A 144179-nucleotide genomic window follows, 5' to 3' on the forward strand; every position below is an offset into this window, starting at 1 on the left:
GACTCTTGGATGCGTGCCACAAAACCAACGGCACTTCAAGCCAAACATATTGCTACTTGTGTTAAGTTTCTCGTTGTACTCGTGTATTTATTTGTCGTCTGTGCGTTTCATCATTTTGCATGTCACACTTTTCATTCACCACTATGAACATCACGCCAAGCCGTAAGCCAGGCAGCCATCTCAAGCTTTACATATATTCCGTATACCTTAAGGGAACGCAATTGAGGCCATTTACTTTAGTTTAAGCCCAAATTTTGGCCATCATATTCTTGTTTGTCACTTCGGCAGCCATTGCAATGCTAACTGTGTCGATTATAGATTATAAGTGCTACAAAAAGTACTCACGTGTTGCTGTTTGTTGTTCATTTAGGTAGCAAAACAAATGTATCAGTCACTTTTAGTGATCGGAGTGCACATTCCTGCAAGTGTGGAATACCGAAATTTTGTGGCCTTGCTGATCAAGTACACGAAGGACAACTATAACTCCATCATCTACGAATATGATGTAAGTATTCATCCTGCATTCTATCTCAGTTTCGTGGATCTCTTCACGCTAGCGAAGTGTATCTCCATGTTTCGTTTACCGCAAGACCGTAACGGTATCATTGTATAACGCGCAGTGCTTGTTATGATCCTCAGCTGTTATTCATTCTGTCAACAAAACGTGAAGGGCTGAGGGACAGGGTGCGTGTTACGACGTAAACCTGCTAGCAGTTATTGAATGCTACTGTTCTTGCTTATATGAAATATCACTAACTTCAAAACATGAAGCCACTTGTCTAAGTAAAGATTACGAAAGCAAACACACCCTTATCTTCACTTGCGAGACAATTCAATAAGCATATTTGATTATTTCACTCAATGTTTTCAATTCAATGAATCTGAAAATTGATTGGAACTAATTTATTGTTACGATGGTGAACAGCGAAGACAACTGGTCAGGAAAGAAAGCCGGAACTTACGCGCTCTCACCTAACGCTCTTCTTCAATATGGCGACGAATAGATAGCGGCTCTTTCGCGTAACCTGAACCAGACTTTAAGAAGCGCAGTGGCAAAGCTAAGACGAGTCAGAAGAACAGCGTGCTACTAACCGTTTTGAGTTAGGTAATTTCTTTCAAGTGCGATAAGCGAACTGTATAGATAGGTTTCATTATGCAAAATAGTGCGCATTCGTTTTAGAGCATAAGACATTTATGGAGTTGCAGAGCGGGCTCCGCAGCATCTAACGAAGTTTTCGTGATGTTATCTTTTAGGTAGTTCTTTGTTCCATGCTTTAAATAAAGTCCATAAAATATGGAATATGTATATATATATATATATATATATATATATATATATATATATATATATATATATATATATATATATATATTGTAATGAAGCAGACGCGCCCCTGTGTATGTGCCGTCTGAAGAGGAAGACGAAGGGCCGTGCCGTGATCTCGAGCGACCCCGTGCTTCGGACAGCCCTTGCAGTGCCTTGTTTTGCCTAGCGTTCCACACTCATAGGGTTGGGTGGGGGGGTTGTAGGAGCTGCAGGAAGCGCTTCAGATATGTGATTTCGGATGGCTTCCTGCAGCGTTGGAGGCAAAGCTGCCGTAGGTGCGTCACTGTGAGGCAGCAGCGAGAGCTGCCTGGCCACCTCTTCACGGATAAAATCTTTGATATGCTGCGAGAGGGTCGAGTTGGTGAATTCGGTAGAAACCGCGATGCTGGAGACGGAATCGGCGTGCTGGATGTTCTGGCGGGCGATGGAACGTTGGCGGCGCAGCTCGTCAAAGCTCTGGCAGAGGTTAATGAGGACGGATACGCTAGTTGGGCCTTTGGCCAGCAACATCTGGAATGCGCTGTCCTCGATGCCCTTGAGGATGTGTTTGATCTTGTCATCCTCTGACATGCTGGGATTGACCCGCTTGCACAAATCGAGAACATCCTCGATGTAGCTGGGGAATGTTTCTCCAGGCTGCTGTGCGCGCTGGCGTAGACGCTGTTCAGCGCGTAGCGTACGCACAGCTGGGCGATCAAACACTTCTGCAAACAGAGTCTTAAAGGCGGACCAGCTTGTAAAGTCTGATTCGTGGTTGAAGAACCAAAGTTTGGCTACGTCGGCGAGGTAGAACGGCACGTTGGTCAGCTTAGACTGGTCATCCCATCGGTTATGGGCACTTACACGTTCGTACGATGAGAGCCAGTCTTCCACGTCGTGTTCGGCGGTCCCACTGAAAATGGGTGGGTCGCGCTGACGAGGGACGCCGGCGCAGATGACAGTGGCAGCCGGTGGGGAGGGCAACGAGGTGGCGGGATCAGGCATAGTGCAAGGCGATCTTGTAGGCAGGGTTCGATTGCGGAGCTCCAGGACGAGGCGAAGGATCTCAGCAACCTCCACCAAATGCGATGAGGTTTATTCTCGTTCACGACGTTGTGGAACGCTAGGCAAAACAAGGCACTGCAAGGGCTGTCCGAAGCACGGGGTCGCTCGAGATCACGGCACGGCCCTTCGTCTTCCTCTTCAGACGGCACATACACAGGGGCGCGTCTGCTTCATTACAATATATCTATATCTATATATATATATATATATATATATATATATATATATATACACGAGTCTGTATTGCATCGTTCACTAACGTGTTTCAAGATAAGTGAGCCCGCAGGACCATTGCAACAGTAAAACCAATCGGCCATGGCGTCGAATGCGCTAAGCCACCACCTTCGTTGAGAGGATCGAAATTGACGACGGCCCTAAATCATAAGCGATAGGATGTATTGAGCAGGGATGCAAGCAGACTCGTTGGTCAGTTTCCATGGGCATGCGTGCTCCATTGTTTTGAAACACAATTAACAGACTTGCAATCTAGACGCGCAAGCACACAGTGGCGTCCTTTATTGTTTTTTTTTATATTAGCGAGGGATTTTTTAGAGCAAAAAAATAGAAATGCCTAAAACACAGCATCATGGAAACAACGCCCTACAACTTTTCAGATAAAATACAGACTGAAAAACCAGTATATATAAATATTGCATAATTACACTTAACCTTCAAGCCAGCAAATGGCACTTAGACACGCAGTCCGAGCAATTTCAGACGGCTATGAACAAAACGCATCTGATCTGATCTGCAGAAGATGTGGCATTCTATTTTCAAAGATTGACTGAAATTTCTTGAAACATACGCTATAATAAGAAGTTATCAAGGAAGGGCGTGACATAAGGTAAAGAACACCGCACATAGCGGCAATCAATAGCGAAAACGCACAACTTTCATTGACATGCATTATTCCTACAGCTCGCCGGTAGAAAAAAAACCTGAGAGGGTTAACATCGCAGTACGGTTTTTTGCCTTCAAGAACGTACCACCAAGGAATAACAAAATATCAAATACCGTGAATTAACAAAACATATGGCATTCACAAAGCCAGTAGTATAATGCTGTACTTCCGTGCACTACATGTTGCACTGTATGGCGTTAATTTTTGGAAATCGGTAGCAATGCACATTAAATGTTATATCGCGTACGTAACTCTCTCTTGTACCTTAAAATCGAACGCTCAAATCTAGTGAACTCAAAGTAACATGTATGCGGTAATTAGCATCATGTATACATAACATCAAGATTTGGAATTCGAGAATTGAAGCTAGAATACTCGGAATAAACAAATAAAATGTTCCTATGATATACCTATTTGTATCGTCCCTCTTAAAGAACACTAAGTGGCAAGATGACTGCTCTAGAATAATATGAGGCAAAAAGAGAGAGATGTCTACAGATAGTTGATAGTGGCTGCTCAAACTGAAAACAATAAGCTCGACAATTTGACAAAATAAGATAGGACACAAAGACACGTTTTAAAAATAAACCTAGGACACTCATCAAAGATGGGGAAAAAATAGAACAAAATTTGAATGCGCATCAGAGTCAGTTTAACCTGTATCTCAGTAAAATGCATACCTGAGAAAGTGTTTGTTCTGCTCACGCACCTACGTAACTTGGAACGCTTTGTACGCAGTTGAAAAGGCAATGCTGAGAAATTCTCTCCGTTTCATCTTTGAAAGTTGGCGATGAAACGTACAGCGTGTGAAAGCCATCTCAGCTTCATTTGCCTGCTACCGTAAAAACCAAGAGAAAGCGTGCCTTTTCGCCATAATAAAAGTATTATCCCATGCTTCAAGGATGATGATTGTATCACATATATATCAGACAATTATAACGGGGCATTCGCAATATTATTAGACCATGTTTTAACTTTGGTGACATTCCATTTAGCAATTATCATATCTTCAGAAATGTCCGCCTTCGCTTTTCCCCAGAAGCTGCTCAGGATTTTTTCGCGAATAACGCTGTTATTGGGGCTCTCACACCGAATCACGCTACATTTCTTATCGCTCTAAATAACCAATCAATCAGCCCTAATTTACCTGCAGAGGGCCATATATATTGACTCGCTCTATCTTGTCGGCAACTTAGGCCGGATAATCTTGGGCTGTTGTCTCTTTTTATCGCTATTGTTTCCCTTCCATCCTGATAGGCACTGAAGGTTGTTCACAGTGATTATTTGAAACGCTAAATTCGTGCCCTGAAAGGAAGTTCGTGCACTAAATCGCATTCTTTTGCTATTCACTGCTCAGCGTGTTTCATCGGATTATCACTATTACAAACTTCTCGTTCGGCGCAAGACGTGCATACTGCATTAAAAAATTATTAAATGTTGTCGCCGATTACGACTATTTTCTAACCATATGCGAGTAATTTTCAACATTCGCAAATATGTGCGAGCCTCAGAAATCACTGTATTATGTACGGTTATAGGTTTATGAACAGCCCAACGATTTAACCTACTCAAGATTCGATGGCCATCGAGAGTGCTGGTCGCTATCCCTGTGGTTTGAATGTCGCTAGTTTTTCTGGGCAATAAGATCACCCGTGTGTGAGTTATATATTCTTGATTCAAAGTTATGGCATTGTTTAACTTCTCTACAATGTCAGAACACGGCGAGTATTCTGCAGCATGGCAAGTCCGACGTACATGTTGGAATTATGTAATTCTGAAATATGGCAGCGCACTTCGAAACAACGGCGTTACACAAAATGAACAAACACGAGCGCTGTTTTTGTATAATGTTTGTGCTTAAGTTTGTTGGTAATCGTGCTTACGTTGATACAGATGCTTAGCTAAAGTTTATTGATGTTCGAGCGCAGTTTTGGCCACATACTTCTTGTGAAGTGAGCGCACGAATTCCTCATGTGAAGTTCACATAGATTCCGATAGGTGCGTTGGGCGCGCATGATTCCTTTGTGCGCATCTGTAACTACCGTGTTTGGCGGCGTAACATTTTCCTGCTTCTTGAGCGAAACGCTTCTCTTTGAGCTTTACACCTAGACAGTTGAGTGCACTTCGGTCCCAAATGACGCGCACTCAATACAAAACCCGCACTGACAATGCGCGCGATCACCCGCTGTTGTTCCCATTATCACGTGACCCACTTGGGACGCAAGCGATGACAAACGCCACGCGAACCGAAAAAGCTTCCATTTCAAGAGGACGCTGTAGCTCAGAGGATGCTGTTTAAATACATGGCAATTTACTAATCCTTTTTCTCGGTTGCCGCTGCTCAGAAATTGATGAAGATTACTGCATACAAAAGAAAAGGTTAAAATATAATGACTGTCGTAAGGCAACATTTCATTGAGATAGGCAGTTGTTTTATCAAAATGTTTGAAAATTGCGAAGTTTTAGGAAACAAAACTGTTTAGTTTGCTAGTCTGTAACTCAGCATTGAAAAACGATATCACAATGCTGTTAAGTGCACCTATACTCCGTTCCATACATAGCAGTCAACGCTGTGGAGGCTAGAGAGACTTCTTGCAGTGTCATCGGTCGCACTTGGATATAGTTGAACGTTTTAACGCGAAAGCTTTACTGGCCGCGAACTTGCGATTTCGCCGTGGCTGTGCTCCATGGAGGCACATGATGTCGCATCGCGTTCCTCGTCGTTGCGTTCGCCTCTGCTCGCATCGACAGCTGCGTCGCATGCTTGATAACAAGTCGTAGGATTGAAAAGGAGAGCTCGCGTGCGCCGCAAACACAGTTGAGGCGGCAATATGGACGGCGACAATTCTGATAAGCAGGAGGAGGCCTGGAATGGACATCGGAATGAGAGGAAGAGGAAGCGAATCGCCCAGGAAACAGACGAACAGCGCGTCGAATGACTGGCTAAATGCCGCAATATAGCTGGACAACCAGGCCAACCTGGACTTGCAATCAAGATTAACCGAGGCTAACCATGCTATGCCTTGGCTTTTGCTACGTATATCCTGGCATAGCCGAGCTAAGCCACTGTCAATTTTTTCTGACCGCAATTGCGCGAAAGTATTCTTTATATGGGCTCAGTATTGAATGAAACATGTTTTGTTCCTTAGAAACAAACACACTGTGGTGACACATGGCTGCTAATGCGTTGTCTTAGTTTTTTTATTTCTGCTGTTATTTTCGGCTTTTTTTCATTAGCAACCGGTCGTGAGGAGCCTCCCGTGCATGATTGCGCGAGCGAACGCTGCTGGCGCGCAGCGAAGCGTGGACTGAACGCTCGGAGTGATGACTTGACCGAATTTCTAGCGTAGCGTCCACAGCGTTGACTGCTGTGTATAGAACGGAGTATAATAGTACACCTAAATCAGACCAATTTGACATACTAATTTCTGTTTTAAGTGAACTTGGTGCAGTGCTTACGGCGGCTTAGCAAAAGCCCTACCCACATATTAGTGGTGCAACGGCTGTAATGTGCGAGTATTTAGCAGAACTAAATTCGTTCGTTCAATTTTTCTTAAACACTAATCCATGAGTTTTCTGTGGTTATGAGTCCCTCCAATAGACGCAGAATGAATACTACGCGTATTACAAAGGAACTCTTTAGCACTGAGTCTTCGCCACTGCTCATATTTCGCATCTACAGTCGCTTACAATACGAGTTGCAACACGCTCACCGTGTTAAAAAGAGCACCTAGATTGGACTCGGTGCCGACCTACGAATCAGTGGACAACTAAACATCGTTACAATTACTGCCATTTGTTACACTAACTTTTCGAACGTCCGCGCCACCGTGCAGACTTGGGGTCGTTTTGGAACACGTGCACCGTGTTTCAGCTCGTATTGCGCGCGACTGTACTCGCGTGGTTCGAGCACAATGGCCGTGGAACATTTGTGAGCTTCCTACTTTTCCATTTCAGATTAATCCTGTTGTGGCGGCATTCTACGACAGTGTCAGTATGTATGCGTGGTCTCTGAACGCAACATTAGCCGATGGCGGAGATCCCAGGGACGGCAGATCATTGGCACGAAGGCTATGGAATACTACCTTTAAGTCAGGTTAGTAAACTACCTCTGAAGATACCGAATAAAAAGTAGGCAAGTGACACAAACAGGCAGTCACTATTGCGAGTGCACGGAGTAGAAACAGGGGAAGAGGTTTGGAACAGTGATTCACTGCATTCTTCCGCCGTCAGGAAAGAGCCGACGAAGGTAGTAAAGAAAGGTATTCTGTAACAAAATGCACAGCGACTCCAGCTTCACAGTAGTTTTTGGATTCAGCCGAAAAATTCGTAAGACGCCCTAAGGTCTGTGATAACAAACAGTCCGGTAATGTATGCCGTAGTAACGTGTGGGAACAAGTCCCGCACTTGAGTTTAAGACATTCATTATCTAAACGCGATTTAATATTTGCAAACATATGCACGATCCGAACTTATTCAGCATGTCACCCATAATATCGCATGCAAACACACCCATGCGATAATTTGAAGAAAATGTGATGTAGCGCATAATACTCACTCTCAAACGCGTGCTAAATTTCAGCATAACCTTAGTATCCGCCGATTTGGACTGTTTACTATTGTCAATGAAAGAAACGCGGCACAAAACACGAGCGAATAGTTTTCAGTTATCAGATGTGTGCATGGATTGAAACTGATTTTGTCACGTCTAAAATGAGTGCTGCTTTATTGGACTGCAAGCACAGGGCCTTTTATAACAGGGGAAATATTTTTTTTTCTCCCAGATGATAGAGATAGAAGATTCCAAGGCAAGGACTTAGGTAAACGGACCAACTTTGTTCTGCTCTACCAATTCAAAAACATACAGATGACATATTTAGCAGCGCCTCATCGCTTAAACTCAACATCTCTTTTGTGCCTTAATTGGCGCTATTATGTAATCTTTAGCGAAATTATGATGACAGTGAATAACCGTTAGTGTATAGGATGACATCATTTCACCCGATGCTCACAAACACTTTTAGGCTACATTAGGGTGAACCATCCAGTAATGCACTCATTCCTCTGCACGCCTAAACTGTCTGATAGCCTAAACTAAACAGTCAGTGTTGTGTTGGATTTTTTTACTCCAATACTGAACATTTTTATTGCAGCGTCCCAAGAAATGTGGATGCTGGTATGAACTCACTATGCTCAGCTAATTGAAACAAAAGCAGATGGGCGTGCACTTCCTAAGTGCCTGAAATGACCGTAATCAGTTTTGCCAAGGCACGATCTTTTAAAGGCCTGTTGCAAGAAACACTATGCAGTACATCTATTAGGTGCCTTAATAATATAAATCATCTAGTTTTCATTGAATTAACTCATCCACTCGTTGCTTACTTAGAGAAAACAGTGCGAGCCATTACATACCAGATTCTACTAAAAAAAGAAATACATGCTGACAAACTGTAGCTCCGAGGCTGGCAGAGGATTCAGTAGGCAAGTCTAATATTTATTAAGGGTCCCCATAGAATGTGACTACTTGTAGAAACGATCGGCAGCTTTTATGTGTACCGTTATTCAATTTCAAAGCTTTTTCTTTAAAGCGAACCTTTCTCCGCATCTTCCACTTTCCCGCTGCCGCTGGCTGCTGTCTGCTGTGGTTTTTCAGCCGTCGTCGTAATTTTGCCGTAATTTCATCGCCTTCAGGCCATTTTTGTCACCGTCATCCTTCTGTCGTGTTCTCTCTGACGCTGTCGCTGCGCGACATACCATCATCATCGCTCCGCCATATTCAAGCCGTCCTCGTCACACGGTCATCATCATTCCATCGTCAGCAATCCGTTGTCGTGGTTCTTTCGTCGACACGCCATTGTCGTCACAGCGTCATCGTCACAGACCTGTCTTCATTCCGTCATGGTCGTCGTGGTCATCACGTGGACGCCATTTTGTCGTAGTCATGCCGTATTATGACGTCACCCCGTCGTAATAACTCCAGCGTCGTCATCCCACGGTCGTCATGCCACTGTCATATATTGCATGACCGTCATGCAGTCGGGGTCATTTCGTCATCGTCGTTGTGCCGCTGCAATAGCCGTGGTCGTTTTCCGGTCGTCGTAACATTGTAATCCTTTTAACATATTTTAACAGCGGCATTCCTTTCTGTTCATTCCGTAGCCGTCATTTCAGCTTCGTCATTCCCTTCGTCACACCGCCGTCTTCGTAGGCATCATTCCAGCATTGGCATCGTGTTGTCGTCACTTCATCGTCGTGGTCATTCTGTCGCATCGATTCCAATCCCATCAAGCCGTCGTCTTCATTCCATCGTCGCATTCGCGTCGTCGTCACGCAGCCACCTGCATGTCGTCGCGGTCGTTGCATCGTCCTCATTGGCGGTATGTGCGCGACCGAGCGCAGCAAGTTTATTCAGCGAGTCCGTTCCTAGTGAACGTGTGTCCACTGCAGTCATGTGACCTCCACTTTAAAACGATCGCTATGCAGGAGCAGCATTCCTTCACAAACAGCAATGAAAGCTTCGCTTAAACCGATTCCCACTGTGCAAGGGATCCGCGGGTTTTTATTCTTTCCTTTATCTCTTGTTCTCAATTTTTGGCCCGGGCATCACGACTTGGCGCATCCTCGTGTGTGCAAGGTTTAACGCGAGCTGAGAGGCTCCACAATGGTGCGTATAAACGAAAAATCAAAAGTAATGAGGTTGGCAGTCCGAGTTTCCGTGAGCTTTATTGGATCGTCCTTTCCCGGTGTTGAGAAATATTGCCCAGAGCGTCAGAGCGGCCGCACCTAAAAGCCTATTGTGCGCCAACTTCGGAACGTAAAGCTGCCCATAAATTACTGCAGTTTACGAGAGCATTTAGGAGCAGCAGAAACTTCGTGAGCTATGTGAATGCACGTACAATAGGGCACCATAGTAGACGTCATGTCCCTTCACATAGCAAATTAATGCCGTATACAGTAACAGTAACAGTAACAATCGATGGGGTGTCACATATGTGCTAAGGCTACTACGCTACTGTTCTGAGGAGAAGTAGTGGAGGGCTCTAGGTCAATTATGATCACGTGGAGTTGCTCGGAAATCTAAGAGTATAGATACTGTGGTGTTACGGCCCCATAGCAACGCAGCTTCCATGGCACGGAATCGAACCCTGATAATTACACTCAGCAGCGAAAAGCCATAGCAGGCCCAGCCACGGCAGCGGGTATGTTGAGAGAACTTCCGGCGTGGTATAGCGTAACTCAACATAACTAGAGGGTGAGGAAATGACAGGAATTAACAGCAAGAATATTTTTTAATCTATTCTGTACATAACAGTATGCTTATTAAAAAAACATGAATCCTTTAAAAAACACTAGGATGCAAGCATTTCAGCCCTCCAATAATTAAGCGCGTAATAGACAAATGACTTAAAGAGGAAACGTGCAATTTTTTTTCTGAATATGATGGAGTGAGCCCACAGGACACGACAAGTCATCACACGTTTACGTACAAAACTTTTCCGACTCATGCTCTGGACAAAAGTATGGTTTAGTGTTCAAGCTCTATTTTGTATTCGTGCCAGACAACATTTTTTTTTTTGCGTGTACGCTAACGTATATTGGTATTCTTGTAACTGCGCTGTCTTGGCCTAGGGTTGACCGGCGACATTACTATTAATGAGAACGGTGATCGGGAAGCGGATTACACTCTCAATGACCTCGACCCGGAAACAGGACTAATGATTGTGAGTATATTTAACTCCCCCCGGACTTATGTCGGGCGTATTTTGTAAGCTCGTAATGCATCGTCGTAGCTTCGTGACCCAAATGAGCTGAAGCAATAACTATAAAGCTATTAACCTGTGTTTCGCTGTGTCTTTCATTTCTTTTTCTACATCAAGTTTACCGAAATTTGTGCTATAAAGATCATTCGGTAACATTTCGCTCAAAATTAGTGTTTCTGATATTAGGTATAGACGGACTCGACTGGTGACGGCTTACGAATTCTAGCCGCTTTACTACGAAGGATGCTATTCGACGTAGTAAGCGTTACAGTAGCAATGCTTGGAACGCAGCGAAAGACGAAAGACAAAGAAATGAAGACACAACACGAGCGCTCGTCGTCTTTCGCGTTTTGCTGCCGTCTAATCATCGTTACTGTAACGCAATGCAGACAAGATAATCTTTCCATCCTGTTGCGTCGTAAGCGTTCCTTCGGAGGATTCGTTCGTCCCTTCAATGCGGTTGCGCTTCCCCGGTAACCGCATTTCCGATGCTAATGGAATCTAAAGAGAACGCCGTCCTTCGAACTTCGTGGTAAATAAGTGCGACCGATTGAGGCCTAGGCAGCGCTCGGCCGCCGCTATAGTTTTATTAACCCTGTCAGAATGGCAATATGTCAGCGTCACTTCGAGCGAGTTGCGCTTCACCGCAGCGAGCATCGACCTGTCGTTACGTTGTCACTGTGGAACAAAAGTGTTACTTCAAATTAGTGGCAATGCGAATGAATAAGGCAGTAAGGGCACTATTTGTTCCTTAGTTTGGACAATGCGTGCACGAACAAAGTGCGGTATAGTCAAAATCAAAATTTACGATAGCATTTGATTTTAACCGTAAAGAACTCAACTCATTGCGATCGCATTGACATGGCCACTTGTGACCGACCATCCGGTGAGAGCAGTGTATACAAGGTGAACGGAAGATAAATGGAGCGCTTCTTTGCGCATAGGACGGGAACGCGTGTAACACTTGATAGCAGAGGACAAAATGTTTTGAGATTAATGCAGACTGCGAAGGATAAGACGAAAGCAGAGACGACGTTCAGAACGTTGACTGACAACCACTCTTTATTGCATTTTCAATTACAATATATACGAATCCCTATGCGCAGGAAGGTACGAAAATGAATACATCCCATGCCACTGTCGTCCGCAGTTTATCATACGTTTGATAAGTAGCACATTTCTCTGCAATGTAAGGATACAGAGAGCACGCCTACACATGATTGATCATGTTCGCATATTAGGAAAGCTTCACACACTTCATGAGCCGGTTGCTCTTGGTAGCGTGCCAGAGGCGTACACTCTTCAAGATAACGTGTGCAGCCATTGCATCTGCAGTGACCTGCCAGGTGACTTGCGATTCGACTCCTGTGCCAGTGTGCGTGCTCTCGTAAGCGATCGTTGATGCATTGGCCAGTTGCCCTATGTAGCTGCGCCCGCATGAAAACGGTATCTTATATACGATTTTACATGAGCGGCAAATAAAAGATCGTGATAAAGTAAAGGTTCACAATCTTTTATTAATTGCACATGTAAAGAATGCCCTGGGGCTCAGTCTAAAGCCGCCTGGCAGACCACTGCAGATACTGTCGCTGCACACGTTATATTGAAGCAAAAAAAAAAATGTACGCTCCTGGGACGCTACCCAAGCCAACGTGCTCATGAACTATGCGAAGCTTTCTTAATACACGAACGTGGTGATTCATGTCTAAGCGTGCCTTCTGCATCCTTACATTGCATCAAAACGAGCTACTTATCGAATGCACGATAAACTGCAGACAACGATGGCACGCATATGCATTTTTCTAGGTATACTTTGTGGCGCAAAATACATTTCGTGAAAAGGGACAGAAGAAAGGAAGACAGCGAAGCGCCAACTGTCTTCCTTTATTCTGTCCCTTTTCACGAAATGTATTTTGCCCCAGAAGCTGTACTTGGAAAATCTAAGCACCAACTTGCCCAAGAAGAAGTCCTTTTAGCATTTTTCTACCGTTCTGAACTCAGCAATCCTTATACGGGATGATTATTTCTATGTTTTACGGAATTTTTAGAAATCGCTTCTGGCAGACAGATTCTTGTCCTTGAGCTGGATTATGGGAAGAGGCGGACATTCCTACCACGAGAAATTGAAACACATATTGCATTAATTAACAAGAATGCACTAAGTATCTTCTCAATTAATTACTGGACATCACATGTTGCAATTTACGAAATTAAGCTGATGAGTTTGCAAGACCTATCCACTTGAAATCGGTTTGTAGGATGACATCAGTTTCGAGATATTATTTCCCAAAATGTGGCACGAAATACATGGGCGTTCTAGTTACTTTCGTGCTTCAATGCATAAACGATCGTTTCGTTAGAAAACTAAATGGAACAACAGGGAATAATTAGGGTGAGTTTGATGGCGCATCTCTCCAAACTGGTACCATTCTGTGATTTCATTCCAAATGGATAAGCATCGCAAACTCACCGGCCACAGTTCGTAAATTTGAATATGTGAGGTTGAGTGACTAATTAAGAAGTTATTTAGTGATTTTTAGTTAGACGTTTGAATATGTTTCGATTTCCTTTTGCAACAATTGTTTGCCTGTTTGAAAAATCTAACTCAAGGACTATGATCGTCATCTACCACAGGCTATTTCTTGAAATCCCATAGAACTTGAACAAGATCATCCCGTATATCGCAACTGAATATGCAATAAAGAGTGGTTGTCAGTCAGCGCTGGTTACGTCGTCTGCGCTTCCGTCGTGTCCTTCGCGCTGTTTTTATCTCCTTCATGAAGCACCAACGAGCACGATTCATTGCATATTCCTGCAGACTCCTGAATATTACTTTGTAAGATGAATGCGAAGTGTTCTAGACCAGCGAGTTTTAGTATACAATCCTCTATTAGTAGCAAACAAAGGAAACCTGAGCCTGAACGCTACTTGCTTAAAGCTGAGCGCTGCAGGCTGACGCTTCTGTTGTTTTCCCGCCGTTTATCATGACATTTCTCCATATCACTCGTAACTTTTTAAGTTGTGCAAGTTTGAGCTAGCCAACAACGGCACTAGCGGTGAACTGCATTGACATTTAATCGATACTAACCTAGTACTCGTGACAAGGGTGCGACATGAAGAGATATCTATATCACTTAGCATTGTTCAGCTTCTCTCGTATACCTCTCGGCATGCCCACGCGTCTACTCATACCGAATTTCTTGACAACGCCCCATAACCCAAAGTGGTTACGCGTCAAGGGCTCGCCGTTTGTCATAACTGCGTTTGGGCGACCCACCAAAACTTTTCGTGTGTGCTCGTGTTACTCTGTGCTTACTCCGGTCCATTTCAGCCTGTGGCCACCTTTCTTGGAGCGAGACAAGAGTTCGACTACGTTCCCGGAGTCGAGATTCACTGGCCGAATCGGAACGGCCCGCCATTAGACGTTCCGGACTGCGGCTTCCAAGGCGACGCTCCGCACTGTCAAGGACCAGGCAAGCTTATGCGGCACATTTTGAACTCCTCAGTCAACGGGAAAGAACGTGATTGGTGTGCACACATGAACTGTCTGCTAAGGCTTCCAGGCTGTAGGAGGATCTAGCGTTGCATGACATACGACGGTAGTCACCCACCCGGGCGCCTACTTTCAGAAAGTTTTAGGAATGTTGCGCACCATTTAGAAGCGAAGCGTGGGGTCAGTGAACAAGACAACGCGCCCAGCGAGGCGAAACACGAAATTAGCCTGTAGCCTAGCTGACGGCCATTCAGAGCACGGTGCCGTACCGGGTCGCCCAACGCCCGGCATGACTCCCTGATATCAGTCTGCCAGGCGTTACCAGTCATGGGCTAAGCCTACATCGCTTAAGAACTTGAGCAGTAATCGGGGCACCTCCTTCCCGGAAGTCACGTGACCGCCTGTGAATGTGGCGTCGTTCGCACTAGAGTGCGGAAAGCCTAGACGCCCAAGTGCTTAAAATAAGCTACTAATGTTGTAAAATTTGTGCTTCTTGGTTATTCCTTCATAAAGAGACATGCCGATCAGACATTCACCGATCATTATTGACTGATGCCCATGAAGCTGGCTGATTTGCTTGTTAGGAGTGCGTTCTAGTTTGAGTGAAGAATTGAAATAAATAAAATTGCTGAGTGGAGCTTGACACGCATTTATTCCCTTCTTTCGTCATTTCTTGCAACATAGCAATCTCGGCAGAAGGCATTTTGTGGGCGATTAGACACGAGAGCGCGCTGAAAGAAATGGGATGAAACGGCATCCTTTTGTTTTCTGTAGACATACACGTACTCCTAGCTTATTTTCTAATATAGCGGAGCGTACTTATTTAAATCTTCCCATGAGACCACTGCTGCACCACAAGTGTATTTACGTGAAAAGGTTACGCATGTCTGTCTCAGAAATTATCGCGGAAACATTCATTTGCGGGAGATGCGGCACAAGACGTTGTTCCGTGGTCTATTTAGCGAAGCTGGCACATTTATTTGCTCTGTTTGTCTAGCCTACAGTCGATTAGCGAGAGCTCATATACCCGAAATTGACGAGTGCGTTAATCGGACATTGAATACTCTGCCATGCATCGCAGGTACCAAGCAGGGTGGCGAAACAGAATCTCTTTTAAAGCTTCGTACAACCTTGTACGGCAAGCCGTCGCATATTCACGCCTGTACTTGTTTACCTTTCTCCTGTTACCGCTTTTCACCCGCTCACAAATGCGAAACTTAATCCCTTGTTGGATGAAACGCCTGCATGTATCGGAAGTTTCTCGAATGTTATCGATAGTTCTACCCATTGCCTGTTATCACTAAACTTTGTGTAATAAGACACGAATTGTCTAGTACTTTCGGGGGGGGGACGCGAGCCTCAGCAATTACGCTGGAAGGTTCAACAGGCCGTGCATAACAGTCGACGCGCTTACCCTGCAGGTGAGATTTTCAACATCGCTTACTGTACTCGACGCTATCATTGTGCTTGACTGTCACTGTTATTTTGCGCACAGGCTCACCCAATAACGCCGTAACATCTGAAAAACCAGATGTCACGTTGTGATGTTTATCGATGCAAATTTTATCCCAGTCAAATGAATGGCGCTAAAGAACATGATAGCCCGTACTCTAAATATTATGATCGGTTTACTGCGTTCAATCCTCAGTAGCCTTGTGATCGCAGAAGCAAAACAACGGCCTATACAAGTTCATTGCATTTAAGAACTGTTCCGACACTCCATTTGCTTATAGATACAGCATTATGGTCAACCTCTTCATGACAAACTTATTCGAAGAACTGGGCGAACTTTTGAAACTTTAGGAGCTTATGAAGGTGTGTTCATCATAACACCATTTTCCGCGTCAGAATGCCAGTCATCCCTCTTGACAGCTCATCACACCTTCTGTGACTATAAATATCCCAGGAATCGAAAAGAAACCGGCAATGCACTACCTAGAAACGAAGTTTCTCACGCTTCTGCAAATACATCATTTTCGGGAGGATTACGCATTCGTGTATTCACAGACGGATCCACATCAAATAACAGTTCGAGTGCAGCTTTCCATATTCTTGCATACCGAGAACACGGAGGTTACCGGCTATCTCATACGACATCGTCCGTGGTAGCATGGCTTTTTTGAATATTACGAGCTGTATGATCTATTGCGAAATGCAACAACAGGCGGAATTGGATGGCATATTCCAACTCTAATGGAAACATACAAGTGATAAAAGAAGTTTACTTTATTCTATATGACTCCATAATATATAATATTATTAAAAAATTTAACGTCGCCTCTCTGCCGGTCATGAGATTTGTTTTCAGTGGCTACCGATCCACGTTCGAATTTCGGGAAACGAGGTGCTGGACAGATTAGCTGGTGCAGTACACGCATTAGGTATCCTGACACCCATGACGTCTTCTGTATCAGACGCCAAGAATGTCATTCGCACTGTGCGGCATAAACATTGCAACGGAATGCACGTTTCACAAACATGGAAAGCCTTCACTTTTATGCAGAATTGACACATTCCTGCGATTTTCACCTAACCAAACGATTTTTCGCTAGGTACAGCGTATACCCACCTCACTTCTTGTGTCGCATCAATAGAGGAGCGTCCCCGCATTGAAGTTACTGTAATAAATTCGACGCCTAAGTGGAACTTTCACGCAGTGTACTTAATATGACCAACAGTGAGTTCACCTGCGTGATCGCTTGAACACTTTTGGAAGACGTTCTCACACACTGAGCGAAGTATTTATACCATGGTTATGCCCCCATAAGCAGAGGCGTGCATTACGCGCTGTGTTAATTTGTGTGTGCGCGCGTGTGTGTGCGTGTGTGTATGTGTGTGTGTGTGTGTGTGGTTTGAAAAATCTCGATACAGCGTTCTGTTGCTTAATGCGTGCTACATAAGTGCTTTGCCGAGCGTGAAAGAAACCCGCGATTGCACACAATGAGCCTCGAGCGGTATTGAGCAACAGAAAGCTGTATCGGGGTTTTTTCAAATTGCTATACAATATTTTTTCATTGAAACTTTTCATCTAATTATGACACTTGAGAAGTTCATAAATCAATCATGCATTTAGGCGGAGTGTCATAAATTTGCTGGGTATCTCCAAGCGACGGCAAAGCTACGTGGTATTCGCATATTTTTAAATCTTGGGGCGTGATAGTTGGGACTCCCTGTATACGATATGCGTATAACTGTTAGGAAATGCATAATACGGACAGAAAAAAATATTCATTGGTGCACCAAATATGTTGGAAGTGTTGAAAACATGCATCTTGCTAGTTGGGCATACAAGTAAGCTTACCTATGCTTCAATTAATTCCCCTAGAAAGTGTGCTGCGCTTGGGTATTAGAAACAACTGCGCAAGCTTCTCGTCGTGAGTGGAGAAGGCTGACTTCAAAATAGTGGCCTTAAATTTTTTGAAAGCGTGCTCTAGTCTGTTCACATGTATTCACACGTTCATATGGCTTTCCGTTTGTCCGATCTATTATGCACGGTAAATTGTGCATTTCAGGAGATTTACAAAGTTACAGGCGTCGCAGTTGTAGTCACCTTGAATTTTGAATGAAAGTGAAGACGCGGTGCTCATCATGGGGCAGAGTTTCCGTCGAATTTTTCCGCACCGTGCGCAGTTTTTCACGTTAGCAGAGTCAATTGGGAGGACCTGACTTCTCCGAGGTTAGTGGTGCATCTGGATACCATCTGCGGAGGTTCAGGAGCAATTTCGCGCATTTTCTCGATCTGTAAGAGTATGGTATCATGTCTCCGGAGGATACGACTCATGTTAGGAGTTAATGCTGAATCCCTGAGGGTTAGGTTAGTCCATGAATCTCGGGGCGCTGGTTTGTTGTTGGTGGGTACATGCTGGTCAAGGTTATCGGCTTCTTGAACCGCGTCGCTCATAACAGAAGGAAGATAACGCCGGTGTAGTAAGTCATTACGGAGTTTTTAACAGTTCAATGTAAAGTGCTCTTTTTAGTGCATATGTGCTTGAAACGAAAAGCTTGGCTATACGGAGTAGCAGTTTTACAATGTTTTACATGGCTACTATGAAAATACTGGTGCTTATCGGTTGGTTTTTGTAAACCGATGTCACAAGTTTGTTCTTGTGCACACCTACACTGATATTCAGAAATGTAATTGCGGAAGCTGAATATGTATGGTTGGATGGACTCCATCAAACTGAGAAATGAACTTCGATAACTTTTTCGCCGTTTGACAGGATAGGGAATACATCCCCTATGAACCTTCTGTAAGACGTTGGTTTTAGCGCACAACTCTCAAGATACTCTCATTAAAGTCCATTAGGCCCATCAACATGTTGGCATAATTGGGACGTTCTACAGCGAAGTTGGTTTTCTCTAGCCCCTGTGTCCATACCCCACATACGTCCTGAGGGGGGGGGGGGGGGAGTGCTTGCGTCCTTGTGGCGACAGTAATGTGTGCACCGATCCCGGAGACAGTGCAGTACCGGACCAACCCGCGGTGGAGGGGAAACACAGGCTTCATGGACTCCAACTTCCAAAAATACGTTTAATAGCTTTGGTCTTTACCTCGCCGTGCCTCGCCGGGAAGTTATTGCCCCTTGCTCTTACTTGGTATTGAGGCGGCTGCCCGACTGGGGCGCCACCACAGCCACTTGGCAAACCTGCTTTTATTCCTGAAAAAAGCCAGTCGACTCTCCGTTCTCACCAGGTCAAAACGTGTATTCCTTGCCTCCTCTAAACCGAGCTCCCAAGACGTGGTGACCCAGGATATTTACGTTTCTTTTTCGAGCACTAGCCATGGACGAAGCTGCTCCTATTTCTGCAGACAGAGACGACGCCACGATTACGTTTCCTGTCATCACCGCAGAGCTTCAGCTTCCCAGCTTTTGGCCGAAGGATCTCCGACTTTGGTGTATGCAAGTAGAGGCCCGTTTTCAACTTCGGCGCATGACTTCACAGACAGCAAATTACCCGCACAGCGTCGCCATGCTACATCCCGCCATCACCAATGCCATAGAAGACTTGCTAGTGGGTACGCCTTCGTCCACTGCATACGACGACCTGAAACGCACGGTCCTGCAGCGCTTCGAGCCATCGCAACAGAGCACGCTCGAACGGCGTCTTTCCGAGGAACTCGGCGACGAACGACCGTCACAACTGGTGCACCAGCTGTGTCAGTTACTGGTTGAGCACTCCAAAAACGAGAACCGGCTTCCAATTTTGCGCGAGCTGTTCTTGCAACACATCCTTTAGTCCGCATGCATGGTACTGGCGGGTTCCGACGAGGTGAGTCTCGATCGGCTGGCTACACCCGCTGACCACATATGTGACTGCTCGTCTTCGCTACAGCTATCTATCGCCGCTGCAACGGTCTCAGAGCCCGGCTACTGACTCTTGCGCCCGGAGGAAACAGTCGACTGCCTTACCAGTGCACAGGAGAAGCTGACGACTGGCGGGAACTCTGACGACCAACTTCGGCGCAAGCGTTCGCTTTCACAGTCTCGCAGCGCACAGCACAGATGGGTGCTTGTGATCGCCGACGTTAGCTTTGTCATAGTGGTAGCGGTCTTCATCAGCCATTTCAACCTAGACGTGAGTGTTGGCGAGCAGTGCCTAAAGGATAACGCCACATTCCTCGATATACTTGACCTGGAGTTCAACCTCACCTCATCGGGTATCCGTATGAAGTAGATCAGCTGAAACGTGATCTAACATTTTGTCCCACGAACAACGCAGTAAACGAATTCGAACTCTACAAAGATTTGACAAGAGTTTTCAAGACGCATGCGCATCAAGGAGTTTTTTTTTTCGAAAGACCAGACGTTGGAAAACGGACCACTCTCTTAGTTTAAAACATCACTTACACCGCATACATAGACAAACGCACATGCGATAGCGCACATGCGCTCTCGTTCATCTTAGGCGGCGATCATGGTTCCTTTGAATTTTGAATGCATACTCGTGTCGGTTAGATGCTTTGTGGCGGGCGCTGCTGTGTCGGTGTCTCAGTATATAAGCGTGTTAATCAAAATAAAAATCACTTGGCAGTCAGCGCTTGTTTTGGTTGTTCTTCTGGTCCCTTGTCTATGTATGCGTTGTAAGAGATGTTTGAAACAATGGAATACCAACCAGCCCGTACCCACACCTTGCTACTATCAAACCACCTAGCACGTGGACACCGGAAGCCGAACAGTGCCCAGACCTTGATTTATACATAAAGTTTATCTCAAAGTAAATTCTAGAGTCAGCGTGGCAGTGACGGAAACGCAGAAATTTGTCCCCCGCTACGCACAAAATCCTTAAGGAAGTCACGGAAAGAAATGATATTGTAATAAAACCAGCACACAAGGCGGCAGTATCGTAATCTGGTCTATAGAAAAATACAAGAATGAGGCCCCCAAACAGCTGGGCAACCACACCAATTACAGAAAATTTGACTCTAACCCAACTTCCGACTACAGCAATACTGTGCGAATCATAATAGCGGATCTCCTGTCCAGGAAACTAATCAGGGAATCTGAATATCGCTTCATGATGCCCAAGAACAAAGAAGCAGGCTGCTTTTATCTTCTTCCTAAAAGTACATAAGGTTGCAGTCAAGAAATATTTACAGCAGAAATTCCAGGTCGGCCTATAGTGTCTAATAACACACCTACCGAGTCGCTATCTAAATTCTTAAATCACCACCTGTAAAACATCCCAACCACCCACCCATCTTTTGCTCAAGACACGCCGCACTTCCTTCGAATTATCGATGGTATCAACGCCAACGAAATCCTTTCCGACCATGCTATTCTAGTCACTTTGGATGTTTCTGCCCTTTACAGCAACATACACATGAGTGACGGAATTGAAGCCGTATCGAAATCCGTCGCTGTCAATCCCCAAGCGCATGCTTCTGAAGTTTACCTGTCACTCCTTAGGTTAGTTCTCACGCTCAACTATTTCGAATTCTATTCTATTTAATACCTGCAAACTTTCGGCACTAGCATGGGAACACCATTAGTTCCCACGTATGCGAACATTTACACGGGACAGCTTGAAGCGGACCTGTTAAAATCCTACACTTTGAAGCCCAACACTTATGTGAGTTACCTTGGGCGCTATAACGTAATGTTATTTCAAACTTTTCTAGTGCAATTCTGCAATCAGCCCTTCACGAATGGTCAAAAACTTTCTTGGGCCATCACCACTTCGCCTTTCAGTCATGCGACGTCGCGCAAACCCTAATAGCTCCCCATCTCACATGACCTGTACACTCTCATTATGCATGAGCGGACTGAACTAAAGAAGAATTGTTATTTCTGATTCGACGCCTTTTCGTCATTAGCCCTCGGCTATTGGTCAATAGTTTTCGGGCTGCACTCGCTTCACATGCCTGTCACGCGACGTCACAAAACCGCCAAAAGTCACCACGTCAAATGACGTGTATGCGTTAAAGATGCATTAATATGCCGAACAAAACTGAATTTTGTTCTGAATAGCCGCAGGCTGCCCCGTTCCGAAAGGAATAAAAGATGGCCGCCACCAATCGTTCAGCCAATGGCTACTCGCTCCTGCCGGAGAGCATAAATTTATTTACGCACAATATATCTTTTTTTGCGTTACCATGTAACGTTTTTCGAGCACTTTCGGCCCGTTTACGATCTCGCTCAGCGAACGTTTCTTTGCTGAGGGTCCTTTTTTAGTGGCGTTCTTAACCTTCCGTTGCATGCCGCCGCAATTTTCGACTAGCCACGCCTAGGTAAGTAAGAGAAAACTGACTAGTCGCAAACGTCGGCACCGCCCTCTTGATCCGGTTATCGATTTTCAGTGCACTGGCTTGGCCCCGTCGAATCCATCTCCACTTGAGCGTGCTCCTCGCCTCTTATCAGCCACTTAGATAAGACAAGCTGCTCAGTGTAGGCATTGTTATTCTTTTTTAAAGCAAATGAAAGTGGCCTTCTATAAATGAGGGGAGAATGTAAGCGGTCTGTCTAGACAGCCCTGCGGGTGGCCACTTGAAGCGTGCGTCGGCGCTTACGCAAATTTGACGTCAGGAAATTGGAATAAAGACATACTGGAATAGGTTTACGTTATAGGGCCCCCTTGACGACATATTTCTAATATGGGAACATGGCACAAGCGCGTTAACCGAGTTAATTAGCCATTTCAATCGCTTTCACCCGAGTAATTTCACCGCTCACCACTCTCCTAGTCAAATTAACTTCCTCGACACGACTGTCTACATAGAAAAAGGAAAACTGAAAACGATGCTTTACTGGAAGCCTACGGACAGCCAGCAATGTTCAGACTACAACAGTCATCACCCCGCGATACTACATACAAGGAATTTTTCGTCGGATGACTATACAAATGAGAAGAGTCTGCAGCGAATACAACGATAATGTCCACCACCTAAATGATCTTAACGCAATACCAACAGAAAGAAACTATCCACAAGTTGCTCTCGACAGAGCTTATGATATGACGTCAAGATTGGAGAGGCAGTCGGAAGTAGCTAAGAAACATCCTACGCCAGAATTTTGACAGACCACCAGCATTTATAACAAAATATTCTAATGCCCTTCCAAACATGAACATCCTACGAAAATACCACCCAATATTATTAAGTAACGAGCGTCTGAGAAAAGCGTTCGCAGATGTACCAAGGGTTGCCTATCGCCGCAACATGAATTTTAAAGACATGTTAGTGCACGCAAACGTAAGCCAATATCACTCCCCCATAATATAAGCATATTGTTTGCCCAGGTGCGAAACCTGCAGGCACCCCCAAAGTGACATTAAAATTAAGAATTCCACAAATAGATACACACACGAAGTGAAAACTAGGTTTTACTTATACAAGTTTGGATGTGATTTATAAGCTTGAATGTTCCATCTGTAAGAAACAATATGAGACAAGACAATCAATGAGCGTCACGTTATACGGGCATTTCGCGGACCCAGCTAAAAAGCTTCTCAAAGCCGTTGCCGAGCATTTCAACCAACCAGGTCATAACTTTGATGAACTGAAACTCTACATCTCACAAATTTTTCTTTCTGAACGAGAAAAAAATACAGAATCATACTTTTATCCATAAATTCAAGAAATTGCAACCAATACGCATAAACGTTTTAAGGGAGCTTTAGAATCTATTGGCTATGCTAAAATTTCAAGTTATAGTCAACAACACTTAGTTATTAACATTCGGTTGCCTAGTGGCTGTGTTTTTTTTTCTGGCCCTTTCTTTCTTTTTTCCCTTTCTTATGTGTTTATTCCATTTCAGAATTCTTTTCACGTGCAACCTTTTTGTTGCTGCTTTCACCTCGTGCGCGGGAAAGCTTTTCGAAAATATGGTGCACGACCGCGTTACCCAGTACCTGGAAGACAACGACCACCTACCAGACACCATGTTCGGTTTCTGGCAGCACCTCTCAACGCAGGATATAATCTTACAACTAAAAGAAGGCCTTCTAGATCACCTAAACAGTCGACGCAAATACTCCATAATGGCAATAGACGTCAGGGGAGCCTTTGATATCGTTAGCCACGACGCGATCCTCAACAATCTCGAAGGCACCGGCTGCGGCACTAGGACCTACGCATACGTCAGAAACTTTCTGATGGACCGCACAGAAACAGTAGGAATCTGCAACATCCGCAGTGAAAGCTTTCTACTTCCAAACAGAGGCACCCCGCAAGGGTCGGTCATTTCAACGCCACTCTTTAACGTAGCTATGATCAAGCTACCCCCACTCCTCGAGACCATGCCAGATCTGCGTCACGCGATGTATGCTGATGACATCACGCTCTGAACCAGAGCTACGAACGTTGGAAGGCAAGAAAGTAGCTTACAAGAAGCCGTCGACACCATCGAAAGCTATCTCCGAAACTGCGGCCTTCGCTGCGCCCCAGATAAGTCTGAACACCTCGTCCTGAAAGCAAGAACGAGACGCCGACCACCCAACTACGAAGAGCCCGACCCCAGCATCACACTCAACGGGACAACAATCCCGAAAGTCCACACCATGCGAATACTTGGACTCCACATCCACAAAGACGGATCGGGAGCTGCCAGCCTACCGAGACTAGAACGCACCCTTTCGCAACTAACACACCTCGTCAAAAGGATCTCAAACCAAAGAAGTGGGCTCAAGGAGCAAGACATTTTAAGAATAATACAAGCGCTCCTCACCAGCCGCATAACATACGGCACGCCGTACCTGGCTTTAAATAACGCTGAAATAGAAAAGCTGAACCTCATGATAAGGAAGGCAATCAAAGTCGCTTTGGGACTCCCTGCCATGGCCTCTACATCACGTCTCCTTAAGATGGGCGTCCACAACACGTGGCAAGAGCTCGCCGAAGCGCACAAGAATAGCCAGCTGGAACGACTCAAGCTCACGACCACAGGGAGATCAGTACTCCGACACCTCAACTACAGCGAGACGTATGTCGCAGACACGGACAAGAAAGAGCGAATAGCACCGGACGTTCGAGAGTGCATTTGCATCGCACCTGTCCCGCGCAATATGCATCCCATATATCACAAGAGTAGAAGACAGGCTAGAGCCAACGCCATCAAACGAAGTTTCAAGCATGACCCGAATGCCCGCTACACCGACGCGGCCAAGTGTCCGCATCGAAACGCAGACGCTCTCAGCGTCGTAGACTCCCAAGGCTCTGAGCTAGCATCAGCAACCATCAAGGCACGCAACCCAGAAACGGCTGAAGAAGCGGCAATTGCTCTCGCCACCACGACATGCACAGACGCAGCGGTTATATTCACCGACTCTCAGCCCGCCTGCAGAAAATTCTTGAGGGGCCGCATCTCTGCCGATGCCCTCAAGATACTAAAAAGACGAAGCACTCCGCTCCCGTACACATGCGTAACGAGGGTACCCCGACACGAGGGACTAGAGGGGAACGAAGCAGCCCACGCCACTGCCCGCGAGCACGTCAGCCGGGCTCCCCTCTCCCCACGCGCTCTCGGACCCGTGACAGAAGAGGCGGAGGCCGTACCCACCAACTATTCGGCCATATTGCAACACTACAGGCTCGAGCGTCAAGTGTACCCTCCACTCACCCTAAACTCGACAGCGAAGAAAGCCTAATCCTTAGACGCCTGCAAAGTAATACATACACGCACGGAACGATAATGCATCGCCTCTACCCGACGCTCCACGGCTACCTCTGCCCACTTTGCAACGTGCCCGACACTCTGGCACACTTGCTCTTGGAATGCCCGTGGCAGGAAGGCAGCAAAATACAACCAGAAACGCACGCAAAACGAGCAATAGAAGCAAATGACCTATTCGAAACGTGGGAGGCCAAGCTAACCCTCGGGGACCTGGAAGACCAACGACTGCTCGTCGCCAGGGCCAAGAGGGCATTCGAAGCCAGAGGGTTCCTGGACTAAGGAGCCTTCCCACCTTAGGGTGTTACCCGGCCTCGCTCGGGACACTGTTTCGTTTAATAAACGTTTCTCTCTCTCTTCATTATCTCTTTCAGCGACACCATCGCCCACGACCTCCAGCGAAGCAGATGATAGAGGGGTGATGTGCCCACGGCCATTGACACGCCGGCTGACACACGGCCGTGTTACTGCCTTGTGCGCAGCACTCCTTTATTCTCAATTCTACACCCCCGCCGCTAACACACCTTCACTCTTTGCAGCACCCATCTACCTTATACCACATCTCCCCTTTAGAAGAACCCTGCCTATATACACTGTGCTGTGGAAAGCGTATACCCATCTTAACGAAAAAGTGCGCGAGAAAGACGTAGACGAAAAAGAGAAATGACCTCGCAACTAACGGTTGCTTTCCAAAAAACAGAATAAGAATAAAATTATACTGAAAGGAGAACAAAGCACCCTCTCTAGTGTGCACGATAAAACTAAAATATCATACATGAGGCAACAGCAAAGCTGGCTAATCAAGAACTGATTTGCGAATAATGTCGAAGATGAGACACTTTTTCGCGCACGTTTTCGTTAAGATGGAACCACACCAACTCGCCCAGCTCTCAGTTTTGATGAAAAGCATATGTGGCCTTGAAAAAGAGAAGTGTACTTGTCGAAACGTTGGCTCCCGCTATTGGTTCTCGTTTTACCCATCGACGAGCCATTCTTGGTGAGCTTGAGTACGCGTGTGTGTGTACCCTATCTTCTTGAAATGTTCTTGCTTTTTTTCTCTCTTTTATTTTTCTTGCGTTACAAGCCTAGAATTTTAGGATAACCGGCTCTGACGTAGCCTACCTTCCGAATCACTCAGATTTGTGTACACGTTAAAGAACCCCAGGTAGTCAAAATTAATCTGGAGTCCCTATCTCTACGGCATGCCTCATAATCAGATCGTGGTATTGGCAATTAAGAACCCATAATTTCATTTACCTTCCCATGTTTCTTCATTTAAATATCCCGTTTCCAGCATGTGCCTCTGCACACGCACGGTGAGGCTCATTCAAAATATTCATGTCTATAAGTACATTCTACACATATAAATATGTAGCAGCATATCTGAACATTATAACCGAAAGCCATGCGAGTTGCGCCTTATTCACAATTAACAACAGTGCGACATAAATACAACGGACAAGAATTAAGGGAAAACCCAGAGCACTGACTCTCAACTGCTTTGAAGAAACAAAATAGGGGCAAGAAAAATGAAAAAAAATAATATACATGCGTATATGGCACATGAGAAACAAAACCGAAAGCGGATAACAAAACACGAAGGTAGGTAGCTGTGTTAAGCAAGGGAATTCTTTTATTCCGTGTACGATAAGTATCGCGCACCGTGTGCCCATGCGGTGCTCAAGTAAGTACAAGGGACAAATTGGGTGGTGCGCAAACGTGAGGTTAAGCTAGCTTCAAAGAAAAGCAGAGAAGCAAGACCAATACCTGCATTCAGAGCAGCACTGCAAATCATGCAGGTGCATCCCTAGGTTTTATGAAACGGCTCTGCTTGACAAACGTGATGACAGAAGGTGAGAGATTAAATCATGAAGCCTTCCACATCAGTAACAAAAAATAAAAGTGCATTAGCCAGCCGTTTGTCACACTGAGGGATAAAAAGCTAGAGTTTTCCTCGAGCAATCATAAATCAAAACGTAGTGACATTCACGGGCCGCAGTAACCCCGCCCCCCTCCCCTTAATGTTCTTCCCTTTTTGCCTTTCTCATTTTCTTGTATTCTCAATGTTGATATTGTTGATATGCGCATGTGCGGAAAGAAGCAGAAAGAAATGAGGCTGCAGGAATGTTTGTCTTAACAGACTCACACGAAGAAAGGACACAAACAGTAATTGCATGCCTGTTCTTTGTGACCCCCAGCACTAATTTCTCCGCAGTATACATATTGCATTTTCCTACACTCCGCAGATGCTTTCCGCCATATGCCACAGCAGGTAATGCCCGGGAGGCCTGTTTTTGTGAGCGTGCAATCTACGCATGCGAAACATCTTTTTTTTTTCTCTCTCTTGTATGCTTCTTCAAATGGTTGCAGTTGAGAGTCAGAGCTTAGTGTGTTTCACTTCGTTCTTGTCCGTTGTCTTCCTGTCGTACTGTAGTCAACATTTGAGTATATCACAGGGTGGCTTGTGCCATACCCAGTAATGGCGCCAGGAGAAGAATGGGTTAGCGGGCGCCTACCCTAAGATATTTTCTGCCACCTCTAATCTCGAAAGCATGGACTTGATGGTGTACACTCACAATTGAGTGGTGCAATCGAGATGAGGCTTCCTCCCAAAGTACTGGAATGATATGAAAAAAAGAAAACTTCGAGGTGACGACACTGCTCTTTGTTGAATTTTCAGGTAAATTTCAAATCGTCATCGATGAGGGTTACAAACTTTGTGTCCTAGCTATGACAGTTCCTGCGGGAAGTGCTCCTTCCGAACGTACATTTTCATGCCTGCGTCGGCTGAAACGTACGCGCTAAACAAAATGTCCCACCGAAAGGCTGAGGTAGCGGGCATGGAAAGCGCCACAACGCAATCACAGGACCTCAGGGCCACTGTAGACGCATTTGACGCTAGGTGAACTGTAGATGCAACACGAAAATCCGCTTGCACTTAACGCGAACGCGCCTTGTAACTCAAAGTGTGCATGCATATTTGTGTGACTAATTACACTCATATAATGAAGTCAGCCGTGCGCTTCTGGGCGTTGTACGCTTGCATAAAGACTGATGAAAACAAAATCCAGTCACAAATGGCTCTTTATCCACTGACCGATGTGGCTGAAGCCAACTGACACCCGTTAACCTGCGAAGTTTCACAATGCTCAGGTCTCGTCACAATCAATATATCATTGCGTCTGTCACTTTGAAATATTGCTCTGCCTCTCCTCCCCTCTCTCGTTAAGAAATTCTGTGCACCATCCATGGACATACCTCGAAGAAAAAATGTTAGAGGGATAAAGCCACAAAAAGTTCAAGAGGACTGGAATAATGAGCGTTACCGTTTTTTCCAGCGTATGCCTTGCCAACCTTAATTTCTGCGTCGTAATTCCGACAGTATACACGACAATGTTTTGCTTCCTGTGCTTATAAGCTGGAGAACCTTGCTGAAACACCGCAGAAAACTTCCTAGTGAGGCTTTTGTCTCCTACATTCGGATCATTTTCAAACAGGTATCTGTCATTTCAAAACCGTCGCAGTTTTACGTTGAGTGGCGCAGCACTTCAGATAGCCAATCTTTTTTTTTTTCAAATAGAGACTACATGGCACAGTGCTCTGCTTCATTGTTTATCTATACGAACGATGACGTCAGACTCACGCAATAGATTATGTCTTAAACATGGAAACCCTGGTGTGTCTCCGCCTCCGCAATTGCTTCCGGCTCATGCAGTCAGCAAAATCACAATCTCCTAGATATATTTCCGTTATTCAGAGGCAATCCCTCGCAGAGGATGCATCGGTGGAACAGGCTTACACAAAAAAAGGAAGCAAGCAGTAATTGCATGACTCTTCTCTGTTACCCCAGCCGTAATTTTCTCGCACTCTGCATATTGCATTTTCTTGCATTCTGCAGATGCTTTCCCGTCATACGCCACAGGAGGTATTGCCCTGGCTGCCTTCATTATTATATCAGGAATATCTGCGTTCTTCGTAATCAAGTAAGTACGTTGTTCCGAATGTTGTTCCAAACGCCTCTCTGATTATGCCTGCAGATTACTATTGTACTTTTCCATTTTGGGGAACGCTTTTTGCCACGCGTAGAGTAAACACAGACCAGCTTTTGACCACAGCTTTACAACAAACCCCACAAGCACTCGGTCTTATACGCTTATGTAGGCTGGACTGTATCTTGCGATGTATATTACTCAAACTACTTTCCCCTGCAGGAAATTTTCACATCGGGAATCACAATTACCTCTGCACCTTTATTTTTTTCTTGAGGAACACTATTACGTCACTTCTTTTTGTTGAAATTTTCACTGTAGTATGTCCCGTCAAGTGTGCCATATGGTCTATTTTCTGAACGACTAGCCGGAATTATCCGGGCTCTCGCGTTTGTTAAAGGCTTCATTTAGCCTACTTACTTACTTCATTTAGCAGCTATACCAGCGCCAACGCTGTCTTCTGTTGTGGTGACTTATGAGCTCTGAATTCTAAAATAGTCGGTTCAAAAACGGTCAGCAATGAAGACTACCTAACCAATTCGGGGTTGACCGTACCTGTACGCTGTAATGACGGCAGTTGCGAAAAATATCGTCTAAAACCCTCTCTCAATATATTAATGTTCTGACTTCGTGCACGATTTCCTGTGATAAATACATGAAACATTAGCGCTGAGAAAGAACATGGCCTCATGTTCAAAAAAGCATCCCTTTCGTAAAAGCGTGGTTTGGTATTGCTCATCGCCGACGTGAGTGCCTCTTTATTACATCTACCTCTATGGAGATTCTGCAGTGTCCCTACTACAGCCAATCAGCAAACGTTCTTACGTAATAGTTTTGCGAACACTAGGTCCTGATGTTTCTCTCGTTCGACCAGATTGAGCCGCATAATACACGTTACGCAAGTGCGTCTCATGAGCAATTATTCAATCCTTTATTGGTTTCCCAGTTCTCCGCTACACGTGCACGAAACCATAAAATAAAGCACATGCAAAGCGAACCAATTCGCACCGCGCACAACGAAATCAGCGCAACCCCAGCGAGTGTTCGTTCCACGGATATGCATGCGTCAATAATTAAATGCCTCCTCCGAGTACGAAACTCGGACTTCCGGCTCATAATCATCGGTAATGAAATTGTTCGCGCCTGGCGTCGTCTGCACACTCGATTACGGGCCACGTCTGCACGCAGGAAACTTCAGTATGAATCTCAGCTCAACGACCAGTGGTGGAAAATAATGTGGGACGACATTACGCTGCCGGGCAAGTCGCTCAGCAGGTCCAGGGTGAGCATTCCTAGCCACAACGACAGCAGTTTGGCCAGCCAACCCGTGAGTATATGCCCGCTGCAAACTATTCGCCCTCCACGCGGCCTATATAATCATGCTGCCAGGCGCCGGGCAGCAATAGCGCTATTGTTCTGGATTCAATTTGCCTCGCCTTGTATACGGCATGCAGGTTTCGCAGAGTAAATGAGCTCGTTCATTGTTTTTTTTCTTTTTTTATTATTGAAGTAGTGTGTGACTGTGAAGTGGCTTCGATCGCCCAGCCCTTTCATAGGGAGAAGATAGAAAAATGGTTCTTTTTGACCTGCACGGCTAGAAAAGATGTGATTTTAAAATTATACCTTAAATTAGCGCACGCGGCAAAAAGCACCGACGCCGTAGTTTTGATTTCATAATTCCTACTTAAACTGCACTTTGTAGAGCATTCGTCAGAAGTTTAGCACCGAAAGCTTTAGGTTATGTCACTTTATTTAGTTCTCCGGACGGTGAAGGGGTTCATAGAAAGACAGAGGCTTGAAGTGATGAACGTCGGCAAGAAAGTGCACGCCGTAAATTAATCACGAAAATTGCTGAGCTCACACAAGTTGCAGAAACTCGCGGTCACGAAATATCATTTCAGTGCATTCTCAGTCACACCGGAATAATTTGAAATGAACGAACAGACAGATTGGTAAAATGCGCGCAGAAACATAAATAAAAATTTGCCATTCCGCTCCTCAACGACGCGGCTATACATATATTACCAGAAATATCAGCGAGAATATCGCTTGTTGCGCGGTTGGATGGTCGCGAGACTAAACGGTAAATTTTATACGCCGTAGATCCTAGGCTGAAATTCGCTTTCGACTTGGTGGAGCCTGCGCTAAGCAACCCGCCGTGGTTGCTCAGTGGCTATGGAGTTGGGCTGCTGAGCACGAGGTCACGGGATCGAATCCCGGCCATGGCGGCCGCATTTCGATGGGGGCGAAAACACCCGTGTATTTAGATTTAGGTGCACGTTAAAGAACCCCAGGTGGTCGAAATTTCCGGAGTCCTCCACTACGGCGTGCCTCATAATCAGAAGGTGGTTTTGGCACGTAAAAGCCCATAATTTGTTTTTTACGCTGCACACTTTCTCTTTAAGCTCTCTCTACAAGCTATGCGTCGCGTTTGTGTGCAGTAGCCTCACGTGTTGGTAGACTGCCTGCTATACGCCCAACAAATGCACAAGTTATGCTTCAAATTTAGGGATCTATGCAATCAGACATAGTCATTTGGAAAAATGCTTGGATCATGGCCAGTTAGGGGAATTGAATTGAAAGGCGCCAGTGCGGTGAAAGACATATTATTTGTACCATGGCCAGTTAGTAGCCTTGAAGTCAGCGTAGGGAAAGACATGCTTAAAGTACTTACATGTCCAAGAACTACTATACAGGCCATTTAAGGCCGTGACTCACTTTCATTGTAGTGGCTGTATGTGTGTTTCACCCTTGTATATGCTAGTGTTGCGCATGTTAAGGTATCCTTTTTATTGTCATTTTCCAATTTATTGACTACTAAAGAGAACCTATTTATTGCAAGGACGGGGAATGGAGTAGTTCGAGACGTGTTGCTTGCAAACTCTCCGTTTAGTTGTTTACCACCACGCACTTGGTCGAACAAGAAATGTTGCTGGAGCCCGTAACGTTTCGACAAATCGAGTTGCCTTCGTCAAAGCAATAACATACATTTCTCGAGTACGGTTTATCACTCGTAGCAAGCTGTGCTCTGTATCAGGAACTTATGTAACAGCGCGAAAAAATAAGGAAGGAAGGAATCACGATGAACACCGAATGAAAACAGTGCACAGGGCAGATGGCTCTCTTGGAAGGTTATCTTGCTGGTCAAGAGAGCCCAGCAAGCAACCATTCTGTATCTGGACCTTGTAAAGTGTGTCCAGTGGATACGCCGCAAGAGCGTAACTACAAGTGTTCTCTGTCACGTACATCCGGCCACAAAATATTACGGACCATGAAGTCCGCGGAAAAGCTGAGCATCTCCGCAACAGCACAACGCAGCCTGGTATTTCCATTTCGAGCCTAGACTAGAATACGCCAAAAACGCTGTCGTATACAGCTTTACTGGCTACTGCTATAGGCTGCTCGGGTATTGAACGTTTTCTGAGATCCTGTGATCCGTAAACTTTTGTGGCCGGGTGTACGTGTCACTGCTTCAATGTCTTTACAAAATTTTTCACGTCTTCCACGGGCAGCAACAGATTAGTTTCAATGTTGTTTGCGACAGGTATATGTCATTAGGAAACCAGAGCATCGTAGTTGTTCAACAGTTACGATAAAGGTAATTCGCTGCCGTCTTGATGTTGTGTTCGTACTGTGTCTTGTGAACCTGCATGCTTGTTTCTGGCTTAGTGACGTCACTGTGAACTCGTTAATGCTTTAGTGAACTTCCGTTTTATCTGTAAGTATCCTAGGATGGAAACGTTCCCCCTACAAAGCTACATACAGTACCGTAAGTGCCCTTCAATGTGCCCATAGGATAGAAGAAAAGTGCGTGAGCTTTTTATGGTGTCATAACAAACGTATGAGTAGTGCAAAGTTGCAAAACAATGAATTTATAGCTAATCACCCAACAGAACATTAAGATACAAGGTACAATTCATTTTATGCAAACAAATTGATGTTTAACAGTTTACAAATAGCATATACTGAAAATCTTAGTCCGGCCTAGCGTCTAAACTTATACACCATCAAATAAACGTGCTAGAAATGTAATAACTGCTTTTCTGTCTATCGGGCATTAGAAATAAAAAGATGACTAGTGTTCCATGAACGGTACAAGCCCTCGTTGGGTATTTGTTTTTATTAATATAAATTTAAAGAAAACACTAGTGACTTTATTCGCGCCGGCTACTCGTGGTCGTGCGGCAAAAAAAGAATGAAAATAATAATTTCAATCAAAGCAGACAGGCATTAAGAACAGCGAATACAGTTTCAGATCACGAATGTTTGTTGAAGTCGAGCACACATCCAGCAAAGTGCGGCATCATAGGCATATGCAGAAAAGAAAAAAAAGGGGGGCAGGTCAGCGTTTATACTTTTAATTCTGTCGAATTAGCATGCTTTATTGATTAGGTTGAGCTTTCCCTGCAAGATCGAGATAATGCGCCAGAGAATTGGCAGCTTTTTGTTTTTTGTTTTATTCGCTTTTAAATACGGCAGGTTCGCCCACTGAAATAGTCGGATATTTCAAAATGTTAGCTAAGGAAACCCAGTGGAAAAAATACGACAGATATAACGAAACCACGAAAGACTGTTTAAAGTCCGTAATGAAATATCAAAACACTAACAAGGTGATTCCATGAATCACAAGCAGGTTCGAAGAAAAAAATGACTATTAGACTACAAGCATAAGCCCAGCATAAGCAAGTCATTGTAACTTAGAGAAGATATTTTTCTAAACAAAAAAGAATGGTAGGTACAAAAAGCATAACGTCTGTGCTCCTCTAAGAAAAGTACGCCGAACAATACATTTTTATAGGACTTGGTTTAAATTGGGAAGCGTCAGAACTCTAACAGCTGTTAGAGTTCTAGAACTTCATGCAGGAAAAACAAGCCGAAATGAAGCGGTAGAAAGCATGCGAAATCACCTGAGATTCGGCGCAAAATCAGCAATCTTTCTAGACTTGCAAAGCTTAAGAAATTTACCTGCGCTGAACAAATGTACCGACTGCCTACAAATGAAACGAAAAATTCCACGTGGGACTAGTGACTCCGCGCAATACTGGCTTGTTACGCCAGTGAAAATAGTTGCCTCAGTTTTCTGCTGCGTTCAGTGCGCTTCAAGACATACTGTTCGCCGTAGTCATCAAGCCGCTGCTTGGATTGTAAGGTTCACTTAGTCACATGGCCGCTACTTTACGAAGGTCGATGTCACTTTAAGCCTACCACACTTTTTATTAGGACTATGGTAATTTTATACCCATAAGAATTGTAAGTGGCAACCAGCGCAGATTACCGAGAAGAAATAACCGTGCGATTTCTAAGGACGCGCAACTTTTCAAACAAACGAACGCATAAAAAGTGATAACGGCCACATGCGAAAAAAAATGATGGCTGAAAAACACTCGAAGGCTTTCAGTGCAAGGATAACAAACCCGACAACCGGCGCAGTGATTCTCTTTAGCTGAACATAAAAAAAAACGCCGTGGCTACTCAGTGGCTATGTTGTTAGGCTGCCTCGCATGAGGTCGCGGGATCGAATCCCAGCCGCGGCGGCCGCGTTTAGATGGGGGTGAAAACACCTGTGTACTTAGATTTAGGTGCACGTTAACGAATCCCAGGTGGTCGAAATTTCCGGAGTCCACCACTACGGCATGCCTCATAATCAGGAAGTGGTTTTGGCACGTGAAACTCAATAATTTAATTTTTTCAACATAAAAAGGGAAGTAAATTTTTTAAGAGATAAGAACTGAAATTGCTTTGTCTTGTCACTTTCTTCTTGTTCTTGTCTCTCTGTCACGCTACATTTCATAACCAAAATATAAAAGAATAATATCTGAAAACGCTGAACCTTATCTATACCACACGTATCTGCAAAAAGAAAACTAATTACAGACACAAAATTTGCGCATGACAATAGTTTGTCGGCCTGCTCACTCTTTTCTTTTTCTATTCGTCGGGTTCCTTGCCAGTACAATAGTTGTGCAGTGTTTTACACCAAAATGCAGCTTCAAGCTGCTTGCCTGATTGCAATTTTCGTCCTTTTCTTTATTTATTTAGTCGTTCTTGAAATCAGTGTCCAACGTGAGCACTCTACAAGGGCTGAAGATATCGGGCGTCCAACTGGGGACTGTAAAGGTACGATTGTAGCTGGAACTCTGTGCACAAACCGGAACGTCCAACGCTGAACCTATAGTGGAATTTGTATTCTCTCTTCTTGGGAACACCGCAACAGGGAATACGAGTGGCCATAAAGCCGCTGAACGTCAAGAAGATTCACGTGAACCGGCAGCTCCTCGCGGAGATCAAAATGGTGAGCGAGAAAATTACGCAGGTTAATTTATCGAGCGTGTCGGACTCCATGTGAAGCGAAGCTCTCGTGCAGCGGTTATTAAGATGCTATCAAACTAAATGCGATAAGAACCATTGATGCCATGACACCCGTAAGCTGATGCCATGTACTACATGTCTGCGCACTGCACAGGCGACAACTTTATCGTTGTATATTGTTTATCCTCGCGCGATATTCAAGGTTCGCAATGCTTTGCCGGGATGCAAGCGGCAACCCAGGCGGGTTCAGGCCGCACGATGTAGATGCAGTGACGTCAGGAGGACCAAGGCGACGCTTGACGTTTATCGAGGGAATGATTGCGAAGAAAGGCGCGCAGAACGTGAAGGACACTTATAAGGCTGAGAATTACTTCGCCCCTTTACAATCTTGTGGCCTATGCTCTAAAAGCAAATCTGCAGTGTGTGTGCGTGCTCTCGTAGGTAATCGGCGGCTTGGTGCACGCTGCTTTTTCAGCACGACAGTGGCAGCAGTCGTGATCAGCAAATACCGCAAGGTTTCGCAAAGGAAGCTTCACTTTAAAATTATGAGCGCCTTGTGTCAAACGAAAAGCCCTTGACGATTGCGTAATCCCTCAGATAGATTCTACCCAGAATATGAAACTGAAAGCACAGCAATCCGGGCTGTGGCCACGTGACGAGTAAATCGCTTCTTGAACGCAAATGTGCGAGAAGCACGAGTCTTCTTTATACAACTGTAAAAGTAGCACAACATCAGTTATATCGGTCAGAAAAAAAAATGAATATTTCAATGTCCATTGCTCCAGTGAGAACACGACTTGTAATATTCAAGACATGTTAGGTCTCACAATTTCTGTGCATGTCCGAAACTATGGGACCTCCTTTATTACCCTGACTTAGCCCAGCACATAATTTTGATACGCTTTGTTGGTCCCTCGATATCCTGACTTAAGCGCGGAAAACATAACTCAAGGCCTATAGTAGCATTTTCGATAAGCTGAAGCGATTTTTCATTTGTGTGTAAGTTGAGAAAAGGAATTATTGATGAAATGCAACGCAAATACGTTACTCCATTCAAATTTAATTCAGTTCAACTCATCGTTTTTCCCATGAATGTATTCTCCGTACCCAGAAATAAAGTTGAACAAAGCACTAACTTTCCTTGACGTGGAATGGTGTGTGGGCGTCCGGGTTTAAACTTGTGCTCTGGCTACACAGATTACCGCTCGCCTTTGGCAGCGATATACCATTTATTTAAGGGCTCCTTACAGAATCTCTCTTATGCTTCATCCCTCCACTTGGGAGATTTCTTCAAAAATCACAGCCACAAGGCCTTAAGCGCCTTTCTTCACCATTCGGATGCAATCTAACGGTTACCAACGGTTAACGGTTACAACGCCTTGTATTATTTTTAGCCACCCCCAGATTAGATTAGCTAACGAGATATTGTTCTGGTTAACGTCCCTGCTCCCACTTTTACTTCTAGTCTCTATCTCTCCCACTTATCCCCTTCATTTTGCTGATTCTGTATATTATCTTTTTTATAGCTCTTCTCCACACCTTGCACACAGTGTCGTTAAAAATGTTTGTTCTTTTTTTCCTCCCTCTCTATGGAGTAAATTGGACGCATTGTATGATTCCCCTTTTCGGAAACACATATACTCTGTCGCCGTTGTGCTTTACAGATCCATGACCTCACGCACGAGAACCTCGTTCGCTTCGTGGGTCTTTGCTTGGAAGAGCCCAATGTTTCGATCATCACAGAACTGTGCACGCGAGGAAGTTTAAGGGTGAGTCAGCGCTGCTTAGTCGTCTCTTCGACCATGCCTTGTTTCTTCAACAGTACTTAATCGGTTGCTTAGCATTCGTGAGTGTAAAATGCGTCGCTCACAGCGCTGTCATTCATTCATATCAATGTAATTTAGGCCTTCATGAAAGTCATTCCGAACCACCGCTGGTATAGAAGCGATGCCGCATGTAGGAGAAGCCTGAGTGGAGGTCGGAGTTCGGGCGAAGGGTTGTGCTCGTATAACCTGGTGACAGGCGCAGAGAGAAAGCACGCGGAGTAGAAGCTCTTAATATCACGTCTTTTCTTTTTTTTTCTTAGTATGCGTGCGCTGTGAACACCATCGGGATCTTTAACATTAGGGCCTGTGCTGAACGCAAACTTTCCTTATACTCCCTCTCAAAGGACATGCTCGAAAACGAAGAAATCAACATCGACTGGATGTTCAAGTGTTCCATGATTACGGACATCGTTGAGGTGAGACCGTGAACATTTTATTCCGATAAGCGAAGCTTGACTAATTCAGCCGTGATTTCTTAGATATGTATAAGGCATGCATTCATTCCTCATAAACGCTTTACTTCGCGCAATTTTGTTTTTGCTTGTAAATTTTTTCGTAGTGTTCGTAAACGAATTCTTTATCAACTTATACTGCATTGACACACCAATTTTGTACCTGTTTACAGGGACTGCACTACCTTCACGCCACTGCCATCCAATTCCATGGGAGGTTGAAGAGCACAAAATGTATAGTGGACGGACGATTCGTGGTAAAGCTGTCCGACTATGGGCTGCGGCATCTCCACGCACAACTGCCTGAACCTGAAGACGAAAATCCGAGTAAGTGAGAGTCTGGAAGTATTATGTTATTAGGAGTAAAATGTTCAGGCATATCTTTTTTCTTATTGCTAGATGTGCTTTCATTTCTCACGTGATTAGTGCATCAAATAATGCGTGTTTGATTGCATCTGGTCCTCTACCGGAGGACGAAATTAGACATTTTATACATGAAAATTTTACCATTAAAATTTTTATGTAATATGTAACATTATTATATCTAAGAAATGACCGATGGTGCTAATGACGAACTAGAAAATAACTTAATAATATGCCTTAAAGCAAACTAAGAAGGTCGAAATGCGACGTAAGTCAGGGGGCATACTGAATTGTCCATCACCAGAACTGAGGACTCGCGAAAGGTTGTTGCAATTCTTCTGGCCACAACATAAAAATAGCAAGTCTTAACCACCTGCCAGATTATGAACGCCTATAATTCTCGAGTGCTTTGTATTCGTGATCGAAAGTACCATAGCTGGCATTGTGCCAGTCACGAAAATTGGAAAGTACCGTTGTAGGGTTCAACATACCAAAACTGCAGGGTGAATTGTAATAGAGGTATCCGGATTAATTTTAAAGCTAAGCTTATCATTAAGTTAAAACCTAACTTAACTAAGTTCTATCGCGTAACTGTTTGTGAATGCGCGTCAATGATGCACAAGGTGGCCAGAGTTGGCCGCTTTCATGCACCTAAAGAGAAACACACTTGCCGAAAGAGGACGTGCAGTGAAACACGGTGGGGCATGAAGGAACACGACATGGTAGGACACATACGCCAACTACCAGCTCAATTTCTTTTTTGCGCGAAAAACACTCAGCGCAGCCCACCACTATACAACCAAAAGCTCAAGAGAGAGTCAACATTTACAGACGCCAGCAATCACACGGGCGAACGCAGCCTCCCTCCACCTAGCAGACGGCCGAGAACCGCTGAGCCTGAGCGGTTGGCTCGGCTAAGTGGACGGCTCAGACCTGGTCTAGCTCGTCTGAGCCGAGCAGCATGGTCTCCCATTGCTGCCGGGTTTGAATTTTGCCGCCCACGAAAGGAGCCGCCTTCGAGCATGCCCATGGAATACGTGGCAGACCCGCACTGTCCTTACATAGTTTACACTGATGATTGTATTGTCCCGGATAGAACCTGCTGCAGGCCACCGGGTTAGGATGCATGTTTGTATGCAGGAGGCGCCAGGCCACCGCCTGTTTCTTGGTTGACTCGGGATGAGCTTGTGGGTACCGGTCCGTTTCCCGCCGATAGTAATCGGTGATTTCTTTGTATCTCACCATGCACTCTCCTCTCGTTCCTGGCTCGGCTGGCTCACTTGCTCGGCAAGTATGTCCTCGAGCTACGTTGTGAGCGGCTTGGTTCCCCGGGGAGAGAGGAGCTCGCGGGCGGCAGAGAAAAAAAAACTAAATTGGTCAAAAGAAAAAAAAAATAGCATATCTTATATTTGCCACATGGCAGTGGGACGTATGACGTGATGAACGTAAATAAAGTCCGTCATCTAAAAGCAACAATTTATTCTCGAGCATTAACGTGCCTCCCGTAACTTTGTGTACCTGTTCTCGCCTTTTCGCGGCGCTTGGTGTCCTTCGACGAGAGCTACTAACTAGTTCAAAACAAAATTCTGCTTGAAGAGAAGAAACAGCTGAAGCATTATTACTAAACTACGCTTTTACAATGCCAAGAAACGCCAGTCTTACCGAGAAAAAAGGCTTCACGAGCTACAAAGCGCTCAAACCGAAAGGCACATGGCGACGCCAACTTGATGCTTCTGCACCGGCCCGCCCTGATCTGATACATTTTGGGGGTGTCGGCGCGCGACAAGTTAATTCTTTTATCGGTACCGATTGACTAAGCTCTACTCTAGCAGCCAATTACCAAACTTACTAACTTTGAAGAACATTTATCGCAAGGGCACTACGGCTGAAAAACGAAAAAAGAAAGTGCAATAGGGTGTGAAACAGGGCAAGCTGGTTGAACTCCATCATGACCGCAGTTAGAAAAGGGCCGGTGACGCAAAGAGAAAAAAAAAGACTGCAAAAAGAACTTGCCCTGTGCACTTGCTTTCTCTTTGTCATCATTCCTATTGCGCTAATCAGTTTTAATCAGTCATAAGGAACAAAAAATACTTTCATATCGCTGACGTAACATTAACGCATCAGCATTGCGCCTTCGATGCGAAATTTGAAGAAAGGAAATGGTAGACTTTTACCTTCATTTGCTTTTCTCATAATCGACCACTTTACCGCAATGATAACAGAAATATAGAACTTAAAGAACGCTGCATCAATCATAACTGGTTTAGTGTTTGACTTCATAGTCCATTTATTAACACTCGCATTTCCTTGCAGGGTCCATGTTCTGGACTGCACCAGAGTTCCTGCGCCTCAAAGAACCCCGGCAACATTCGTCGCAGAAGGGAGACATCTACGCCTTCGCTATAATCCTCCAAGAGGTGATCACCAGGTCGGGACCATACGAGTCACTGGAGCGCATCGGCCGCACCAGATCGGTGATGGAACCCGAAGGTACACCCCCCTCCATAAACTCATATTCTCGTTCCGCATAAGTTTCACCAAGTGCATCGAACATACCGGCAAAGGTAGGACAGTTTCGCGCTACGTGCGAAGCTTTTTAAACGATATCAGTGTATAGCATTGCGCCGCGCTCCTCTCCGGACGGCGTTAATGAAATTAAACCCCGATGTTTCGCATGTCAAAACCACGACGTGATTATAATGCATGTCGGAGCGGGGTACTCCGGAATAAATTTGACCCCCTGGGCTTCTTTAACGTGCAAGGCATACGCGTGTGTTTCCATACGTCCCCCATCAAAATTCGAGCACGCCGGACAATGTCAAACACGTGACTACGAGCTTGACAGGGCACCGCCGAAGCCACTAAGCTACCACGCCGGGTTGGACGGGAAATAGAGGAAAATGATACGCGAAAGACAGAGAGGTTAGCCAGGACTGGGCCTGGTTTGCCACCCGGCCCTGGTTGAAGGGGAAAGGGGGAGGGAAATAAAAAGTGCATAAGAGGAAGTTCGTGTTCAAGCAATAACCGCGGGCGACGTTTTGGCGCGACGCAACCGGCGATGCAACTTGCGCTGCGGAGCATAAACACCACCCTGACCTATACCAGGCATCTCACCACGCTGGCACGATGAGCAGTGTCGTCAGCGGCGTTGAAGGCGTCGCATGACAGCAGTGCAAGAAATGAAACCGTAGGAAAGCCGTCGGCGTTTGTGGCTGGAACTTTGCTGCCTGCTAAGGGTCGGACCACTCTACGCAGGCAGCTGCGCCCCAGGAACAATTGAGTTTCTCCGCACAACAGTGAAAAGCAGATGGCGTGGAACGCTGTCCGACGCTGAGGAAGTCGCGCTGCCCCATGCAAAGCTGGAATACCACGGCCTGTTCCAGAGTTGGTCTGATAAATGTGTTCTAGCACATATGCTAGACGCTCCGTATCCGGTGGGACTAGTCGCATTTGGAGCTGATGGCTTTTCCAACACATAAGTAACGGCGACGACCACGCTTAGTTAGCAAATTTACTAAGTCCACCGTCACCAACTGCAGTTAATGCTGTGACGGCTGGTTAGAAGCTACCGTGCCCATTTTTCTTAGAGTGTAGCAAATTAGTTGTACTGGCACTGGCAAATCGGAGGAAGCTTTCATGAAGTGGAAAGAACAAAGCTACAACACAGCTACAACAAAGCTACAACAAAGCTACAACAAAGCTGGAAAGCACACCCGTACTGCTTTCGCGAAATAAAAAGCCAGCTTCGCAGTTGAAAAAAGAAGTCGTCCTGGAATTTTAATCAGAAATTCCAGCCTCGCCGTCTTTGCGGTTTTAATGCGTATAAAGGAAAAGCTCTCCCACGGAATTTCCCCCCGGTCGAACTGGAGATCGACTAGAGAACATCAAGATTGAACTAACGATTTATAGACTTCATTACTTCTCGAGTTACCACTCTTACCTCTCTTTATTTCGCATCAGTTTTAAAAAACGAATTTCTAATTTCACCGCCTCTCTCATTCCTTTTTATTTTTTTAATCACCTGTGAAAAATGGCACTGTTTTATCTTCTCGGGGGTATTTCAGGAATTTGAAGGAATTGCCGGTAGGAAAAATTGCAACGCACAGATAGCTAAGTAAAAAGACTCACTAAATAACTTTTAATTATTTAGCCCCAAATTAGGAATAATTCCGTCTAGGGTGCACGCTGGCGACTGATGAATCGAAGCTGAGGCGCATAGTGAAGTCATTTTTCCTTATGAGAGATTTTGAAACTGGCAAGGCTCCCGAAATATCTGGCCAAAATTGCACTACGGGATACACTGGCGTTCGAGTGAACAGTTCTCGAAAGCTTGAGTAGCGCACTTCACGACAATCTTAACTGAAACGCCAATACATTTCTTAGCACGTCTTCAAAAGCTGTTCTAGGCAGGATGTCTGCTAACGATAGCAGACTACAGTGCCCCTCGGCTTCAATTTTGAAATTGCGACACGTGCCCTAACATGAACAATTAGTAAGGAAATTGTGAATCGGTTTAACTAGTCTAATGGTTACAACTGACGGTGTAAGTAACATTACTTCCTCTTCAGGTAATCCACTACAGCAGGCCGAATCGCGCTGTATGCGGGAATTGTGAAAACATTTGCTCGATTAAAAAAAAAATAAAAGAGGCAGCACCCCGCATAACCATCGCCAGTGAGGTCTTCCGTTTTCATGTGCGTTTACTGTAAGAAAAAAGTTATATTAATCGAAAAGCAACGATATATTTGCATTGCTTCAATACGGGATCCCCATCTGAAGTCAATCATAAGTTCAAATAAATCAAGCGCAATATTTCTACCAAACGACGTGGGGGTGTACCACTATAAAGGAGCTTCAAAACTGGAAATCAACTCAACATAAGCAGTCAATTACCGTCTTGCGCCGATCGCAAAGCTTTGAACCACTTCCCGTGTATCAACGTTGAGCGAATTTATATTCGTTCACATCAAAGCAAAGCGCGGACGCCGAAGCAAAAAGTAGAATGCATCTTGCCCATTACCTGCAAGATATACCGCATATTCCAGAATATTGTCATCACCCGCTGCGCAATCTGCGGGGATGAATTGTAACTGAATATAAGCTTTTCTTTCTTTAAAGATTGTTCGCAAACATTACACTGTCGGTGTGCAAAAGGGAAAAAAATGTTTTCTATCCGTATAAGGACCTGTGTTTTTATTCAAACCGTATTGAAGTCAACACTAAAGCCTGCCCAAGTAACATTCTTCCAGATTACCGGAACAAAACAAGTCACGCATGTCAAGCGAGCAATATTCGCTTGCAGGTGGACAGAGGCCAGTATCAGTGGAAAATATTGCATGCGCCGAGTGACCATCAATGTTGAGCTAATCACGCAGCCTGATTTACCGCCGTGTAAAGTTGCAGGGTCAGTGGGAACACGGTATCTTTTTTCTTCAACTCTTCCTAAGATACTAATGACCTAAGTAATTTATACTCTCCTCCCATAGGTAGTCGGCACTACGCGAAATTTCAATACTTAGACATATAATGGCCGCATACTGTACTGCGAAAATTACGGCAGTTCTATGAAAACGAGAACGTGGGTCATTTCAGATCATAGCGAATTTGTTTTGCACTTTCCCAGTAGCGGGCATCCAATTCAAAATAATCGTGAACGAACGCGATCATGATTTCTAAATGTAATTTTGCAATGACAGCCGAACATCGCTCAAGAAATGATTCAAAATAACAACAACAAAAAAAGCTAGTGTTTATTCCATCACGTAAACTGTTTTGGGGTGTTCCGGAGCGCTTTCATGTTTCCCGCGGATCAAATTCAAAGAGCCCGTCGTTTCGGTTTCAGCAGCTTCCTTCTTTTTAAATAGCGGCAAAACTCAAGCTCTCGCGCCTTTGACGCCGTAGCGAATACATCACTGATATTCAAAGAAATATATATGCGAAAGTGGGTTACGTATTGCTGCTCAGATTGGCCACCGCGGAAACTCTGCTGAAACGCAATTCATCGATCACCAGCGGTGTGAATTTTACCGCGGATTTCACGTAAACAAAATGCTATGCACGACGAATGTATCACGCCTTGAAATTGAAGTTGAACCTATTTCAGTTTCAAGACGAAGTACGTGCGAAGGTTGCATTTTATGAATCGCTGTAATAATCCTACCGTGTTCGAGCATTCAGGAATGGATTTCCGTAATGTGGCAGTAAGAAAAATGAGCAAGCTGAATTTCGTGACAACGACGCAATCAGATCGATGCAACAAAAGTTAAACTCATTTTACTATGTTGCGCATAGTAGCCTATACATATCATTCTAGGCGCATATCGCAATTAAAAATTCATTGGATTTTGGAACTGTTCCACGGTGCAATACACGAAATTATTACCGTATTCTCCGCGCCACTTTCCCGAACTATAGCATGGGCACATACATTATGGAATAATATTGGCTAGAAAGCACAACTGGGATATTTCAAGACTGCATTCGCATAGGGTTCGCTTGATACGCACTCTACCGAGGCGTCGCATAATGAAGCCGAGAAAAGCACTGGATCAACAAACTGTCTTTTTTTGTCTTTGTACGTATTGAAACGAGAGGATTATACATGTTCACGATGAAGATTTCATTATTTTAATGAAGCGAAACGGAATAGAAAAATTTGACAAAGACAACATTCATGCTATTGATGGACGGAAGCATAACCTACGCATAACCTCAAGTTGCCCCACCAACTCATATAGGGGCACAGCTGTGCTTCAGTTCAACTGCCCAACTTTAGGCTTGTGTGCGTTGCGTACGAGTATTTGCGTGCGCGCGTGTGTGTAAGCTATCCATAGGAGTGTTAGCCAGCGCCACTACAGTCCCATGAAGGCGGCTGACCGACTAATTTTTGATATTATCAGAAGAAAAACCAGCCATTTCGGGCTTATAACATTTCGAAGAAAAAACAGACACGCAGGATCGATATGTCATTCAAGGATAGTCGTAAGAGACAAAAATGACACATTTGAACGCCACCGCTTATGCCATAATACGCTCTTTTGTTGAGCGCCCACCTTATCGTTTGTCTGCTCCGACAACATCTTAACGATGTGCATTTGCACTCGTATCTGCCACGTGCTGTGTTGCCGCTTGTCCAGGCCGGCGCGAAGCATCGGCATATCAGCTTGTTTTGACGGCGAATGCATTTGGAGGACGTCTGCGGTGCGCCGTCCCATATTTCCGACACCCATATGCTTGTCACCCATGTATAGAGCAAAGATAAACGTTGCGGCGATGCCAGCTATTCTCGGTGGCACAATCAATGACTAGCAACCGGCTCAGACTCTTTCCGTGGGAGGTGTTTACCCAGCGTGGGACCTCAGCCATGAATGAAACAGCACGCCAGGGGGAAGCAGCATCACTGAACGACTGTTGGTGCAAGTCTTCGCTATTGCGGTCCAGCCCCGTTTTCTTTTTTCTTTTTTTTGGGGGGGGGGGGCAGTTTAGTCACATTGCCGGCAGTTGTTTTACGGTTGAGCAAGTCATTACAACTGCTGAGCGAGCAGAATGGTTTGTTGGAATAACTGATGAAGATATCAGAGAAACAATGATCGCAGTATGACCAAGGCTTCCACATCAGCGTTTGCTTTATGACAGTTCAATAAGAAAGTTGCAAGTTGCAACGTCTCGGACGTGGAACGTCTCGAAAGACGTTCCACGTCCGCCGCCAAGGTCTGTGAGTGGGGGCGCTGGCTAACACTCCCAGGGTTCTACTAGTACACATAAATATCCAAGAAAGTGGATGGGGAAACGCCGCCGCGGTAGCTCAATTGGTAGAGCATCGCACGCGACATGCGAAGGTTGTGGGTTCGGTTCCCACCTGCGGCAAGTTGTTTTTTCATCCACTTTAATTTCCATTAATTTATCATTACTTTATTTCATTTATTAAGCACATGCAATTTCCCCTATGTTGTACTTGGTGTCAGTGTTTGTTGGCTTCTCATTATATCACTAATAAATATCGGGTCCTTCGGTTAACCCCCTTTCTTCTCGTTTATTACATAACGAGGGTCTCGAATCCGGCAACATTGATGCCTTCAGGTAGCATATGTGGGTTTATTGACCAGTTGCCTTCACCCGAAAAGATCACGTTCTCGTGACGCCTGCGGCAAAAAAGACGTTCCACGTCCGCCGCCAAGGTCTGTGAGTGGGGGCGCTGGCTAACACTCCCAGGGTTCTACTAGTACACATAAATATCCAAGAAAGTGGATGGGGAAACGCCGCCGCGGTAGCTCAATTGGTAGAGCATCGCACGCGACATGCGAAGGTTGTGGGTTCGGTTCCCACCTGCGGCAAGTTGTTTTTTCATCCACTTTAATTTCCATTAATTTAGCATTACTTTATTTCATTTATTAAGCACATGCAATTTCGCCTATGTTGTACTTGGTGTCAGTGTTTGTTGGCTTCTCATTATATGACTAATATATATATATATATATATATATATATATATATATATATATATATATATATATATATATATATATATATATATTTATATATATATACAGAAGTGAGCGTTTGCTCTCGTGTATCAAATCCAGCAAAGTCGTCACATCCATTGCATCAACTTAGCATCTACATAGCTTTATATGTACATATATATATATATATATATATATATATATATATATATATATATATATATATATATATATATACAGCTATGTAGATGCTAAGTTGATGTAATGGATGTGACGACTTTGCTGGATTTGATACACGAGAGCAAACGCTCACTTCTGTATTTCATGAAAGAGGTGAAAAATATGCACTGTTTCACATGCAAGCATATCCATACTTTCCATACCTGCGACAGTTTCCGTCACCCTGAGGCGCTGTCAGTATCGCTGTGTAGGCATCATGCGAGCAGGCCTGTGTGTTACGAAGTACGGAACGTCTATTGACATTTAACCTGTGTCCACCCCGTGGAATTGCAGGATAAGTGGCAACTCCCAATAAAAACGTCAATATACGTCCTTTGGGATTGCATTAAACTATACGAAGGTCATTTATGACGTCTCAACAAGCGCCACTGCATAAGAGCATCCGCCCTCTCAATATTTCGTCATATTAAAGGTCACAAATCTCTTCTTCATTCGAGCGTGCTATGTCATGGGCTTTACAGCAACAGCTTCTGTGGGCTCATTCCTCTAGTAACTTTATGTCCGCCACTGGCGACGGTGTCCGCCGAAGAAATACCATAGTGTTTTGAGAGAAGTTTATAAAGAAATAAAATCAGCAAAGAAAAAAAATTACTCTGTGCCCCGTGTGGATTTGAACTCCAGCCACACAAGTTAGCAGTCAGGTGTTTTAGATACTGGTGACTTTCTTTTGCTTTATTGCATGGAAATAATGTCATTAATGTACTGCGAACATTACTAAAATACATTTAGACAAACACACGAACAAAAAACGCACGCTATTTACAGAGCCCAAAGAAAATTTTCAAAAAAAGGGCAAGCAAACACAAGCATCCAGAAGCGGAAGCCATTCAGGAACGGCATCAAAAGTATCGACCACGCTAGACACTTGAGCACTTTTTTTTTCTTTTTGTTACATGGCACTCGCTGCAGCGAGGGTGACATAGGATGCGAGGCCAACACAGACACTATAGCCAATACGATGCTCGTACAGCTAGATGGTCCGAACACGACCTGGAAAGCAAGATGTTCACAACTTTCACCACACAGAAAAATGCAAGAATATTTGCGCAACAACAGAGCGGTCAACCAGGTCAACAACCAGGTCAACAGAGCGCGCCAACCCGGTTGAAACCCTTTCTGATTGTACCCGTTCATATCCATTGCATATCCTGCTTTTTGTATATTACCACTTGCTTCGTTGGAGTCACTTTACCTGAGGGCTGATTCTGCAGAGCGTGGCACCAGCAAGTCATTGCAGGTATCTACGTTATCTTACTCTCTAGTAGTAGTATACTTCTCGGCTGTAGCATCGGTAGAATTGTTGATGGGAATATAGAGCTATGGCGAACAGCTGAGACCCTCTTCCGGGAACCGCTTCTACATCTCCACCACTCCTAACTTTTCCAGCCTGCATACGCCGCTGAAAATATGAGCGCTTTAGCGACAGTCTGCGCTGGTATTTTTCCTTCGAGTTGCGTTTAAAAACAGCTGACTTCTGACTTACTGCGTCTTTTGTGCTATTGTAAGTGCTTCTTTTCCTCCCTGTAATACATAAAAAAATTATAGGCTCTCTTAAGATCTCTCTTAAAAGGTGAACGGCGAAAGCCTACTCTTCCTCCTCTTATCATTCGCCTCTCTCTCCGCCTCTTTTTTCTTCGTTCTGTTCCTCGTTCTCTTCTTTGCCCTTCTCTTTCCTTCTTCTCTTTACATATTGCTTCTTTCTTCGTTCCTTCTGTTTCTTTCTTTGTCTTACTTGTTTTTTCGTCATTATTAGTCATTACTATACTAAGCATTTGAAGTCATCTTTAAGCAATTGTAGTCGTTAGAAGTTGTCGTTGGACATACTAGTCATATCATAGTCATCAGTAGTCATTACAAGTCATTTCAGTCATTACTGGTCGTTACTAAGCATTTTTAGTCATTTTAATCAATTGTAATCGTTTCAATTCGTCGTTAGACATATTGTTCGTTTCGTAGTCATTAGTAGTCATTACAAGTCATTTCAGTCATTATTAGCTATTAATGGTCATTACTAAGTATCTTACTCATTTCTAATCAATTGTAGTCGTTCCAAGTTGTCGTTAGACATATTGGTCATTTCATAGTAATTACTAGTCATTCCAAGTCACTGAAGTCATTATTAGTTATTACTACTCATTAGTAACCTCTGCCAATCTCTATTATAACGTTATCATTCATTAATTGTCACTATGAATCATTTTTCATTCTTTAATTTGCCTTTAATCTGTCTTCATATAGCGTGATGACGCTTCGGTGGACACTCCGACGGTCAGCTCTGCTAGCACATACTTCTCCATGAGCCAAGAAAGGCTTTTTCGCCTGAGAGGTGAAACCTCTGAATGTCATTCTGTAGGGCCATACTTCCCACGTATTATTTTTCTTCAGTTTTTATAAACCCCTCAAAAGCATTTTCGGTTTGCTGTCGCGGACACACCACCCGATACTGGTGTCAGCGGCGGGCATGAAAACGACTTGGACCCATTCCTGCCTAAAAAATATCCTGTGGGATACCAAGTGTAGCGTATACTGCCGCAGTTCTATACCTTTTCGCCAAATTTGGTGAAAAATGGCGCGACACCAGTAACCATCCTTACCATCGCAATTATCATTAGTCTAATTAGGGTTTCTATGGAACAGATACCTGCTTAAGAGATCGTCACTTACATATGTCCTGCGTCAGCAGAACGTCTCCTGTGACGTGTACTATGGAAATTTGAGTATATAGTACTCATCCTCAAGCCATGTCCTAAAAAAATGAATTATGGGGTTTTACGTGCCAAAAGCACTCTGATTATGAGGCACGCCGTAGTGGGGGCCTGCGGAAATTTGGACCACCTGGAGTTTTTTAACGTGCACCTAAATCTAAGTGCACGGGTGTTTTCGTATTTAGCCCCCATAGAAATGCGGCTGCCGTGGCCAGGATTCGATTCCGCGACCTCGTGCTCAGCAGCCCAACACAAGCCATGTCTGCAGTGGACTCAAGTAGCAGTAGGCGTAGCAGCAGCGGCAGCAGCAGGAGTAGTAGTACTAACAGTAGTAGTAGTAGTAGTAGTAGTAGTAGTAGTAGTAGTAGTAGTAGTAGTAGTAGTAGTAGTAGTAGTAGTATAGTGGTAAAGGTGGTGGTGGTGTTGTGGGGATGTGATGGTGAAGCCAGCATTGACGTTTTCAAACCGTGCTGCTGCCAAGATAATGGTGAATTGCGATGTACGCAATTGTTTAATTAGCACTTTCGTCGGTACTTAGTGTTCTTTTGCATGAAGAGTGTTAAGGTACCTCATGGTGAAAATCATGTAGCATTAAGATCCGTGACAATAGAGTTTGTATTTCATTCCTAAGACGAACCAGAGCCTCCGCTAGTTGACATAAGTACACTGGGATAAGCCCATTTAGAAAACAGAATGCTCCATTGAAGCAAATGTTTTAATCTGATGTAAAAAAACAAGCTAATTAATGAAGCATTGTTGATAAGTGCGGTAATCGTTGATGACGATTACATAGTTACGATGTCTGTCGCAGCCTGTAATGTGATGCCGACAAAAAGGAACGCACTATTTCCTGCACTCCGCTCTCTTTGAATATACTTAATCATAACTTTCAATACTAGAATCAACAAGTGCTTTGTTTTGTATTCTGTGTGTGCGTTTTCTTGTGTTACCATTATTTCACCATGTATACACACAATTCGCAAAACGTCAATCGTGCTACAGAGATCCTGGACCGCGTGAAGATGGGCACGACTCCGCCGTTCCGTCCCGAGGTGTCGCCCGACGAGTGTCCCGCCGATATGCTACGTCTCATGCGCGCCTGCTGGGCCGAGGCTCCCTCGGACAGGCCTACCATCGCCGAAGTTAGGCACGCCGTCAAGAAGATCACCAAGTAAGCAGCCGGACTTTTTTGGTGCACATCTCTGGTACCTTTTAAACGAACCCTCGCGGATTTCACTGAACATTGCTGATGGTGCTTGCCTTGCCGAATAGCTCAAGGCAGAACTCATGTCACGAATTGGCTTGTATGTAGCCCCATCTACACCGCACTTACACGCGTGTAGGGGGGTGGCGCTTTTCGCTACAAAATTACACGTTCAAAAAAAAAACGGTGCCCGATATCCTCTGTGGAATAAATGACCACCAGGCATTTATTAAGGCGCAGCTTTCTATGCCTCTTTCCCGGGGGTTTGGTATGTCTGCTCGTACAGCTTTTGCCGAGTAAGGTAGGCTAGTCCTGTATAACAATGCAATAGCAAATTAAGCTTACCTCGGAGATGGCCTGATGAAAAAAGTGGGCCGATCCAGGAGACAGTGTAAACTGCGCTCACGTGGATGACTTAAAAGCACCGTCGAAGCAAGCTGTACAGATGTTTAACCAGCGAAGCTGAAACGTGCGGCCCCGGTTCTTGTGCTCCGGCTGCAGCATCGGCATGGCGTACACGAGCTCGTTACCAGTTATGCTCGCTGCGTTGCTGATAGAAAGCTGCCTGCTCCTCAGGAGTACGCATGGCGCGTGGCCTAACCATTTCGGAGCCCGAGAGAAACTGCTGTGCGCGCGCTCGGCTGCGACGATGAACAACGACGTAACTAATGGTGCATCCCATCACGCTCTTCTCTTTCTCTTTTTTTTTCGCGCATGTGCATGGGGTTGCACCGGAGGAGCTTTCGGCATACAGGTGGCAGGCGGATGGACGAATCGACTAGCAATATAGAGCTTCGCTGTAAAACACGTCGAGAAATGCTCGCATTGTCAAAGTTCTCAGGAAGGTTCCTGTAAACAAATTAAATTAATGGCTTTGAAAGGAAATTTGGTAAATTTCGGCCTAGGTGGGAATCGCAGCCGGGCCTCCTGGGTGCGAGATGAGCCCGCTTCCCCTCTCGGCTTCATGGTTCCGGCTGACTAAAGGTGTGGCCTAGTGCTTGCGTCATTGGGCACGTGATGGTGCAGTCAATGGGGAGGAGGTGGTGCCACGTCACGAATGTATAACATGGGCGCGTTCACGGCGTTCCGAGGTCTACAAACGGTGTAATGCCTTCGCATGGCCACACATAAGCAGTCTTAAGTGGCTATGCAGAATTTTTTTTCTCTAATACATAGAAGGCAAGAACTGCGAATGTCATAGTAGAGATAACACCACCACATGCACACTCGAACATTCAGTGAACATACGCGTCATACGTCAACAATTGCCATACGTCAACTATTCAGGTATGGCAATTTCTGCGGGGCACTGTATGCCACAGATACTTTGAGAGTGTGGTGTTGTCAATGAACGCATTTCGGAACCCAGAGAAGGCAATACTCTATCCGACGAACACGACCTTCCAAAGATAAAAACTCTTCTCTGACAGACGACGCGTCTGCTGCGACAGCCTGCTGATGTTTCAGTTCAAAGCTAGAATAATCGTGAAGTACACCTTCGAAAGAGTTGCAGAAAAAAGTTAGCTTCTTAGGAATCGGTCTTTCAGGGGTGGCTGACGGGCCTCATTACTTTCCCTATGTCCAGCGTGACTGGGCAACTTAAAAATGGGTTAATGGTATTTATTAAAAGATTTTCACGGCAGTGAAAACATAGTTTTTACTTGACTACAAACCAGAAAACCACTGGCCTCGTTTCCACAGGGCTCGTCGCTACTTCATATTATTATTGTTTTATTTTAATCGGGTGACTTCTGATAGAAGGCAGCGTGAACGTTGGCATTTCATGAAAATTAAGGTTTCTGTTTTATTTTCTGTTTTTCCTCGCGAGAATGAATGACGAAACGCGAGTTCCGCGCCAAGGTGATTAAATTACTCTAGTCTCAATAACGTTAATGTTGCATATATCGGCTGTCCAAACTAATTCAGAAAGACTGTCACCGAATTAAGCCGGGCACGGTGGCGTTTCTCTTTTGGCTCTCACTACGGCTGGCGTCAGTACGTTAGTTTCTTTGGCGCATAGGCACGTTACGCGGAATCATCATATGAGCAGCTGTCCAGCGTGCCCTCGCGGCTAGCTTCTTTTTTTCGGCCATTCGCTTGTCTTTGTGTTTCTTTGTCTATATTTGCTTTCTGCCTATCAAACACACGCACAGGGAATCATGTCACTCAGGTCAATATTCTTATTTCATGCTTTTCTTTTTCTTTTTCCTCTTTCCGTTAACCACAGAACCAATCACATAAACACGTGACTGCTAGCAATGCAATCACCAGGAATGCAACTAAGTGCGTTTTCTTTTTTTTTTTCATTTTATCCTTGCAGTTTGTGCGAGTACACGAACGAAACCTCGAAGATGAAACAATTTTATCGCGGCAATGCACCACCTGTTCATGCGCAATTGTATTAGTATCAATTTCTTGCTATAATCATGTGTCGAAGGACGCCGGCTTGCCATTGCTGTATTGAGTAAGGCACTGGGAAGCGAGTGTGCGAGGAGGCACTTGCGCCCCCTCCCCCTCGCCCAATACCTAATAGCTAGAACAAAGTCAAATGGACTAGGCGCGCCTATGCGAGGGACATAGTTACTTTTGCCGCTAATTTGATTACAGAGGCAACGAGGCTTGGGAGTTGGGGGCTGCACGCAAGTTAACGATGAGAAAGAGCGAAGAGCGTTCGGTAAATGCGCAAGAACAGAAAGTAAACGTCAACTTGAAGAGTCTTCTTTACTGCGCCGAATAATATTTGTCATTCACTTTACGTGCTGTCGCTTGCAACGGTATTAATTTAGGCGTTGACGCACCGGTGCCCACAGTGACCCGCTGGCAAGCGTGTTCAATTACCGTGACAAGACTTGAATCAACTTGCTACGAGTGTTCACTTTGCTGCGCAGAGAATATTTACTTTTGTGCTGCACCGTGAATGCGGAGAAGCACCTCGGAAGTAAATATAATGCGAGACGTGTGCAACATTGTTTTGCGTAGCGATTCCGCGAAAAAAGTTACGCTTTCATTTTCTGCCATAAGGGGAACAAGGAGGCACTGTTATTACGCCCTGCGCGTAGCACAATAAAGCCGAGGGATGAGAGAGCGAGTGAGAAGCTGGAGATATTGCCCGGCGTGACACTTCAAGTTGTGGGCGCGAAATGTGGAAAAGAGGAAATGTGGAAATGGGAAAATACGGCTGTTCGATAATTACTACTTTCATTGATTGAATAATAGATAGATAGATAGATAGATAGATAGATAGATAGATAGATAGATAGATAGATAGATAGATAGATAGATAGATAGATAGATAGATAGATAGATAGATAGATAGATAGATAGATAGATAGATTAGATAGATAGATAGATAGATAGATAGATAGATAGATAGATAGATAGATAGATAGATAGATAGATAGATAGATAGATAGATAGATAGATAGATAGATAGATAGATAGATAGATAGATAGATAGATAGATAGATAGATAGATAGATAGATAGATAGATAGATAGATAGATAGATAGATAGATAGATAGATAGATAGATAGATAGATAGATAGATAGATAGATAGATAGATAGATAGATAGATAGATAGATAGATAGATAGATAGATAGATAGATAGATAGATAGATAGATAGATAGATAGATAGATAGATAGATAGAAGTGAACCCGGGACCTTGTACTCAGGAGGTAAAATGCTATGTTACCGAGCCACTGCAGTCAATCGAATGGATAACTGTCGGAGAGAATGCCCTATATCGATAGGCTCCTTGTGTATATGTCCACAGTACATGACGAGCAAGAAAGGTACAGGTGGTTATCGAAAGTTTCCAGGCAACATTGTTACAGGCACACTACAGGAGACTAAGTCGATGTGGGCGTGCACCTTGGGGCCAGAGAGACGTTTGAACAAGGCTGTACATGACCCAATGTGTGAGACTGGGCTATAGTTGGGATACCACCTGACTTCAACTAAGATTGCCACGCATCGTCGTTTTTTCGAAGTTTGATATAATGATATGCATCCTCAAAGAGCACAATTTTGTGGAGGTGCATCCATGCGAATTGTCTTAAGCAAAAGGCGAAGGGGCTTTAGAGACGACAGAATGCGGCACACATAAAATTATGGATGTCTTTCTTTTCTTTCCTTTGTTTCATATTTGCTCAAACGCAGGCGACTTGCAATAGCGATGCGCGTTGCAGCTTTGTCGAGCGTTGAATATCTGACGGAGATGAAGGACCTAGGTTCCTTTCGATCGAAATTCCGTTTGCCAAGCCGAAAAAGCTCGGGCAAGCGAGCTACCGCAGTTGATACCCTAGAGGCCTTGTCACACTTGACATTTCCGCATTTCGCTGTACGCAGTCCTGCAGAGTTAATGATCGAATTAATACTGACGTTGGCATGTTTGGCAGCACATGGCCGGTGTGAACACTACAGCATTTCATTTTTTTATTTTTATTTCTCTTTGCCTAGCATGAATTAGCCTTATGAGACGGCTGCAGCAATTCTGAAGTACTAGTACAATTTTGATGATGCATGGATTGCACGCCTTTTGAATATTCGAGTGGACATACCTTGCCTAGCAGCGCTAGTTCCTTGGATCAAATTTTCCCACACGACACATTGAGCTCGAGCTCAAGTTCGTGGCAGAATCGTGGCGCCGATGAGATCATCGTCTATCATCGCAAAAGTCGTATTTTCGCACATTTTGGTTCCTTTCGTGCAACAAAGGTCTATACTAATATAACACGATTTTAAGTTTTGCCATCTTTGGGAATTTAATGCAGTCTTCTATGTTCACAAACCAAATACACCAGTGGTGGCGAGACGTGGCGGCAACGTTTCACGAGAGGCAATTGCGAGGACGTATCTCTTGCCTTAACATTATATTCCCGCTGAGAGCTTCCTCTACAAGTGAATGCCACGTATATGACCACGGACAAAGTTTTACAGTAAAAGCTCGTTAATTCGAACCGCAAGGGGAAGCCGCTTCAGTTCGAATTAACGAAAGTTCGAACTAACGAAAGTGAAGGAAAGCAACAGTACACTGCGATTTGGAAGCAGTAGGGCATGTCAGAAATTTGGCGTGTCAGAAAGTGATCAAGTCGAAGCTCTGGGTCCGACTGTGCCACACCACCGATGTCCACCGAAACGAACGTTAGCCGAGGCTTAACACCATCAGAATGAATCGCGACGGCCGATACCTCCTAAGCTGAAAACAGAGGTGCACAGCTGATGAAGACTGCCGAGACAAAGACGCTGAAGATGTGAAGGTGGCGAAGGCCCTGATTCGTTGGTTCTTGATTGCAACCGCAGCTGCGACGTACTTGATTCGCTGTGTTTTGGCGCTTGCCGTGCCATCTCCGCACAACATTAGCAGCTGTACAAGATTTGCAAAGCCTCCAAGATTCGCAACGGGCTAGAAGTTTCGGAGGTTACGTAGAACGGAGAGGCGGCCGCTGCCTTCTGGCTGACCCCGCGTCGGTTAGATTTTTTTCCGATTTTGCCTTCTCTCGCCGTTCTCTCCGTTTCGGAGGCAATACTGCCTTGTGTGTAGGCAGTAGGCGCGTTTCTCTGGCCGTGTGCCAGGCGAGCGTAGTTCGAATTATCCGTGAGGGAACCTTCTCGCGTTCGAATTAACGAACTTTTTTATACATAGACTTCTGTGGAGCTTGGCCGGACCAAATCGTACAGTTCGAATTATCCATAAATTCGAATTATTGAAGTTCGAATTAACGAGCTTTCACTGTATTACGTTGAATTCAGCGTTCAATGCATACTTCATTCAGTTTTGCATTTTTAGTCGCGCACTCTTATGCCTCGTGGTTCCCTTTGGGGTGAAGCGAAACGCTGAAACCTATGGTGTTGTATAAAGTTCATTATTTCAAATTCAAATACTAGTATTCTGGCATTCGTTTGCTTCTACTCTCCTACATGAGGGAATCTTGACGAGAGTCAATGATGTCTAGGGCATAAGGGAGGCGTGCAATAGGTTAGGTACCGTGAGGAAGGTACTTTCTTCTGGTGTCTTACGTGGCACTGCATTTTGAAAACCTACATCCTAACACTTCCCATCGCAAATTACAATTACTAGTGCCTCGCACTGTAAGATCTAAAAGGTTCACACGATGAACCTTAATTCTTCGCTAGAGCGGAAGGTGGCGCGATAGTGGCTATTTGGCTGGAACGGCAAATCATTCTGAAACACTCCTGATTAGCATTCACGTCACACTAGCGAACACGCATAAAAACTTGAATTCACATCCACACTCTCACAGCCCGCGTGAGCGTTTCATAAAATTTATAATCCTTCCTATCCGATCCACCAAGATCCTCATACTTTCGACTGTGAAATGAGCGTGAGTGCATTCATGAGTGGGCGTGCCCTGCTAGCTACGAATCAACCAAAATGAGCTCTAGCTTTTCGTTTACCCATTGCAAGTTTTGGAGACTATGGTAGAACAATAGAAAAGTGGATGAGTTAGAACATGTCCATTTCTTGGGCAGCGCACCAAATAACACAGGCAACAGAAAGAGGAAAGTACAATTGCTGGCACCCTGTCTGCCAGCACAGTTTACACCAGCACTGTATAGCAGCACACGGTATTCGAAACCAGTGCACTCTTAGTGAAGGGACCACAGACAAAGTTGGATTACGTTGAACGCACCGCTGAATATAAGCATCATTACAGTTTGGCTTTTGACGAAGAACATCAACAATAGCAAGTTCTGCCATGCCTCCCTGTTTCTAGAGGACTGTCGAGCAAGAACTTCTTCGACAACCTGCTACAGCGGATGGAGCAATACGCAAACAACTTGGAGTCACTGGTGGAAGAGAAAACGCAGTCTCTCTTGGAAGAGAAGAAGCGCACGGATGAACTGCTCTATCAACTGCTGCCCAAGTAAGAACCAGCTCTGTTTTAAGCCATTCACTCCTTAAAGGACCACTAATAATAGAGCGGACATAGCAAGTTTCTCAACTTTATCTTAAGGGACGGTCTGCTAGGAAGCATCAGACGAGACGTACAGAAATCCGCAGCCCCTTCATGTAATATCTAGATTGCAATAAATTGCGGTTCACCAACCCAGTGTTCACATTTGAAGTAGACTCAACTCTGAATTTGAGGCTTTACAACTGCCACGTCGTAAGACCTAGTCCGCACCGACAGGTGTTGACGCGTACAAACGTAGTCTACAGTTCTTCAGTCACATCGTGGCTGTAATAGATGACTTGGATCATTTAGTGTGGACCTTGCTGAAGAAATACAGGCATTGGTCGATTGATTTACTTACTCACTGGTCAATTGATTCGGCTTAGCGTACCAAGGCAACACAAGGGGCTTGGGGGCTCCGGATTGTTTTCGCTAATTCTGCTCCTTATTGTGTACTCAAAGATCCGCACACTAATTTTCTTTTTTTTTTTCATCGGGCCCCTATCTCAATGCGGCCGCCGTCTTAAGGAGCCGAACACGTGACCTCGGGCTCAGAAGCACAATTGCACAGCGACTGAACCGGCGCGGCGACTTCCTGAACTTAAAAAGCAAAGTTTTTTTTTTGTGTGGTGGCATATTGGTGCGGCGCTTTTTTAGCACCGACTTAGAATGTGCGCACCTCAGATTCACAAGTACCGTGAAAGCTAGATTTAGATGCTCAGAATACGTTTTACATCCTAAGCGTAAGCTACAGTTGCTTTATTTGTTGCACATACGTATCACTTTAATTGCTTTAGTTGCAGTAAACAAAAAAAAAAATCCCTCTAGGTAGTTCACCAGAAAGTGTGGTCAGCCATTTATTTTATTTCGAGTCGTACAATTATTCATTACCGGGTGTACGTTCAGTCATTTGTGATTCTAGCACTTCTACGTATTAGGAAAAGCCTCATCAAGCGGAAAAGCTTTGACCTTCTGCCTTTTTTCACGTTTACTTAAATGATGAAATAAACACGCAAAATAAGTTTCCGTTAACAGTTACTTCTGTAAACATATGATGCATAAATTTTGTAAATGGGTTTCCTTGTGCGTTCTGTTCTTTATTCTTTATATTGTAGTTTTAAATAGTTCCGAAAACGAACACTGCAATATATACTCGCGTTATCCTACGCACCTCGTCTCGATTCGTCAGCGCGTTCTAAATACTTTCCACTTATTACAACGAAGGCAAGGCATCCAATCCGCAGCATTTGTTTGCACAGCATGTCAGCTGAGTGAGATGTGTGGTACGATTATCATTTCATTCCTCGTGCAGGTACGTGGCCGACGAACTCAAAAAGGGTTCGCACGTGCAGCCAGAGTCATTCGAGTCTGTCACGATTTTCTTCAGCGACATTGTCGGATTCACGTCGCTCTCCGCGGACAGCAACCCGATGCAGGTGAGCGCTAGGCGAAGCATGCTGCCAGAGCCTCAACACTTGTTATGCTCAAAACAAGGTGATCACATACACACATGCGCAAAAATTTAGGAGACGAATGCATATTATTCTCGGGTGTCATTCAACAGGCGCAGCGTCAGCCAAGAGCCATCTCCAAAAGGCTCGCAAGATTTTTTGAACGCAATCTTTATCTGTCGTTAAAGTTTTCAGAGTTCCTTCAAGTCATCGTAAGCTGGCCTGAACGCCGTCAAAGACTCCGAGAAGGCTCTCCGTCAGTTACATCGTGACTTCCAGTTTCCCTCAGGCGGTGGCAGAGCCAAAAGCATCTGGTGTTATCCTGCTTTTTCAGCTTCGTTAAATACTTCCTCAAGTAGTTGCGTAAATAATTAAATAATACGTCAAATTTGTTAAATATTCACGGGCAAGATTAAAGCATGATCATCTTTCCCGCCCCTTTCGATGCAACTAGCCTGTTGCAACAATGGGCGAACTATTTATTTAGTTTATTCTCGATACTTATTTCGCCCTGCTGTACTCATGCTTTTGAAATTACTGGGTGTCGCAAAACTAACTCTGCAAATGAAAATAGTGGTCTTAAACTTTGAAGTTTTACTAGCGGTGGTGCAGTGAAGAAACCAGACGAAAAAAGACACGAATACGCTTTGAACCCTTATTGGGAACCTTGTTTTTCTACGCTTCCGTTTGTCGTTTGTCTCCTTTTCTTCCACCAATATTTCAACCGCCTCTTACAATTCTCTATTGCGCTCATGTGTACTTTCCCTCTACTCTCCCTGGACCCAAGAGCTTCAAAGAGATCAGAGGGTCCTAAATCGACCGCTTGTTAGATATCTTCACATTCTAACAAAACATGCTACATCGTTTACCCAGCTTTACCGCAGCAAGCACATGCTTCATCTTGCTTGTTGTATCTCGCTTTATAAGTGAGTGTTCTAAGGCATCCTGATCTCGCTTCGAAAAGTAAAGAGCTTACCTTTGAGTTGTCATCAATTGTTTCTTTCGTGATTTCGTTTTTTCTTCATAAGTAGTTACTCATAGCAGGTTTCTTTTCCATTGCCACCATCCATGCGATTATCTCAGCATCTCTGACTTTCCGCTTAACGTTCTTTATTGCTGTGTTGCTCAGCCTACAGGCCGCATACTTGCTGGTAACCTTTCTATTTCTTTTCGTCTACTGAGATTTCAATGTTATTCCTGTGCGAATACTTCAACACACTCACAGCCCATTTACTATCTTCCATTTTCCTCAGTCGTTATTCGTAATCAATCTTACTTTGAGCTTCCCTCACTTCAAAATTTGTCCCGCCCATATCACCCTATACACCTTCATTTGTAGTCTTCCTGTGAGCGCCCAATGCGAGGCGTCCCATTGACCTTTGGTTCTCATCGAGTCCTGATTGTACCCCTGATTTCAACCGCACAACCGCATTTCTAAAAGTAAGTCCTGGAACTATAACATCTTTCCACATACCCCGGAGCACCTCGTACCTATTGTATCCCCATAGCGCTCTGTGCTTCATTATGGCTGCATTTCTCTTCCCCTTCAGCGTTATTGTTTTTTCCTGCGTTTCCATATATATATATTGCCTTAGTTTACCAGTATACCAAGGTATTTAGATCCTTTCACGAAAGGTGTTTCCTGGCTCTGTATCGACACTGTCTGTTCACTGTTTTTATGGAATATCATAATACCTGATTTCTTAACGCTAAATTTCAGACCAACATTCTCGCCTTCCTGTCCACTGATAGCAGCTGGACGTTGCATATCACCTTGCTTGTTAGCTAGCACCACAATGTCGGCCGTATGAAACAAACCTGGAAGCTGATGCTCTACTACTGTACTCGCGTGTTTGTATGAGAGATTATAATCCGATATTACTTTCTTGTAACGCCCTTTCCTTCCTCACCATATAGATTATAAACAACAGTGGGGATAAAGGGCTACCTCAGTCGCTTGTTGATATAAAACTTCATCTCGCTCCTCATCCCTGTCCATTCAATGCAAACGGTATTTTCTAGGTTAAGCTCTATGAAAAGCTCTATACCACTGTCGCCTAAGCCTTCCCCTTCCAGAATATCCCACAATACGGTGCAGCTTACGTTGTCATACGCTCCTGTAATGTCTAAAAAGCTACATATAACGGTCTCCTTTGTGCTCTGGATATTGGAATACACTAAGGGAAAATAGGTTATAATCCAGACGCCTAGCGACTCTGAAGCTTATATGAAGTTCACCCAATATGCCTTTATTCTCTGCCCATGCTTGCAGCTTTAACTTAATCGCCTGCATTGCTAGCCTGTATATTACCGATGTAATGGTCAACGGTCTGTATGAGTGAATTCTGTCTTTTTCGCCCTTAACTTTATACGTTAAGTTCATTCTATTTTGTCGCGAACTGCCTGGTATCCGTCTAACTTTTAAATGTTTTTTACTACTGTCTTCAACAGAGCTTCCTTACTTTTTGGTTCTAGTTCACTATTAAGCCTAATAGGAACCTTGTATAAGCTGTAACTGTGCGCTTCGGAATTTTCTCCTCGGATTTCTTCCTGTTGAATTTTGGCAGCACCAGCTCCTTTCTCTTTCATGCTGTTTATTTCCTTAAAAACAACCTCGTGACTGCCTTGGAAAGATCCGGCTGTAATTTTTTGAATGAAATTTAATGCTGCGTCCCCTTCGAGTTAGCTTCCATATTCGTTTAGGAAATGTTGTATTGTTCCAGACTTCCTGCCTAATAAGTCTATGTCGTTACAAAATACTGTGGGAGCAGCCTTCTTTTTCTCGCTTATTTCTGGCAACCAATATTCACTTTCAGCTTTTATCTTTGCTTGAACCAGTATTTGAACCATAGGATTTTTTTTTCTACCAGTATATTTGCCATTTTCTGGCTGCTTCATTCTGCGGCAACTGCGCTTTCATTTGTTTTTTGTTTTTGCCTGCCTGTGCTCTGGGCATGCTTTCTGTCGTTCGGCGATCGCTTCTCGTATCTGTCTATTCCACCAGCTTTTCGGTTTCATTGTTCCTTTCCAACGAGCATGTTTCAACTTTATTACATACATAAGAATGGTACATAGTTGTGCATATACATATATGCAAAAGGAGGTCCCAAGGTTTAATCACCACTGGCGGTACCTCCTGCACAAGTAAAACGAGTAAAACTACAAAGGAAGATTACATCTTGCTTCTCTTTCTGTATTTCTGTCGTAATTACACTTAGATAAGCTCACTATATTCCCAATCTCTGTTTAGCCATTAGCCAAGCTCTCCCTCGACTCTTGTGAATGTATTTGTTATTTGTGCAGCGTTCAAATACGGGCTGGTCATTCTTCGCTCCTTGCTCTATTTCCCAACTACATATCGTATTTTTGAAATCCACTTTCGTCACTCCCTGGGCTGCTATACCCTTGCTCGTCAATGACTATTCCTCTCAACTTATAATGAATTCCTTCTGCCATCAGGCAGTAATCAATGATAGATTGCCGGTTTCCCACTTCCCACGTATCTGCCCTTCACACTTAGGCCCTGTATTCGCGATAACGACGCTATGTTGCTCACAAAAATCCAGCATTGACTGCCCGTTGTTGCCAGTATAGCCATCTAGATCCCTTATGGGGGCATTCATGTCACCTAATAGGATAATTTCGGCATCATTCCCTGAGGCCTTAATATCAGCACTTAGGCAACTCCAACCAGCTGAGCACAGCACCACCCCTCGGGCGAAGAAAACGCTCCATTCTCAAGAATTTTTGTGGTGACTCAATGAAGTGGTGTGACCGGTTCTGTCGAGGATTGGTGCTGCCATCCATTTTCTCTACATCCATAATGGGTAAAAGGTGTACAAGAGAGTGCCGGCTGATGTGTGCGGATGACACAACTGCTAATAGCGGACAATGCAATGGATTTATAGAAACTTGTGAATAAACGGCGCAATGCAGCGGCGAAGCTAGTCCTTAAGTTTAGCACAGCAACTCGGAAATTATAGTCTTTAATGAAGAGATGAGTAATCAAGTCATATAAATTCAACAGGAAGCCATACCCGTGGCCTAGCAGTATAAACACCTAGGTGTATACATAAACGAAGGAAATACCCATTGAAGCGCCGACCAAGATAATCTAAGAGTTAGAGGGAAACGGAGGGCAGCAATGCAACAGGGCACTTTGGTGCTACAATAAATACGAGTTGGCGCAAGGCATTCGAAAATTTGCGAACGCTAACGTTCGCAAATGCGATTCTGCGCTATAAATAAGAAATCTTGGCGTGGTTGGAGATTAGGCAGAGCACGGTGGGGCGACTGCCCTTTGGGGGCCCACCATAAAACAACAAATGAGGAAGTGCACATAGGTCCCATGTATAAAATTGCGTGGTTTCTTATGAATAAACAGTTGGAAGCTGGCGCCCGTATATGCCGTTTCTGTCTCAATTTGTCCTCGTCTGTTTAGCGCCGCAACTTTTGCTTTCAAGTCACGAACTGACTAGTTCAGCCACAAGTTTTGTTAAAGGAAGTGCAAGGGGAGATGAGTTGCTTTTGAAGTCAGAGAAGCACAGAATAAGGTTAGTCTTGAAGATACATTGAGGAAAAGAAACATTAGAGAAAGGAAATGGCTGTCTAAGGTGCACAAATATCTTTACCTCAAAAGTGTGACACGGAAGGGAGGAAGAGGTCAGAAAAGTTGCAGCCAAACACAAGGTAATTGAGTTTAAGACTGTGTGCTATGCATTTTCGGCCACAGGACGTTGTTTCTTTTTCTGTTGTTTCTATAGACATATATAATTTATATGGTTGTATCCGCTGTGCGAAAAGGAGCAGCCGCCCCCATTATAGAGTGACTACATCGCTGCTCTTTATTTTCATTTAAGAAAAACGAAAGTGCAAATAGACAAGCAGGAGTCACAAAAAATAAAGAGATGCAAAGGTAGCAAATGATGCAAAGGGTTAAAAAATACACGGAGACTTAGAAAAACGGCAAAAAAGAAATCGGGAGGGAAAATGCGTACGATAACGCAACGAGGAATGCCTTGGTAGTTGCGGCCTGAGCTGGCTGCCTGAGAACAAAGACATGGCTGAGAAGAAAAAAACAACAGAGCAAAAGAAGCAAGGACGAGACGACAACACAGGTCTGGCACTCGACTTTTTTTGTCTCGAGCTTCGTTTCTTTTGCTCTACTATTTTGCCTTTACCAGCCATTAAATCCACTCACCCGACAAACTGTTTTACCGAGACAAAAGCATACCGCAGCAAATATGTGCCACAGGATGACGTATGTGGGCGCTACAAAGAAAGCCCGGAAACGATTCACACATCGTAATGAAAGGAAAGGTTGATGCTGTCTTCTGCAGCCCTTCAGGGAGCACGGCTCAGCGCTAGCTATTGACCCAGCTAGACCAGTGAGGAGTTCCCACTTTATAGAAGCACTGCGATTCAAAGAAGATGGAAACAATAACTGGTGAGCAGTCGAGATAAGGCACGATTAGGAAAGAGAAGATATTGATAGACCGGAGTCATTGAAAGGGTAGGTAATGGTCACATATAGCGATAGCCACTTTAAATACGAAAGCTAGGGCTATGTTTACGATCAAGATCAAATAGACAAAACGCTAGATAGCGATAGATGTAGTAAAACGTGAATAAATTAAGCAGGCTTGGGGAGTATTTGTTCCCGTCCGGTTTCAGTGGGGATGCCGATAAACGTTATCGTCATCATCATTGATCCGAGGTGGAATGCTGAAGGGAGTAACGTTCTAGAATGCGGGGGTAAGTACTCGCGAGAGACCCAGATGAAATGCAGTGAGGCCAAGGATTGATGAGTTCTTAACAGGTGAGTCCGTAAAGCAGAAGTAGGACGCATGTCAGCTACTGTGGGAAAGATAGACAGGAATAGACGATGAAAGGCAGCAAAGTTAACCGGAGTACCCGTCCTGCTGGCTGCTCTGCATTGGACGAGGGAATAGAAAGGATGGTGAAAAAAGAAAAGGAGATGTGAAGACTAGATTATTTAATACACTCCCTACACTTCTGAAAAGCTAGCAATTCTAACGCAACTCGGACTAATGTCCACTGGGACCACGGTACATTTATTTATTTATTTATTTATTTATTTATTTATTTATTTATTTATTTATTTATTTATTTATTTATTTATTAGTAAAGTGCCCTCTGGGCTTATAGCGGTGTTAGAGAGAGGATGGTGCAAGATATACAGCACAAAAATTTCAAAACAAATTATAACAAGGGAAGAAAAAGTTCCATTTATATAGTGTGTCTTTGCTATCGTTAGCCCAATCGTTGCTACAATTGAGTTACAATTGTTACAAGAAGAAAAAAGATTTAAGATGCACAGTGCAAAATGCCATTTTCGTACCTATGGTATTCGGTTGTGAGGGGTCTGGCCCCTGACCACCATAAGTAGTAAAACTGTATCTTGCACCGTAGTTTCCTTTTTCAATCTCTTTTTTTCTTGTAGCAGCTGAGCTAACGTTAGCTGGCACACACATAATACATACACCCCGTTAGCATCAGTGAATCACTCAGGTTCGCGCGTGTCAAGCGAGCGGGAAATCACGTAAATTGTGTAAAGACGTAATTGGTAACGTACTCTTTGAACGATGGCACACCTTCAATACTGGCAACGCATATGGGGACGCTGTTCCAGTCAGAGCAGATTTTAGTACAAAGGAATGAAAAAGCAAACTAGTGCGATACCAGGGAACGCCATCCTTGATTTCGTGTTTGGTGCGCCGTGGAAAGTACCAGCGTCATGCAAAAGAAATTTTGCACACTTCCCCCTTTGCCAGTCGGGTGAACTTGACCGCAATACCCCAGCGTTACGCAATTGGCAGCATTTAATAATATAGGCATTTCTAAAGATACGCCGAGTTTTAAGAAGTTTTAAACAGCAACATCGAGATCGTACTTTCATATAATGACATACGTATTACGACAAAGGAAGCCTTAAATAACAGTGCTACAACAAAAACGAAATAAATCAAACACAAGTGAGATAAAGGGCAAATACAAGAGCTGAAAATGTCAAGGCCGTAACATAAGGTGTTTTGTTATTTTACAAGACATGCTATAGCCTTAGAGGTGCAAGCTGAATTCCCGTATATAGAATGGTGGGATTATGTGATTTAGGGATAGGCACGCAGAACATTGCAGCCAACAGTAACGCAACAGAAGTGGTTGTTAATTAGTTTATACAAGAATAAGTAATCACGACATTCTCGCCATATTTCTAGGGGCCTAATATAAACATGAGTAGCGTGTGCTATCTTATGCTCATAGGCATAAAACACACGGCATCCCAGAAATCAATCGTACAGGATACGAATGAAACGTCCCTGAACACATTCAAATTTGTGCATTGGTCAAATTAAAAGAGCTCCATACAACAAAACAAAACTCTAGCTTATTGCGGACAAAAAGAATGCAAGAGAACAACGCAGAGATTCCTAAACCTTTTGGTCGTTCTTGATATGAGACCTAACTTTCTGCAAGATGGATTAACAATGCTTGAAACATGTTTTTTAAAGGTGGTCGTTGGTAAACCAATATTCCTAGGTCGCGCGTACAAGTCACTGTTTTCAAAAGAAGGTTATTGAGGAGTATTCGCATAGTAAATGGGACATTTTGCGACTAAAGGAAGGAACATGTGCCTAAGTTGGATTAATGTCCAAAACTATGGGAGCATACCATTCCGCGACAGAAATCATATCTTTTTGTAATAATTTGCAATTATTCGCTGATTTGATTTCACGGTAAAATTTTAATTTCGTCATTGTACAAAGGACACCGCAAATGACGCAAACACTTTGCACGATTATGAATAAATATATTGAAAAATAATGGTCCTACGATAGTCTCTTGCTGAACTCCGGAAGTGAATTCATAAGGCAAACAGTACTTAGCACCAGCGCGAGCACAATTTAACCGAGTGGACAGGTAGTGTTTATTCAGCGTCAACAGGCTGGTACTAACACCGTAACGCAAGCGTTTATAGGTAAGAAGGTCATGAGAGGCAACATAAGATGCTTTTGACATGTCCAAGTATAGTGTGTCTGACTGGCTCCGGTTAGCAATAATGGGTCCCGCATCCTCAAGGAAAGAAACAAGGTTTCTTTCCACAGACCTACCATGAACAAAAACATGATGGCATATACTAATGTTATGCTTGAAGGAAAACGAGAGATGTGTAAACACAACTAATTGAAACACTTTTGCCAGTGGAGACCAGAAGGACGCGGGGCGCCTGCAGCTGTGTATTGGTCCCGACTAAAACACTGCAATAACGTCCCACTAATTGCCGACTGGGCGCCGTAATGCGTGTGTCATTAGAATGAAGTACTCTTTCGATGTTCCTAAGCTAAACGTTTTGAGGCTCAACAAGTGTTTTGAAATACAAGCTTTTGAACATTCTGCACATTTAGTTACGCTGGTGTATTGCAGTGGAAGCTGTACAAATTGCCGACGGGGAAACGTCCAAAATTCCTGGGTACTCGTTAGATCTACTCTTGTCTGAAGGTTGAGCTTTGGGAGTAAATTGGAAATAAAAACACACATTTGCGATTATCTCCTTCGAATGGGTGTGCAGTTTGTCAAGCACGGTGCGTAGCGCTTCGTTTAGTACACGTGCAACGAGGACATCCGAACACAGAAGGTGCGAGCATTTGCACATTGGCCCGGCGGTGAAAGCTTGCTGATGAAGACTACTTCGGTATATAGCTGGCCAAAGTGGGAATGTGTGTGTGTGTCGGTCTTCTCTTCTCGCACAGGTGGTTACGCTGCTGAACGACTTGTACACCTGCTTCGACTCCATTATTGACAGGCACGACGCTTATAAGGTAAGTGAACTTCCACAATGTCCCCCCGTCAAGCTGGAAGCAATAGCTGCACCTTTACCCAGCCCCCAGTGCACCCTCACTATCCTGCCACCACCGTTCCACGTGGGCTGCAGCTAGCTGCACGGTTTACATGCCAGATCGCCGAGACGGCTAAAGGCTAATGGTAAGAGGATATGCGTCTTGTACTGCTCGTAGCATCTGGCGGTGTCTCGTGTCTGTGCGAAATGCTCGTCACAGGCGCGAAGTCACTGCATATCTTTTTTTCCAAATTTGCCAACTGTGCTTCCTACGTTTGAACGTTTATAGAAGCAGAACAGCATACTGCAAAGCATGGACGAAAATGCGGGTCACAATAAGTTAGGAGATAGAGTATGACGCATCAGCTAGCATTTTAAGACTTGTCTTCAACCTCTTCCCTTTTTCTGGGAGGGGGTGATGACGGAACCAAGATTCTACTGTGGATTGTGTGTACAATGCAATGAATTATGTAAAATTTGTCAGGGAATCAGAGAAACTCCACACAAGACAAAAAGCTTAGATAATGTGGACATACAGAGCCGACTTCTTCGGGGTCGTAAGATAGCGCACCTTTATTAATATTTTTGTGTGATATCGCATTTTTATGCGCCTCTTATTTTGAGACAAAAACAGCCCACAAAAAAATTACTTTATATGACGTATCTCATAGCATGACGCGTGAACTGCGGGAAAAAGTTTTGAATTGTTCCCATGAATTTCACGAACGCTTCACAGATCGTCCTTTTAAACAAGAGCAGTGAGATATATAATTACACAAAAAAGTAGTTTTTGGTTAGTTTTGCAATACCACACAAAGTAAAAGTTATTTTACTCTACTTGAGAGTGACAGCCCCCCCATTTGGTCGCGAACTGATAAACAGTTGAAAGGCTTCCACTTCCCCATCACCACCCTTCAAAAATTTAACAATGTAGCCTTCTTGAGAAGCGGGTTGCATATGTCGCACTTGCCACCAACATATTAAATTAACAGTAATAAATATATGAAATTTACGGGATTTATTAATAAAAATGAAATAAATTGATGGAATTAAGTGGAAAACTTCGGGGCATGAATAGCACCAGCTTTCTCGTACGTTCTTGCCGGTTCCGCGATGGCTTGCTCAAAAAAATTTGGGTCGCAAGCCGCCGATATCAACATGGCAATCGTCATTATCTCATTTCATAATTTCAGATATCTTCGCAGGTATTCTCTTCCTCTAGTAGAGAGTAGCCAGCCTGACATTCATTTTGGCTAAAATCCTGGTGCTTCTGTTTCTTTCATTTCTTATTTGTTTCTGAATTTCTGTTTCCCTCGACCGCGCTTCCTTTGCTTAGGCGCACATATGTCACTCAACAGCAAAATACAGTTTATCTCATACACGCCTTACACGGCAGACCCTGTTACGTTCTTATTCGGTTTTCTCTCGATCACAATTATATTTTCGCCTACTTCTGTTTGATTCGTAATGCGCTTATAACGTGCGTACGAAACTAGCAAATACCTCAGATACATTTTTCTTCTTCTTGCGGCCTCTCAAGAAAAAAAAATTGTGCAGCTCCCACGCGCTGTGGGAATCGACTTTATGCGTAGCATTTAGTAAGCAGCTGACTATGCAGCGTCGTTCGGTGTGCCGTAAAGCATCAACAGATTCACCATTGTGTATCATGCAAATCCTATTTGCGTGTGTTACACGAGTGCAATGAAGTAGAAATAACGCTAGATCCTGTGTCTGTGACCACAACAGCGAGGCGACGACGACGGTAACGGCGATCGCTTGACTTCTGCGAACGATCGAATTGATGTGAACGAGTGTCATCGAGGTGCGAGATGGGTTAGACAAGAAGAAAACTAAATTCTCACTGACTGGCCGCATGGGGTCACGACTTGGAGGGACACACACCGGCGACTTGAGGGCCATACTGCAGCACAAACGGCGGCCCGTGTCCTTTTATAGCCTTTCAAACGAGTGTTGTGGAGCAGCTGCTCACCTTGGCCAAGCCGTGATGACATTGCCATAGTGGAATTCGATGCAGAGTTGTCGCACTCGGACACTATGTGCACTAGGGAAGAGCACGCTTCGACCGTTGATTGAGAGGCCTGGAAACAACGAGAAGGGTCCTGCAAGTCGAGCACGGGCTTTAGGAGGAACGAGGAGGCGGCGCATTGCTTCACGGCTCTCGTAAATCAACACTCCTGGAAACTCGCAGTTCAATCGCTGTTCGAACGGATGCAGCCACCACCCTGATGTCCTGCTGAGGAGATGCCGGGACCTTCGAACGCGTGCCACCTGGCTGAAGCGCAGACGGTACGCCAGAATCAGGCGCGAGAGTGGGACTACGAAGATGAAATGACGATGCAACGACCATCACGAGCGCGAGCATATATATATAGCCATCACCCCAAATCAGTAGACAACTTTGCGCTTTGGGTCTGCATAAGTTCTTGTCATGGTGATGTCATGCCGTGTATGCATGCATGTCATGAATGCATTTCGGCTTGATATACAGAGCATAACATTCATGACAGTCATATTATGACGTATATGCCGTGACATGTCATTGATGTCACGCATGCATGTCGTGACAAGCAGTCAGAATGTATTCAGTTAAATAATTCATGTCGTGCCATTCAACCCATTATAATCATCGCATTTATGACATTCATATGATGGCCTTATTGTCCCTCATGAGAATTTTATTTTACAACAATTGATATATCAGTATATCCATAACTTGAATAAAATGACGTGACATGCGTCGCATGAACGCCATGAAAGGCAAGTCATCAGGCGATTGTCATGGATGACATAAACTGCACGTTGTGACGGCATCGTGGTCATTTGTTCAACTGGATAAGTATCATGATATGTGTGGAAAGACATGCATGCAAAGCATGATAGGAATGACGTGGAATGACATGCTGACGCGTGTCTTGTGATTGATGTATAGTCGTGCAATTCATGGCATTCAAGTCGTGACACGTTTGTAATTCAACTGATGATATTTATATCATGTCATATATGCAAGGTGATGCACGCATGTCCCCTCATTCATGTCTAGATATATATTGATTTAAAGAAAGTACAACGACAGCATTATGTCATCGATACCCCTTATGTCATGTCATGCATGTCATAAGAAGCATGTGATGATGTCATGACATCGGATGGGCGTTTATTTTATTGCTATTCATGCTATAATGCACACGATATGTGATGAAATCAATGCCATTCATGACATGACATTTATGCCCTGTCATGTCATCCATGTCAGGTTATGCATGCATTTCATTCATATCCTCATATATTGTGTGGTAAAAAAACGACCATGATAGCATCATGTAATTCATACCTTTTTGTCATACATGCCTGCCATGAAAAATATGCCACGTTATTGACGTCATGACATGTCATTCATGTCATGTATGCATGCGTGCCACGCTGCTGCATGCCTATTCTCATATATGTACAGTTTGAGAAACGATCACGCCATCATCGCGCGGTAGGACGCTAAATAGACAGATACACTCAATACGTCTGAAGTTCGCAAAGAAGACTCCGCATTAAGAAGTCCTACTTGGTTCCAACCTTCCCACTGTAATGTCATTGACGTGGTTACACTCTGTCTTATTCTTCATTTCTCATTGAAGCTCTGGTGCTTGAAACACCACAGACATGCTTATGTCCCATCTAAAGCCTCCTGCCGGATACTCCAGTCACCAAAGCCGGCGCCTTTAGCTCTGGCGTCAAGTGTTTACCTCTAGAACCAATATCAAGACCTTATTTGCCGGTGCCTCGCACCATGACGGAGTAGGAAACGCGCACTTGGTCTGGGTGAATGGATTTTATGTTTTCATTTATTCCCTTCATATGCCAGACTTTGTGCAGCATGTTGCAATGCGCTGTGGATGCTCTGAGCGAGATAGAATTCATGGCAGAGTGTTTCTTTTTATTTTTTTATGAGGGCTTCACCACACGGACGGCACTGACCACATTTGGAATATGGTGGGCTGCGTCACAGCGCTTTTGAGAAATCATTCGTATTCCTTTATGCTCCTTGCAACTTCTCAATATGCGGGCGAACGAAATGGGCGCAGTCTCCTTCGAGCCACCTACTCTTCTCGCCATCGGCCTGGCGTGTGTCTTCCGGATCACGCCGGTTCGTTCTTGCGCAAACACATACGTGCGAGTGCTGGAAGCCGCTGAACGCTCGGCGCAGGCTCCGGCTCCGAGCAGGAGACGCGAGCGTCTAAGGGAATATAGCTTGTCGAGAATCCTCAGCGAAATAAATGTGACCCTACACTTCAGACGTCTGAAAATCCTTATCGGAAGATATTGCTTCGCAAAACCGGTCAAACAAACATGGAATGTACGCTTGTTATTGGAGCGAATGCTGCCACGCGGAACGGTAGGAATAAATCGGCCTTGGTGCAGAGACTCGGTTTTTCCCGTCTTGTCAGGAAAGCTCCCGAAACCTCGGTGAAGGTCTTGTTGAAACGGCACTTGTGATGCCGGCCCAATGGCGAGGCTTCGCTGCATTTTATCTACAATTGTAAGAACACTTCTCCAATCTATAAACAAGCAAAAAAAACACTCCTTCGTTCTTGCAGCACACAACATTGAAATGATGTGCTGTTCTCATTCTAAGGCAGCGGGTAGAAAAAGTGGCGATGATGCCTCAGGGTAAAGCTTTGCAGGGTATGCTCTGTAGAGCCAACACTAAAGGAGCGTGTAAAGAATGTCAGCGCCAGAGAGGACGAAACGAGCAGACCTTACTCGGCTCTCTTTATTGAGATTCGTGCGGTTGATAATGGCGCCGCCGCCGCCGTGCTGTCACGCTATCGATGCGCATGCGCAGTCCACGCGCGGAAGGTTAGTACATCTCCGGAGACGCGCGCTGTGTCTACTACAAAAGAGGCAAAGCCAAGTGGGCGCGCCGTCACTAACCGCTCAATCGGCTTCGACGAAGCCAGAGAGAAGCGTTATGGCTTCCGTTGCTGCAGCACCGGCGTCATGCGCGCGAGCCTTACCATTCTTGCTGAGCAGTTGCGCGCATATCGCACCATGTTCTGCACACCCAGTTGTTCGAGCGGTTCGGATCAGTAAAGGCCAAACTAAATCAATCGAATCATTTGATTAGACACTGGCAAGCGGCAACGGCTTTAGGTCGTCTCATCTGGTGCACCATGACGACGCCTGTACCACAGCTACAGTCGTTTCTCATTGCGGCAGTGTTGCAACAGGCCTGGTAACCACCAAGGCGCTGTTCCTGTTTCGGAGCAGCATTTGCATAGCTTGCAGCGTTTCAACATGTCACTTCACCATATCCCATAGAAAGAACACTGTGCGCAGAAGTCCAGCGCAGTGCTAAATGTTGCTATCACTTTCAATGCTTCGTGTTCGGGCCACACAGCCACTTCATTTTATGAAGGAGATTCTTGCCAACGTGAGAGAACAGAAATACCGCGGTCCTCAAGGAATGAATAAAGCGCAATAAATCGAACACTTGAATTCCGGCACATAAGCTTCGACGCAGTATCAGATGAATCTTTCTTTTAATGCAGGTAAAATCATGTGAACTCAAAGGCCATCCTCCCACTTCTCAATTCTAAAGAACCATCTTGGCACCTTTTAAAGGCCCAAGTGTGCATAAAGCAGGGCCCTTAAGTAATAAATTTTCATTCACTCATAACTATACAGACGTGTTGAAAAACAGGTTTGTTCAATCACTAACATGAAAAGTAGACAGCTTTACTTCACGAATATTAAATAGGGGTGTCATTCTTCATTCTTCGTCTTCATTCTTCTAGGGGTGTCATTCTTCTTCCAGTTAACAAATTATTTCCGTCACGTCGAAGTTTTAATCAAGAACGCTGCTATTCTCAATATCTGTCAAGTTGACTGTTTTGATCTGAATTTTCGCACTCAGTTTTTTGTTTTACACGGCGGCACATTCTGTTTTTGTATTAAGCTCCGGCAGTATGCTAGCAACAAATCTGCCACTGTCACCCGATGTTCGAAGAAACTAAGATAATCTTCACACACAGGGGCCAACTCACACTGGACGCCATGAAATCGTTCCGCACAAAGAAAGTGAGGCGATACACGAGTAGCCAAACCACTATTACACTGCATGGCAAAAAGTGGTCTTACTTAAACGCCTAACAAGTACCGCTTTTACGGAAGGACACTGTAAGGAAAATTGGTATGTTTTCACGACGCATCACCCTATCCGACTGGAATGGGCCAAACGTCCCGCATATGTGACTTCAGTCCCTGAACTCTAAACAAAAGGCTTCGGTTACCATGAGAACACTTCTACGAAAAGCGTAGCTGGGCGTGGCATTCACCAATGACCACGCTTTTCTTATTATTCATTACAACGAAGCTGTTAGCTTCTAGTTGGTTAGAATTTCTTGTGGCGTGCTCACCAAAAAAAATGGCAGCTGGAAAAGCGGTGTCTCTGAGTTTCCGCGTTACAGAATTACATTTTCTTGCATTAGAATCCGATGCTATCATCAGTGAAGAGTGCGTTTAAGTCGTACTTTACGAATTTTCTGGTGCATTTCACTTTGAGAAATTCAATTAGTTCAATAGCGCACTTGCGCTAGGCGGGGGGCCTACAAGAATGAGGTTGCATGCTGTGCTAACGGAACCGTCACCTAGCGCGAGCGGCCACTCAGACAGACCTCAAATGGCAGCTGGAAAAGGGCTTTGTCTTTCAGTTCTCGCGCAACAGATTTATGTTTCTTGTATATCCGAATAACAATCCGAATCTATCATGTGTGCGGCTTGTGCGCAAGTCGTATTTTGCGCATTTCCTGAAGGAATTTACTTTTAAACGACAATATAGTTTAATAAGGCACGTGCACTTGGCGGACGTCCTAGAAGAATGATGACGTAAGCTGCACTTCCACACACGTGCATGTGCGCTCGACGTACTTCGCTTGTGGTGGTCGTGATTGCGAAACATTGCCCGCGCTTGCTTCGCTCTACATCCACTTTCACAGGGTGGAATGGAGGCGCATTTTTTTTATTCATTTATTTCAACGTACCCTTAAAGGCCTCGCAGGAGGGGTCGGGCGATTCAAAATCAGGTAATGCATAAATGCAAACGTATTCGCACGCAAGACAATACATGTTACCGCACGAGAATATTTACAAGACATTACAACGAAGAGACCACACCTTCCGAATAGGAATGGCCGACACCACAGCCTGAGACCGCCACTGTGGTGAAGAGGAAACCATGAGCCGCAGTCTGTGCCAGTTTCCGCAGTATTTGGCGCAGGGTGAGCTCACTTGCCGTTGTGCTTGACAAGTTCCTCGACCGGCCACTATCGGGAGGCATAATCCTGCAACCTAGACGCCACTCAAGATCAGAAGAATGTAGAAGGTGCTTTTTACTTTACACCGCGTTTAGGAAAATAACTATAGCCTTTATAGCTTTTTGTTTTCTCCCACTGTCATTCCCACTTCTTTCGGTCTTCTTTTCTCCAACTCGCGTGCAGGATGGCAAACCCGAGTGTGGATTCTGGTCAACATTCCTGAAATTTCTCTCTCTCTCTCTAAATTTTTGTTTCAGCAGTAGCAGCGGTTACCTTTACCTTGAGCCGTTTTGTTTTATTTATTTTTTTTATTCTTGTTCTTTTTCTATTTTTTGCAGAAAGAAGACTATTTTGTACAAATTTTTCTTTTTTTTTCAGTTAATATAAATACGTACTGCTTCGCTATGCAAGCGCGATTGCTGCTCCGCTCACTTGTCTCTGTCGCCGCGCTTCGAACGTCACTTGAACATACGCAGCAATGAACATTTCAAACATGTTAAGCAACCCAAAACCTAGGCCATATGTGTGCGCGCATGGTCCTTGACGCACAGGTGGAGACCATCGGGGACGCCTACCTGGTCGCCTCTGGCCTCCCCATCCGCAACGGCAACGAACACGTACGAGAGATCGCCCGTATTGCGCTGACGCTGCGTCACCAGCTGCAGTTCTTCAAGATCCGCCACCTGCCCAAGAGAAAACTGCAGCTCCGCATCGGCATCCACTCCGGTGAGCCTGTGCACCTGCGCATGAAGGAAATGAGATCAGATAAACTTTCAAACGAGATCAGATAAAGATACCGAAGAGAAGCGCTAAAACATTATATACTGATACGCTGTTCTCGCTAAACTATATCCTCGTTAATTTCGCGGTAATAGGATAAACATTAGAATACGAAATTGAGTTTAAGGGTCAGTTAGTTGAATTTCATGCCCAAATCAGTGTACCGGTAAGTCAGTGTCACGTCATGGTTATTGTCTCTTCTTTTTCTTATTTTGTGCGAGTTGGCTTTGTTCCAGAAACTTGGCATGTACAATATTTGGCTCCTCTTCAACAAAGTGTATAGTCTATCTTTACATATAAAAAAACAGAAGACGTCAAAATTCATGTCATCGCGGTGCGTTGGTGCTAGAACTTCAAATGACTTCGCCATCCGGGATTTTCTTTCTTTTTCTCATGTTTTTCGGTTCACCCAGCCTCTTCTCGGCAATAAGGATTGTGTTTTTTGGCACTGTACAAAGGTTATTTAATTAAACAAGGGAAACAGTTTTTTTTTTCTATTCAATGCCACTCTGCAGCTTCATGAAAGGAAAAAAAAATTGTCATTGGTCCGACGGCAACACGAAGTTACAATGACTTTCACAGAAAAAAAATAATAACAAGCTCGCAGTTAGAGAAAAGTTTGTCCCGTTCTAGGGTGCACCGAACCCAAGATCCAGGCCGTTCCGCAGTGTTCGCTATCCTGTCTCAGCTAACCAGGAGGCTAGACATATTGCAGACCAAATAAAATCGGCAACTTGAATCACAGGTAGAGCGAGAATGGCAAATAAGTTATGCGAAAGCCCTGCAAGGTGGACGAACATTTTATGTAAGAGAAAACTGTCCTCCACCCGACTGTAGCCAAGAAGGTACAAATAAAAATCCACACTGGTTTCTCGGAAACTGAGCTGCGCTGTTCGGGAAACATTCTTCCCCGGACCAGGAGGAATGTTTCTTCAACTGCGAATCTTTTTTTTTTTCGTGAGTTTTTCTTTGTCGCTTTGTGCTACAGTAGGGGTGGGAGACATTTATCTGGTTCATGAATATTCCTACATCATGGGGGATTCCGCAGAACATACTCACCACGTTTATAGGTCTTGTAATGATTGTTCTTAAAGGAGTACAGGCACCAAATTCTTGGGGGACTACATTGTACTCCTGGGTAATATACAGCATCTAGGGGACCATAATAGCGACTAGCATATGCACGGTCGCCAGTACTCAAATATTATGCATTTTATATCACGAAGTTTCTCGTTCCATTATTACCGCCAGCCGGCGTGAATTGCATTTGAGTGACGTAAATGCTTAGTACTTGACGTCACGGAGGTCACGTGAACCACCAAAGCGTTGATGACAGCAAACTCATCTGTCGTCTGCTCAATTTCACACGTGTACCCACGTCTGCCGATGCTGAAGCTTCGTGCGAGACGTGCACTTTTATCTCCCGGCCCCGTTTCGGAAACTGCACGTGCATTCGTTGTGAAAGCACGTTGCCACCAGCGTTTTTAACGTCGCAGTATTGTGCTCTCAACAATGACGTTTTCTTGATGGCTATCGTGACTAGTACGGAGTAGGGAGCCACGTTTCATTTCAAGGCTTTAAAATTAAAATAAATTACCTTTTAGCCATCTGCAGTCAGCCATACTTCGTGAAAGATTTCCTCGTAGGCATGCAAAGCTTATGGTATGTATCAATTTAGCCTCTACATTTATTGTCCAGACCCCTTTACTGTTCGTGTTTTATTGCAAAAGCATTATATGCCCATTACACAAAAATCCGTCGGCGCAGTGGGCGTGACCGAAAGATGATACCAAAAATGGCCGACGGCACAAAGCGTAAGAACATGTCGCGAAATGCTGGAATTGGCGGCATATTTCTCAGGTGGTTCCTGTGAACTAAATAAATAATGGCTTTGAAAAGAAAATTTTGTCAATTTCGGTCTAGGTGGGGATAGAACCCGGGCCTTCGGGTTGTCAGACGAGCGAACACATCCTGTATAGCAGAAGACCGTTGCACTTCGATCCGTGACGTCATGCTACACCGTCCAACTGCCATATAATTTACTGGGATGCTCCTGAGTAAGCCGCGGTCATTTGGACGTCACCGCTTTCGTCACGCCTGGCTTGGAAACGGACATTTCTCTGAAGGTAGCACGATGTCGTAAATCAGGGTGCACAGGCCTGCTCATCTAGGAGGCGTTGGACGAGCCCGCTTCACCGATGCCACAGCAACCCCACGGTTCTCGTTGACTAAAGCTGTACTTGCGTCATTGCGTCATAAAGCTAGTACTTGCGTCATTGCACACGTGATGCACATCCAATGGAGAGGAAGTGGCGCCAGGTCGTCAGTGTATAAAATTAGTGCATAAAATAAGAGGCACGTATGCCCATTGAATGAAGCTGAGTGGTCCTTCGAGTTGGGAAGTACTCGCGGGCAAGCGAGCGCGTCGAGCCGCTTGGCACGTTTCGATTTGGCCTTACCGAGGCGCAGCTACAATTCAGCCGAGCACCTGCGCGGAAAAAAAGGTATTTCATCAAACGCACTACAATGCTTTCGTATTTCCACACGTAAGCAGTCTTAAGGATCACTGCCGAATTTTTAGCGTTTCATTTTGAGTCTCTTGCAAGTCGAGCTTCCAGACGATGCGATCTCAGCCGCTTCTCGAGACAGCGTTAACGGAGACACGCTCATGCCGTCCGGTGTCCCAATTTGCGGCATTCCTTCCTTGCCTCCCGTTTTTGGCATTTCAGTATAGATGCAAGTGTTGGGTACCCTTTCCCCGGATACGTTTGCTAGCCAGAGGACAGCTTGGAAGTGTGCTTTCGAACACAGGTCGTAAAAGTGGGGCTCGAAACGCGATTCAGTAGTTGGGGGGCACTGGCGACAGTGTGAAATCCTTGCATTTTGAGGTCGATGCTTTTCTTGTCTAAGTTCCTCTTAACTTCGAGCCCTCCTACTCGAATACATGTAAAACGCGGAAATACACTTATTAGATAACCTCTGGACTGACTTCAATGAAATCATTTGCATTTGAAAGGAAAATGTACATTCTAGTGATAGCCGTAAAGGTAAATTTAAGTTTATGCTTGGAATCCTTTTCCACATTGCCCGCAAACTGGGTCAAGTCTCAAAGAAGTTGAAGCACGAAGGCTGGAAATCCGTAGCTCAGCACCAAAAACAGATATCACATTTTGTTTTCAATAACTCAGAAAACAAAATGATAGCCTAAATAAGAAATTGCTTCCAACAGTCCCTTCTGATTTTTTGTTTCAAACTCAGAAAGTATGGCGAATTCGGTGCAGTGGTTACTGAGAAAAACAATTTCTCCGTTTTTATGCGTGTATATAGGAGCTCCCGAGCTAAAACTTTCTCTTCAGAAAAAAATTAATTCTCGTGCCTATAAGGAGCATAACTGGTTCATGGCTTCAATGTTTTTTTTTTAACAAATGTTGCCGTATATTCGCAACTCTAAAAAAATCTGAAACAAACAAAGTTTTCAAATACGAAAACAGATGTCGTAATTACGTAACCAGCATTTGTCAGACCATCAGAAGCTTACGTGCGTTGGTTACGTATGAGATAGCATTACTTGAAGCTTTACAAAACGCGTACTCGCAAATCAGTCGCATATAACAGATCGACGCATAATGCGTCAATTTTGCTCGGGCTACATGTGCCATTATACGCAGTGTAAAGATTGCGATACCAGTTTTGGCGTGAAGCACCTTCATTTCTGTCAGTATAGGGGCATCGCTTGATAAAGCCGCCTGCAACGCTGCATGTATCTAACGAAAACACGTAATGCTAATATCGCCTATATGGTTGCAGCCCCGACAACCTGCGTGCCTTACTTCGGCATCATTGCATAGAGAAAAGAACTCATTATTGGGTCGTTTATGTGTCGTTTGCACAGGTGCTGTAATTGTCGCCCCAAGCATGACGCAATCGGAGCTAAATTTGGCCTCTCGGTCAGTGTTCAGCGAGCCGTAGCTCGTCAATGCTCACTCAGGTTCACTCAGCTGTAGTATGGGCATGGCTCACCAAACTCAACAGGTGCCCATAAAAATGTTGTAAGGCTTACAATTGTCGCAATTTGTTCCGGAAATTTGATTTTTTCTCAGCTATGCCGCTTCCCCCCACCCCCCTGCTCATTCTGCACGTAGGGTCCAAAAATTGACGGGAAAAGGCTCCGGCTGCAAGTAAGAGAGCTGTCAATTTTGCGCCCATCACCTTTGACCATCGTGGGCCCACTACGAATAGGGAGAGCATGATTGCAAGATTAGACCGTATAAGACCTCCGTTACGCGTATCTTACCCGTAAGGATGTTAGGTTTGTAATGCGTCAATAAATGTCCCTTGTACATTTGGCTACGCCATCTCTCTACCACGCACCCTCAGAAGCTCGCGCAAGCCGTTTTACGTACTGTACTCCACTGCAGCTGCGTCCCCTATACAGCCTCCCGGTGTTGTTGGGTTTTTTTTTTTTAGTTGCGCAGTTGAAACTATGATACTTAATAGAAATGAAATTGTACGGTGTTGAAATATTGAAAAATATTGTTGACCTACATTAGAGATCTGCTCCGCACAGTATGTATATATTTTAAGTTTCCCCTTTATGTGCTGCAAACATGGTCAAATTTGGTACTTTGAACACATGGAGAAGGATCTCTTCTTTCCCGTGCATTTACGTTGCATCTTCTGAGGTAAACTTTCCTCTTATACATTCAGTCAGTCACGTTTCCCTACTTCGTCAGGATTTTCAGAAGTATGGCACGCTCTGCACAAACGCGAAGCTTGAAAATGGTAGACGCGCGACCCACAGATGCCCGAGTCTCTTCGATATGTATTCGCGCGAGCCTTTCTGTATTGTACTTGTCCTTCGAAAGGTAGCGCTTATCTAGAATGAGTTCGCAGATGCAGAATTTACTCTTTATTTACGGGTAGGTCCTTGCGTCGCTGGTGTGGTGGGCCTCAAGATGCCGAAGTACTGCCTGTTCGGCGACACAGTCAACACGGCCTCACGCATGGAAACAACTGGAGAACGTAAGTCTGGCATGCATCTTCTCCGGAATCACTGCACTTTCAACGCCAACAAATCACCACAATTGATATCCAACGGGGTTAATAAATCAGCAGCCACTTCAGGCTATTTGACGTGCTCAAAGCTCATTAGGAGGTCCGTGTGGCGGACACATGTTTTTTAGCGATAGCTCTGCTACTTCAGGTAAAAACTCAGGAAACACCCCGTTCCGTCAGTGTAACCCTCAAGCTCAGCCAAGGTCAGACTGGGACTTAGTCTTTCACTACCGTCGGCAGCTGCGTACGCCGCGTGGGCACCCAAATCTTGAAAGCGATCTGCGATGTATACAAAGTGCGCCGAGTGCCTTTAGCTTCGTATGTGTTGTGCTTAGTTGGCACTGATCAGAGACGCAGCATGAAGGTCAATTCGCTCGCTTCTGCTGCCACGCTTCCTCACTCCAGTGTTTTGACAGCGAGTTTCTGCGGAGATCGAGGGTGACCGAGTTAGATGTGTTCATGTCTACCTGTGCGCGCATGACGCCGTGCTTGTTAACTTAATTAGTAAGCGAATGCTTACAAGTTCATACAGCTGATGAAACTACTATCCTTACTTCCTATAGCTGTATACTAATTTGCTATTGAAATTGATGCTTTGTCTTTCGGGTGGAGCTTTGTCTTTTTCTCCGTGGTAACGTTCAGAGAAAACTGAAGTAAAGCTAAAATTCATTGCATATTCATCAAATTCCCACTGTTGTGAACATAGGCCTTTCGTATAAATGACCAACAAATTTCCCCTGCGTGAGTCGAACCCAGTTCATACTTGAAGATTTCCTAATAACCCGGGCACCCAAGCCTATATTTCTCTAGATATGCTACCAATTCCACGTTACACAAATGCCGTCATCGATGTTATTCCTGTTAATGATGATGATGATTTTGATGCAGACTTCTTTATGTAGTTCGGTTAAGGGGACTGATAAAGCAATGGTATTTTTTCTGTGGGTTACACACGACAAACCATAATTGTTGTTGGCGAAATCACGAGTGAAATGCCATCTGTCCCACATCAACCTACGGCCAATGCATACGCCGAATGTCAAAGATCTCTGCGCTCCGCTATTTTGGAGCAAAAGTTAAGGCATTAGTAGATCAAACCGGATTGAAAACATGGTTTTGCGCTTCAGGTTATCGCCAACCTCCTGCCAAGCGCTTCATTCGCTCTTTCGACAGACGATGCTGGTGAATGCCACGTCTCCAGATTAATACCGACGCGGTCTCGCAAATTCTCAACGACAACCGCAAGGACTCTCGAGAGCAGGGGGCGGCCCCCGTGTGAGTCACCGATGACGTTCCGCGGAAAATTGAACGTCATCAATCATGCGAAGCGCGCGTGAAGCTGAGCCAAAAGTAGATGCCAGAAACCTTGAACTTTCAGGCTAAGGGTTGTACGACCTTCAAGTGAAGGCACCTTCCTGCCTCAACTAAGGTTTTATGTTATGACAACTGTGGGTGTACTCGTCTGAAGAGGATATATGCGCCTGGGCCTGAAGTCATTACACTTTTCTTTTCCTTAGAGGGCGTCCGTATTTTACGCCGTATTTTGTGTTCTCAGTTAATGAAGAGTATGATGACTTTGAATAGCTGGAGAGTGATCGAAAGGGCCGTCATTTTATTGACTGCTCAAGCCTCCTTTTCGACGTTTTCTCCTCTCAACAGCGCTAAAAATTCACGTCAGCTCCAAGGCCAAGGAACTGCTGGACAACTTTGGAAACTTCCAACTCACACTAAGAGGCGAGGTGCAAGTGAAGGTGAGCAACTCTAGGGGAAGATGAAGTCGGGTGGCGCCTTCCGTTTGCTTGCGAGATAGATGGTCATCGTTATGTCATTCGAGGCGTTCATCGAAGTATATGAATGAGATTTTTTTAATTATTATTATAACGTGGCCACACATCCCACTGGTTGGCTTCTCGAATGTTTTCGTTCTGCGCAATAATATTATAAGACGTGTTCTTTACTCATTTCTTTGCTTTTTCTGGAGCGGTTCAGGGCACGAACCATAACCATAAATCCAAAGTCAACACTTCACTGACGTCCCGTCTTGACAGACTCTTATTACATATTCTGAATGTAAATTAGCTGTAAGAGTGCATATATTCTCAGCGCTTCAGTTGTATGTTCACCCTACGTCGCTTTTGTTCCTTCATGCCTTCCTGCGCTGGAGGCACCATTATTTCTTAACCAGAACCAATGCATCGATCGTACTTCTCAGCCCTCCTGAGAAAGGTCAATGGAAGGCCGTGCTTAGACAAGTGTTGCTCGATATGATTCTGCGTACGCCGTAATTGCCTCTTTTTCTTTTCCCAAGCGATGTCGTATAATGGAAGCTTTTAGCACCCACTGGGGTACCGTGTGTGACCGCAATGAGTATAAACATATCGTCTTCGATCCGGTGGCAGCCTGTGACGTCATGCTCCACTTCTTCGAAGTACTTGTTCGATGCTCGATATACTCCAGCCTCACGCCGGAAAGATGAGAACATGCACACCGCCTCACGGAGCACCAAGGAAACGTTTGAGAACTCAAATTTCAAAGATCTCAGCTGGTCGTGCACATACGAAACTGAAAAATTTAGGTCGGGCGCAAGCTCCGGTTGGGCCCATTAGTTGTGCACTCGAGTTGAGAGCACAGATATTGTGATTTTTTATGGCATATGTTCAAATCATATGCAACCAATTATTTGCTTCCGAAGTTTTGCATAGATAGAGGAAGAAAAGGAAAGGCAGGGAAGCTAACCAGGTTGAAGCTGCGGTACATATTCTGTAAGTGTCCACCTAGTGGACTGTCCTTTTTGGCCTATGCTGCCTAGAGCTGCACGAACAAGAAAGAGGCAGGCTTGGGGAGTCTGTCTCCTTCTCGCGCGTACTCCAGGCCAACCAATTCGCGATTCAGCAGCAGACAAAATGGACAGGCCACTAGATGTACACTTGCAGAATTCCTCCCCCCCACCTGGTTTGCTGCCGAGGAGAAGGCAGCTAAAAGAAAGGCCAAAAGTAATGGGCGCGCACACATAACAGCGTTCACTGCCCACTTAAGAGTGGTCGCAGAGCCATATCGACATAAAAAAGTGCAGCAGGGCTATGGTTACTCTGGAAGACGGCCGAGTCAATGGTCCAATATATTTACTCGTGTGAACTCTCTGTCGTCTAAACGGCGTAAAACAGCCCGCGAAGAGTGCCTTTCGCCACCAAAATAAGGTCAGTCGATGAGGATGTGCACCAAGAGCCAAACACTGCAAGCCAAGCTAAATGTTTTATTCACCAAGGTACCTGTCATAATATTTCAAACAAAATGTTTAAAGTTGACGTCATTACCCACTCGCAACAGGCCTGCCGTAACTTTACCAACGGACGAACACCGCTGCTGGCGGCTGAGATCCTAAGCCAGAGGTTGGAAGAATCGCATCCAATCGCGGGGACGTCGGTTGCACGAAAGAGCGATTGCCTTAGCTCGCGCGCTAACCAACCGAGCGGGGCAAAACCAATCGTCCTATCAATCCCCACCATTTCCCTTCGTGCCCCTGTCATCAAATTACGGCGAATGTCTCGAGATCCAGCGGCTCAATCGCAGGATTTATCCTGCAGCATAAGGATAAATCGGACCGAGTTCGATTTATCCTTATCCTCACAAAAAGCTCAGCACTGAAGAGGCAGTAGCTTTCAGACTTATCCAAACACATTCCCAAACCTACGCAGATACAGCGAAATGTACCCAATAATATATCGCAGCATCTGCCCCTGATTCGGCGACACACGCCCTACACTCTTCCACATCTAATGGAGGTGCGGGGCAAAACTCGGCACTTAGAGACGCCTAGCACGTCATTGGAGCGATGGGAAGTACAGCTGACCGCTGATACACTGGCGGGCCAAGAAGCGCTCGTCCAGCAAGTTCGTCGAGCAGCCGTAGCCAGTGGAGTCGATCCTGGGGGGTTATTCTGTAAGAGTCCACCAAGTGGACTGTCCATTTCGGCCGCTGCTGATTGGCTAGGGCCGCTCGTCTCTCCTCCCTCGTACAGCTGCATCCAATGAGCAGCGGCCGAAATAGTCTATTAGGTGGACTCTCAGAGAATACCCCTTCTGGAGTAAGGACACCATCCACTCGACCTCAAGAGCAACGACTCTCTCTCTTTCTTAGTACTTGACAGCCACTTTTTTTAATGTTACGGAAAGACGTCCAAAGCATCTTTAGCATTATGGTATGATTCTAATTGAAGCAATAAAATACACAATAGTATTAGAAGTACATGTAAACCAGAGGAATAGCGGCGAATAAAAGACGCTTTTTTCTGCAACGCAGCCGTGTATAAGGAGGCTCGCCGTAAGCGGCGGGTACATGTTGGATTCGCAAGCATGGCATTGCGCTCCATCACAGCTTCATTTATTTAGGAAAAAATAAGTTACAGAGAAAGAAGCCAAACAAAAAGAAAAGAAGTACAACTTTTTCGTCTGCAAACAATGCTTGGTTTGCTACTTTTAATCCGTAAGCATTCTCAGGCGACTCGCCAAGCAAATCTGTCCGTAACGCGTAACACGACGCGCAGCATGAAGAAAACCAGAATAACTACGAAAGAAAATATTCGAAGAAAACGTTGCGGTTGGTGAGTTTTGAACCTACGACGCCACGTTCAAAACTGCGCTGAGCTCCCGGCAGAGCCGAATATATCTGAACCATATTGTGTGTTGCACCTCGTTGTCTGTATAGTCGCGCAATACAGAGAGATGAGGAGTCCATGATTCGGTAACGAAGATAATGGGTGATGATTAGTTTTAAGGGCCTCATCGTGGTTCATAATGGTTCGACGCGGATGGATATGGTGGAAAAGAGAGATAAGGGCTTATAATGGCCGGAATTATTCTGATAATGTTGACAAGGCCCGATAAGGGCTGATAAGGGTCGGATCGAGTTCGATAAGGTCGATAATGATGGACAAGGGTTGATAGGGGTTTATACTGATCGGATCAAGAGCCAAAACAGATTACAAGGCCAATAAAGCATACGTTTATTGAGCCATCTACGGCTTCGTCGATTGCGGTAAACATACGTCGCCGTGTCGTATGCTTGTTGCGTGTAGATGAGCAAGTGGTACAATGCTTACGCATACTTAGGCAACTCCAGTGGAGTTTCTGCATTTCTTTCACTTTCTAGTAGCAGATAACGCCCGTGGCCATCGGCGTATGCGCTCACTTCTTCGAAGGGCGCCTTGAACTGCGTCCGTAGGTGGGCTACGGGCACAATGTCTTAGCGCCTCTGCTTGAGACGTAGAGACTGGCACTGCGTCTTCCGTGCCCTTCTCTCTCGTGTGTCATAGCTGCTGTCCACTGTGTGTATCCACCACATATGATCTCGTTGGCCCTGCAGGGTCAACCACCATGGCCGGAGCTCACGTTACGCTGTGTGTGTCGTACACGGGCACCCAATTCCCGCTGAGGAGGTCTCGTAGACTCCGTGTTATTCTGTTGTAGTAGCGACGCTGCTTGTGTCCCATTTCTTGGCTCCAGGTGACAGTTGAAAACCGGAAGTCATGTTCTGGTGTGACGTCCAATTAGTCTCTGAGCGAGCAATTGCAGCCATTTGTCCCTCGGAGTATTCCTCCATCATAAGAAGGCCCTGGTAAATTTCAAGGGTGGAAAAACGGGCATTTCATAAGCATATTTTTAGCTTCCTGAACAGCGTTCTGCCAAGCCGTTGCCTCGCGGGTAGTACGGACTAGATGGGATGCGGTTGATGTTCAATTGACTTGTGAAAGATAGGAAGCAAGCACTCTTGAAGGCAGCACCATTATCATTGCACAGCTTGGCTGGGATGCCATGCGTCACAAAGATTTCTACGCTTGCATTGATTAAAGTAGCAGAGGTAAACTGAGTAAGCCTTCGGACGTCGAAGAAAAATACGAGTAACAATCTCCTCCTATAAGGTATTCACTTCGTGGCAGAAAAGATTGACACCCGCAATTTGCCAAGGTAAATTTGGTAGGTTTGGTGGCGTTGAATTTCATGTTCTGTACTTATTGCAAGCAGTGCGTAACGTCGCTACAACTGTAATGTCAGCATTCATGTTTGGCCAGTACATCACCTGTCTAGCTCTCATCATTTCATCTTCACCACGATGTGCAGTAGGAAGCAGGCCAAGAACTTCTTTGTGTTCGTTTGTAGGCACGACAAGCTTGCTGCTGCTTTGAAGCCACCCCATCTTCCCCGTGAAGCTCGTCACGGCAGCCCATGTATGCCTTTTAGGCATCCGGCGGTTGCAGCTTGCTTTGCGGCCACTCTGTGCTAGCGTAACGGCAGAGCGTGGTCATGAGGCTACCGTTATTGGTTTCATCTTTCATCCTCAGCAGCTGCGGATCTGAAATACATAGCGAAGAAACAACATGGACTTGAAATTGCTCCATTTCATCAACCAGTTCGGTTTTACAGGGAAATCGTTAATGTGCGTCGGCTGAAGAGAGTTTCTTTATTCGTTTGTATTTTATCGTGACAGGAACTTTTTGGAGCACTAGCGCCATGCGTTGAAGGCGGAGAGGGACGACACAAAGCGGTTTCTTGAATATTGATTGGTGTGGCCTGTGATTGGACTTCACTGTCACTACTGATTGTCCGAGTATGTAGTCCATGAATTTCGCGCAGTCATGAAATGCGGCTTGGGTTTCTTTTACAAGAGTTTTACAAGAGTTTCTTTTACAGTTAAGCAACGGGGCTAATAGATTATAGGACGATTATCTTGCAAAACGACGGCACCCACGATAACAATTTCACTGGTTTAGATTGGTCAAAGTAAGCCAGGACTATCGCTGTAACATGGCTAGCTCGTAACCCCCGAAAACTGTTTTCCTGCGCTTCTGTCCACGTTCATGCTAAGTCCTTCTCCAATTGCTCCTGAATATGTGCGGATAAAACGCCCCCGTTAGGGGTGAACCGAGACACAAAGATAATCATGCCAAGGAATACATAAAGCTTCTTACTGTTCTTTGGTGCTGCTACTTACATGATACCTTGCTTCCTGTACAGGTCGAAGGAAAGCCCTTCCGAGTTGAGGGGGTGGCCCATAAAGCCTACGCGGGACTGCAAAACTTGACACTAGTCATTGAAATTTAAGTTGCCTTCTCTGCAGCGTTCAAGGAAGGCAGTGAGGTTTTTATCGAGGTCCTGCCTAAAGCTTCCTTAGACCAATATGCCGTCCACCATGACAGCTACGCCAGTCACACTTCCAACCACCTCGTGCATGGCGCATTTATAAGCTCTGGTACCGATGTGATGCCGAATGGCACGCGCAGAAACCTGCACTTTCTGAAGCTTGTGCTTCTGGTGCAAACACACGAACTTTCTTCGTCAAGGGTGATCTGCCAAAACCCCAACGCAGCACCGAGGGTACAAAAATATTTATCTCCTTGCGAACGCGGCAGTACGTCTTTCAAAGTAGGCGTGTAGTAATGGTCTGACAGGATAGCCTGGTTCAAATCTGAAGAAACCAAGCATATGCGCACCTTTCCATTTTCAGTACTACAACCAAGAGCTGAACCAAGCGCACGGATCTGTCATCTTTGCAATGACGCCGTAGCGTACCATCTCGTCCAGCTTTGCTTTCGTGGACTGTAGAAGGGTGAAGGCCACTACTCCTTGCTGGTTTCACGGTGGATCGTGTTTCGGGCTTCAGCTGCAGGCAATAGGTGACGCACTCAAGTCGTCCTAGGGCTTGGAAGATGTCATCAAACTCTTTTATAAAGTCCTCAGATGTTCCTGGGTTGACCACATCTATGCACTGTCTCAGGTCAACTCGCTCATGACCTGTCCGTTTAATGTCGCTTGTACATCTTAAACAACGAATACCGTAGCATCTATGCTTTACGTCTGGTTACGAGGCAAGCAAGCTTACCTTATAGATTGCCTTTTCTGCGTGGCCAGAAAACATATGCAACGTACGGAACTACTTTGCGCTCGCGCTTACTTTCATGACAAATCAATTCACTTCAATGTCTAAATTACACTCGATCATGATTCCGGCCTCATTTACTGTTGATGACCAGTGTTTGTCTTCCTAATGATCGCTTGCACTTCCCACGTTTAAAGAAAATATTCGCAGCCGTCAGTTAATAGTTCGACAGCCTTATATGCGTCGGGAGGCAGAAAATCTGGCATTGTCATAACAAGCAGCAACAAAAATCACTATCATCAGTCATGTCATCGGTGTCTTAAATGCGGTCAGGTGTAATGCAGAATTAATGTTTGAACCAGTTAGAACCAGTTAGTTAGGCGACTTAAGGTGCACAAAAGCGAATGTAGGTGAATCAAAGTGGATGAAGGAGAATTAAGGCGGAATACAGTGGATTAGGATGCATTAACGTAGATTAAGATCTGTACAAATAAGGCGCAAGGTGAATTAAGGTAGACATTGCGTAGAGCATGCGACAATTGTGACGTCATATATTATGGACGTAACTGCTTACGCATTCAAATCCCATAAGGATACTTAAATGACAATCATTTTTTTTTCTATTTACCGTATGTGCCGTCCTTCTTGCAGCGCTTTAGAACTTGGTGTGCGACATACATTAGCGAAATTATTTCGGCCATTACATTTCTTTTAATGCCTCCCTATTGTGCGACACCTTCCAGTTTTGTGCTGTTGTAAGCTGCATCTCGAGTAGGTGGCAGTTTTCACATTTACGGCGTCTATGCTTCTTTCAGATACAAAGTACGTGTTGTTTGTTTCTAGGGTCTCAGCGAACTGTTCTCTACCCTGTTACCTAACACGACAAATCTCAACCATTTTACCATAGCATGAATTTTCCGAGACAAGTATCTGCTTCAGTTCATTTTCCCTCACGCAAAGGAATATTCGACTGTAGAAGCATGTTATCAAGCTCTCCCAATTCGCATTGCTTTGCTAGAATCCTGAGCCCCGCGAGCCAATCGTTGAATGACTCATCAGGCTAGTTCCTGGAACCAAACCTAAACTCGTTGAAAAGTGAGATTTGTAGCCACTTTGTAATGATCCTCGAGCTTCTGAATGAAAACCTCGAAATCCTTCTTCTGCTCCTCGTCTTCAAACTTAATAGTACTGAAAACACGCCTTGCCTCTTCGCCAATCGATAGCCATTGGAAACGTAGCTGCCTGAGCATCTTCGGGCTGTTTCTTCTGCTCCTTCGCTATTGCTAAAAGCTCGGACTCATTTTTCCTAGGTGTTACAGTTGTAGAAAGTGTCTCCCGCGGCGTCGAGTGGCTTGGGCGGAGGTGGCGGTGTCGAGTTCATCCTCGTGAACGACCTGCCTTCTCGCTGCAGTTCTACAAGACAAGCTGCCTCGCACTGGAGGCTTCGGAGACGCTCGTCTCTCATTATGGGCAAAACGGTGCTCGCATGGAAACGCTTGCTGCGCTGCAAAAACGAACTGCCGATTCCGCTTCTGACACCGCGTAAGCCAGTCGAGCAGCGGAGAAGAAAAGACGCGTTATTCAACAACGTAGCCGCGTACAAGGAGGCTTGCGATAAGCGGCGGGTGCGTGGGAGAGGCGCAGTGGTTCGCAAGCATGACATTTCGTTCCGTCACACGTGTTACCATAACAATTACATTCTGTATGCGGTCGACAAAGGGTGAAACTGAACTCCAATACTTTGTTAGCGCTATAGGTGAAATTAAGTATTTCGGAATGACAATTGAAAATGCTACGTATTAAAGTAACTTCTACAAACTTCATTCTTCACTATGTTTATGAGTCTTGAATGTACATTATTAAACTACAATTATTCACGGTACAGTTGTAGAGGTGAGTTATGTACCGAGCAGAGGGACAAGTTCAGATGAGCACAACATCGGCAGGTCGTCTGCTGTTTTAGTTTTATCTCTCTCTGCGCTTCAGTCTCATAACTTGCGATGTTTCGATGTATTATTATTTGTTTGAAAAAGAACAGCCGTCGCCCTTGTAAGGTGACCTAGTCTCGTTATTTTACTTTATTTCGATATTTCAAGAAACGTTAACGTGCTGGACGTATCGCCGACAAAAGAGAGAGAGAGAAAGGGCAACGCCTCTAAATGCTCTTTTGTTCTCTTCATTAGCCCTGCATTATATAGCCCACTCCTGACTTGATGACATCGCGTGAACGTCTGCTAAGCTTCATTTATCAAATTTTATTTCTTTCTTTTCCTATCAATGAAAAAAAAATATCAAAGCCCCTTTTAAACAATGATGGTTGAACGCGAAGCTTTCCCCCTGTGCAAACTGAATCAAAGTCAAAGTCCAAAGCCAACTGGCCACGCAACGAACCCAAGAAATGCTGAGCGACCCGATTCTATGCATATGTGATTTGACTGTTTGTTTCGGATTGCATTTTTTTTACGTTGAAGTTGAATGAAGACACATTTAGTTAAGTTGCACAGCCTTGATTTTAGATCATGTAGTTGTTGATTAAATGATTACATGGCGCAGTACTGGGCATGTAAACTGCAGTGTTTTACGCAGGTGTTTAAGTTGGCTTTTCTACAGTGCGATTTCGGCGCTCACGTAATAATCAGTGAAACATGGAAAGCTGTGCTTTAAAACCCAAGCTTGTCGTTGGATTTGGCACCGTTGCTACCTATGACGAACATGCAAACAAAAGTTTGGCTCCACCACGCATAAAATAGTTCGACTCCGCTGCATGCTTTCTTTTTGTCTCTTCTTTTTTCGGTGTTGCACGACCGGGGACTCGACACAGCAGCACGTTATTTTACGGCTACGAAGGGGCGTATTCTCGGATGATAAATATCGGCGATATCGCTTTTAGTGTGTGCTTATTGGCTGGTTGAGCACAGCGTCACGCTAAGGCTATCGGATAGTACCACCGAAAGTGATCCACCGGCAATGCATCCTCCACTCTCCAAGAATGACACCGTCATCATGTTGACTGACAAAAACTCCTGATCTAAACCTCATAAGAAAAACGATGCAAATCTTCAGATGCGCATTTCACAACTTGTTGCTCGTCACTTTCTATACTGCATTTCCCCAACTGATAAAAGTTAAAAGGCAATAGACGCTTTGTATGCTCAAAACTTTCATCAGGCCATTGGAAGAGAAGCACGAACTAGATCCAGGACTTTGTTGCTGCGTGACGCAGTGCACTGTACCTAGCTTTGAAAGAATTGCCTTCGTTCGTAATACACAAAGGCCAACTTCTAGAGTTCGAAGCCAAGATTTAAGGGCGTTCCTTAGAGTGATAGCAACGCTTTAGCTTAGAGCGGAACACACCTCTTCTGCTGACCTTAGAATTTTGAAATGCCACGGCAAAGTTTTTATTACTACTTCGGTTAAAGAAATTATACCCGTATATTTAAAAAAATAACTTTTCAAAAAAACTTTCCATATGATATTTCTAGTCCACTTTTTTGCGTATATGTTCGTTTGACCGAATAAAAACAATTGGTACATTTAGGCCATTTCTGCAGATAGTGTTTGGTAGCGATTAGGTTAACATATCTGTTGCATATTCGCCATCATTAGAAAGCAAAACTTGATTAACAGTTTAGCAATTTCGACTTCTTTTACTATGTTTATCTGTGACAAGCAACATAAACTCGGCACCTCAATTCGAAGAAAAAAATATTTATGTTACGCGAAGACAATTGAATTTCACACACAGCGGGCGCAGAAAGCATTTTCATAAGTGTCTTTTTATACACCGACCTACCGCAGTGGCTCTGAGGTTATGGTGTTGCACTGCTAAGCACGACGACGCGGGATCAAATCCCCGTGACGACCGGTCCAGTTCGATGGGGGTTTTGGCGCATGTTAGGGTTTAGGCGCATTAGGTTTAGGCGCACGTTAAACACCCCCGGGTCGTCAAAATTAATTCGTAGTACCTATCTGTGGTGTGCCTAGTAATCAAAACTTGGTTTCAACATGCAAAACCCAAGAATTCAATTTTTATATACTGGGCGCCCCATCTAACCTGTACCAAGATTTAAAGAAAGAAGACACCAAGAGCTCTAGAGAAATCGTACCGACTGCATATTAGCGGCATGCTTGCATACTTAGAACCAGTATTTCTTTTATCACTACATCTTATATGATTAATTGTTTTTACGTGTTCACCTTATTAATTATTGTTTGAGTCTCTAACATGCGAATTACAAACATGCAGAGCACCTCAAATAACCTCCCATTGAAGGATTTGTTTTTTTTCGCGCTGGAGTTTGCCTAGTTGTTCTTGCTGCGAAAAGAAACCGAAGCCCGCAAAATACGAAAAGACTACGTGCGGGGCACTGGCGTGACTGCTACTGTGCTGCGCTCAAGCGTGCAATGGGTGAACAAGCACGGCCGCAGCCCGACAGTGCTCACGGTGAAATGACGGGGCTTTATGCCGTTTCTGTACTCTGTCCCATACACAGCAGTCAACGCTGTGCAAGCTACGGAAGAAGTTCGGCCAAGAAAAGTTATCATTCCGCGCGTTCCATCCATGCTAGGCTGCGGGCCAACAGCACGTGAGGCTCCTCACGACGGGTTGCAAATAAATAACCCCGAAAAGAACAACAAAAATAAAAATGTTTTGAAACAACGCATTAGCAGCCGTATACCACCGTGGTTTTGTTTATAAGAATTAAAACTTGTTTCATTGCCTACACAAAAAACAGTTGCGCACAATTGCAGTCAAAAAAACATCGAACTATAATAAAGTGCGAGCGGAGGCACTGCAAGAAGTCTCTCTAGCCTCCACAGCGTTGACTCCTATGTATAGAACGTAGTATAGGCATCTGGGGCTCCGGCTCTTGCCCCATAACGGAGCAAATGCATGTTAACTGGCCGAGCACTGCCGAAGTGATAAAGCGTCCAGCGATTCATTCTGTTTCAAGGAAGGAAAGGGTGAAGCGTGTGAGAAAGGTGGAAGGCGATGAATGCTACAGTAATTTTTCCCGTTCGATAAAAATGACTTGGTAAATTTCTACGTCGGGTGAATTCGTGCATACGAGAGAAAGAGAGAGAGTAAACTTGCCGTGCTTATTTACCCATAGCGTGCTTTTTCAAAATGAAAAAGTGTGTAAGATGTATAGGAAGCCGGTCACGTGTAGAGGTAGAGATGGGATGAAAGAGCTTAGAAGAGCGTGTATGTGTGAATAGGTACATGTGTTTATATATATATATATATATATATATATATATATATATATATATATATATAAACGAGAAGAAAGGGGGTTAACCGAGGGACCCGATATTTATTAGTCATATAATGAGAAGCCAACAAACACTGACACCAAGTACAACATAGGGGAAATTGCATGTGCTTAATAAATGAAATAAAGTAATGATAAATTAATGGAAATTAAAGTGGATGAAAAAACAACTTGCCGCAGGTGGGAACCGAACCCACAACCTTCGCATGTCGCGTGCGATGCTCTACCAATTGAGCTACCGTGGCGGCGTTTCCCCATCCACTTTCTTGGGTATTTATGTGTACTAGTAGAACCCTGGGAGTGTTAGCCAGCGCCCCCACTCACAGACCTTGGCGGCGGACGTGGAACGTCTTTTTTGCCGCAGGCGTCACGAGAACGTGATCTTTTCGGGTGAAGGCAACTGGTCAATAAACCCACATATGCTACCTGAAGGCATCAATGTTGCCGGATTCGAGACCCTCGTTATGTAATAAACGAGAAGAAAGGGGGTTAACCGAGGGACCCGATATTTATTAGTCATATAATGAGAAGCCAACAAACACTGACACCAAGTACAACATAGGGGAAATTGCATGTGCTTAATAAATGAAATAAAGTAATGATAAATTAATGGAAATTAAAGTGGATGAAAAAACAACTTGCCGCAGGTGGGAACCGAACCCACAACCTTCGCATGTCGCGTGCGATGCTCTACCAATTGAGCTACCGCGGCGGCGTTTCGCCATCCACTTTCTTGGGTATTTATGTGTACTAGTAGAACCCTGGGAGTGTTAGCCAGCGCCCCCACTCACAGACCTTGGCGGCGGACGTGGAACGTCTTTTTTGCCGCAGGCGTCACGAGAACGTGATCTTTTCGGGTGAAGGCAACTGGTCAATAAACCCACATATGCTACCTGAAGGCATCAATGTTGCCGGATTCGAGACCCTCGTTATGTAATAAACGAGAAGAAAGGGGGTTAACCGAGGGACCCGATATTTATTAGTCATATAATGAGAAGCCAACAAACACTGACACCAAGTACAACATAGGGGAAATTGCATGTGCTTAATAAATGAAATAAAGTAATGATAAATTAATGGAAATTAAAGTGGATGAAAAAACAACTTGCCGCAGGTGGGAACCGAACCCACAACCTTCGCATGTCGCGTGCGATGCTCTACCAATTGAGCTACCGCGGCGGCGTTTCCCCATCCAACCGAACCCACAACCTTCGCACGCGACATGCGAAGGTTGTGGGTTCGGTTCCCACCTGCGGCAAGTTGTTTTTTCATCCACTTTAATTTCCATTAATTTATCATTACTTTATTTCATTTATTAAGCACATGCAATTTCCCCTATGTTGTACTTGGTGTCAGTGTTTGTTGGCTTCTCATTATATGACTAATAAATATCGGGTCCCTCGGTTAACCCCCTTTCTTCTCGTTTATTACATAACGAGGGTCTCGAATCCGGCAACATTGATGCCTTCAGGTAGCATATGTGGGTTTATTGACCAGTTGCCTTCACCCGAAAAGATCACGTTCTCGTGACGCCTGCGGCAAAAAAGACGTTCCACGTCCGCCGCCAAGGTCTGTGAGTGGGGGCGCTGGCTAACACTCCCAGGGTTCTACTAGTACACATAAATACCCAAGAAAGTGGATGGGGAAACGCCGCCGCGGTAGCTCAATTGGTAGAGCATCGCACGCGACATGCGAAGGTTGTGGGTTCGGTTCCCACCTGCGGCAAGTTGTTTTTTCATCCACTTTAATTTCCATTAATTTATCATTACTTTATTTCATTTATTAAGCACATGCAATTTCCCCTATGTTGTACTTGGTGTCAGTGTTTGTTGGCTTCTCATTATATGACTAATAAATATCGGGTCCCTCGGTTAACCCCCTTTCTTCTCGTTTATTACATAACGAGGGTCTCGAATCCGGCAACATTGATGCCTTCAGGTAGCATATGTGGGTTTATTGACCAGTTGCCTTCACCCGAAAAGATCACGTTCTCGTGACGCCTGCGGCAAAAAAGACGTTCCACGTCCGCCGCCAAGGTCTGTGAGTGGGGGCGCTGGCTAACACTCCCAGGGTTCTACTAGTACACATAAATACCCAAGAAAGTGGATGGGGAAACGCCGCCGCGGTAGCTCAATTGGTAGAGCATCGCACGCGACATGCGAAGGTTGTGGGTTCGGTTCCCACCTGCGGCAAGTTGTTTTTTCATCCACTTTAATTTCCATTAATTTATCATTACTTTATTTCATTTATTAAGCACATGCAATTTCCCCTATGTTGTACTTGGTGTCAGTGTTTGTTGGCTTCTCATTATATGACTAATAAATATCGGGTCCCTCGGTTAACCCCCTTTCTTCTCGTTTATTACATAACGAGGGTCTCGAATCCGGCAACATTGATGCCTTCAGGTAGCATATGTGGGTTTATTGACCAGTTGCCTTCACCCGAAAAGATCACGTTCTCGTGACGCCTGCGGCAAAAAAGACGTTCCACGTCCGCCGCCAAGGTCTGTGAGTGGGGGCGCTGGCTAACACTCCCAGGGTTCTACTAGTACACGTAAATACCCAAGAAAGTGGATGGGGAAACGCCGCCGCGGTAGCTCAATTGGTAGAGCATCGCACGCGACATGCGAAGGTTGTGGGTTCGGTTCCCACCTGCGGCAAGTTGTTTTTTCATCCACTTTAATTTCCATTAATTTATCATTACTTTATTTCATTTATTAAGCACATGCAATTTCCCCTATGTTGTACTTGGTGTCAGTGTTTGTTGGCTTCTCATTATATGACTAATATATATATATATATATATATATATATATATATATATATATATATATATATATATATATATATATATATGTATATATATATATATGTGTATATATGGAGAGAGAGAGAGCGTCTGACGGTGGTCTGCTCCGGACCATCTAAGTTGCACTTCGCTCCCAGATGTAGGACGTGTGTCGAATGAGCTCTTGGAAAACACTTTGCAATGTGGTGCACGTGGTTTAAATTATGCATCCGCTGCCTCAAATAGGCGTGACGTAATTCTCGCGCATTTACCGCTAAATCATCATTCAAATGTTTTAGTGCATTTCGCCCGTGCCAAGGAATCCCCTAGCGTCGACTTCATTAGAAGTACCTCCATGCGCATGCAATTAGCAGAACTGGTTTACATGCGGTATTGTGGCGTATTGGTGTTGTCGTTAGAAATTTATTTTATGTTTATTTATTTATGACTACTGTCAGCCGTAAGTCTGTTACAGGGTGAAACGAAGTTCAAATTACGACTAAAGTTGCTGATTTGCGTTTTTGCAGGGAAAGGGCGTCATGACCACCTACTGGCTGGAAGGGGAGCACAACTGGCAACCCGAAACAGAACAGTGAAGAAGCTATTTCCCAGTTGTCATGCATCCTGTTATCAGAGTCGAGCTCACTAGAGAAGACACCGCCAGTCTGAACAAAAAGAAAGCAACTCCCCCCCCCCCCCCTCAAGAAAACAGAAGAAGAAAGAAAAAGAAGAACAACGAGGAAAAAAAGAAAGTCCGGCTAGCATAAGCCTTCCTAAAAAATTGTCAGTTATCAACTAAAACGGGAATGCTTTGGAAGATGGTAGCCGCATGCCAGTTGGTTTTGATGAAGGATGCGTCATTTGGTTCTTCCTTGGTAATCATAAGTGAAGATCGCACGTACTCATACAAGCATCGACTGCAAATGTTGCTTGCGTTGTAATAATTGTCACGCAGCTTGATGATTTTCTTTAAAGGAGAGGCAATTGCATCCTCGAGCAGATTTCGCACGCGTACGCTAAGTACCATGGAAATCAGTCTTCGCGCCATGTGAATTTACGAATTACGAAGAATAATAACAATATCGCCGTAAAAAAAACGAAATGCTTTAGGCTTTTAAGCTCTCTCAAAAAGCTCCCATCTGTGCCAGTCAGTGCTCCAATTGTTCACGCTATTACCGACATGTTAGGAGTCTAATGTTAAGAATGCAATTTCATAGGGTCGTTTTGAGGTAACGCTAGGGATTTCTGATTGGCTACTCGTAACAGCAATGCTGAACAATCCTCGTTACAGCATGACTGCCATACGGGCGGGCGTACAAAAACATTATTGAAAATGCAGGAAATTGGTTATCGTGAAATTTGTCTCTCCTGTTTGTTTATTCTTCGTCCGTGTTTCTTAGTGCGCGCTGTACCTAATAGTTATGAATAAATATCGTGAAATTGATCCGGTGCCCAACCGATTCGAAAAATGTAAGTGCCGTTGGCAGGTACTCACTCTTTACGTGCAACTCATACGTGCTTTGAGCCGCCCTGCAACACAAAAACTTCCACTCTCACGAAAGAACTTTGCAGTCTATTTTTAACAATCTGATTGGGTTTATGTTTTTCTGGCAGCGAAAACGCGGTAGGCCTTAAAATGTGTTAATCAAATTTTAATTATCAGTCACCTGTCGCTATTGTGCCGTCACATGATTATTCATGGGAGAACCAAGGCAACCGCTCATTTCCTGCCACCCTAGTGCTTCAAACCAGACTTTTTCTTTGTCGGTCAGTATTTACAAAACGTTCTTCGGCAATTAAGAGCAACTTGAGCTTGCAAAGCTTGTCATTGCACTTGATCTCATAGAGTTTACGCGCTACTGTTTTCAACACGCGAACCAATCGTCCATATCTGTGAACAGCTTGCAGCACTTACACTTGTTAAGATCCGCGTTATTTTTGGAAACGCACAAGTTACGGTGCTGAGTAGAGTAGACTCCTCTTAAACGGAAGACAAAGAGACACTGAAAGAAATGATTAATTTATCTGAAGTTTCACTTATGCCAAGGGCACAAAAAAAACACGGTTGTTTTGGGCTCTGCTTCGAATATTGCAATTTATTTTGCACAATTGACAAGTTATGTGTTCATGATCAAAAGGTTTCTGAAGAATTCTGCTTAGCCCTTGAGTTCAACAGAGCCGTGAAGACTATGAACTTGCTTTTCTTTTTTTGTTTGATCGCACAGGAATGTGCACCAGAACAGTAACATATAATATTTCATCGTCGCTAGAATCCTTTGCCATGAATTTTGGTATAATAACGCAACGTTTTTGTCGGGGAAGGTAACAAGGGCATCCTATAAGGTAGCGCTGTCTTGGGGCATGCACCAGGCACACCTGAATGTATGGCTTGTTTCATTCTCCTCTTGTATCAGTGACGCCCTCACGGTGGAAAGAACGTTGGAGCTTCGGCAATTTATGTTGCCTTGACTTTCCCCCATTCGCGTGATGTACTGAATTTCCTTAATGTTTTTCATCACCATTTGTCATGGTAATCAGACCTTTCCTCTTTGATAGCCGGTCAAACTTACCGTGAGCTAGGTGGTAGTTTCAGTGCCAGTTCCGTTAAAGCGAAACTCAGAAGAAGAATCGTCTTGTTTACCGAGGTTTATTAACGCTGTGCCTATGAATTGGCCACCCAATGGGCACCCTCATTTCCTTTATCCAGTTTTTCCGTGCAAGCCAGTTTCATTTATATGGAGTCGACAGTCAATTACCCTGCTCGCATTTACTAGATACTACGGTAACTGAAGCCCAACTATAGGAAGCAAAAGTAAGGCATGCCGTTGTCCAATGTAGAGACAATGTGACCCCTAGAGAAGCCAATAGAAAAAAATTCCAAGCATAATTTCACGTGCTGCATGACGCATTGTCTTGCGAACACAATGTTAGAGAGACACTTAGGTCTTCTTACGAGTATTTATGCTAAAGCATTCCGGCTCTTCCACGCGACATTTTTCAGATGGCCATAGGCTTCGATTGGACGAAGTAAATTTTGAGGGTGGGCCACCCAAATGTTGGGGGTGGACCAAGTCCATTGTGGCAGTGGGCCAAGACAGTTTTTGAACGTGGGCCAACTCAATTTTTGAATTGGGCAGCCAGTATCGGGGGTTGGCCACCCGTTAGTCGGAGATGCGTCAAGTCAATTTCGGGAGTGGGCAAGGTGAGTTTTGAACATGGGTCAAACCAATTTTCGAATTGGGCAAGGTACATTTTTTGAACATGGGTCACGGCGTCCGTCCGACGCCGTGGCTCTGCACAGAAGCATTTCGCAGTCACATGGGTCACGTGATTTTCTTGCCATCGGATGTTAACGCAGAGTGCTCACTGGATTTTGCGCTTCAAGGGGCATAGAAATTTTTCGCATTAAAATGCGTTATGCTTGTGAGCACAAGATGCGATGCACAGACAAAAGTTTGGACTCACGAAGCCATTCATACTCAAGAACAGGAAATAAGATATCAAGCGCAACGGAGTCGTCACTGAGAACCAGGATATATCAAAAGCACTCGCCAATCGCAAGCACTTCTTCAGATGATAACATGTGAAACCTTGCCTCGGTGCTGGATGTCCAATTTAACACCAGTTTCATAGGCCGGAGCAAACGTTTCTCGTGAGATCGCACAACCACCTTCCTAGATCAGTGCTTCGAGATCGTGTATCGAAGACCGCAAACTTGTACTACAAGGGTCAGGTGTATGAGAAAGTTGAGGAGCGAAAGCGATTACATCTTTTTTAACAATCGCAGCGTGCGAAAGAGGCTTAGAGCGTCTACCGGACGAGCGACTGACGGGAACCTCAAGTGGGAGATTTGCCCACATGTCCAGTGCCCGAACCTGCGCCCTGACCACTTGCACTGTTACACTCAGTTTCAACTGCACCTTCTTCCTGAACATAAAATAAAAATGTGAGTTGGCCAATTTTCTTGCATTTTTCGATCACTACTGGTGAGCCTGTGACTCCACCTATTTGCGATCCTTTAACTCACCATGGTGGTACGCTGGGCAAAAGTGTGACCTCCGAAATCGCCGGCGCGTAGCAGGACTACTGCACTGCACCGGCGTGGGCATTACTTATCAACGGCTGCTTGCTATAACAAATCTGCGGTCAGAGTCCCTTTGGGGACTACGCATAACTTCCTCATTTGGTTGTTTCATGGCTATTGAAATCCCACAAACAACACCTATCGCTCTTCAGCGAAAACAGAGTTATGGAGTCGGGTAAGGTATCCGCTAGGGCCCAGTACTTGCATGCAGAATAATTTTCAACCAAGATTAAGGACATCCCATATGCCTTCACCGTCAATCGTTACGCCACATGACGCCATGCTTTATCAACGCAATTTACAAAGTTAAATCTGGAACAGGAGCGTGTAAACAAAATACAAAGCTCGGGATCGCGGTAGCTGTCTCAACCTTACACACGTCCGAAGCGATGGACCTATTTTTCAAGTGTTCTGACATTCTTTTCCTTTCTTTTTAAATCTGTTTAGTTGAGTTGTCCCGACGTACTTCATGGTATCAGCATCAATAGCAGCTTTACATGATCTAAGAGAATTTAGTATTGGCGCATGAACATTACTAAACTAGTTGGTGTCTCACGCGCTAAACATTCCGACCCCCTGCTCAATCCCTATGCACAACACACATCACTAAACATTTGACTGAGCAAAGGATGAATACACCCACTGTTTCAGAACATAGTCAGAAGAACACTAAACACTGTCAGTTATTATTGTGCGAGACGAATTATCACTTTGACGTACGATTCTTCTCCAAGGTATTATAGGCAATAACTAGCCTCAGGGACATGCACTCGTAAGCTTGTATGGCAGAGTTCAGCTTTTTTTTTTTACTTCCCAATCTATCCGATAATTTACGCCTTTTGCCAGCGCTTTCAATTTCTTAGAGTAAAGCACTCAGTGGCTGCGAGTAACCTATATATGCATTTTTTTAGTGCTGCCCTACATGCACTAAATAAACTTTCTGAACTCATTGCGAAGGAAGCTAGGCTTCTGAAATGCTAGCTTGTATACGCATTTCATGCCATATACATGCGTATACATGGGTATGGAATGCTATGCCAAATTTATAAGAAAAACTACTGAAAAGGCCGAAGAAAAGAGGACCGAATTCACACCACAACGACTGGTCTAACAACCCTTAGATAAATGATGTAATATAAATGATGTATCAACTGGCGCGGATTTCGACTCCTCTGCGATACCAAGAGCGGATAACTATGCTGTTAGAGGCATCGAGGTTCCTTTTTTTGCAGTACAGCTTCTACTTATTCTTTTATTATGTCTGTTTGGTGGTTTCGAGTTATTGCTTTGTACACAGGCCATTACGTTTTTTCGTCCAAGTACCCTGGGCCATCTAATATGTGCTACTTATGCCCAAAATGGGGTTTTTCAATGGCATAAGAAAGTTGCATAGCAACCGTTCGGCATGGAGCGACGACTATATGTAGTGATGATGGACTTCCTACTAAAACGCATAAAACAAGGCACCCTCAGCGAAACGAACAAGCATTCCACAAAAGCAACACTAGTACGCCAAACTTTTAGGCCGAACTGCGAGACTCCGGTGCAACCTCTTTCCAGGGCAGTGACATACACGCTGTTTTCGACATATTAGTTCGGGTGAATCATGCAGAAACGCACACGTGCTAATGTTACACACTTTTGTCCTTGAATCTCTGTGATATAAAGTTTCTGGTCTCCAGAAGTGCAATATTATAATATCTGGCTGAAGTTTACTTGTCAACAGATACTTTATGTCTCAACTGAGAGCCAAATTCCGACAACATGAGTACATTCAGCTTGCATTACGCCAGAGAACGAGCGTACCAAACCACGGATGTCCGAAGACCGTAAGGCTAATTGTCGTAGTTTTCATAGCAACAGCGACAAAACTGAATAAGAAAATCAGTGACAAGCTAACGTTTATGTATTCAAAACACGTACAAAGTATATAACAAAACCATTTGTGCTGCAATGAAGTCACTAACAAACTCTCTTGATTATTCTCCGTCACCGTTAGCCGATGCACGCTACTAAACGAGATATGAGGCACGCATGGTCCCGCATTAATGCACTTCTCTCGATGACCTGCCCAAGCCTCCATGTAGACACCGTGGAACGTGATGGGCCCTACACTGCACGCGGATGATCTCACGGCTCCTCTCATGGTTGTCTTGCCCGTCGCCAGTAGCCTCAGTCAGAACCCTGGGTGCGGAGCCGCTGCCGGTTCTGTCAGACTAGAGTGTTCAGCCGCCCACAAACCGATTCACCTCTCGGGATCGAGCATCGTTGTCGCATGTCTCGAAGGACCTTTCAGCTCCCTTTTTTTAATCCGATTTTTGCCTCGCAGAGTGTGGGGACCCATTGTCATTTCTTGAGACTCTAAAATCTTCCCCACTTTATTTTTTCTTCTAGTTTTCTGCTTAACAATATTAGGACAGCTTACCCACTTGCACTTTCACTTGTTTCATATGTGCACGCGTCTGTGTGTGATTAAAATACTGTTATAATTAGAATAAATTCTTTTTACAAAAAAGGCATGTTGCCATTATATGACTAACATATCTATAAGCACAACCAGCAGTTCTTACGCACCTGCCCATTGTACAAAACACGTGCAAAACGAAATGCAAATGGGAGCATATCAGCTGAACAAGTTTCAAATATCGAACACAACTTAGAAATCATGTACCAGTAAATTCGATAGTGCGTTTGAAGATCATACTAGTTGTCAAATGACTGGCACAACCGACTCGCTCACTTTCCTGACCATTAATATAGTCAACACAGAACCAGCATTTTTGCAAAGCAAAACTTCGTAGCATGCCTTCTTCATTTTTCGGAAATTTTGCCTGAGTACTGCGATTTCAACACTTAAAAAAAAATAAGTGTATGCTTGCTCTTTTATGCGCCTCCATATTATTGCTTGCTGTGTTGTTATTTGCACTCTTCCGATGACTCCATCAAGCCGCTAACATCTCTGTTCATGTCCAGGCCAATAAAAGTCTCTATTCACTCCTACGTTTGTGCCCCTCATTCTTACGTGACCTCTCAATACAATGGGAAAACACGGTCAAGATGGGAGATGGAAATTCAAGATAATGAATAATGAGCAATACCAGAACAAGGTGAAAGCAGTAGCCAACGTTTTGAAAACTGGACTTATCTCGACAAGTGGACTTGTCTTGTCATGTCGCCTTGAAGAAAAGTCCACTTGTAGAAACGTTGGCTGCTGCTTCCACCTTGTTCTCGTTTTGCTCATCCTCTCAATACACACAACACAACACACGCACAACAAAAGTTTAAAATTATGTCAGTTCTTTCAGTAACATGCGAAGTGGCCTCATTTTCGGCTTTTTGTTTGAATATTCGCGTGGTTTCATAATAGACGAAGAGGGAAAAAATGCCGGAAGAGCCCACATCACAATGACTATCGATGGTAATGTGATTACCATTCCAGCAATGCAGCGTATTCTTCCATATGCCTATACATATCGCATATTGCGCATTTTTGGCACACCACGTATTGCTAAAGACATCTTTATTAGAATTTGCAGTGGTAATTCGGACTTTATTGCTCCGACCATATGCGACATAAACGGTCTCCGTTATTGGCCCACTTTTCTGACACCCGCTTGCCAGAATCGATGGTGACCATGACGGCACGACGACGAGTGTACGACTACCCAATGACGACGATTGAGCGAAGAATGCGGTTTAACAACGACAGTATAGAAAGGGCTGACAATTTTCAAGTGATTACGATGGTATAACAACGGCAATGTGACGACGACGTCACGATGGCAATGGGCTGGTGACAGGTGCGTGACGACCATGACGTGACGATGACGCTATGATGACAATTGGATGATGAAGACAGAATGACAACGATCGAACGAGCATGGCAGCATGACAACAAATGCAAGACGAATAGTGCACGACGACGACGCAGGGAGGACGATGGAATGACAACGGCGGAATAGTCGCGATTTATTAGGACAGTCTCATTATGGTAATACGACATAGGCCGAATTATGTCGCTGAAACTATGAAGGATTTACGAGGACGATGGCATGCCGGTTTTGGGCAGACGTTTCTGAAGTTATGGTGCCGGTAAGACGACAGCGGAACGACAACGGCATTACGACAGTGGGATGAAGATGATGGCGTGACGTCGACGGCATGATGACAAAGGCATCAAGGGAGTCGGATGACATATTTTGGTATGGCCACAAAGGAGCGATGCCAACAGAATCACGACAACGGTAGTTCAACGAATGCATGACGAATACTGTATGACGACGGCGCACTGACGACCACGAACTGACGACGATGGCGTCACAGCGACTGCATGACGACGATAGTGTGACGATGACTATATCACGAAAGTCCTATGACGAAGCCGGAATGAAGACGATGCCACGACCACGACGGTATCAAGACCACGAGCAGATAGATATCTAGCGGCCGAGCAATATAATAGACGAGATGGGGCCACTGGGTCGGCGTAGAAGGTATGATAATGAGGTTATGATGAGGGTCGGATGACGAAGCTAGAGAGACGACAATGGAAACACCACGCGGGCATCACGTTCATAAGCACATACCTAGTTGCCTAAGCTAGTATGGCACTTGGGCCACTGCGTTGTCGTAAGAAGTTACACAGATACATTGCAAGTGCCTGAAGCAGGCAAAGAATACAAGTAGCGTTGAAACAATGTGACAGGTGCGTCCACAAAACAGCTGCCCCAAGTGCTTCAGAGCTGGCTCCAGAACTTTTGAGAATTCACTTTATTTCGCAAATGTCGATTTACACTTCTTTTTCGGGAGGATTTGCCGCAAGACTTAAATAGTACAAAAGTTAAATAAAGCTTCCAACTCTGCATCGTGCAAGAACTGCAGCAGTGGCTTTCCAAACTTGGCGTCCATTACCCAACGACCGTAGTTTTCAGGTAAGTCTGGCGTCACTCTAGTCGTTCTTAAACTATTAATACTGATCGCCCGGGTTCCAGGTTACATCCAGAGCAGGTGTCGACCATGTGACGTTGTCGCAGGAGCCGAGCACTTGGGACACGTTCCTTAGTCGTCTGTTGTCAATTCCTAAGCAGAGGTGACAAATGGTATCAGGGCCACTCCAGCCCGTCTCCTCCGGAGAGATACTTACTGCGCCCGGGTCTGGTTATTGGGAAGAAAGCACGCACACGGGGAAATGAAAGCACCTGTGTCTTGTCGGAGGCTAGACTTCAGTGCTTGGTGGAGAGCATGGGGATACGAAAGAGGGGACATAGGTGTCTCAGGTGGAGCAGGTAATCGAGCTATTCACTCTGCCATGCCGTTGAAACGATTCCAACCATGTACTTAGGCCCACTGCCCCTTGATACTAAGGTATGAAGATTTCTGGAGTGTGTGGATCTCTCGACAAGTTTGTAGCGTTCTCGTTACTTGTTTAAGGTGTTTCGCTGCATTAAGTGAGTCAGTGCAAATTAGTACTGTCCCAACGTTAGGTATTGCACTAATTCTCTTGATGGCATCGTGTATGGATTGCATTTCAAGAAGCGGTGGGTCTAGCGTTTATGTCTCGTAGTTGGGAGAAGATCGAATTACGGGCTCAGATGGGCTCACGCGGGTGATTCGTACCCCCAAAAAAAGAAGCCATGGTATCCACATATAAAACATGGTCACTCTCAGGGACGGTAGTATCACTGGGGGTAACTAAATGGTAGGTAGAGCCTCGTAGCTTTGTTTGTGATAACCTATGTATTACAGCACGGGTGGAGGTTGTCTTTCGGCGTCATCTGAGGAGGCTGTCCAGAAAAATGGGGCTGAAATGCCACTAACGTGGTATGTGGCATTATTTATTACCCTTTCTTGGTCACCAGCATTGAAATGGTGCTAAGCTGAGCGCTTTCTTGCAGAATATCAATTGGTATAAAGCGGGGGAGTTCTGTAATCATTCCAATGGCACCTCTATTCACGACCTCCAGTCTGGCGAACTGCTGGGCAGTGAGTCTGTGGAACTGCGCATGATAGACAATGCGTGGCTGGAGAACTGAACACACAATGCTGCGAGCCACCTCATATTGTTCACCGGCACTCCTAGGGGCAATGTGTGCAGAAAGTGCAATGTTGCAGACGACGTCCGTTGTATCTTTCGAAGCCAAGACGTGCCGGTTCCGGACTGGTGAATGTCAAGCAAATGCACGCGCAGTTCTCGGTCTCTTTTATGTCAGTTAGGCCAACCTTCAGCGTAAAGGCAGATTAAAATACCTGCTTTCTATAAGCCTTATTAGCAACATGCGTATAACACGACTTCTGGGCTGAAAATTTGAGGCCGGCAGCTTGAGTGTACATATGAACGATGCCTAGGACTTCCTGTAGGCACCAGCATTGCATAGCCAAGTCTCTGTGGTGTATTAAGTGAGAGTTATAGCTCCAAGCAAATTACGAGTACACAATGTGACAGATGACGAGATTTGTGAGGAAGCCATCTGCATCTCTTTCTGGCAAAGAAATCATGGGCGGAATTTACTAAACCGCGCTGTTCCTACGCAATTTCTTAGCTAAAAAGTGCTTACGCTAAGTGTGCAAGCGAAGTGGCAGCGCATTTAACTTACGTGCGAAGGAAGCAAAGCTCGGATTAAACTCAATTGAGAAATGCATAAAGCGCAGTAAACTGATAGCATGATCGCGCATCACGCATCTGTAGTTAAGGCTACTTTCTTACGGCAAATCAGCACACAACTTAATCCGACAGCTTCCTTTTCCGGGCATCTGCTACAGCGCCGACAAGCGCAACAACGCTCAATCGTTGACCGCACCGCCGTAAAAGAATGGCAGAACGAGTGTCACGTATTCTTCTCACATTCAGGTGAGACGCAGAACTGATGACACATGACGTGGCACATTTGGCGCTGGAAAAGACGCTCAGGAGGAGTAACTGCCGGCCATGTCTGCCAGGCTGACACCACCTGTAGCAACATCATTAGTGCCACCACCACCACCAAATTACAAGCGTTTAAATGCCTTTATTTCGATACTAATTAGACAAATGAAAAATAAGCTGCATAATATATAGACCACATGGCTTCAAGGCCATGTGATCTCACGTGTGATCTCATGTGACCTCAAGACCAGCGCCCGCACGTCCATCTGGATGATATATGAACGCGCTGCACACGGTTGTAGGAGCGGTTCTAATACCGCGTGCCGGCTCAATATCAGCTCTTTCTGGCAGCCAGTACCGTCTAATGGACTGGTCGGCGATAGCGTCGAGCACCAACCAACGACGAAACACACGCTCCCTTCGCATAGGATCACTGCGGAGGGCATGGAGAGCTACGAAAGCATCTCTAAATGAAGCCCTGGTTAACGAAACACCAAAATTATGACAGAAAGCCCCCTAGTAACAACCGCACGGGTCAGCTTCGCTGCCTATCGCACTCTGACATCGTATCACCGTTAATCGTTTCTTCTTCGCGTCTACAACTGATAAAGCACAATCATGCTTCTCACCAGGTCAAGAGTGTTTTGTTTCGCACTGAAGAAGCACGGCAGATTCGGCGAGTTGGTGATTTTTCATAATGTTTAAAAACAATGCTAAAAATGTACGCCGCACAACGGGATGGAGGATGGGACACACACGGCACTCATTTACAACTGCTTTTATTGGAAAAAAACACGATGACATTTAAAGCCTTACATCAAGCGTGCGCGCATGCTCGGTGTGAATAAAAGCACTTGACATTCTTTTTATTTTCTGATTATTTTCGTTTCACCGACAGTGGTGATCGAGTTCCCAGTCATCATTGGGTAATGCCAGCCGTATGCACTCAGTCCCAGTTTCATTCTTCTGTAAATTTCCTTCTGATGATCAGGGTTCCCTGCGAGTAACTGACAGGTAAACTTACTTCTACGCGCATTCTACAGGCTGACTGCCAATCATGAATTCTTGTTTGCTTGCCAGGTTATTTAACATCATCTCTCTCTTTTTTGATTAAAATGAATATTAGGATATTAGTAGAGATTGGCGCCTTTATAGCGGCACCGGCTGCTCCTTGTCACTTACCAAAGTAAACAAATATGCACAAAAAGATAATGATGCGACAAAATATGGCACTCAGCAGAACACCAGATGAATAAAAACTGTAATCCAACATTACGTGAATCGCAAATTTTTGTTCATGAGATTCAGTTACAGGTCCGCATATATAAAGTCAGGTATAGTCATATATAAAGTCAGGTAAACACAGAACATAAGTGATTAAATTGCAAGCACAGAAACAAGTAATTACGCATAGCGTAGAAATTACGATCTCCACGTAAATTAATCTTGAACCCAGAACAAATTTATACCACTCATTTAGCTTATTAGGATAAATTGAAATTTAATATTCCCCCAAAATGTTCCTGTCCTCTAAAAACTGTTTTAAAGCAAGAAGTGCTCTTTTCTTAAGACCCTCTGACCCATGGACCATGGCCCATGGACAAAGTATCTGTTTTAGAGTGAATGGTCTTCTGTCTAAAAGCAACAGATTTGCTAGCTTTGTGGATCATGTTTAGTGCACTTGAGCAGATGATGATGCACATGTTCGTTTGGATGACCACAAGAACACTGCAGACTAGAGGCACGTTTTATGCTGTATAAAAGTGTCGCGTAAATGCAGTACCAAGCCGCTGGCGGTGCTCTAACGTTTCAGATTTTCTGCTTTCTCTCAGATGTGACGGATTTTATAGGTTTATACCTGGGTCTATAAATTATAGATAGGGTATTACATCGCAAAAAATTATAATAAATTGACAGAGCTGCAAGAAAGAGCCTTCTGTACATTCGAGGGATATGATGGCCTTGTACAAAACTTCAGAACCCCACCATTCTTATAAAACAATCTATGATAAAGGCAACCCAGGTGTATTATTACAAGTTGCTGCAACACATAAAGCAAAACAAATCACAGTACATCTTGGCAGCCTTCGACAACATAACACGAGAACACCAAAAATAAGAACCAATTACGGAAAACAACTAGTCTGTTACCAGGCACCTTCACTATTAAAGCGCATACGAGATTTTGAAGATGGAATTATGGAATGTTCGAATAAATTATACAAAGCTTTCTCTCATTCTGAACAGTATTGAGTTCTTCTGACTAGAACCGCAGTATGTATTGTCAGTCTTTTGTTTCTTTTGTTTTGAATTTGTAGTTGGTCTGAAACAAAATGTATCGCACTTTGAGTATCCTGTCGGTTTCTCATATTTCTTACAGACATGTCCTGTTTCACGAAAATAATATTCTGTCTCGCAACACTCCAGTTGATTTCTGTAAGTCTGTATAATACATGTTGCTGCGTAAGGCCTGCGTGCCGAATTGTCGTGGGAGCAGAAGCCTCTGTCAGGCCACATGGCCTTTAGCTTCTGCTTCCTTTCTGTTGTAAACAGGAGAACACATTCATTCATTCATTCATTCATTCATTCATTCATTCATTCATTCATTCATTCATAACTCCGAGTTCTTATATTAATCATCAAACCAGGGAGTTTTACTTAGACGACACAATATATGTCTCAGGAACAGACGGCTTTCACTACGCAAAAGAGGAATATCGATTGTCGCTGGATTGTCATGCGCCCGATTCGCAGCTGCGTCCGCTGCAGTGTTAACAGGAATATTGCAGTGCCTTGGTATCCACCGAAACCTTTGTCTTCTGCATGCTAATCTCCAGCCTACTCTTACACTTTCTTGATTAAGGTCCTAAATCAACTGTTGTAACGTATCCCCAGCGTTGCTGAGCAGGACAGTGTCATCGGCAAGCTGAAAGTTGTTGAGATACTCACCGTTGAACGTCGCTCCTAATCCTTCCCAGTGTAACAGCTTGAGCATTTCTTTTCACATACAGTGAATATCATCATTGGAGAGATTGTGTCTGCTTGCCCAACCACTTTTTCGATAAGTGTTTTTCCGCTTTTCTTGCAGAAAATTAGAACATATGAAGCCGGAACTATCATTGAGGCTGAGCCGAAGCCTGAGAAGTTGCGGATGCGTGCGCTGTGGCTGAACGCAAATATGGAAGTAACACATTTTATTTTCTTATTTATTTATTTATTTATCTATTAGGTACCCTTTTTATTTATTTATTTATTTATTTATTTATTTATTTATTTATTTATTTATTTATTTATTTATTTATTTATTTATTTATTTATTTATTCCTCACAGGACACTATAGGTACTGTATAAGGGGGGCAGAGTACAGTGGAAGATTATAATATACAATAATTAGAATACATGTGTGAATTAACATACGAAAAGACACGGTAAGCAATGCGCTAATGTACAGTAATATAGTGTTAAAATATGTAAAAGGAACGAACTGAACGCTTTTCAACGTGACAGCTCATTCAACAATAAAATTTGACACAGTAAAATATATCCAATAGAATCGCAGAGCAAGCGGTGTATAATTAGGCTATAACAAAACATAATTTACCGCTGGGTTGCAAATTAATAATGGGAAAGGCAATGACAAAAACACTACGTTAGTTTACGTAGTTAAAAGTGCGCTCAAGTGTTACACCAAAGAAACAACTTTTAGGTCTTCTGGGAGGATTGTGTGATCATCGGCACCCTTAATGGAACCATAAAGAATGCAGTCCGCAAAAATTGCACGTGTGAGGAAATTTTATTCGGTAAGTCAATAATGTATATTAGAAATAGTAACGGCCCAAGAGTGCTGCCTTGTGGTCCACCTGAACTAGTGTGTGAAAGAGGAGAGAAAAAAATTAACTGCTGTGAATTGTTTACGATTAGATCGGAAACTTCAAATGCATATTACTGTAACAGAATCTAAGAGCTGATAATTTCAAAATGAAACGGCAATCCACCGTAAAGTCGAGCGCTTTTGAAAAGTCTAGAAAAGCACAATCAGGTTGCAGATCCTCTTACATGTTAGTATGCAAAATCAGTTGTTCAATAGAATAATTGCGTCTCACATGAGAAATTTCTCCGAAATCCGTATTGACAAGAAAATAAAAAATTGTTGGCTTCCGGGTGATTGTAGACATTTGATGCAATTACGCGCCGTGGTTGCTCAGTGGCTATGGTGTTAGGCTGCTGAGCACAAGGTTGCGGGATCGAATCCCGGCCACGGCGGCTGCATTTCGATGGGGCAAAACGCGAAAAGACACGTGTACTTAGATTTAGGTGCACGTTAAAAAACCCCAGGTGGTCTAAATTTCCGGAGTCCTCCACTACGGCGTGCCTCATAATCAGAAAGTGGCTCCGGCACGTAAAACCCCATTACTTTTTTTAAACATTTTATGCAATTACATGTTCTGGCATTTCGCAGCATATAGATGTTGTAATTGGAGACATGGGTTGCGCTTTTTAGACAATCACAAGGAAGGAAGACAGGACAGGCGCAAACTAACAACTGAGATTTATTCGAGAAAAAACACTTAAATGTCAGACCAAGCCAGCGCAGTCGCTTCACGGTATCAGCAGCATAAAAAAGAAGAAAACCCAAAATGAGAAAAAACCAATGGCGTGGCTCACCTAAACATCATCATCATCATCATCAGCCTGGTTACGCCCACTGCAGGGCAAAGGCCTCTCCCATACTTCTCCAACAACCCCGGTCATGTACTAATTGTGGCCATGCCGTCCCTGCAAACTTCTTTATCTCATCCGCCCACCTAACTTTCTGCCGCCCCCTGCTACGCTTCCCTTCACTTGGGATCCAGTCCGTAACCCTTAATGAGCATCGGTTATCCTCCCTCCTCATTACATGTCCTGCCCATGCCCATTTCTTTTTCTTGATTTCAACTAAGATGTCATTAACTCGCGTTTGTTCCCTCAACCAATCTGCTCTTATCCCTTAACATTACACCTATCATTCTTCTTTCCATAGCTCGTTGCGTCGTCCTCAATTTGAGTAGGACCCTTTTCCTAAGCCTCCAGGTTTCTGCCCCGTAGGTGAGTACTGGTAAGACACAGCTATTATACACTTTCCTCTTGAGGGATAATGGCAACCTGCTGTTCATGATCTGAGAATGCCTGCCAAACGCACCGCAGCCCATTCTTATTCTTCTGATTATTTCTGGCTCATGATCCGGATCTGCCGTCACTACCTGCCCTAAGTAGATGTATTCCCTTACTACTTCCAGTGCCTCGCTGCCTATTGTAAATTGCTGTTCTCTTCCGAGACTGTTAAACATTACTTTAGTTTTCTGCAGATTAATTTTTAAACCCACTCTTCTGCTTTGCTCTCCAGGTCAGTGAGCATGCATTGCAATTGGTCCCCTGAGTTACTAAGCAAGGCAATATCATCAGCGAATCGCAAGTTACTAAGGTATTCTCCATTAACTTTTATCCCCAATTCTTCCCTATCCAGGTCTCTGAATACCTCCTGTAAACACGCGGTGAATAGCATTGGAGAGATCGTATCTCCCTGTCTGACGCCTTTCTTTATTGGGATTTTGTTGCTTTCTTTATGGAGGACTATGGTGGCTGTGGAGCCGCTATAGATATCTTTCAGTATTTTTACATACGGCTCGTCTACACCCTGATTCCGTAATGCCTCCATGACTGCTGAGGTTTCGAGAGAATCAAACGCTTTCTCGTAATCAATGAAAGCTATATATAAGGGTTGGTTATATTCCGCACATTTCTCTATCACCTGATTGATAGTGTGAATATGATCTATTGTTGAGTAGCCTTTACGGAATCCTGCCTGGTCCTTTGCTTGACAGAAGTCTAAGGTGTTCCTGATTCTATTTGCGATTACCTTAGTGAATAGTTTGTAGGCAACGGACAGTAAGCTGATCGGTCTATAATTTTTCAAGTCTTTGGCGTCCCCTTTCTTATGGATTAGGATAATGTTATAGCGTTCTTCCAAGATTCCGGTACGCTCGAGGTCATGAGGCATTGCGTATAAAGGGTGGCCAGTTTCTCTAGAACAATCTGCCCACCATCCTTCAACAAATCTGCTGTTACCTGATCCTCCCCAGCTGCCTTCCCCCTTTGCATATCTCCTAAGGCTTTCTTTACTTCTTCCGGCGTTACCTTTGGGATTTCGAATTCCTCTATACTATTTTCTCTTCCATTATCGTCGTGGGTGCCACTGGTACTGTATAAATCTCTATAGAACTCCTCAGCCACTTGAACTATCTCATCCATATTTGTTATGATATTGCCGGCTTTGTCTCTTAACGCATACATCTGATTCTTGCCAATTCCTAGTTTCTTCTTCACTGTTTTTAGGCTTCCTCCGTTCCTGAGAGCATGTTCAATTCTATCCATATTATACTTCCTGATGTCAGCTGTCTTACGCTTGTTGATTAACTTCGAAAGTTCTGCCAGTTCTATTCTAGCTGTAGGGTTAGAGGCTTTCATACATTGGCGTTTCTTGATCAGATCTTTCTTCTCCTGTGATAGTTTACTGGTATCCTGCCTAATGGAGTTGCCACCGACTTCCATTGCACACTCCTTAATGATGCCCACAAGATTGTCATTCATTGCTTCAACACTAACTTCCTCTTCCTGAGTTAAAGCCGAGTACCTGTTCTGTAGCTTGATCTGGAATTCCTCTATTTTCCCTCTTACCGCTAACTCATTGATCGGCTTCTTATGTACCAGTTTCTTCCGTTCCCTTCTCAGGTCTAGGCTAATTCGAGTTCTTACCATCCTGTGGTCACTGCGGCGCACCTTGCCGAGCACGTCCACATCTTGTATGATGCCAGGGTTAGCGCAGAGTATGAAGTCTATTTCATTTGTAGTCTCGCCGTTCGGGCTCCTCCACGTCCACTTTCGGCTATCCCGCTTGCGGAAGAAGGTATTCATTATCCTCATATTATTCTGTTCCGCAAACTCTACTAATAACTCTCCCCTGTTATTCCTAGTGCCTATGCCATATTCCCCCACTGCTTTGTCTCCAGCCTGCTTCTTGCCTACCTTGGCATTAAAGTCGCCCATTAGTACAGTGTATTTGGTTTTCACTCTACCCATCGCCGATTCCACGTCTTCATAGAAGCTTTCGACTTCCTGGTCATCATGACTGGATGTAGGGGCGTAGACCTGTACAATCTTCATTTTGTACCTCTTATTAAGTTTCACAACAAGACCTGCCACCCTCTCGTTAATGCTATAGAATTCCTGTATGTTACCAGCTATATTCTTATTAATCAGGAATCCGACTCCTAGTTCCCTTCTCTCCGCTAAGCCCCGGTAGCACAGGACGTGCCCGCTTTTTAGCACTGTATATGCTTCTTGTGGCCTCCTAACTTCACTGGGCCCTATTATATCCCATTTACTGCCCTCTAATTCCTCCAATAGCACTGCTAGACTCGCTTCACTAGATAACGTTCTAGCGTTAGACGTTGCCAGGTTCATATTCCAATGGCGGCCTGTCCGGACCTAAACCTAAACACACTATCTAGAAAACATGCCTCCCTATTGTAAAGTATAACCAATAGGGAGTATAACCAATAGGTATAACAATAGGGAGGCACGTTTTTCGACGGCATCACTGCCGTCGGAAAATGCGCTCGACAGAGGGCGCTACGATTTTCTGCGCGAACGCAAACGCGCGGCCATGAGGAAACCGTGCCAAGACAGAGCGTTGGATTCGCGACTGCAGTTGCTCTTTGTCAAGTGACGTAGACCGTTCCGGAATCTCTTGACATCACATGGACGTCGCATGCCCTGCTACTTGCAGTTCGTGTGAGTTTCTCGATACGGCAAAACCAGCTCAGCACTACGCGATAACGAAACTACTGAAACGCGAAAGTGCGAGTGTCGCGGGGTGGAGAAAACGAAACCTTCTGACCACTCGCGTCGAGTTTATAAGGGTAACGTCAATCAGTTCTTTTTTTTTCTTTTTCCGCCAAATATAACATGACAAGTAGCATTTTCTTTCGTCTTTTATTTGCAATACAAAGAGCTTTCTTATTACGAGTGCTGGACTACTAGTGACAGAATTACTAGTGACAGTACTTGAATGTCCCCGGGGGGTTTCTAATCGTGTCCTACATTTAACTCAGTTTCTCGATTACTAAAGCTCTGTTCTGGACAATATTTACACCTTAGATGTTATCGAGCACTGATCTGTCACTTTAGCTTGGCTAAATATTTGCCTTCTGTGTCACTTTATATACGTCAAAGTCAGTTGTGGTAACAGTGGGTAGGAAACAGCATATCCTAGAACACACGCACTCTATAAATAACCATACTTGCCATAGTCGAGGAAAACAAATACTTGGGCTTATCAATACGTTCTCATTTCCGGTAAATTTGCACGTTCATAACGATTGCTCCAAGGCCAACAAAGCCTTGTAGAGACTTCTGCGAAACTTGAGTATCGCAAGCCCTTAAATTATATGCTTGGCTTATAAGGCACTAATGCGGCTACTATTTGAGTACAAAAATATTATTTGGCATCCCTATAAAAAGGTAATTGCGTGAAATTTATAAGATACAATGCTTCCCATTGAGGTTTATGTATAATAAATATCGGCATTTCCACTCTCCATTTGAGCTTTGTAAACAAGCCCACTCTACCTTACTTGAAAACGAGACCGAACGTGAAAGGCTAAAACTTTTCTTTCTCGCGATTAAAGACCAAGTAAGAATTAACAAATTCAAGTACATTGAAATAAAATCCAGGGTATCATCGATAAACCGCCATAGTAGGCATATTCCTCCTCTCGTATCCCACAATTGTTGCTTTAGTAGTTTGTCTTCTTTTTTGTATTTTGTTTTTTATTTGGCGGGCAATCAGTGAGTGGAACAGGTTGCCCAGCTCCATTAAATAACTTGGTGTTCCAGGACATTGCATAGCATCATCATATCGTTGGTGTCATGGGTCCTTATTTTTTCTTCCTTTTTTGTCATTGTACAAGGTAACTAGATTACCCGTGATTGTTTTGATTTTTTTTTGTATATGTTGCTCGTTTAATGGGAATGCCTTCGGTTTTAGAGTTTTTCTTCGCACCCTGTTGTAGCCATAGTGGTGCTGACAGCATAAGTAAATGAAACGATTGAAACGCAAATAGTTTGTGTAAGCATTTAGATGGAAAAAGAATGCCTTCGTACTTCGAATGCACTATTATCGAGTGGTACCTCTATCAAGCCTACTTCGTGGTCCATCAAAATATAAGTATATTGGCGCATACCTAACTCCTTCGTTATCTTGACACTGATACGTGTATTAGAGAATTGGCAAGGCCTGCTGGTCCTTTGCATTTATGCGAAGAAATATGTGCTCATTTTCAGAGCACGCACGATACCTAATAATAAATCTAACGTTCGATCACTGTTAGAATATGGACGGGCAGTATGGGATCCCCCTGACTCCATCGATGAGGATAAACTAGAAGAAGTCCGATCTGTGGCGGCTCGAAATGTATTGGGCAAATCGCGCAGTGACAGGAAACTGAGCACGGTGGGGTCCAAACAGTTACGTTGGGTTGGCAATCACTGTGGAGCCGCCGAAGAATATTTCCTCCCAAACTTCGTCGCACAATATATAATCCGTGGGGAAACGCACATTCACCGCATCATTGCATATATGTTTGGACTGACCATAGCAAATAATTCGAGTGTGCAGTACTTCTAGCAACAAGTATTTTTTTTAACAATACCTGAGTGGAATCTAGTACTTGTCACTACAATTGATATTTCTTCTCCTTCTAAATTACACACATCATTGCAGGCGGTGTAAACGCTCGACAGTGAAGAAAAAAATACCTATGTTTGGCACCTATAAGCCACGCTTTCGGAAAAAAGAAATAGCAGGCATGCGAGGCTGCGACGTTCACTGCGCTAGTCTATTTATTATGTTTAGTTCTGCGTAAACATTCCTCGGTAACAATCCCGTTAATTTTCTCCTTGTGGCTTTCCTTTTTTTTTTCTTTTTGGTGTACTGACCTTATCCTCACATGAATTGCTGTTCGATCTTTCAGATTTTAGTGTTTGTAAGCCATTATCGGACTTTTTGGCTTTCATCTACACACATTTTTGCCACTGCACTGTCATGTAATCTTGTACCTTTCTGAATAATTTTCCTTTCGGGCTCATTTACTCCCACATTATGTCGGATGTTCTTAGTTAGTTGTTTTGAGAGTTCCGCTTTATTATTACACCTGCTAATTTTGTGCGTGTACCGTACACGTAATAATAGGTGTAACGTTAAGGGATAAGAAAAGAGCAGATTGGGTGAGGGAACAAACGCGAGTTAGTGACATCTTAGTTGAAATCAAGAAACAGAAATGGGCATGGGCAGGACATGTAATGAGGAGGGAGCATAACCGATGGTCATTAAGGGTTACGGACTGGATTCCAAGGGAAGGGAAGCGCAGCAGGGGCGGCAGAAAGTTAGGTGGGCGGATGAGATTAAGAAGTTTGCAGGGACGGCATGGCCACAATTAGTACGTAACCGGGGTTGTTGGAGAAGTATGGGAGAGGCCTTTGCCCTGCAGTGGGTGTAACCAGGCTGATGATGATGATGATGATGATGATGATGATGATGATGATGATGATGATGATGATGATGATGATGACCGTACACGTACAGCACTTGATATTGGAGTGTCCCGCTTTCAGTGCGCAGCGCGTGTCGCTATAGTGGGGGACTATCATCGCCTTGGCCTGCGGTGCACGACACTCGACGAGTGGTTGTTACCCCACTGCTTGTGCATCTCGACGCGATCAGGCTCATCGCGCTCTCATTACTTTTCTAGAATTAGATAACTTAGGTTCACGTTTGTAACTCAAACACTGTATTTTTTTAACGTTCGTTAATGGAGCGACTTGCAGTGACCGGCCCTACTTTGTGTGCCCTGTACTGTGTGTTCTGTACTGCACTGAGTTGAGATTTGTCATCTTGTTCTTTCTTTCCTCTCTTCTCCCCTTCTTCCTATCTTACATTTCTATGTTTCTGTCTCCACCTTTCTGAAGAGCGCGGCAGCCGTCCTGCCCTTTCCGGTAACAGTCGCAGCCTGCTCCTCGATTTCCTTTTCCTGTTCAGTGTATGCATGTTTTCAAAACAGTTTAATAATAATAATAATAATAATAATAATAATAATAATAATAATAATAATAATAATGCCGAAATGTGGTGCATGCAATAACGCAGCGCAGCGACCACTTAATTACTTGAAAACGACATCAAACATCTTTGGTGACATCCTTGGATTTCTCGAAGGCATCTTATTGAAGTTTCCATTTAACATAAGCTCGACTGAAGTAGAGTTCTCTCGAGACCCTTGAAAACAAAGTGAAAGAATGGCTGCAAGACGTCTTCGCTAAGAACATTTTTTTTAGAAAAGCTGTATTCGAGCCCCACGCATTTAGATTCGCAGGCATAACATAACCTTTCCCCCTAATCGCGCTATCTTTGATCTTTTCGGTATTTCGTGTTCCCTCACGAGCGCTAGTTCGGCGCCACTCGACCCACACCCTTTGAACTCCGTCTACGCATCATATAGAAAGCATATACCTTATTCTTCCCAAAATTTAAGTAAGGTTCCTTACATAGTTCAGGGCCGAGGTGAAACAGAATACCAAGTTCGTATAATGCAATAAAATACGAGAAGAAAAGAACTAGTGTTCAGAAATTATTTAAAAAGTCCTTATATATTCCGGAAGCTTTGAAGTGTCACCAAACACTTCAAAGTTTCTTAACACGCTCTCATTTCATGGAATGAAAATTTGTTGCCACGTAAACTTCTTTTAGGACGCTCTCACGTGATCCCTGTATGGAGTACCTTTTCCTTTCTAAACGAACTAGAAGCTGTGCATACTTGATGTAGGCGTTCTTCAGCGCCGGGACCAGATTGCATTACATACCGCGCTCTTCGTAACCTTGGTAACAGCGCTTGAAAGGCTGTATATAAGGGCCCCTGCTCCTGCACAACGACTCCTGGCAAACCGGCATGGTTCCCCAGAAATGGAAGTCTAGGTGCCTGATTCCGCTCTTCGAAGCTGGCAAGTCGCCTTCAGACAAGGTGTCACACCACCCGATCGCGGTTGCTAGTTGTGTAAGAAGAGTAACGAGGAGAATGATCCTAACGCGAAAGTTATGTGTATACCACCACTTGCACTAAAACAACCAAGCTTACTCTTGTCGTACGAGAATTACACAAACCACGCACACATCTATACCGCTGGATCGACTACATCAACCAGTTCTGGTGGTGCTGGGTTTATGTCCGCACGAAGGGTAACACTGCGATTCAAGCGACACATGTCACGATTTCTACGGCTGCAGTAATCAAGGCTCTGTGCTGCGTATTTGAATTTATTGACACAGGGAGTCCTGGTAAGTGGGCCTTGTTTTTTGACTCTAAACACCGGCTTTACGCTCTATGCAGTCAGTTCTCCGACGTGGATCTCGCGAACAACTGCCTCTACGAAATCATCAGCCTTCCCCACGACTGCAAAAAGACGCCACGAAATTATTTTTAGCTGTCACTTGGCCATTCCGTAATCAGTGGAAATAATCCACGCAGACAAAGTTGCACGAGTGGCACATCCAGAAGAACCCAGCGTTCACATTCCCTTTTCCAGGACATGCCCTGCAAGGCAGCTTTGTCACCTGGCATGCACGCTAGCTTTAGCAAAGTGAAACGCCCCAAATCTAAAAGGCATAGCTGCGAGTCGGTCTGCGAGTTGTTTTATGCACCTTGCTGTTTTTAGTATGACCGGATGGCTTTTGTCCACGTCTTTTTATCACAAGTGTTGTATGTAATATTGACGTTGCTCTTTTGACTTGATCGCGCAGATATGCGGGTATCATATGCGCTATAGGCGTGTGCTGTTGACTAGATCGCGCAGATCTGTGGGTATTTAAGCAGGTAGTTCTTCAAAAATAAAACCAGTTGTTAGAAAGCGCTCGTCCTTGTGTTGCCCCTATTCTTCGTCCCTGTTTGTTTGCGCCCAAAATTTTAAGATGAACTAAAAGGCATGCCAGGTTACAACGAACTGAACCCTTCGCTCCAGTTTCGACCTTGACCTGGGCTTCGTAGACTTGAGGCATCGCTCCTGGATCGGCTGTGGTTAAGAGTGGCCTTCACGAAGGCTTACGCTAAATTGATTGGAGTGACCCGTAGTTCCTTGTACGATGTCTGCGGCAGCAAAGAGAACAACGATCATTCATACTGCCGCTGTCGTCGATTTCAATCACAAGGACTATATATAGCTTTGTGACGACTGAAGAATGAGCCGTTATACGTGCATACACTATTCGAACATCGCTCCCTTCGCTCGTCGGCTGGCAACGCTGGGAGGGCACTTTTGTGTTTCTTGGGGACGACTGAGCTTTGTGAACGCCTTTGTCCTTTTGGTGGTCCTCCGTGCGATAGGATAGCTCACCGCATCTTTCTCGTTTCTCGTTTATTACATAACCAGGGTCTCGAATCCGGCAACACTGATGCCTCAAGGTAGCATGTGTGGGTTTATTGACCAGTTGCCTTCACCCAAAAAGATCAGGTTCTCATGACGCCTGTGGCAAAAATGACTTATCACGTCTGCCGGCAAGGTCAGTGAGTGGTGGCGCTGGCTAACACTCCCAGGGTTCTACTAGGACACATAAGTACCGAAGAAAGTGCTTGGGGAAATGGCGCCGTGGTAGCTCAATTGATGGAGAATCGCACGCGAAATGCGAAGGTTGGGGCTTCATTTCCCACCTGCGGCAAGTTGCATTTTCATCCATTTTAACTTTCATGAATTTATGATTTCTTTATTTCATTTATTAGGCACAAGTAATTTCCCCTATGTTGTCCTTGGTGTCAGTGTTTGTTGGCTTCTTAAGCTATTTAAGGTACACATTTTAAACTTTTATCGTACGTCATTCATAATATACCCGTTATTTAGGTGAGCTATAAATCAAGTGCCTCACTTAGTTCATCGAGTAGACGCTAAAAAGCAAGTATGCAGATCATATCACGCATGAAACGAGCGAAATTACAATTATTCAGTCATTGTTTTCAAAGCACCGTATTTAACCTACACACTTCAAACCTTCAGCACACGTCCCTCATAATATGGCTTTCGTTTTGTGTAAGCCCAAAATCGCGGCATCGTTTAGTTATCTTTGGTCCGTGAGGATTTACTTCGTAAATATATCAATGATTTAACGCCTCAAAACAGGCAAACATAAGCGATGTAGCAGTTTAATTTAGTCTAATGGCCTCACAAACTTATAATCTGGCTGCACATTACCCCTGGTATGCCCCTCATTTTCTTTAATCCCAATTCGGTGGATTGGCCGTACTTCTGAGGATACCGCGAAAACACACTTATAATGTTATCGAGTCCTTCTCGGCAAGAGAAACTCGTTTAACAAGACAGCTATCACCCCCTACCAAGCAATGGACGACCGCTAATGAATCCACATGAATAGGCTGCGATAACGCAGGACAACTTTAGAAACCTCCAAGCTTGCTCTGGTTAGCCACTTGGTTGAGCCTGGTTATTTAATTAGCTTTTCTAGTAAGCGTGGCATAAAGCGCTAGTAGCAAGTCTCATTTTGATTCCTGCATATTCTTTAACAGAGCATCTCCAAATGCGAAGGCAAACATACAGTAGGCGTGTGTGTTTTTTCTTCTTTACACAATGCAGATTTTTTATAAAAGGCTATGCGGTGAACGGCACGTTCGCTGCATAGCCTTTTATAGCCTTCTTGGATGTTTTGCATGTTCTTGCAAACAAGTTTCTAGGTGAGGCGGACATCTTTGTCTCTAATAAGGTCAGCTTCAGTAGACTAATTCACAAAAATGTATCAGCTTTTGTTAGTGCTTGAGGAGCAGCTGTCTAAATGGCGAATTTCAAGACAGTGACATCTTATTATACCTTCATTTTTTGAAATACCTTGAATATGGCGCCTAATTCTGAATATTTATTTTATTATCGAATTTCAAAGGGAAATCGAGACAATACCGAAAGTGAGCGCCGCGGGAGCGCACAAAAGGCGGCCCTGCTATCGTATCACACCGATACGCCCCGCGAAGACAAGAGCGACGAAGCTTGAAACTGAACGCCTTTGCCAGTCGGGGGCAGCTCACTGATGCGGCACGCTTTGCATGGCAAGCAAGTGCTCCTATTTACAGGGTCAGTATTTTGCCTGCGCCATGCGATCGTTTAAACTTCGCCCCACGCCATCTTTACGGAGCGTTGCTGTCTGACGCGCACCGGGAAGCACTCACTCTCGATGTTGCCTGTATTCGGCCTTGTATTTCGGTGAGGAATATCTCAAACTACGTGAGATTTTTTATACTGGGGAGGGGGGGATTTCTGAAAACTGGATATGCCATAAATTGTGACGCCCTACAAATTTTTCATCAAGACTACTGCCCTCAATTTAAAAATAAAAAGGTAGTTAACAATGTTTTTTTAGCGTTTTCAGAATAACTTAAGCAGTGGCAAAGTATTTCCGCGTTGACGTGCAGATCGTATGCAAAGAGGACATCTGTCTTACGGTCATAGCCTTTTTAGATAAAAATATGTATCGTAGTTTAAAAAAAAACACCCTATATCTTCCCAGGCTAGGCTGTTGAAATGTTTGCTACTAATGAATTCCAAGAATGCAGTGGGATGTTGACGTCTCCATATAATTTTTGAGAAAATGAAAACTTGTGCAGAAACTATCAACGACGCTTGTGAATGTAAGCGAATAGCCGAGCGCTTTTAGAAAGCTACCCACTTTATTAAAGAAATGATGCGCGCGAAGGATAAAGCTTAGCTATAGTAGCCTCTTCCCCCTTCCCCCCACGTTTCTGTGCAAAAGGAGACAGCAACAAAATAAGCTTTTGTGTCCGTAGCTAACCGCTATTGACTTGCTATACGGGCACACGCCGCATACACACACTGACACCCAGTAGAAGCTGTAGCTCAATAAAAAAAATGGCTGTGGCTTAGCTAAGGTTAAGCCCAGGATGCGAAGCATACTAGCCTTTATTTTAACGCGATACCGTTAAGGAGCTCGTGTCGCAAAAAAGCCGGTGTCGTCGGCGTCGGCTCAGGCGTGCGGCGCTTGCTCAGGCGCACATTTCGTTGTCGCGCCGAACGCTGCGTTGCTCGACGCTCACCGCGTCCGATGCGGGGCGCGTAGTCGCTGCGCCGTAGCAAAGCCACCTAGAAACAGTCTCTGTAGCACGCCGCAACCTTCGCTTCTCATTCCAACGAGCAGCTCTGTCTCCAGGAAGCATCTCACCTCGTGAGTGTCTAGCTGATGCAAGCGCAGCTGCTTATATACCGCCGTGACGCCGCGAGCGACGGCGCGAGTTGGAGCCCCGTTTCTCCTCTGTCGTGACGTCACGGTGTCACGTGGCCAGCCTTGAAGGCGACGCCGCGAGCGACGGCGCGAGTTGGAGCCCCGTTTCTCCTCTGTCGTGACGTCACGGTGTCACGTGGTATTGAAGGCGACACCACCGCGCCTGAGGAGCTGGGTTGAGCTCTAGTAATATGCTTCGCATAAAAGAAAAATTGCGAAATCCAACGCGATGTGGGAGCTGCTTTGAGCCAACCATTCATTAGCGTTTGCGAGGAACGCTACTCTTGTTTATCAGCCATTTCCTAGCACAAAGCGACTGATCAAGTTGAACGCATATTTCCCAGGAAACGCTTCGTTCAACGCAGACTTGTTGCGCTCAAACATGCGGACCAAGCATGACGACGATGAAATGACGATGACGGTGCGACCCCGGTGGCATGGCGAGGATGGAATGATGAGGACTACGGCATGGCGGCACACTGGGATGGCTACGATGGAATGAAGACGACATCATGACGACGAAGGAATGATAGAATGATGACGACGTGATCACCAAGGTGTAACGTCCACGAAATGAAGACGACGGCGTGACCACGGCATGATGGCGATTCAACTACGACTGCAGCGTGGCAACGACGAAATGACAACGCTTCGACGATGACAAAGAAAAGACGGCAGAACAATGATTACGGCAAGACAACGAAGAAATGATCACAGTTGAGTGAAGGCGCTGAATTGACGACGACGATCTTCGCGTTTGAGTTTGAGTTTCGCTTCTGTGTATCACCGGCCGTCCCGGCCCGCCTGGATCCGCACCACATCCGGTACTGGTTTCCGCTATAGTAAGGACAGGCCAATCGTGCAAGACAACAAGCAGGCAGCACTCGAAAAGTGGAGGGACTCGGAATGAAAGCTGTGCTTTAAGAAATTGTTCAGATTCTCACGCTCTGTGACAATTGACGTACGCGAAGCTCTCGCTAGGCAGCAAGGCAAAATGGCACATTGCTACAATTGACAGACGCGCATGTCACTAGTGGTTGCGAAGAAATGTGATGTCGAGGCCTGGACTTACTTTCTATAAAATTTCAATTTTTATAGAAAGCAAAGGCGTCTGCAATCTAATAAGGTGTTTAGACGCCTTATCAGATGGTTATCTGCAGCGCTATGTTGGGCTGTGTGTTATGGATGGCGTTCTCCTTACCACCGTGCCTCATCCGTACGCGGAACTACATGGGACGTCACGTGCCTGTGTTGAAAAGACCACTTCGCAACCTTGGGCAACGTCTGCTTCCAGAGGCGCAGCGTCTCAAGCGACAACGCCTTAAAGTGCTAACTGCTGCGAGGGAACATGCGACACCGCACCCTTTACCACTGGTACCATGGCATGATGCCACCGTGCCGTGTTGGTGAAAAACGCACAGTGGTTGGGTACAACAGGGCAGTTATCGCCGATCTGTACTGCACTATTTTCGCGATCGGCCCATGAAAACTGTTAGACACAAGAGACCGCGGTTAGTTCCCAAGGAAAATTAATCGCTTGAACCATCGGCGATGATGGTCAATGTAAGCAAATAGCCCAACGCTTGTAGAAAGCTACATATTCGACTTTCTCAGTCTCCTCTCCTAACTTGATGTCGAAAAGAACTCAGAATGAACATCAACTTTGGCGTCCGTTTACGAGCAATGTGAGCTTGCCGCAAAAGGACCATGATCATGGACGTATACCTAAGAAGCCGGAATAAAATAACGTTATCCTGGAGCACGCCAGCCTTCTAAGATGCTTGGCGCGTTTGCTGCTTCGCATAGCGACAGCTGACACAAATTTTGTGCAGAGTCAACTCCAGTTTTGCATAGATGCCACAAAGTAGGCGTTGTATAATAAAGGGATAATGAGACACCCCCGAAACAGTAGCATTTGCTACAACGGTAACCCATACGGGCTATTCGAAAGAAAAGCCTCACAGTTGAAGAAAAATCCGTCCTGGTCTGGGACTCGAACCCGGGACCACCACTTTTGCGGGGTATTATTTGTTGATGCTGTGATACCAAGTGACCTAAGTTGGCGTCAAAGAAGTTCACTGAAGAGCGGCACACATCCCGTAGGCCTCGGGGCACATACTTAAGGGACTTGGGCGTCACTCTATTCACTCATCACTAATAACTCGATCGTCACTCTAGTCACTCCTCACCTCCTCTACTATTTAGAGCAAGCGACGGTAATACGGACGCATCTCTTGTTCGAGTTGGTTCACCGAACTCTACGCCTCGCTGCGAGGGACAATAACTGCGATGGTTTTGTCTTCCCTGGCGCTCCTCGCCTTGGGGTCTCCGGCGTCAGTATGCGACGCCGGGGACCAGATCGGGACCGGGAACCGGATCAGATCGTTAGATATTAGGGTAGAAATCAATGAACTACGTCATTATTTGTAATAACGTTATGCCGTGTCTTGAAGAAAAAAAATTGGAGGACGCTTAAGCTTCGCCTTCAAGAGTGGGACGCGACAGCGTTCCCGTCGACCCGCCAAGGGGTATAAGACAATGCGCTACGGCACAGCAATCACTTACGATGCGCCCCGCATCGGACTTAGCGCCCACCTATCACGCGGTGAGCGTCGAGCAACGCAGCGTTGGGCGCGGCAACGAAACGTGCGCCTGAGCGAACGAAACGAACCAAAGAACTCGGTGTCTCGGAGGGGAAACGATCTACGCCAGCCAAACGTCGTGATCGGCACGGGCAGAGAGATAGATAGTAATCTAAACCGGAAGCACGGCGAAGCGTCGTCAGGGGAGAGGGAGTCCCGCGACGCGCCTGGCAGCGGTCCCAATGCGCGCGCGGCGCGCCTCCTGTCGGGGCAGCGCCGTACATTGAGAGGAGGGGGTCTTCTGTGTTTGCCGCAAGATGGCTCTGCGTGTGCGGAAAGCGCAGAAGAAATGCAGCGGAAACGCACTTCGCAACTCGTGTAATTGTGACTTCTGTACGTTACATGTTCATAATTACCGATATACACCGCAGTATAACTTTCCACGGCTCGTTTCGAAGGCAACACCGCATTCACTAGAGGCGCGTTTGCACCGCTTGGAAGCATCGAACTCGTGGCTGAGTGGTAGCGTCTCCGTCTCACACTCCGGAGACCTGGGTTCGATTCCCACCGGGCCAATCTTGGAAGTTGCTTTTTATTTATGAAGCGCCTGCCGTGATTTATCGCTCACGGTCAACGCCGCCGACGCCGACACCCGACGCCGACGACACCGGCTTTTCTGCGACACGAGCTCCTTAACGCTATCGCGTTAAAATTACTGGTGGCTTGTCAAATCGACTGCGAACGTGTGTACCGATTTTCGCTGGAGAAAAAAACCACACTTTCTCATTTTTTTTAAAGCTAGATCCCCTCCCACCTGTCCATTCAAGCAGAACGATAACGTCCATCTCTCATGTATAATTACAAACGTGCGCAAAAACACGGTTCATCTTTTGCACATTTGCCAAAGGCGCCAATGGTGAATTTTGTAATGAGCAACGTCTCAACGGATACGCGTGATTTGGTGTAAAGTGAGCCGTTGATTGTATCGTTAAAACCTAAGCAAGGTATCTTTTTTTTTTGCTTAATAAAGTTTACGCTCTGCCGCCTCTCCCTGTTACTTCGCAGATTAATCGCCGACGGTTCTGCTCGGTGGCCATGGCGCTATGCTACTGAGGACCAGGTCACGAGCACGATCATATCGGCGTAGAGGCCGCATCCTGGAAGTTCCAGAGCGACCACATACTGAAAGTTTGAAGTGCCTAAAATAAATCATTCCCGTACCACCCCCTCTTACCCTGTGGCGTCCTTCATAGGCAGATAGGACTAAATGACGCAATAATCAAGCCAATCAATTCCTTTAGAAATTACAAAGACCGGCAGGGTTATGCGTATTTAGGAAGGACATATGCGCCGGTATAGAAAAAAGATTCGGGCAGAATATAGCTACCACTGATCGTCTTAGTATCCGGTGGTAATCTTACAGTTCTGAGAGATATGTATTCCTGTATAGGTACAAAGAGGACAGGCCAACCGCTCGTGCTGGAAGCGAACACTGCTACATGAGCAAGAGAGAGACAAAGGAGAAGGAAAGACAAGGAGGTTATCTACTGTTACTACCGGTCGTACACGAACTGGGGAAAGGCATAAAGGGAATGAAAGATGAAAGAAGAAACAAATAAAAAGCCAAAATGCGAAAAATTCACACAATAACGCGATGCTATGCGCTACAAATATGCGGTCTTGAGCACTTTTCGCGACACATTATAACGGGGACAGTCACAAAGGAGGTGCTCAGTCGTCTCCACGCAGCCACAGTCGTCGCAAGTAGGACTGCGGCCCATTCCAATGCGGAAGGAATAGGCGTTCGTGATTGCTACGCCGAGCCACAGGCGACACAGAATTCTTGTTTCCACTCGTGGTAACACTGGTGGAAGACGCAGTTGTGGACGTGGATCCATTCTGTGAAGACGTGCGTTCATGAATTCACTGGTGCTTCGCAGAGTCTGCGTAACCTCGCGTGCGAGTCAGCGAAGCCTTGTGGCTGCATCTGTTCTGGGCAGTGGTATTAGTATAATATGTGCACCATCGTGGGTCTATCGGGCAGTGTCATCCGCACTCTGATTTCCCAAAATCCCGCACTGACCCATCATCCACCAGTACACGATGTCGTGCCCCTTGTCGATTGCATAATGGTGTCGGATGTCTGCGACTAACTCCATGTGCAGCGAACGCTTTGGTGATGCGGGTATTTAGGTGCTATAAAACCCTTCATCTTACGAATCTTATGCGCCAAATTTTGCAGCGCAGCGGATTACTCGGCCCGGCACAGCATGACACCGGCCCAGTTTACTATTGCACTATCTCCAGGATTGGCCCACGTTTTCTGTTAGACACCAACAAAGCCAGGAGGAAGTCCGAATTTTGTGCAATTTCGAGGATCCGCCAACCTATTTAGGCCAGGTGATGACCCCTCCAGTGTAGGTCAACTATAATGCTATCGAACTGAAAAGTTATACTCGAAAGTTAATAGGGGCCAATCCCAGCCAATCCTGATGCTCGATAGGTTATTAGCTAAGGCGACAGGCCAATGGCAAAATAACTTACCAACGAAAAGCTTTGTGAATTCGGCCTTTGATTGTTATTTAGGTCACTCTAGCTTCGGCCTCTTTTCATTGTCATGAGCAAATCTACCTTATACTCAATATAACGAAATTCAATGAAGTTTTTTTTTTCTCCTTGGGTGCTCTTCAAGTAGGGTGCAGAAGCTATCCATGGCACGGAACTCCTGGCACAGTTTCCTGTACCCGCAGTCTAAATATATGCATTCTTTTGCCTAATGCACAGTTACTGACTTCTTTTAATAAAAGACGTTACATATTGCTACACGCTTTACATGCCTTACATAAGAAGTAGCAGTAATATTGATAATAATAATATTATCCAGAGTATATTACCAATATTATTAACAATAAGTTTACACCAGTTCATTTGCTTTAATCAAGTTCGTAAGCAAGAAAAGTACAGTTGACACTGCGTAATCCAAATCGCTAAAATGTAAATGCCGGTTAAATGGAAAGAGGGTGCCAACATTGGCCGGCAACCTATAGGCGCAATGTTAACAACCGCTGTTTAAACAGAATGCATTTTCTGTAAACATCGAATCAAGGAAACTGAAACCGAAGCTACCACGTACTTCGAGGGCCGTCTATGCCGTATTATACCGCATACAAGACTTGAACAGTTTTGCAACCATGCAAAATGTCGATGCCGAACAGTCAAGAATATTCAGTCAATGAGGCAGTTGCCGTGGTGGGTCGTCAACGGCGGTTATTCGGTGTTCAACACTTCCCTTTTTTTCTTCTGGGGTGTTACGTGGCAAAGCCACGTTCTGATTATGAGGCACACCACAGTGGGTTCTACGGACTAACTTTGACCACCTGGCGTTCTTTACTGTGCACCCAATGCACGGTACACGAGCGCTCTTGGATTTCGTCACTATAGAAATGTAGCCGCCGCGGCAGGGATTCGATCATGCGACCTCGTGCTTAGCAGCCAAACAACATAGCCACTTAGCAGCCACGGCGGATTCCATCCAGTATGACGCTTCCAATATTTACAGATTAGAAGACAGTCAAAAGAAGTTCATGTGACACTAGGTCAAAAATTTTCGCCAGATCTAGCCGCGTCATCGCAACTCGGCCTGCGAAAGCATCACTGCACTAGTCACTCCTGCCATCACCACGGGGTTATTCTGTAAGAGTCCACCTAGCGGAATGTCCATTTCGGCCGCTGCTGATTAGACGCATCTGTACGAGGGAGGAGGAGACGAGTGGCCCTAGCCAATCAGCAGCCGTCGAAATGGACAGTCCACTAAGAGGACTCTTAGAGAATACCCTCCCCCCCCCCCCAGGTGGCCCAAAGCTGCGATACCCAAGTACAGCGGCTGAAGGCGAGTGGCTACTCTGACTCCCTGTTGCCTGACTTGAATGGTGCTCCGTTGCGGGAGGTCAGGTTCCCCAAGGACCCACGTTCGGCCAGCCCTTCACAAATCCAAGGTGGTGGTAGTCCCTCATGCGCACAGTGTTTCCCATCGCCTTTGGAAAGCTGCGGGACGTACGGGTGTTGTCGTTGTGTTTTCGACTCCCGGCAAACTAAGCTCCCTTTGCGAAAAATAGCAAATACTAAGAATCACGGCAATAGGTGCTGCGTCAAAAAGCACGTCCCCTGCCACGTGCCGTGCAAGAGTGAGGCCGTGTTCGAGATCCCGACGTCATGCGGCCGATTGAACGTGGGCCGAACGAGTTGCCCCCTTAACGACCGCCTGCGCAAATACGCTATAACGGGAGGACGAGAAAGCGGGAGTAAGCTGGCCATCCACTTTGCGAATCGTGGCTGCTATCTGGTCTTTCGAGGAACGCGGGTTTTGCGCTGGAATTGGCACCAAACAGCAAGTTTGGAGCGTGTGCGATGACGCGTGAAAGTGAAGCCTGCGTCAGCGCTCCTTTAATTGTTCTAACTGACAAGGAGTTCATGTATCTCCGCCACTAATCTAGCTTCATCTTTCAGAGTCCCCGTTTTATCACTTACGCACAGGCCCGGATGATGTGCAAGATAGCAAACCTCCGCATTCCTCTTCCTCACTCTCCTCTTTTCCAAGGTATATTTGTGTATGCGCACAATAAACCCAAGTAGTAGGCAATCAGCGCTCGTCCTGTGTTCCTCGCTTGTCCGTGTTTACTTCACGCTGTTTTTTCACCCATGGATTCGTACCGACTAGCTCGCATTCATACCCTTTAAAGACACTATGTGTGTTCTGCGGAGCTGCAGAATCGTTGTCGCAGCGGTGTTGACGTGCAAGCAACCCGCTGCAAAACAAAAAAAAACAAAAAAAACTAATACAGATAGTTTTGAACGCGTGAGGTAATCGGCGCTGAGCATACCAGAGAACGGAGTCAATCTCGCCTCTTAGGCCAGACATACTGACTCGCGTTCCGCAATGCCCGTCGCGAAAGCAATTAAATCTCCGTTCGTATGGACATCGACGCTATACTCCATTCTGGCAAGGAATTTCATAGTGGTTCATTCCCAACCAGCACTCAAAGTCTCCTCAGCAACGCTTTCCTTTTTTCCCCTTTTTTCTTGTACTTTCATTATCTTCTATTAATTATTTTTGTTCATTCTTTTGACTCTATCTTTCTTCCCCCTTTCTCTGCTTCCTTTCGAAAAATTGTTTTCGATCGTCTTTGCAGCTGTGAATTTGGTGGTTTTGCGCATGCCTGACAATATTAAGGACAGGTAATTTTGCAGCGGTGTTTAACGCCTCATCAGGTATAAGCTCCATGATTGTTGGGCAGAGAGAGAGAGAAACGTGTAGGTCCCACGCACTGTGGGAATCGATTTAAACGAAGCTTTCCGTGATGGATGCTTCGACTGACGATAATTAGCGGTGATGTTGACGGCCAAAGCTTAATTTCTTCAACGTTTAGGCTAACATGAGAGCGTGGAGTTCAGGTTAAACGTTACCTTGCGTGCACCGCTGCTGCTTGTCTAACACCTCTAGTACACGGAACAAACAAGGAGAGGTGTTTGCTTGAGGCGTTGTTGTACGCCATATTTTATAACGTCTGAGAGGGTTGAGCGTTGTCATTGCCTCACATGGCACATCGCATTGTGGCAGAAGTATTAAACTTGGATTATTGGGCGCTACGTGCAGAAACCACACTTGGTTCATGAGGCAGGCCGTAGTGGCGGACTCCAGATTAATTTTGACACCGTGATGTCTCTAACGTGTCCCAAATTCTAAGTGCACATGCGTTTTCTATTTCGGCCCTGTTGAAATGCGGCTGCTGCTACAGGAATCAAATCTACGCCCTCTAGCAATGCCATAGCCGCAAAGCTGACGCGAGGGGCACAGACGTGTTGATTTGACGGTCGACGGCTTCCGTAGTGCCTCCTGGACCCTGCGGTTCACATTAATTAATGCGGCTCTGCTTCTGCACGCCCAGCGTAACTTGCCCGCTTGACATATCTCCAGGCCGTTTATTTTTCAGGAATAGCAGCAACATACTGTACCGTACCTTGAACTTAAGCTTATCCTGTGTCCCTGCAACCGCTGTTTTATTGTAGTGGGGTTTCCTTGCCTTCTCACGTCACCTCCCCCCTCTCTTGTAGGGGAACAGCCTCTTCCCCTCCCTCTCCTTCTTCTCCTCTTCTCCACTCTACAGCTCTATCTGTGTCCCCTCTAGCCTCGCACGTTGGAAGCGCTGCAGTTTCGCAATGCTTCTGAGGGAAGTCACGAATAATTACAGCTGTCAAGCGGCTACTGTGGCAACGCCCAGGTAGCTCCAAAGGGCATTGTGCACATTCAAAGCAGTGGGGTGAAAACGAGTTTCTCCTGTCGCATTTCCTCTCTGACTCGCCCTTGTCACCTATATACACGCTCTGATCTACCCCACGACGCGGTGTGCGCGCCAGCAGCGGCCCACAGCAGCAGCAGTGGGAAAGTCGAAGGAAGAGGCAAAGAAAGCTTCGCTTTAAAACATGCCAAACCTAAGAAAAAGAATGCCTATGCTAACGAGCTGGAGCACGATCAGCAGAAGAACGCAACTAGAATACTCTCATACGTTACGTTTTGACAGTGAGACGGAACTTGGATAAGCTTGCTGCAGTCTCAGCATGCGGCACACAAGAATCAAACATAACAATTTCATGCTGAAGTGTGAACGCGGCGGCTTAAAATGGGTGGTTGGGTTTCCATATACCTCGAAGCGCATTATTATGCTTCTTTATTGTTATTTCCGTGTTTTATTTTGAACTCACAATACAAGCGCCTTATCTAGCATGTCGAACCGAAAAAGATATACCCCTACTGTTCGAGGTTCGGTGTCAATGCGCTCCAACTTTGTTTCGGTTCAGTTCTACTTCATAGAAACGCAGCGAGGTTAGCCATACGAAACTGCGGTTGGTTGCCCTGAACAGAGTTAGGGAGATGAGGAATTGTAAAGAGAAGGAAAGAGAAAGAGAGAGAGTCAACATACGCAATATTAGACACAGGATACCTACAAGCCTCAACTCGGTTAAAGCATGTTGGTGGGCCAGTTGGTTGGGATTCGATATGATACAAGGCAGCGCGACTGGACGAGAACAGAGAAGAACATTTTCCACACACAGCGCTGTCTATTTGTGCCAACTTCTCTGTCCTCGTCCAGTCACGCTGCACTGTGGAATCGTCCACTCGGGTCCGTGGCCTTTAGAAAAAAAAATTTTCGGCCATGCTTAGCTTCCTGGGTTCTTGATGGGAGACGCCACACACCTAGATTACTTGCCGCTGGAAAGGGTTAACCAATCGCGTGGCCTTGTGAAGGCCGAGGAGACTGAAGTTCGGTGTCGCAGCGGATGCAGTGGCAAAGAAAGTGCTGGACGCTCTCTTCACAGTTGCAGTGGTCGCATTAGAGGAGTCAGCCAGAAAATTTAAACAGGCAAGGAGACAGCAGAAAGAGATAAGGGAAAGGGACAGACAAAAATATAAGAAGGTGCAGATTATGACGAAACAAGATACGTTGACAAATTACAGAAAGAAAAACTGGCTGTGGCTTAGCTAAGGTTAAGCCCAGGATGCGAAGCATGCTAGCCTTTATTTTAGTTGTTGAACCACTATTTAGCCTGGTGAACTGCTGTTGCTTGGCTATATTTGGTTCGGCTAGACGAAGAAACAACTCATGCGTTACTCTGCTTCGCCTTCAAAAGTGGAAAGCGACAGCGTTCCCGTCGACCCGCCAAGGGGCGTAAGACAATGGGCTACGGCGCAGCGACTACGCGCCCCGCATTGGACGCGGTGAGCGTCGAGCAACGCAGCGTTCGGCGCGGCAACGAAATGTGCGCCTGAGCAAGCGACGCACTCCTGAGCCTTAGAAACAGCTCGTTTCTAAGGCAACACCACATTCACTAGAGGTGCTTTTGTACCGCTTTGAAGCATCGTACTCGTGGCTCAGTGGTAGCGTCTCCGTCTCACACTCCGGAGACCCTGGTTCGATTCCCACCCAGCCCATCTTGCAAGAGTTGAGCCAAAGCCACCTAGAAAATCAGTCTCTGTAGCACGCCGCAACCTTCGCTTCTCATTCCAACGAGCAGCTCTGTCTCCAGGAGGCATCTCACCTCGTGAGTGTCTAGCAGAGGCAAGCGCAGCTGCTTATATACCGCCGCGACGCCGCGAGCGACGGCGCGAGTTGGAGCCCCGTTTCTCCTCTGTCGTGACGTCACGGTGTCACGTGGTATTGAAGGCGACACCGCCGCGCCCGAGGAGCTGGGTTGAGCTCTCGTAATATGCTTCGCATAAAAAAGAAAAAATGGCTGTTCCGGTGTGGTGAAGGACGTGTATATGCAGTCCTACATTTGCGAGTTCCCGCTTCTGTATGTCGCCAGCGAATGGTTTGTAATTTGAGCAGTCCTACAGACAACGTTGCAATGTTAGCCTCAGGCAGACAGAGCAGCTGCAGCAAGCAAGGGCATAACGAGGAGGTGCTGGTGGTGAAACCTGCGGTAGTTCGCGGCCGACCAGCATAGACGCGTTTTGCTCTTGTTTTTGGTAGCTTCCTGCATCCTAGCCTAACCGTGGGTGATTAGTGAAAGGCCCACCTGCACCATCTCACTAAATGTTCGAGAGCTCATTGGCTAAGAAAGTTTTAACATGGAGGGTATCACGCACGTGTCATTAGTGCAGTATCCGACATATAAGCAGTGCGCGGTCGGTGACCTGCAGCTGCTTAAAAATGCGCAGATATCTATCCTTTTATTTTTGTTTTTATAGTTGAGCTCGTCCATGGAATCATTGATTGTGTGCTCGGTGCTGGCTTATGTTAAATAGACTACGAAATAAGCCAACCTGATTATTTTGCAGTCCATGAACTGGCACCAACTGGTCACTCTGATCAGTTTTTGGCCTGCCTGAACGTTCGTGTACATGTATGCTACTGACTCTTTGTGCAAGCGCCAGATTCGTTTCGCACGGCAACGTTCTGAACTAGCATGTGGGGAGATTCACCAGCAAATCTATTTAGACGGTATTACAGTGTTACAACGAACATATCAAATTACGCTTTTTATTTTATCTTTCATGCCGTTTCGCATGTCGAAATATTATTGTTTCTTTATAATTACATAGTTTTGCAATTGATAACACTCGAACTGCGGGCTATCTGGTAGGTCAATTTTTCATCATCAAAATCATGTTTTCCCCTCAAGGCCCCATTAAGAGGAGAAGCATTCGTCAATGTATAAAGAAAATATTTTGTTCACTTACTCTCATTTCAATAAATTAGTAAATAAATAAAACTTGACAGTCACTCAACTATCCATACGCGATTTCAATGCGAAAGCATTACGATTTCTTTAGTTAACAGGTTAAGTCCATGATAAGTCCTACATTGTCACGTGTCCATCACAACTCTACTTAATTCACCTTCAGAAACCTCGCTCTAACTTGTACTAACCTTGATTCACCTTAATTCACCTTGCTCTATGTTGAACAAGTTTATCCCACCTTAACCACTTTATTCCACCTTAATCCACCTTGCTCTAATTTTTACCAACCTCAATCTACTCTAACGTCACAGCCATCTGGCTGCGAAGTGACGTGTACAAAGACGCACGCACCAGGTACATCTTTGGTGAGCCCGAACCATGGAGAAGTCGTGGTGTCGGAGAAGCCTGATCGTGTCGCGCCCCGGAGACCTCGGCTCGATTCCCACCCAGACCCAAATGTTCGAAATTTTCTTCGAAATGTCATTATTTTCTTTGTTTACAGGAGCCTCCATTAGAAATTTCCTGTCAATCGGGGGATTTTTGATGTGTTCCTACTCTTGGCGCCGTCGGCCATTTTTCCAACCATCGTTTGATCACGCCTAAATTTCTGCCTCACGGGTCATACAATGATTTCGCATTAATCAATAGAACAGCAATGCAAGCTATTTAGACTGTCCTTCCTACCAAACATGAAGTGTAGGGTACACCGTAGAATAATGGCACATCTTAGCGTGACATATCACAGATGACGAAGTTTAGTCTCCAGCATATCACTAAAGCTTGTGATTCTCTCTATCTCACGTTTAGTCTGACGTAACAGCTGCAATTTCGAGCACAGTTCCAGGAACCAAAGCTCCGACACACATTGAATTGTACTATAAAGCCCACCAAGAGAATAGCAGCTCGTAACCACCATAATATCATCATTATCATCAACGTCATTATAGCCACCATCACCGTTCCAGCCATCGCTATTAGGGGTGTCCGAGTAACAATCTTTGACATCGAATCCAAAAGGAACTGCACAGTGCCGGAAAAAGATCGATTCAAATATCTAATACATTTTGAATACAAAAAAACAGTCGTTCTCACAATAATTATTTATAACAATGTTCATACGCTAGCACTCACAATGTTGCCAAGGTTATCTCGTAACATTGCATGTTATGAAGATTTCTTTACGAAAAGTCAAAATATAGTGCCCGGAACAAATAGGCAATTCGTCCTACCAACCCGAATTTTTTGGGAGAGTGCGAGGGATCGCGATTTAAAAGAAATAGCCTGGCTCCCTGAGAAATGCATACTCTGCTTCACTACACAGAACTTAATTCACGCATTGTGTGTCGTCAATATGGCCAGCGGGGTGAAATTTATCACAATTTTACTCTAAATTTATGTTTGATTGCGCCCACTAGAGTACTGAAACTGTTCAAAAATATGCGTATTTTAAAACACCGTCCGTTCGATTCGAAAACCGAATCGAATATTCGGATATTCGCGCACCACTAACCCATTGAAAGCGTCGGTCTATTTTTCCGCACTGCAGGACCTCCAGGTACCTCCAATTATTCACCCCTGTTATGTTGTAGCTATCGGTATTATAAGATGTTATTCTATCTCTTCTATGGCCACGTAAGCGTTCTCCCGCACGTGTGCAGGCTAAAGCATGACGACAGACGATACGCAATCAGAGCAGCAGACGTCAAAACCTGCAGTGACGGATGGAGACAATGCAGATACATTGCACTGCCTTTGTCTTCTGCTATGCGTTTCCTCGCCGCTGTTCACTTATCAGATGCACGTTTCTCGAACCAGCCGACAATCTGCAACACAAACCGCCGCGCGGAGGACCTTATCGGTCCACTCTTGGAGGACACGTCCGGCGTCCACTCTGAAATAGCGGCCAGAAAGGAATACCATCTGCAGTTCTTGTGTGACGCACAGCGATGGCGTTCTTCGAAAACAAACTGCACTGCTGTTGCCCCAGTGCGCCACTGAGCCGCTGCTACATTGAGCTCATAAGCCTAAGCATGCTCATAGCAGCATTTAAATCGATGTCCAATGCCATTTAAAAAGAACAGCGTCACATCAGTATAACAACAACGACAAAATAAATTCTGGGGTTTAACGTGCCACAATCACGACTTAATCATGAGAAGAGGTACGGGAATAATTTTGGCTATTGTTCTTTGCAGTGCACCTAAATCAAAGTAGACAATGGTTCTTGCATTTCGCCGACATCAGAATGCGGCCGCCACGGTCGGGATCGAACCCATGACCTCGAGCAAAGCAGAGCAACGCTCCATCTACAGGGCCGTCGCGGTGCGTGTAACAACGCGTGCGCTGTCTGATTGGCTTCTGTATCACACAAACACAGCTGGATGTCAAGCACTGAACCATTGGCCTGAAGAGACTAGGTTCTTCCTGGAAGGGCTCGACAGAGTTGTCGCCATTCGCCTCCGCAGTCTCGTGCGCGCGCACTTGACTCGAACAATGAAAAGCAATGCCAAACTCAAAGTTCAGTAACGAACGATTCCCGCCGAGCCTATACGCGAGGAGTCGATGAAGCACAAAAGCTTGTATTTCAATCGGCCACTCTAGTTAACGGTGATAACATTCCAGCCCTTCCTGGAATTGTAGCCACCAGCCCGCACAGTACTTAAGCCATATCCACTACCTTTCCATGCATACCGTCGTCATCAAAAACTGAGTTTTTGTGTAATTCTTCTTTCACTTGTTGCCTACTTACACTTTATGGTGAAATTTTGTGAATTTTTACGCCTAGGCACTCCACCCATAATCGCTAGGCCCACGTGACGTCGTTTCATAGAAGTAAGTACCATGAGTTTTCAAGTGCGACCACGTTACCCCCTCATGATGCAACTATCTAAACATATGAAATTGCCCGATTTAATCGATGATGTGCAGCACCTTCCTCCTTTTAGCATGCTTTAGCACGCCGAATGCCTGTACATATGTGGCAGGCTTGGCAAACCTTGTGGCCTCCTAATGTAACTTGCTGCCATGGATATATATGAAATATATTTCCCGTTGCAGTTTGTAATACAGCTTTATTTGCTTCGAATCTGAGTTCCCTTTCTTATCCTTCCGCCACTGGCAATAAAAAACAGTACTCACATTTGAGTAAGCGCTGTAAATATATACGAGCTGTGGCCAGTGATCGTGGCTCATTCTTAAACCCCCATTGCGCTGAATGCAGACACCATATTATAGATGTGGCTGTAGAACACACCTAAGTCATATGGAGATGCGACCACACAGACCACATCTTCTGTATAAGTGTTTTCAGTCTTTTCACACTATTTATTCTGCAAACCAGTGAACGCGTCAGCATGTTGGTCGTTTGAAACCCCGACGCACTGTACATGCGACCTTGTGTATCGGCGTGGTTGTCTAGCGAGCCCACGGTGATTGTAAGGGTTTTCAAACTTATTGATCGGTTGATTGATTACTAGTAAATTATTCATTTATTCGATCACATAACTAATCAGATGATTAGTCAATTAAGCCATTATATACCGATTAGTTAATGTAATACATAATTGTATTGGTTTTGATTGATTGATTGATTGATTGATTGATTGATTGATTGATTGATTGATTGATTGATTGATTGATTGATTGATTGATTGATTGATTGATTGATTGATTGATTGATTGATTGATTGATTGATTGATTGATTGATTACCACACTGGCTCTGTCCTTGTTACCGCTGAGCACGATGTAATGGGTTCGAACCTTTCCCGCCATGCAGGCATTCCCAACAAGTCGAAGTGCAAAAACGTTTCTGCAGTCCGATCAACATGAACGTTAAGGAACCGCAGGTTATCAGAATCAGTGTTGTTGTTGGCCCATAAGGCGTCACTTGTATCTCAGTGAAGGCGTGGGCCGTTACTCCAACAATTACGAACCATTTCTAATTGGTTTGTTCCCGTGGCACACAAGTACGTTTTGTTTGCATGCAGATAGCTTCTTGTGCATGTGACAAATTAATATGTTATAAGAATTATAAGAATTGAACGAAAGCATGCCGGTTGGCGGGGAGACAACACGAATAGGCTTCGTTTTCTTCAGCTTCTTATCAGTTGTTCTGCGACCTGCGCGCTCATCGCGATAACGATGGTACGGGTGAGAACAGTCCGATCGCGTTCGCATGCGATAAGAAGAAAAAAAATCAATAATGCAACAAAAAAACTAACGCTGCAATATTTTGTTGCGGAGCTCCTGCTGATTAGACGATTCCATTGCTTCCTGAAAAATAACAGTCCGTTGTGGTTGTTCACGTGCTCTGCAGCTGTCCCTTCAGCTGTATTGCTCGTGTTCAGAAGTGCGTTGCTTTTCAATACACATCAACTTTAGAGACCGTTAATAAATCATAGGTTAGTGACCACAGGGCCTGGAGCCCCTAACTACGCTGTCTGTCATCGCCCAAGTGGCACATCATAAAAGTCAAGAGTTATCAGTCAACGCCACCACGATGCTCAGCGCCAACGTTGCCATACATTTACCAGCCTCATAAGAACACAAGATGAAGCGCACATCAGAACACTGCACAGCACCCTACACGAAGCACATAGCGGTTCAACATTCTAGTTGGTTTCGGATGAAACTGGTTCAAGACGTCAATATTGCGACACTGACCCACTTTGTTCGGAGCCGTCACTGCACATATAGTAGAAGTCGCCACAGCGCCAATCGCAGGAGGGGCACCTCGCGGCTAGATTTGCATATCGCCGGGGCGCAAGGAGGAAGCGCGGAAACATGCACGCTTGCAGTCTCGGAGGGACGCGCATGCGGGCAGGCGTCACTCTCGACAACAGGTGTACCCCGCTAGAAGGGGAGGAGGGTCGTTTCGCCGCGCGCTCACACAACTCGCAAGATATTGTGCGCGAGTGTGCGTACAATTACGTTACTTAGTTGCCGATATTGTCGCAATTCACGTTTCACTCGCCTATGCTCGTCTACAGCCCATGTAGAAGCCGAAATTCGTCATATCGCAAGTGCCCATCGAACCGGCGTACGAATCCTACCTTTGCTGCCTTCCGATTGTGTTCGACGTGGTCGTCGTCATGCTGTTGCCGTCACACACACGTACTACGCTCGCGACCACACACATTCAATTTACACTACGGAGCCTACGCGCAAGCGCTGTTTTAGGGTGGTTACAGCCGTTGTAAGGGCACCTGCCGCCATCAGCTAAATTAGTAGGTTAAACTTTCTAAGAAAGTATAAGATGTGAAAGACAAAATGGCGAAAGACTTGCCGACAGACCGCGTTTCCCGCAACTCTTGGTGACGTGAAATTGAGTTTTTTTTAAATAATCTTTGCCTTCAGCAGCCAGATACATATAGCATGTCTGAGTGCAGTACACGGCACGTCTACGTTTTAGTTACGGAGGCTCGTAAGCACAATCTTTATTACAGCATACTTCGAAAAACACCCTTTATATATTACATACAAGTGGAAGGCAACAACAAGGCTCAATGAATACCATATACTTTCCGTGAGAGAATACAGCCATGAGCACGCCACCATGCCTTATAATTTCTTGATTTATACGCGTCTCAGGACATGTAGTAGAAAAATAAATGTTTGATGTGCTAAAATAAAAGGAAAAGGCAACTACCATGTTAAAGACGTGGCAGGTTTCGTGTGCGCATTGGTGTAAAACTAAATTTGGGAAATTTAATAGATCCCGTGCCAGCGTGGTTGCATCAGAGTGTGCCCCCGAAAAAAAAAAGCAAGAGTGCGCCGCGACTTCAAGCGAGATTGGGGACCGAATATCAAATTTGGCGGTAAATAGTGGTCAAGATTTTGGTGCTCTCACCATCCTGAAACAGCACTTGCATGTAGAGTCGCTAAGTTACACAGACGCGCTGGCTTACCTGGTAACGGTTTGCAGAACCCCCAACAATTATCAATAGCCCACACGCGATAACCTACAGCATCCTTCGCATAAGCGAGGACATGTATATTGTTTTCATTGCGAACCTTCTCTTAACCCCTCTCATGGGTATGTCATACAGAAATAAATTCGACAAGAGCGGACACTCCCGTTGAGGCCAGCGGCCTAATTGACTGTAGCGCACCAAGCGGATAGAATTAACGCCTTCCGGTTTCGGTTTTCGGCGCGCACGTTTTGAAAGCCAGCTGACACGCACTACACCAGCTATGCTACTTTATTTTTTTTTCTTCTGTTGCTCAATCTTACGTGGTCTTAGTGCAGAACCGTTTAATTAAAATGATTGTGAACGATCTTTACAAGCGTCCATCGAATCTGCGCCTTGTGCAATTTCATAAAGTAGACTCAAAATGCCTCGTAAACGAGGAAATGTTTATTTCGCTCTATATAAGTGCTCGTTCCGGGCTTTTTGTGCATTCATCCAACGTGGCGGCACAAGGTAACCAGCAGTAGTTCCCGTACGAAGGTCTACTAGACGACAATAACGACATCTTATTTGGAATCAAGAAAAAGAAATGGGCATGGGCAGGACACGTAATGAGGAGAGAAGAAATCCCCGAATGTGATTGTGGATTTGTAGACGGGGATATATATCACCTCCTTCTAGATTGCGTACGTCACGACACACCAGGATGCCGACTTAAATCAGCGCTAATTAAATTAGACCGCAGACCTTTCAGTTTAAGGAAACTTTTGGGCCCTTGGCCAACAGCGGCCTTGCAAAAGAGCGCTTTAAAAGCACTAAAGACTTTTCTTGAAGAAAGCGACATTGTTGGACATTATTAGCGCTTTCATTGTTCCCTTCATTTCAATGTCACTGTATATTGCATCTGTTTGTGATATATGTTATGTTGACTGTTCTGTTGTGACTGTATATGCATGATAATGCATTTGCACGGTGTATGTACCACGCTGTGACTAGACAATGTGTTATTAGGCGACAGTATCGTTTGTAATTTTGAGACTTTTAACTTCATAAGTGTGGAGACATTTATCTTGTATATTGTATGTACCATGTGTTCCTTACGTCATAGTCTTGCTGTCGAAACGTTGCGTGATTAGTCCTGGCGCTTGTGTGGAAAGAGTCTTTGATATGTAATCTTGAGCTCTGTATGATGTATGAGGGAACCACTCAAGAGATAAGGAGTAGCCGGCGCCCTAAACTGCGCGCCAACATCTTATATCATATCAATAAGAAAAAAAGATAACCGATGGTCATTAAGAGTTAGAGACTGGATTCCAAGGGAAGGGAAGTGTAGCAGGTGACGGCAGAAAGTTAGTTGGACGTATGAGATTGAGTTTGCAGGGCAACATCGCCACAATTAGTACATGACCGGGGTAGTTGGAGAAGTATGGGAGAGGCCTTTACCCTGCAGTGAGCGTAACCAGGCTGATGATGATGATGCTTGGACCATTCATGAAGGTAGTGAAATACTGGTCCGAACCGCGGCGGAAGTGCAGTTCGCCATTGAGGGTCCCACATACACAGCTTCGCTGGTCATCCTTGTTTACAGAGTGGAAAGGTATTTAGTTTTTTTTT

The 144179-nt window shown here is 44.8% G+C and overlaps 1 protein-coding gene across 1 annotated transcript; it reads left to right on the plus strand.

Annotated features, from left to right (window-relative positions):
• The first annotated feature begins 15918 nt into the window (after positions 1-15918).
• LOC135907135 (atrial natriuretic peptide receptor 1-like) lies at positions 15919-98165 on the plus strand. The gene is made up of 17 exons (XM_065438788.2): positions 15919-15946; positions 29529-29613; positions 30808-30946; positions 35659-35736; positions 35834-35911; positions 37593-37697; positions 38099-38170; positions 38380-38533; positions 40883-41059; positions 50979-51147; positions 57922-58071; positions 59414-59537; positions 68324-68392; positions 76289-76463; positions 81441-81539; positions 83232-83323; positions 98035-98165. The coding sequence occupies exons 3-17, from the start codon at positions 30854-30856 to the stop codon at positions 98101-98103; spliced, it is 1704 nt and encodes a 567-aa protein (XP_065294860.1). The 5' UTR covers positions 15919-15946; positions 29529-29613; positions 30808-30853; the 3' UTR covers positions 98104-98165.
• Positions 98166-144179: the final 46014 nt, after the last annotated feature.

Source organism: Dermacentor albipictus, chromosome 4 (genome assembly GCF_038994185.2).
Source record: "Dermacentor albipictus isolate Rhodes 1998 colony chromosome 4, USDA_Dalb.pri_finalv2, whole genome shotgun sequence".
In the NCBI taxonomy this organism is placed as follows: Eukaryota; Metazoa; Arthropoda; class Arachnida; order Ixodida; family Ixodidae; genus Dermacentor; species Dermacentor albipictus.

Bases quoted from the DNA above. Each gene is read 5' to 3' on its own strand.
- LOC135907135 (XM_065438788.2), top strand. From the start codon at position 30,854: ATGTGGGACGACATTACGCTGCCGGGCAAGTCGCTCAGCAGGTCCAGG. The intron at 51,148-57,921 runs GTAAGCAGCCGG...CCCTGTTTCTAG, and splicing joins GCCGTCAAGAAGATCACCAA to AGGACTGTCGAGCAAGAACT. The intron at 59,538-68,323 runs GTGAGCGCTAGG...CTTCTCGCACAG, and splicing joins CGGACAGCAACCCGATGCAG to GTGGTTACGCTGCTGAACGA.